At 44.5% G+C, this 124575-nt stretch overlaps 5 protein-coding genes and 1 pseudogene across 5 annotated transcripts; all 6 read right to left on the bottom strand.

Moving 5' to 3' along the window:
* Nucleotides 1–3969: 3969 nt before the first annotated feature.
* Nucleotides 3970–12405, bottom strand: LOC115395709 (solute carrier family 22 member 4-like). The gene is made up of 9 exons (XM_030101342.1): nucleotides 11998–12405; nucleotides 10184–10287; nucleotides 9928–10082; nucleotides 9625–9796; nucleotides 9208–9334; nucleotides 5889–5989; nucleotides 5493–5707; nucleotides 4508–4690; nucleotides 3970–4109 (listed from the first exon to the last, which is right to left on the bottom strand). The coding sequence occupies exons 1-9, from the start codon at nucleotides 12403–12405 to the stop codon at nucleotides 3970–3972; spliced, it is 1605 nt and encodes a 534-aa protein (XP_029957202.1).
* Nucleotides 12406–17966: 5561 nt separating this feature from the next.
* Nucleotides 17967–42091, bottom strand: LOC115395708 (solute carrier family 22 member 4-like). Its single transcript, XM_030101341.1, has 10 exons — nucleotides 41684–42091; nucleotides 41083–41186; nucleotides 40830–40984; nucleotides 40513–40684; nucleotides 40109–40235; nucleotides 39811–39911; nucleotides 39392–39606; nucleotides 38914–39096; nucleotides 35399–35534; nucleotides 17967–18090 (listed from the first exon to the last, which is right to left on the bottom strand). The coding sequence occupies exons 1-10, from the start codon at nucleotides 42089–42091 to the stop codon at nucleotides 17967–17969; spliced, it is 1725 nt and encodes a 574-aa protein (XP_029957201.1).
* A 981-nt stretch (nucleotides 42092–43072) lies between these two features.
* LOC115395707 (solute carrier family 22 member 4-like) lies at nucleotides 43073–53925 on the bottom strand (annotated as a pseudogene).
* A 27261-nt stretch (nucleotides 53926–81186) lies between these two features.
* Nucleotides 81187–89718, bottom strand: LOC115395706 (solute carrier family 22 member 4-like). The gene is made up of 10 exons (XM_030101339.1): nucleotides 89311–89718; nucleotides 88715–88818; nucleotides 88462–88616; nucleotides 88145–88316; nucleotides 87723–87849; nucleotides 87436–87536; nucleotides 87018–87232; nucleotides 86059–86241; nucleotides 81425–81560; nucleotides 81187–81196 (listed from the first exon to the last, which is right to left on the bottom strand). Exons 1-10 carry the CDS (start codon nucleotides 89716–89718, stop codon nucleotides 81187–81189), a joined length of 1611 nt encoding a protein of 536 aa, XP_029957199.1.
* Nucleotides 89719–106866: 17148 nt separating this feature from the next.
* Nucleotides 106867–118520, bottom strand: LOC115395705 (solute carrier family 22 member 4-like). The gene is made up of 10 exons (XM_030101338.1): nucleotides 118113–118520; nucleotides 113042–113145; nucleotides 112797–112951; nucleotides 112494–112665; nucleotides 112073–112199; nucleotides 109583–109683; nucleotides 109172–109386; nucleotides 108177–108359; nucleotides 107564–107699; nucleotides 106867–106894 (listed from the first exon to the last, which is right to left on the bottom strand). Exons 1-10 carry the CDS (start codon nucleotides 118518–118520, stop codon nucleotides 106867–106869), a joined length of 1629 nt encoding a protein of 542 aa, XP_029957198.1.
* Nucleotides 118521–119712: 1192 nt separating this feature from the next.
* slc22a5 (solute carrier family 22 member 5) lies at nucleotides 119713–124383 on the bottom strand. Its single transcript, XM_030100653.1, has 10 exons — nucleotides 123978–124383; nucleotides 123778–123881; nucleotides 122927–123081; nucleotides 122661–122832; nucleotides 122409–122535; nucleotides 121882–121976; nucleotides 121552–121766; nucleotides 120435–120617; nucleotides 120155–120290; nucleotides 119713–119818 (listed from the first exon to the last, which is right to left on the bottom strand). Exons 1-10 carry the CDS (start codon nucleotides 124365–124367, stop codon nucleotides 119713–119715), a joined length of 1683 nt encoding a protein of 560 aa, XP_029956513.1. The 5' UTR covers nucleotides 124368–124383.
* Between the last annotated feature and the right edge of the window lie 192 nt (nucleotides 124384–124575).

The following is a 124575-nucleotide window of genomic DNA, read 5'->3' as shown; positions in this document are numbered from 1 at the left end:
TAATAGTTTATTTTTGGCGCTTAGGGAAAGTCATTTTGTGTGAAATAAAAGATTTTCTGGGGCTAATTCTGAAACCCGGAAGAGAAAACGCTCTGTTTCACTGAAAATCCCGCCTCTCCCCCTGTGGACTTTGACTGACCAATGAGACTGACTTCAACCAATCAGCGCTTCAAAACAAGTACGCTGGTTAGCTTTAGCTCTTTAGCTCTAGCTTCTCTACACGCAAAGACACATGAAAACGTCTTTTCCTGTGATTAACTCACCAAGCGCAGACCCTTCAGACTCTTGCTTGATTGTAGCTTTCAGACGATGGTTAAAGTTTATCTCTGTAATAGGAGATACAAAAAGCGGCAATGCTGATTGCCAAGGGCCTGCGGGGGGAGGGGGGCCTCAGGGGAGCCATCTTCTCCGTGCAACGTCAACATGGGAAAACAGACCGTTTTCACGGGTACGGTAGGGGCTGCCTCTCTGAGCAGCAGAAACAGAGCAAGGGGCCGTCAGGCAAGCGAGGAAATCCCCAGGAACTCTCAACGTCTGTCCATACACCAGCTCAGCTGCCGAAGACTGGAGATCCTCCTTGGGTGCCGTCCTGTGTCCCAACAAGACCCATGGGGGCTTTTCCACCCAGTTGCCGTCAGACAGGGTGGCCCTCATGGAGACCAAGTTTGAGGTTGGTTCTGAGAAATTACGTATGTAGTTTAAATGAGATTGTTTCTTTTTACCGCCGCCAGGAGGTTATGTAATCATGTCGGTTTGTTGGTTGGTTAGTTTGTTTGTTGGTTGGTTGGTTGGTTGGTTTGTTAGCAAGATCCCGGAAAAAGTAATTGACGGATTGCAACGAAACTTTGTGGAAAGGTGGGTCTTGGGCTAACTTAGAATTGATTAAATTTTGGTGAAGATCCGGATCACTGTCTGGATCCAGGAATTTTTTAAAGGATTCTTTATCATTGAGAGATAGGGAGTCTTTCACATGGTTGGGCAGGCCCACCGACAGGGGGCGACAAACGCCTGGTTCACACAAGACGCACCGCTTTTGACGCGGAAGTGAGACGCGCCGCGCACCGACTGTCAGATCGGCGCCCCTGTTAACCTATCTGACGGTTCATACAAGAGGTGCGGGACACCGCCGCGTGCGTAGCGGCTCGCGCCGTGGACCGCGGCCGCTCCGCTCCTCTCTATTTTCTCCGCGAGCCGCGCGCGCTGTGCACCGCCAGTTGTAAAGCGAGACAGAGCAGATCACACCACACAAGAAGTCGGGAACGGAAAATACGAGAGAATCCAGTCAATTTTCACATTAAAATGAAGTAAAATATCATAAATTATGTTGCTTTTCGGTTTTCCTTTCAGATAAACACACACACACACACACACACAGGGAGAGAGGGCGACAGGGCGACAGACAGAGGCACCGCACGCTGCAGCTCTCCGCTCCAATCACACCCCGATCACAATGTTGTGTGATTATATATGGCGTTCTTATGGTTGTTGGTGACTGATTTGAGCTGTGGCGGAAATCTGCGCTCTCTGAGTGCCAAATTCTAGTTCTTCTATTAAAGAACTTTCTTGAAAAAGTGGGAATTGTATTTGTTTGACTGTAGCCTACACGCGTGTAGGGGGAAATGTGAGATAAAAACAAAAATATCTATTCATTGAGACCCTGAGCACATCGTCCTTCCAAATAAAGGTTAACACATACAATTAAAACTATCTCAAAATTACGGTACACTTTTCATACAGTTAAAAGTAACAGTGTTTTATTTGTGTACAAAGTAGCATCGAAGACCCAGAAGCTGGAGGAAACGAAGCACTGCATCACAGATGTCTGTGATGAAGTGCAGAAGTTCAAAGCTAAGATACTGCACCGGAAACAGGACAGCAGCTGATGGACAAACAAAGGCCAACACAAAGATCAAAGCAGCAACAGGAGTTTCTGAAGTTCACTGTCATTGCTTACACTGACACATGGATTGATTTCCCTCCAGAGAATGTGACACTAAAACTGAAACGTAATGGACTGTATGAGGAGCTCCTTCACTCACCTGGAGCAGGTGGTGACTGCCCTGAAGATGACAGAGACCATCAACATCGATCAACTCTATGAGGAGTTTGGTGCTTGCAGGGAGGAAATCCAGAAGGCAAGACAGGACACATAAAAAACCACCAGCGAGAAGTGGATTGCAATTTTTCAAAACACAGGCAAAACCAGACTGATCAGCATGTTCCAAGATTTTTTCTCTAATGGCCAAACTTAAGGCCGGCCCTGGGCATAGGTGAACTGGATGGCTGCCGAGGGTGCAGTGTACAGGAGGGGCGCCAAATTGCCTAACGTTCTTTTGAACATTTGGGAAGAATGCCCCGAGGGCGCTTGTCTCGGGCTTGTCTCGGGCACATAACAAGCCTGGGCCAGTCCTGTGGCCGATAAATGGTTAAATTCCAGAAAGAGATGGAGCACTGAACTGATCAGAAATGAACTTCAAATTGTAAACTCAGGCATGTCATGCAAGGACTTTTCGCTGGCCGTGCAAAATGACAAAAAAAAAAAAAAAAAATGCTTGCATCAGTGAAGAGCAGCAAAAAGTATCCATGGAAAAAGTAAACATGATATGTCATGTCTGGTGCTTCATTTGCATTTATAGTCTGGCTGTTTATTGCCATACAATTCCAAACTGAAATTTGTTTTGCGGTATATTCACATGTGAAGTTGCATGTTTTTGAGGATAAATAACAACCCTCGCCAACACACTAGCCAATTGCACAGTTTAACGACACAAAAAAAACCACTCCTCTCTCTCCGATTCATTCCTCCTCACACCACACACTCGAACCCTCTCACTTCCTGGTCCCAACCTCCTCCTCCTTCTGAGCCACTCACAACTTGCTCCAGTGGTGCAATCAGGTAACTTCAACTTGTAGGAACTCACGTAACAAAACTCAATAGGGAAGATACTGTCTTTTTTGTTGAACTGGCCTCTGCGAGAGATGGGTTTGGATGTGGTGTTGACTATGTGTGAAGTTTATATTCAGCAGTATTTTATATGATCAACATGACCTGGAATAATTTTTGTTTATATAATACCTGTTGTTAGAACACAATAAAAGAGCTGCAATCATGATAAAATAAAGTATTGCGATTTATTTAGTGAGCTTCACATATGCTGATCAGTGGAGTTTGTCACTTTTGGACCCATAGGTTTATCAGTTTTTCTGCTTGATCAGCCTCTGGGATAATTGCCTTATTTGAAATACCTGGGAGAGACCAAACCATCTTCTTTTGATAATAAAATGCGTGCTGGCTTGGTAATTCAAAAGAGCGATCAGCACAAACAGCACATGCATTGTTAGTGTCGATCTACAATAGTGCACACCTGCAATACACATTTTCTGAAACGTTGCACTGTTTGTGTGGTCCTATAGTGTTAGAACCAAATGTAATTTTGTCATGATTGTCACATTTGATTCCATTTTTTGGACTGTGAACACTCCTATCCACTTCTTGGTGTGGAGCAAACATACAACCGGAGTGTTGGTCTGAAATCTGATGAAAAATTGGAATTGGAAAGTCTTAATGCAACACTGACTAAAGAGCAGTCAGTGGAACAAGCACTTGATGGTATAAACTTACTTTATTTTGTTTAATGTGCATAATAAAAACGATTTAAAGAAAAACAATAAATATCTATTTAGTGGGGTTGTAACTCATCAGTTGCTATAAATCATATGTGATTCACACTTCATAGATTTTTCAGCCATTTTTTATTCAAGTTGATCAGAAGCCACAAGAAACTACAACTTGGTCTCTATGTTCTGGAAATCTCTTGCGCAGTCTTCGTTTTCAGCTTCCTTTGTCTTTGTCTTTTTGCATCGCCCCCTGTTGGAACAATGACATTTTTCTTAAACTGCTTTCCATGATCATGGTAAATTTCTTTTTGCACATAGCAATGATTCCAGTAAATGTGCTGAATTTTGAACTTACCGGAATATCTGTTGCATCTGTGATAATGTCTCTGGCAACGCCTTTTTGTGTGTTTCTGGCAACACCCAACATATAACAGCCCCAAAAATGGCTAAAGCTCCCATCAGTATATATGGAAGTGGCTTGAAGTATCGTCCTGCCGAAAAGAACTTGAAGTTAGGGAAAAACAGGTTTTTATATTCATTGAAATCTCATATGCTTGATACATTTTCTACTGGTTTCATCATTGAGAGAGACGTGCATTCACCCACAAATAGCCCACATGAACATTTTTGGGTTGTGGGAAGCGATTAAGTCTAAAGAAACCCTTCATATGCACAGTAAAACTTGCAACCTCCTCATAGAAAGACTGTCCTCTTGTATCGAGGCAAAGAATTAACCCCTACCCCACTGTGTTGCCTTTCAACAAGGTCATTCATCAATAAACGGAGGTGATTCATACTACAAAAAAAAAAAAAAAAAAAAAAAAAAAAAATGGAGAAACCATTGCTTCTGTTGGTCCTGCTACTCAAAACATAAAACAGTCAAATTTACCCAGGTAAATGATGAAAGGGGAGATGATGGTTCCGATACGGGCAGCCATGGAGCAACATCCCATTGCTGTGTTTCTGATGACAGTAGGGAAGAGCTCCGATGAGACGGCATACACCACGCAGAAAGCAGAAGTGATGCCAAACTTTCCCAACATCTCAAGAACTACAGCCACTCCTGGTAAATCTGCATGAAAACAAGACAGCAGAAACAGAAGAACAAAAAAGTCATTTGTAATATTAATTTATTTTTAATGCCAAAAGCTGATGAACAATAGAAATGTTCTTTAAATTACTAAAGCATTAAGGAAACAAAAATTTCTGTCATGGTTTATGTTTTGTTTTGTCTGTGTTTGTGGTGTTTGTCTCCCGTTGCATCCTCTGCAGCTCCCCCTCCTCATGTCTGATTGCTGCCTCACTGCCCTGATGTCACTCACCTGTGCCTGATGAGTCATTGCCATCACCTGGTGCTCGGGGCTTATAAGGGCCTCTCTGGCTGTGTTCAGGTGGTGGGATCATCTTGTCTTCGTGCGTCTTACCTCATGTGCTGTGTCTCCCTGCAGTTAGTGCACTGTGAGAGCTTCAGGCTGAGCTCCTGCATGCCCATCTGGGAGATTAGTTCTCCTACTCTGTCTTACAGCAGGTGGGAGTTTTGGGAGTTTTTGGATGTTGTGTCCGTGACAGACTCCACCCATTGTTGTTTTGTGGACATTATTTGGATTTTGTTTTGGGATTTTAATTGTAGTTATTTGACATTAAAAGATGAGTTTAACCCATGTCTCTGGCTGTGCCTAGCTTCGTGGGTCCTCCTCCATGCACCTTCCTTCCCAAAATGTGACAATTTCTTTATGAATTTATATTTTCAGGGATTTTGTAACTTTTTAAGTATGAGTGCCAACCGATACCTTCTCATCTTGGATATTTTCCATGCTTACTTCTGTTTGTATGCCCCTTTTAAGCCCTTTTCACTGAACAAGATAATAACCTACCTGTTGGAATGAGGTTCACACAGAAGATCATAACGCCTCCAAGTAGAAGTGTGGAAGACTGACAGATGTGCCTGGAGCAGTACTGGAGCAAAGCGAGGGCAATTAAGTAGGCTGGCACTTCTATGACGGCTGATATGAAACAGTTTAGGTATGGATCACCATGCAAATTTGAAGTGTTGAGGACGAGAGCATAGTAACTGATGGTGATGATGAACCTGTCAAGATAATATACAGAAACATGAGTGAAAACATAAAACCAAAGAAACAAGGAATTTTGAAATCAACGAACATGCTCTCTCTTGATTGAACATGACAGGAGAATGCAAACTGTCAACTGCTGTGTTCGTTGATTATATTTTCAGGATTTATATTGCATCAACAAATTGATATACACACCACAAAGATGAACAGACTAATGTAATGGAGAGAACGTTGCAGGATTTCAAAATGTTAAGTATGCTGGATTTCTCCTCTTTCCTGACCATTACATCTTCAACCTGAAAAAACAAAGAAATGTTTGAAGCGATTCAACAATTTAGAATATTGATCCTACTAGACAGAATATTACCTATAGGAGATTCTGATCTTTGGTATAAGAATGCCTTGAAAAATCAAATCAAAGCAATCTTTATTTATAAGCTGTTTTTCATATTACAAAAACATCACAAAATGCATGATAATAATAATGCAATGGTTTTATATAGCACTTTCCTGGACACTCAAAGACACTTTACATTGCATTATTCATTCACTCCACGCTGGGTGGTGGTGAACTACTATTGTAGCCACAGCTGCCCTGGGGTAGACTGACAGAAGCGAGGCTGCCAATCTGTGCCATCGGCCCCTCCAACCACCACCAACCATTCACTCTCACAACTTTCATACTTAGGCAAGGTGGGTGAAGTGTCTTGCCCAAGGACACAACGACAGTTTCACACATGCGTGAGCGGGGATCGAACCGCCAACTTTCCGGTTATAAGACGACCCACTCTACCAACTGTCTACCAACGCCTCACTGTCACATTACAATATTAAAACAAAAATAAATATATAATTAAATAAAAACAGCTACACCTTCAACAAAATTGTACACACACACACACACACACACCCTCACCCACACCCTCACCCTCACCCTCACCCTCACCCTCTCCCTCTCCCTCTCCCTCTTGTCAGATATGTATGGGAGACATGGCATAGCACTGAGCATTACAGGACAGGAACCACCACCAATGGAGCCATCCATACCGGGAAAAGTGATGGGCCAAGAGTTTTGGAGCATCGGCACCCACCTCCGACCCTGCCTGATTAGGGCACCTCCACACCGAGGTGTGGAGCTGCTCCAGCCAGGCAGGACAGGAGGACCCGCGCACAGGATCCCACACAGTTAACTGGATCAAACTCCCAGTATGAAAGACCCCCCTTTTGGGAAACACTGGAGTTAGACAACACATTTTTTTTTTAAATATAGTCAAAAGTTAATGTAAAATAAGTAAATAAATAAATAAAAAAAAAAAAAGTATACACATATATATATATATATATATATATATATAATTATATATTTTTATTTTCACCATCATATATATATATATATATATATATATATATATATGATGGTGAAAATAAGAGAAATATAAGGTTAGTTAAAAGCCTGATGAAAAAAAAAGTGCGTTTTTAAGCTTCCTTTAAAAATATCAACAGTCTCTTCTGCCCTGAGGTTCTCCGGCAGGCTGTTCCACAGGCGGGGGCTGTAGTGGCTAAAGGCCGCCTCACCATGGGTCTTGGTTCTGGCTTTTGGGAGGCACAGCAAGCCACTGCCAGAAAACCTCAGGGCCCGCAAGGGTCTAAAGGGTAAAAACAGATTAGCTCAATAAGAAGGCGCAAGGCCATTAAGACATTTAAAAACTGACATGAGAACCTTAACTCAATCCTGAAATGGACAGGGAGCCAATGCAGCAACTTTACAACTGGTGTAATGTGGGACTTAGTCCTTGTCAGCATGCATGCGGATCAGTTTTGTAATAGTTGGAGATTTGAGATACTGTTTTTGGGGAAGACCAGAGAGCAAGGCATTACAATAATCTAACCGACAGGAGATAAAAGCATGCATTAGCACCTCTGTATTGGCCTGAGAAAAAGGTGAACTCTGGCTATAATCTTAAGATGACAAAAAACAGTCTTACTTATATTTTTAACATGTGGTATAAAATTCAGCTCAGAGTCAAAAATGGCACCCAGGTTTTTAATTGAGCTGGTTTAAAATATTGTAGTTTTGGTAAAGGTTTCTCTCTCTGGTCTTCAGAACTGATAACTAAACCCTCAGTTTTGTCCTGGTTGAGCTGTAGGAAATTCACTGCCATCCATGACTTGATGTCTGAAATACAGTTAAAGAGGGTTTCTATTGGCCCTGAGTCATCAGGATACATGGCTATGTATAGCTGAGGGTCATCAGCATAACTATAGAAACAGATGTATAGCTGCGTATCATCAGCGTAGCTATTTGAAACTGATGCCGTGTCTCTTGATAACGTCCCCAAGAGGAAGCATGTAAAGGTTAAAAAGAATGGGACCTAAAATTGTACCTTGGGGAACCCCACATCTAATTTCATGGATTCCTGAGGAACAAGTATCCATGCTTCCATAAAAACATCACTCTATGAGATAAGAACTGAACCAGTTAAAAACAGTACCAGGGAGGCCCACCAGGTGTCTTCATCTACTTAAGAAAATGTGATAGTCTGCTCTACTGTGTAGAAAGTGGCACTCAGATCTAGTAGAACCAACACTGAGTTTTTTTATGATCCAAGTTCCACCTGATGTAATTTAAAATCTTTTAAAGGGTGGTCTCGGTACTGTGGTTCACTCTAAAACCAGACCGATGTCTTTTTTAAAATATTATTTTTGATTAAAAAGTCATTGACTTGGTTAAAAACCAGTCTTTCTAAAACTTTACTTGAAAACAGTAAGTTGGATACAGGTCTGTAGTTATTAAGAACATTGGGATCTAAATTGCTCTTCTTTAGAAGGGGCTTCACCCCCGCCGTTTAAAGACAGCGGGGAAGACAGCCACCTGAAGAGAGCAATTCATGATATTTAAAGGTGTAATACGGGATTTTTGATTTGCTTTGATTTCCGGGTGGATCATCTAAATTGGTGGGTCTGTTTGTCAATCATTCTGACGAGCTGGTTTCGTAAAGCGGTTCTATGTGCTTGCTCCCAATAAGCTTCTCCCTTTTGCACATGCGCATTCAGAGTGTTTATGTAGCCGGTGAGCTTCTGAGCTAGTACTTACCGATGGCGAGTCTGACATAATGAAACTGTAACTGTTTCAGAAAACAAGCTTTATGTATGAGCGAGGCCAATCGCAGAAACTGTAAACAGAGCTGTGCACATCCGGAGAAGAGGAGGAGGCGCTCGCACGCTTCCGCGTTTCCTGGGAGAAGCAGAAGAGCTGGGCGGATGGTCTGGCACATACTCGTTGTTCAAAAAGTGAGTAACATACGTTTGGCTTCGTCTTTTCGAGAAAATCCTGTATGACACCTTTGAAATCTGTTCCTCAAAGAATCTATAAAATGATTTTAAAGTGGTGTGGGAATGGGCTCTAAAAGACAGGTTGTTGGTTTGTCTTGGGAGAAAAAAGGTAGTATCGTTTAATCTCTAGTTACATCTTATTGTTTCTGTTAAAAAAAAAAGAGTTTGTTCATAACAATACCTCAGCTTTAGTGAAAATATCCAGCGGAGCCTCGACTTTATTCATCTTGGCGGCTTCTTTCAGGATGGCCTCTGCTTCCTTCACTTTCCCCTGAGAAAACAGCCACCGAGGAGACTCTGGAACCAACCTGGTCAGTTGAATACAAGAATACAGTATGTGCTGAAAAACAATTTTTTCACCAACATATGTGCATAGTTTCTAGAAAGAAGATTCAGATATATTCAGGTACATCAGTACTTGAAGAATCTGAGATGATTCAGTGTGCAGAGGGGTGGAGGCCACTTCTTTGATACTCAGTAAATATTGGTTATTAATTCTTCTTACAACAATCCCATTAACACTTACAAGTCACAAAGGACTGACAAGATGAGACACATTGAAACAATGAGTTTAGGTGTATTATATAAATGTTCTCACCACCACAGAGGGATGTAGATCAATCCTGAGGCAGCCATGGGAATCAGTAACAACCGCCACTCTCGGAGGAAATAGCTCACTAAAGGCATCAACATGTACCCCACAGCCGAGCTCATAAAGACTCCAAGAGAGCAGAAAAACACTCTGGCTTTGGTGCTGAGAATCTCTGACCCTGTGGGTGGTAGAAGTGAAACAATAATCCAGTCAATCAAACCTGGCGTACATACGTATGGGCAAAATAATAACCTTATCTAACAATTTATTTTCAATAAACAGTTAAGATCAGAATGGTGATATTCATACCTAGCACAAATGCAATGATATAGTTTGAGAATCCCCCACCACCCACAAAGAAGTAGATGAAGGTGAAGATCTCCCAGCTGGGGGAGAATATCTGTGCTGTGAGAGAGACAGTCTGAAGAATCATCATGATGAAGAGTGCTGGCTTCCTCCCGAACCTGTGTGGCAAATTGAGTTGATTAAATTGCCGTTTTTAAACTGCTACTAAGGATATGGGGATTTTTTTTTCTTTTACGAAAAAAAAAAAAACCACACTAACCTGTCAGACAACTGGCCTGAGATCAGTGCTCCCACCAGCACACCAGCGTAATGAATCGATGTGGACAGAGGAAGTTTGTATGCATTGTCACACACCAAGTCCCACTGCAAACCAAATACAAATAAACTAACAACTCAGAAGAGGATAGCTCTACAGTATAATAAACATTCACAAGCATTAAAGAAATGAAATGGCATGTAACTCAAGTACAAGTGTTTTGTATTGCCTGGAAAGAAAGTCTGTTCATCAATAAATTAGAACTATTAATGATAAAATTGAACCCCACCCACCCACCCACCCAGCAAAGTGGTCACAGACCTGTCAAACACATCCTCAGATCTGAGTTGTCCTGAGTTGTAGCCTCATCAAAACCAACAATGTGTCTGGGGGGAGTGGTGTGGTGCCTGCAGGCTGCGTCAGGAGCCGTGAGTGGGGTGCTGGATGGATGGGCCCCTACATTTAATTCTGTCCCCCACCTCCCCACCCCCCAGCCCTGGGTCTGGGACAACAGACCCGTTTGTCCCACTGTCAGCGGGCCTGGCTCTTAGTCCCATATTGCCCCAGGAGTTCTGCAAAGGTTTGTTCCACTACCGTAAGTAGTGCTGGGCAATGATTAAATTTCTTAATCGCGATTAATTGCATAATTTTTCTGCGATTAATCGCGATTAATCGCATTATGCGCAAAATACCATAATGAATTCGAAAGTACATTAATACAATAGTAATTTTATAATTCAGCAAATCTGATATGTAATAACTTGTAATACCAAGTCTTTGCCAAGATTGCCACCCCCAATCCCCCCAACACACACACACACACACACACACACACACACACACACACACACACACACACACACACACACACACACACACCAACAAGAGCAGATGAAAAACGAAGTTTTTTATGAGCGCACACTTCCTCGAACTTCTGACCCTCAGAGAAGACAGGATAAATTCAGTCACGCTGAATTGTGCCTCATTAAACCAGTTTGTGTGTTGAAGAGAATTTTACTTTATTTTGTGTGTTTTCAGCACCCGAAGAATGCCCACCAGGCTGACGTGTTGTGCCAGCAAAAGACGTGATTTAAGTTTCACTTTCATTTTTGTCATATTTGTGCTCCTTATTTCAGTTTGCACCAGCCTTTTCATAGTGACTTTTCTGATAATTCGGCCGAGTTCATTATGGCAAATATTGAGGAATGTTTCACCGCAGAAAGTGCTGCAGCTGTGTGTGCTTTTTGCTCAGCTGGAGCGCAAAGTGTGTGTAAGTTGGGGGGGCGTTAACGCCTAATGAAAATATTTGTCGGCGTTAAGGAAGCACTGCGTTAACGTGTTAACGTGCCCAGCCCTAAAATAAAGCTAAAATTGAATTGAATCTGAGTCTCATACGCACATTTAGTGACACACAAGCACGCAAACATCCCTTTGAATGAGTGACACTGATTTAGTATTGTTGTACTTGGCTGTAGGCAGATAGTTCTTATATTCACAATGTACAGGCAAGTTACAACAGGGAATTCTGGGCTGCTCTTGTCCAGCGTATATAAGAAATAAAATACAAACACTTTGGAATTTTGAGTTGGCTTGTGTTGTCTGTTCATTTGAATATGTTTCTTTTTTTCAAGCTCATGTCAGTGGTTGGAATAAGCTGTTTTAAGTGCATATACAACAAATAGTTAATTTGTTCAATAGCTGATCTCTACGTATTTTATATTCCAACTAACCTTTAGATCACTAAAAACTTTACAAGGTAATAAAGGTAAATAAATAACATATCTAAACAAAACCTTAAAGACTCATTGACTGCTCACCTCTGTTACAATAGTTGACTGGTAGATTTCTTTGCTGTATTTCCAGCCATTGAGACAACGCTCCCGAGGAATGTCACTCACGTTTACTTCGACATTTGGAATGGAGTTGTTTTGAGAGAAACTTTGCACAATCTCCAGGTTCAGCCTCCAGCAGGAGCTGCGCTGTGCAACACCGTTGACTTTTTCCATTGGAACCGTAATGTTTCTCCACATCTCACTGATGTTGTAGTTTTCGGGAATATAGCATTCATGAGATGGCGTGTCACCAACAAACACTATATAACCACCAATAAATCCATTTGGGAGGATGCTGATGGCCAAGGCAAAAAAGATCCTTCGTTGGAAGGGTCCCCAGGAGCCCAGAAAAGATGTGATGGTGTCAAAGTCCCTGATATTTTCACCTGCCATTATGCCACCAAAAAATTATTGATGATTCAAAGATAAAAACTACTTTAAAGTAGAATCCAAGGCTGCGTTGGTGTTGATAGGCAGGTGACGGACTGCTCTCTACAACTCCATGATTCGCATTTGAAGCCAAAGTCAGCTGTCAAGCTGACCTCACACTTTATGTCCAGCCTTCACCTGATCTGGGAGGTTATGCATTTGCATGAAATGCTGTAAACCACTGTTGAAACATTTACTCAGAAATCATGACATCAATATTGAACGGACATGCTTAAATTACAAATTTCCTGAAAGGTGAAGACTGGAACGTTCATGAATGTGTTTTCATGGAATTGTTGTTAATCATTGTCAAGCAGAGGTGATACTGTCATAAAGCACATAATTTCACCCGTCACAGTATATATTTATCAGTCACATGAAGATAAAAGACACCTGTACTCTCTTACCTCGACAAATATTCACAGACAACTGAAGTCATGTCAGGACGCTGCAGCCAAGGAGGACTTTGATTCACGAGTTGATATACTGTACATGTTCCTCTCGTAATAGATTCTCATGTTCATGTCAGCAGATTTTATAACTTTATCTCATGTTTGAATTGCTCTGTGGCTCTTTAATTATGTTGCAGGAAGTAGTTTCAGTGGCTTAAGACAGTAGTGGTTCCCTGTTTAAAGATCCACAAATTTCTGTCACCTTATCAAGCTTGTGGTATCAAATTTAATCATTAAACTAAACGGGCGCTTCAAGTTATTCAGTGAGCTTTAGATTCTTTGGTGAGCAGAATTTCTCACCTTTGGACCTTTTTTGTTGTGGTATCTGCGAGCCTTACAGTAGTCTTGCAGTCTGGCTGACAGTAGTCTTGCAGACTGTAATTGTTCAATGATGTATCTGTGGAAAATCTGAGCATAAAATAAGCTTTTTGTCAATGTGGACTGCTGACCTGAGACACATACATGCCGCTTACAAAAAATTTGGGATTTTGGGCTTTCAGGTGACATTCCAGGGTGAACCTAAACTGCACAATAACCTTTACAGGTGAGCTACTGTTGTCGTAGAAAACAGTTGTTAAATGTTTTAGTAACTTTGCTCTCACAATGAGCTCAATGACAAAATTCGTAAGTGGTGTTTGATCCTTCAATTAAAATGAGTGTTTAAAGGACCTATATCATGCAAAATCCACTTTTTTAAGGTTTTAAGCCTGCCAAAAAGTTGGATTTCCCTATAAAACCACCCCCAAAATGTTATTTGCCTTCATCAACGCATGTCTGAATAATCTTTATCAGTCTGCTGCTCTCTACAGCAGCCCCTCCCTTCGGGGAGAAAACAGCTCGTTTGAAACTCTTCAAGTACGTCACAAAAGTAGAACTCCTCCCCACCACTCGTCTCCCACCCCACCCCCGCGCAGACAACATGCCCACTCTCCTCTGACCAGCACGCAGCTGATTCGCATTTTCCACTGTGGAGACTTGCTAAAAAAGCTTGATACGGCCCCTTTAAACAGTGGACTTTTTTTGTCCGATCCACACTGATGTCCATTGCATTGTTAACAGAGCCCTTTGGAAACAGATGATGGATGACACTCAACTCCAGGCACTCAGTGATCTTCTCTGATCAAGGTCCATCAAGGAGGAAGACACAATCATTAATCCCCCGCAGGTGAACTGAATCATTCTTCCCCACATTCTTCTTCAGAGGCCGCTCAAACCCCCTCTCTCCTCCCTGCATCTGAGCTCAGCCTCTAGTCATTGTGCCAGTGCATGGCCAACGCACAGCTTGCCATGAGGCACCTGTGGCTTGGTTTGTCATCTAACTCTGAACAGGACCAGTGGGGAGTCCTGGGACTCCCCCTGTACACCTCTTCTCTCTTTGGATCCGATATCCAGGTCATCATCGAGCAACTGGAGGCAGCAGCGTGAGGCTCGCCCCTTCAGCCCCGCCGTTAGCTGCCACCGCAGCGACGACGTTCTGTGGAGCAGCGGTGTCCAGCCCCCTGGAGCTCCCCAGACGAGATGGTCCCACGCTCTCGACATGCGGAGCGCCCCGTCCGATCGTCCAACTTCTGCCATGAAAAATGTAAATAAAGGCCGGCAGGCCCGTTACATCTCTCAAAGAGCAGCAATCCTTCCTCTCCCCCATGTTTGCACGATCGAAAAGTGTCAAACTCGGCTGGGCCCTTCTCCCTCCCTTCTCCCGCTCCGGGATCACCAGCTCTTCCTCCACGCTCTTGCCGCGCAGAGGCTGCAGAAGCGGGGTACAGCAGCGAGCTGGGGCCGCTAGCTTTCCCGTCGTGCACGCCACACAAGCGGAGCTCTGCCGATGTCCTACCGGCACCTCGCAAACACTCCAGGCTGCACCTTCCGCCGGCTTCGGCTCAGGTGAGCATGACGAAGCGTCAGAGTGGCGAAGCCGTGCCGGTCCCGGTCCCCATTGTTGGGCATCCCGGCCCCGGCAGCACCCATAACGCTCCCAGCTGCGTTTGTCCGCCGGCCTCCGTTCATATTAGCACAGCGAGGCGTCAGAGCGGCGGTGCCGTACAGCGGTGGGCTACCGACATGCAGCGTCCCAGCCCCGGCGTCACACATACCGCTCCCAGCGATGTTTCTCTGCTGGCTCCCGTCTGTGTTCGCACAGCGGAGCGACAGAGTGGTGGGCTTATGCCGGCCTGGGTTCCCGCCGTAGGGCGCCCCGATCCCGGCTTCATTCTTTACGCTCCCAGCGTCCCTGTATTGACACGGCGAAGCCTCTGAGCAGCAGAGCTCTGCTGACCCGGGCTCTCGCTATTGAGCGTCCCGGCCCCGGCATCATTCCCGAGGTCAGCGGCCCGGGAAACTCTGGGATCACGCTGGCTCTACTTGGGCTGTCCCCAACAAAGTGCCGGTCCGCGGCCCCGAAGCGGCCACCCGCGCTCATTCATGGGACGCCCCCTCCACAGCCCCTTTCACTGGGGGCCCCCCGTCTCCCAAGGCCAGGAGGGACGGGTGGGTACACCCACTCACGCTCCGTTTTCACATGTGGCGTGCTATGTTGGGACCACTTTCTCCCTGGCTGTCCAGGACGCTCCTCACTCCTCCGCCGAGGTGCGGTAATGGAGCTGAGTGCGGAAGAGGTGCACTTGGGCTTCTATTCCCCCAACTTCTTGGTTCCCAAGAAGAGTGGAGGTATGAGGCCCATTCTGGACCTGTGGGTCCTCAACACTCACAGCCACCAGGAGGTTCCGCATGCTGACGGTCAAACACCTCCTGGAGAGCATTCAACCTGGGGACTGGATGACTTCAGGTGACCTGACGGACGCCTACTTCCACATCCCCATCCTAAGGAGGCACAGAACCTTCCTCCCGTTCGCTGTGGGAGACCAGTACTTTCAATATACCCGGCTCCCCTTCGGCTACTCTCTCGCTCCTCGCACCTTCACCAAGTGTGTCAAAGCAGCGTTGGAGCCCCTCTGTCGTCATGGTCTGAGAATCCTCACCTACATCGACGAGTGGCTCATACTGGCGTCTTCTCATCAGGACGCTGTGCTGCACATGACCCAGGTCCTGCACCACATCAAGCTCCTGGGGTTCAAGGTGAACCGGCACATAAGAGCGCTCACCCCAGCGCAGCAGATGGCTTCTCTGGGGTTGGAGCTGGACTCGCTCTCTATGACGGCCTGCCTCTCCGAGGAGAGATGAACCTCCATTCTCTCGGCCCTGAGGTCTGCGATGACCACACCTCTGGTCAGGTTCCGGTTGATCAGGACCATCCTGGGTCTGATGGCTGCGGCCCACCCGGTGGTACGGTTGGGCCTTCTATGCATGCGCAGGCTGCAACGGTGGTTTGCACGCCTCCGCTGCGTGGGGAAGTGGGACAGATGCAGAAGGATCTTGATCACGCCCCAAGCATGCCAGGATCTCCTTTACTGGATGGATCCTGCTCTCCTCATGCAAGGAGTTCCCTTGGGCTGCGTGTCGCATCACATCGAGGTGTTCACAGATGCGTCTCTCGCAGGTTGGGGAGGCACTCTGGACCACCACGTGGTGGGCGGTGCCTGCGATTCTACCACCATTCACATCAATGTGCTGGATAGGACGGCAGTGCAGCAGGTCCAGGTATATGTATACATATACATATATATATATATATATATATATATATATATATATATATATATATATATATATATATATATATATGGCGAGCGGTGACCTGTTACAGTGGTCATGCTGAAATGTCAACTAAAGCCAGCGCCAATTTTTGGGTATAAAAAAACATTTTTTTTTTTCGGAGCCCCGGAGGTGTTAGGCTGCAGAATATTTTATTAAGGTGAGGGCACAACTTCTATCGAGTGCTTACGCATTAATAAAGCGTTCCCTCCAAAATGAGAGTAAAAGGAAGAGGCTGAAGCCAGCAGTAATGGCAGGACCTGCAGCATGTGGTGGAGAAAGTTCATTGATGAATCAGCTGCATGAAAATTTACTTCTATGGCTCTAAAATGGGTGAAGTGCATAAAATACAAAGACAACATAATCAATAAAGGAGGATATCATTTTCCCAGTGTGTCTTTTAAACTGCAGCTTAAAAAACATTCATGAAGTCTTTTAAGGGCCTGTCCCCGTGGGTTGCAACCCGACTCTGACACAGGTTTGGACCCCCGGTGGCAGATCTTTTCGCTAGTGCAGAGAACACACAGTGCCCACTCTGGTTCTCGCTCAGATTGCCAGACGGACCCCCTCTAGGGGTAGACGCCTTCGCACACAGGAGCTGGCCTCTGGACCTCCTGTACGCGTTCCCTCCAGTCCACCTCTCGACCCTGCTGCTGCGCAGGGTGAGGGTGCACAACCTCCTCGTGATTGTGGTTGCTCCGGACACCCCGAGCACTCGGTGGTTCCCGGACCGGGTTCAGTTGGCAGTTGGGGACCCGTGACCGATTCCCGACGGGCCCCATGCGCTGCTGCAGGCAGGGGGCACCCTCCGATCCCTCCCCTTTCTGGGCGGGAGGCTTCTGTCTTTGAGGCTGAGCGGGTGAGATTAGTGGAACTAGATCTCCCCCCAGCGGGGGTTTCCACCATCCAGAGCAACAGGGCCCCCTCTACTGTCAAGGCCTACAGGTCTCGGTGGCAGCTCTGCACGACGTGGTGTTTGGAGAGGGGCTTGGACCTGGTCTCCTGCACTATCGGTGGAGTTTTGGAGTTCCTCCAGGTCCTGTTGGACAGCGGTCGTGCTGCATCCATCCTGGCAGTGTTTGCATCAGCCATCACAGCAGGTCACGGAGGCTTCAGCCGCTTCTCTGTACACAGTCACCTGCTGGTGAAGCGGTTTCTGTACGGGGTGTGTCGGCTGCGGCCACCCCCCAAGCATGTGGTCTCCCCATGGGACCTCCACATTGTGCTGGAGGGTCTTAAGGGACCCCCCTTTGAGCCTTTGGAGCAGGCGGATGACTGCTTTCTCTCCTTCAAGGCCACCATCTTGCTAGCGCTAGCATCCGTCGAAAGAGTTGGGGATCTCTGCGCCTTGTCGGTCCACCCGTCCTGCATGGTGTTCAGCGAGGATGGGGGACTCATACATGTCCGGCCTTACCTGGCCTTTCATCCCAAGGTGATCACTTCGAACTTCCGGTGGCGAGTGATCCGGATCAGAATGCTGAGCTCCCTGCCTGGCTCGTCTGGGGACGATGAACCATGGCCGCGGTTGCTGTGCCCGGTCAGGGCCCTGCGTTGTTATGTCCAGCGCACAGCTGGCTTTCGCACTACAGACCAGCTGTTTGTGAGGTTTGGAGCCAGGGGGTGTGGAGCCCCGCTGACCTCTCAGCATCTCGCTCACTGGGTAGGGGGCGCTATTTCAGCTGCCTATGAGGCACAGAATCTCTCGCCACCGGCAGTGATTCATCCTCATTCCACACGGCATGTGGCTGCCTCTGTGGCCCTGTGCAGAGGGGTCACGGAGAGTGACATATGCCAGGATGCCTCCTGGGCCTCTGTGTCCACCTTTGTGGGTTCATATCTGTTAGATATGTGCACAGACTCTGTGGCCTGTGTGGACCAGGGGGCAGGCCTAAATTACACCGGTTTTACAGTCGCTGCATTGGCTCCCTGTCCACTTCAGGATCGATTTTAACGTTCTCTTATTAGTTTTTATATGTCTTAACGGCCTTGCACCTTCTTATTTAACTGATTCGTTTTTACCCTATTGACCCTCGCGGGCCCTGAGGTCCTCTGGCAGTGGCTTACTGTGTGTTCCTAAAGCTAGAACAAAGACCCATGGCGAGGCGGCTTTTAGCCACTACGGCCACCGCCTATGGAACAGCCTGCCGGAGAACCTCAGGACCGCAGAGACCGTTGAAATTTTTAAAGGGAGGTTGAAAACACACCTTTTTAATCAGGCATTTAACTGACCTTTTATAGTACTCTTATTTCCATCATTATTTATGTAATTTTATTCTATTTTCCTATGTACCTTTAACTTGTTTTACTTTTTCACTTTTTAATATTATCTTATTATTTTACAGTAATTTCAGATCATATTTTATCATGTTTCAGCTGTTTAATTCCAGTGTTTCCTCAGGGGGGTCCTTCACACAGGGAGTTGGTCTCAGTTCAATGCTGGGGTTACTGTGCTTGGGTCCTGTGCGGGTTCCCTTGGTCTGACAGGGTTGGGGGTTGGGCGCTGGAGCCCCAGTATTAATGACCCTCGACTTCTCCTGGTGTGGGCGGCCCCACTGGTGGTGTCTTCCCATGATGCTCAGTGCCATGCCATGTCTTCTCTGTTCTGTGCAACATAATGGGAGTGTGTGTGTGTGTGTGTGTACGTGGTGCATACTGTTTGATGGCGCGCTTTTAATTCTTTTTGTTTTTATGACTGTTTTTACTGTTCAGCACTTTGCGTTGTTTTTATAAATTTGAAAAGTGCTATACAAATAAAGTTTGATTTGGTTTGATTTGATTTGAGAAGCTGGGTTTAACCCTCTCGGTGCTGGTGACATCCAACTTGCGTCTCAATTGTTCATTACCCAAATTGTCCACCTTTCGAAAGAGTTCGCACAAACGGTCAGCCTCAGCTTTTGCCCGTTGATTTGAAAAGACCGTCATCCTTTGGACGTCTTTTGTGGTGGCAGTCTTCTTAATCCTCCAGAGGATCAGGCCGCAGCACAAGCCAATCAGCAGCAGGCCAAAGGTGCTGGAGAAGTCGAAGAACATAACCCTCACAGCGCTGCCGGCGGTCTCCAGATGGGTGAGTGCCCACTGCAGCAGGTAGATGGCGTACGCTGTTTTGGGAACCGGGACTGTATCGGACTACAGTTCTGTTTTTTTGTATCCTAATTACGTAATGCCATTACATATGATCCGTTACTCTCCAACCCTGTTTACAGTATATTTTTGTAGCAAGCCTTTGCAACTATATATAAGCCAGCCATCTAAAGCAAGTATTTCATCTTTTCTTTAACCCTCCTCCTGTGTTAGCTTTCTGTAACCATCCCCGGTGTTAATGGGTCAGTTTCGACCCGTGTCTTAAATCAGCTTTAAAGGGATACTTCAACATTTTGGCAAATTGGCCCATTTAGCGCAATTCCTTTCATTTCGAACAACAAATAATATTGTAGTGTTACGACATTCAAGCAAATACTGGGAACTGCTTTTTCTTTGAAATCACTACGCCCAGACGCCATATTTAGTGAGTAGTTCCGTCTTAGCAATCTTCGCAAAAACAACTCAATCTCGTAATTTTGCAATAATATTTCACAGCGTCGTGAATGTGTGGATTATAATGTGTCCACCAAAGTGTTTTGGGGTTGTTGGATTGTGTATTTGATGAGTTTGATGAGGGGAAGCAAAAATACCATCTACTTCCATTGTGTCCGTCCCGAAAACCTTCCCCGACTCGCCTCTGAATAAACAATAGCTCGTCCTCACAAAAAAGTAAGTATGCTGTTCGAAATGACTAAGGAATTGCGCTAAATGGGCCAATTTGCCAAAATGTTGAAGTATCCCTTTAAAATACACTAAAACAACAACCTATCATCCAGTTATGTTTGTCATCTGTTTGTTACCTTGTTAGGCTTCCTCATCCCTGAAAATGTTGGGTTTAATAGTTTTGGTGTGGGTCTCTGGGCCATTTTTGCAAAATCAGTATACCTCTCGATTTCAATAAAAAAAAGAAAAATGACCCTCAAGAGAATCATGTAATTAAATAAAAGGTTCATGTGTTACCTGAATATTACTGAGGAGTATAGAACACATCTCTGAAATTAATTTGCTTGATTTATTTTTTCATTCAGAAATTAATCACTATAGTAACATCTATGGTGTTTTGGGTCAGTTCCGACCTGTGCATAGTGTCTTCAAAAAATGCAAAAAAAAAATGTCACCAATTAAACTTCAATATTGAAACACTGAACATGATAGAGACCAAAATATGTCCTGAAACCGGGTGCTTTATATGTTTATTTGCACTCTGAAAATCGGCATTTTTGAATGGGTTCCAATGGGACAAGGGCTCTTTTTGAAACCAGCATCATAGCCCCCTGCTGGAATCTCTCCGGAATTACAGCTTTTTTTGCACTTCCACATTATCTTCATATTTTATGAGCAGAGGTTGTTGCCTGGTCTGGAGGTGCGGGTGAGGGGGGCATGTCGAATTGTTGCATATGGATTTTAAAGGTGTTATAAAACAGACACTGGGTCATCAAAGTGCAGCTGGAGCGGTCAGTCAGTGAGATTAAGGCTTCTTGTTTGAGACACAATTGAAAGAAAAAAATCCACGCAGCACTTTAGTCACTTTTTACACTTGGTGAAGTCGTGCACAGCTGTCAGTCCGTCAGGCTGAACGGGTTAAATAAATGAATTAAATTACCGTATTGGCCCGAATATATGACGACTCCGATTATAACATGACCCCTATTTTTCAAAGATCATTTTGTGAAAAAAAAAAAAATGCTGAAGACAGTAAGGTCACTCATAAAACAACTTTTTATTATACAATTGTTATAAACTCAAAAACTCACAACTGAGATAACATTTCACGAGATATAAAATGAAAAAAATATTACTATAGTATTGAATAAAAAATATATTCTCTTTCTCAAAATAAGAAACAATAAGCAACAAATAAGAACCTCAAGGGGTCAAAACTGCATAAATGATGTAAATAACTTTCCAGTGCCTTCAGCTGAATCAGGCTCTGGTGGTGGACATTCCATCTTTCCGTCTTTCAGAGACGTATTCACTCACCCTTCTATCAGTCTCTCTGAGGCGTCGCTCCTGGGACCACGGAAAGCTTTTCTCATAGCGTTAGCATCTGTAGGCGTTTTTTCTGTGCTCTCCAATAAGAACGAGGCTCTGCTACACCAGATCTCCTGGTGGCTTGGCAGTAGTTTGATGACTCTGCTGCGTTTATCACCATCAGTTTAAAGTTGGTATCATAACTTCGCCTCTGTTGTTTGCTCAGTTGTCCAGTGTTCGAGCCCCTTTGTTCCAGATGATCCGCCATTTTTCATCAGATCATTTGATCTCATTTCATCGCTCCACTTGCTCTCTGGTCAGTGATACTTTGGCTCCATCCAGCGGCGCGGATGCGTATTGACCAATGTAATGGAAATTTCTCATGTATGCATGCTTTTTCTCACTTGTAGTGCTCACAGAGGTATTTTTGTAAACAACCGTAGCTCACACACTCAGATGTGTGGGGAACCGCAAATGCTTTGTCTAGAATTTACTTTTCCTGATAATCTTAGCGTAGCAGCTGCAGGCACTCGTGGGAGTCTTCCTGTGTCCAGCCTATGGCTGGGTGCAGTCAAGGCCCCTGGGAGTGAACGTAGCAGATAGTTATTAGAGGCTTGCACGCCCCTGTGAGGGCAGAACTCACTCTGATACTCTGTTGACTGCGTGACTTCTCCTGCTGTACAGCATAATAAAAGATACCAAAACGAACTCACCGGCGGAAGCCCTTTATTAAATAAAATTGCCATAACAGTTGGCGTCACGAACAGGATCCTATGAGTGGAATCCGGCGGAGGACAGAGACCTGGTGATTGGCCATCCTGCGGACAAATTGCTGCGGCCCCGCCGCCATTGACGGACTCTATGGGGACCGGGTCTGGGCCTACCGTCCGGACCACCGCTAGGATCCACGAACTGGTTTCCCTCCTTTTCGGGGAAACTCCTACAAGCACCCGGTGAGTTCTTTCCATATTGGACTGGTTGGAGGGCGAGTGACTGATGTAGTGCCGGTCACTATAATACACAGCATAAAACTTCAATCCTCCCAGAGTGTTTGGTGTTTGGAGTGGGAGAGAGATTGGAGAGGGTTTTTTTAGCACTTTTGCACCCTCGGGTCTGGGCTGGGACCGTAGAGGCGAAAAGGCTGTTGGAGACGTCCAATTGAAAATGGATAACAGATCTGTTGACCACTAGGAGACCGGAAAGGGGTCATTTGTCCCCTGCCCCGGTGTTGGACGGGAGAGGAGTCATTTGGCCCAGGCTCATCTGTTTGTCAGAGTACATCTGATAGACAGGTTGGAGGGACCTGGTCTCCTAGTGGAGAGTCCTCCAGACACCCCAATATGTAATGACATGTCAGGAAAGTATGGGCCCGAGTGTGTGGGACGTGTGAGAGAATTGAGTGAATGGTTTGGGTTCCCCAAAGGGGGGAAGTTTGAGCATGACACAGTGACTGGTTCTGCTAAAATGTTCACTGGGAAACAGGAAAACCAGGGATAAGAAGAAGATTGAGAAGTCACTTTGGATGAGTGAAGCTGGAAGCAGAGATAGAAAGCAGAGGGACATCCGCTGAGGGAGAGAACAGGGAGAGAAAACATCATGAGGGACATGAAAGGGTTTTACTACAGATACATGTGTCTCCGTGCCATCTGCTCTCTTTCGAGGTTGATTCGTACTGGACGTCGGATGTGTGAGGAAAGTGACTGGACTCCTCCCCTTCAAAGATCCATCCAACCACCATGGCCTCTGCTCTACTCTACTCCCACCCTCTCTGAAGTGTCGAACTCCACCTCTGCATCGGCTTCCTACTGAAGGAGTGGTCTGGTCTGTCAGACACTCCCAACACATCGGCGCTGGAAAGCACCACCTCCTGGATGAACGATGGAAGTAAAAACCGAGCCAACAGCTCAACATCATTCATGGTTCTTCCGAAGCAACTCTCCTCAGGGCTCAAGCTACAAGAATCACCCTGACGGGGACGGAGGACGCCAGGGTGAGGCTGGTGGACAGACTGGACACTGGGTCCGTGACTGCCCACATAAGAACTGTGGACATGGACGATGGTGTGGAGAACCAGGCAGAGGAGCACAAGAAGGGGGGACACTGGGTCACGCTGAATTCTCATCCGACTGACGGAGGAAATTCGGACTGAGAAGATGAGATCACCACTGATGGCATGGGTGACGTACGCAAAACAACACACAACCCGCTAACCGCAATGAAGAAGCGCTTTGCACTGATACACAGCTGCACAGGGTCAGGATAGAGTAGCAGAGCTTGAAAAGAATACAAAAAAACAACACACTGATTAATCGTATTTCATGCACAATTAGTGATGTGGGGTTTTGAGGTTTCCCATGCTCATGCTCAAGATAACATGGAAATCTGTGGGATTTTTATTTTAGTTTATTTTTATAAACTTGATTGATTCTGGGACGGTGAATTGGATGTTGACTCCTGGTGATAGAAGAAAGCTTTCCATGTCCACTGAGATGCGACATGTTCTTATTGTCTAAACTTTGCCCGATGACTCTGATTGACAGACAGTCGATGATCAAACTGGAGATGGTGCTCACATCAACCGCAAATTTAAAACTTCAGACAAACCCCAGTGCATATTATATGCACTGTGCATACAGGACGTGATGCTGACTATGAACAATGTTTTTTTTTTCCAGGACTTTGACAGTGATTTGACTATATCAACATTTTTTTGACAGGACTCAGTGCTCAGTGTATGTCTGTCTACTGTCCAGATGTCTTTGTTTAATGTTTCAGGTTCTCACAAATATTTCCAAAGTTTCCCTTGCCAAATCCCGCGATGGGCAATGGAATGATTTGGGACGGTTCGTGCGACAACGCGTGATTTCAGCCGACTGCTGATCCAACCCTCCAATATTCGCCATCTCTCTCAGCATATCGTAAGACCTCCGCTGAAGTACATGTTCTGCAATTTGTACTATTGACATGATATGCCAATGAGCATGCTCGAATAACCACGTATGCAATTGTGTTTTCAAGAACAAACGGAACAAAAGTTCACTTTGTTAGGATCAGAATGTAAAACCTTATTAATTTAATCTTGAGAGGGTTTTTTTTATTCCAGACCCTCCAAAGCGAACTGTAAAACAAACAGTTCATTCAGTAGCTGCATCTTTATCAGCTGAGGAGCCGAGGACAGTTGAATATAAAACAATTGCAGAGGCCTGAGAGACAGCATCACACACACAGCCTAGTGAGCTGATGATGTGGGGTTGAAGATGCACCGATCAGACAGTTTAGTACAAAATAATATACTAATGTGTTTTTGTTTTGTTTTTTTGTCTGGGAAGCATTTGTTTGTTTTGTTAGAAAATTCCTGCAGGTACCCCCATCGCTCCGATCCACAATCCCGATCCTCCATTGCCAGCCGCGCCGCGCTGACCTGAGGGGAGCAGCTTCACAGCAGCGGGAGGTACAGACACACACACACACAACTAGAGGGACTCAGATTGACACAGATTTAGGGAGAAATTGGTTTTTCCTGAGCCTGTGAGGACATGTGCGGTGATTCTGTTCTTCTCTTTCTGCTGAGACTTTTTTTAATGCAGGAGAGAAGGAGAAACTGTTGTGGCTGTGGAAGCAGTGGACACAATAATGGAGGGAGCTGCTCCAGAGGCTGGAGGCGGGGCGGCTGGCGGTTGAGGAGGCTGTGGAGGCGATGGGGTTTTGATTACGAACGTGGAAACTTCCGACGTGATGACGACATGTTGACTGCTGGCTGATCGCCGAGGTCAGAGCATGAACACACACACACACACACACACACACACACACACACATACACACGGACACTTACAAAACCACACAGACAGAGAAAAAGAGAATTCCCAAAGTTATTTTATCAACTTTCAAATGGTGATGATTGTGTCTCGTCACTCTCAAGGGAGAAATATTAATGGGTCAACAGAACTGATCAATCCTAATAAAGGGAGAAAGAAGAGGCAGCAGGCTGCCTCCCTTATGGGTCACTTCTCCCCCCACAGCGCTGTGGCTCTGACCACAGGCTGTGAGGCTCATTGTCTTAGTGAAATTATTTAAGATGTCATGCTTTAATATTGTGAACTTTATGTTTATCTGTACGTATTATGGAGAAAATATACCAATGCTAAACACACAAGAGAACTTATTTAAAGGTATAATACATGATTTTGATTTCCGGGTGGATCACCGAAATAATTGGTGGGTCCTTTTGTCAATCATTCTGACGAGCTGCTTTCGTAAGGCGGTTCTCCGTGCTTGCGCCCAATCAGCTTCTCCCTTTTGCGCATTCAGAGTGTTTCTGTAGCCGGTGAGCTTCTGAGCTAGTACTTACCGATGGTGAGTCTGACATAATGAGACTGTAACTGTTTCGGGAAAAAAGCTTTATTTATGAGCGAGGCGGATCGCAGAAACTGTAAACAGAGCCGTGCACGCCGGAGAAGCGGAGATCGCGCTCGTACACTTCCGAGTTTCCTGGGAGAAGCAGGAGAGCCGGGCGGATGGTCTGGCGCATGGCGTTGTTCAAAAAGTGAGTAACAGACTTGGGGCTTCGTCTTTTCGAGAAAATCGTGTATTAGACCTTTAAGTGAAGGTTTGTTTGTGATTGGCTACAAGAACCCTCAATCAAATGTCAGTTTCAAGATCCACTGACACAGATGGAACTTCCACCTCCATCTGATTTAGCTGGAATATTTGTGGACTGAACAAAGATTATGTAGCTTAATAGGCTCGGTTAAACCTTGCTGAGTAACACTGAGGCCAAGTGTCACATTAACACGTCCTGGATGATGACAGTGGTTACAGGTATTGGATGTGTTATGGCGTGAATAACTGCTGAAGGTGTTTAGTTGAGACGGACAGTCCATATGATACACCTGATTTCACACCAAATCCGCTCACCAGGAAACAGGTTGTCTCTTTCCTGGGAATGTATTCCTGCTGTCGACAGTTTATTCCAAATGATTTTGATTTTATTGCTCCCATTAGGTCTCTGACTGCATGTTTGCAGGTTTCCTGGACTCCAGATGCACTGGAAGCGTCCCGGGCTCTGCAGTCTTCCTTCACTTTTCTGTCTCGACCTGTCATTTCGTTGTTTCTGATATTGAACAAACTGTGATGTTATGGTTCTGATAGTTCTGGTAAAATGATAATGTTCCTTCTATATTAGCAGCTTGCTTCACGATGCGCTGTTTTGACCGCCAGGCTCAGGTTGTTTGGGATTCACGCCGGGGGAATGGACGGCGTTGAAGGACATGTTGATAACATGCAGCTTGTGTTTGAGGTTGTTTTCATTGAGCTGTCTCTTCAGACTGCTCAGCCCCTCCTTTACACTCTCACCAACTTTCTGGGGAATGAGGACAGTTTTTTTTCTCACTCGGGGCTTCGATTAACAAACTAACCCATTCTGATGTGATATATCCTTGGTGTGCATGGTGGTTCGCTGTGGGGAATGCTGCTAACCGCCACCTGAGTACCCTGTGACCACCTGATGGTGGACTTCGTGGAGCTGCTCTGTTTCAGATCAGACAGACCATCACAGGGCCCTTCCCCTCCTGGCTGAAGGGCCTCTCCACTCTTCTGGCTGAACCCAGGTGACTGGATCCAGGTGAAGGACTTCTGCAGGAAACACTGGAAGGCCAGGCAGTGGCCAGGTCCAGGTCCTGCTGGACTCATGCTGCCTTTAAGGTAGCAAAGCGAGCTACCTGGAGCCAGGCGAGTCACTGTAAGCCTTTCCCAGCACCACCCTGACTCCAACAGCTGATCTCCCAGCCACAGGGCAGAATAATCCCTGAGATCAGCTCCTGTGTGAGGTAGTCCACCCTCCACCAGGCAACGGTGAAGATGTTCCTGCTCCTGAGGGTGCTGCTGCCCAAACCGCAGTGGCCCCCCTGCTTCGTTGCAGACGTATGGTGGACCTCACAGGACTCCAGGACAGCCTGTGGTGGAGAGCTGCCCCTGTGGTAGCTCCAGAGTCACATGATGCCAACTGTACTGTTTGTGCTTTTAAGACTTATGCTGCCTCCGCTAACACTTTACAATTCCTTGTTCCTGTTCCTCTCCAGGATTCTCTCTACACATTTCTGCATGCAGGCAGGAATAGCACTGGCACAGAGCTGCAACATCCTTGGTTCTCACTCTAACCCTTACCCTTAGCCTTAGTCTTACCCTTACCCTTTCCCTCTCCTTTTCAGCAGCATTCTGAGGAGGTGTCTTCCCTTAGCATGGCACCATTCATAACCAGCATGAGAGCCTCACTAGTCTTGTTACTGATGGATTTGACCTCCTCATGGAGGAGCAGAAGGCTGTGTGTCCTGGGCCTGCTGAACAGAGTGGCCCTGGACCTCCTTCTTGAAAAGAAAGGGGGGTTTGCCCTCTCATAGGTGATCAGCACTGCTCCTGGGTTCCTGACATCTCAGAGAACATGACTAACGTAGACACTCAGCTGTCTTCCCTGCTTGCTGAATTGAGCTCTCAGGAAACGGGTGTCCCCTTGTCTGGATGGGACTTCTGGGATGGCTGACTGAGGGCAGCTGGCGAGCTTGGCTTACTAAGGTTGCTGGCATGCTTGCTATTTTCCTGTCGATTCTGGGGGTTTTCTCCTGCTGCATTATTCCCCTGGTCCGTTGTCTGGTTGCTCGCATGTTCACAGCTACTTTGGCTCATTATACTTTGCTTCATTCCACTGAGCTGTTTGCATCCTTGTTCGCTCACCTTTCTGATGATTCTGATGATGATGATGCTGATGATTTGGGGTTGATTGACTGATGTGGGGTGTCTGTTGGCATCTCCCATGTGTTGAAGTTGATTAAACCGTGGTTGATTTAATCAAAAGGGGGGAATGTAATGGAAATTTCTCATGTATGCATGCTTTTTCTCACTTGTAGTGCTCACAGAGGTATTTTTGTAAACAACCGTAGCTCACACACTCAGATGTGTGGGGAACCGCAAATGCTTTGTCTAGAATTTACTTTTCCTGATAATCTTAGCGTAGCAGCTGCAGGCACTCGTGGGAGTCTTCCTGTGTCCAGCCTATGGCTGGGTGCAGTCAAGGCCCCTGGGAGTGAACGTAGCAGATAGTTATTAGAGGCTTGCACGCCCCTGTGAGGGCAGAACTCACTCTGATACTCTGTTGACTGCGTGACTTCTCCTGCTGTACAGCATAATAAAAGATACCAAAACGAACTCACCGGCGGAAGCCCTTTATTAAATAAAATTGCCATAACACCATCTACCGTAAGTCCGCGATTATAACACGACCCCACTTTTGAGGATGCAATTTCTGGAAAAAAACATCGTCTTATATTCGGGCCAATACGGTAAATCATAGTCGTGAATACGTGACCCAGCGTTTTGTCCTCCCCTGGGAAAACGTGACATGCTACGTCACCCCCAAATGCAAGACAAACATTTTCTCTTATGGTGCATTCACACCGGACGCGTCGCAAGCGTCGTGAGCGGCGCTTTTCTATGCAAAGTCTATGGTGGACGAGCGTCGTGGAGCGGCGGGCGGCGGGGCGGCGCATCAGGAGCGTCATGAGCGTCGCTTTTCCAGCGTTTCGAGCGTCGACGCCCACGACGCTCGTCCCCGGCGTCAGGAGCGTCGTGAGCGTCGCTTTTTGAGAGTTGGGAAAACTGAACTTTTGACGCGCTGCCGCTGAGCGTCAACCAATCAGAGACGATCCCTCCGGTGCTACGTCACTACGAGTGATCCGAGCACCGATGCGGGCCAACAAGCCAGTGTTGCTAACTTGACGACTTTCTCGCTAAATCTGGCGACTTTCCAAAGCCTCTTGGCGACGTTTTTTTGTCAAAAGCAACTAGCAACAAATCTAGCAACCTTCTCTGGTGCTCTGGAGACGTGACAGGACGTCTCGTTGCTGTCGTCAATGAGCAGCGGGTGCTGCGTGAGCCCCTCCCCCGTCCCAAAGCGCTCACAAGCGGTCAGTCTCAGCAGCGCTCCCCGCTGCAGTCAGAGCAGAGAGGAGCAGAGCAGCCAATAGCGACTTTTCCGACGACGACGCGGTCTAGCTTTATTTAACAAATAAAGCCAAGCCGCTCTCCTGATGCGATCCGCCATAGCTGGAAACAGAAATCATCCTCCAGCGCGCCAATTAACTGACGTGCATCAAGAGCGTCGCGAGCTTTGTGACCACCCGGTGTCAAGCGTCGTGTTTAAAGCGTCACAAGCGTCAGCTTCAAGGCGTCCCGAGCGTCGACGACGCCCGCGACGCGTCCGGTGTGAATGCCCCATTAGAAATTCACTTATACATATATTATGAGGCAGTAATGTACACTCACTTAGGAAACTAACTTTAATCAGATTACTGGTTTGGAAAGATGAACACGTTAGATTGCTCGTTACTGAAAGAAAGTAATCAGATTAAAATAACATTAGTAGCGCGTTAGTGACAACACTGTGTGGTTGGTACTCCACATTGTCCTCTTCCTGAGAAACTTGCTCCTTTATCACGATACTGATCTGTGTCTTCTCCCTCATTTTCTTCAAAAAATGTAATCGAAATGGTCTTTCATGTAAATCTTTTTTCATCTTTGCATGCTGCAAATTGGGGATGTGCCCTCTGTAAGTCAAATGTGTGAAGTGACCTCCCATGTCTGGGCATGGCATGACCTTCTATGTTTGTTTTGCTTTTTTTGCAGCCATACTGGACAAATGAGCATCCCCTGAAGCTCAGATGATTCATTGTAAATTCTAACAAGTTAAGTTTACTCAAAAGAATTTAGGAAACCGATTACCTTGGGAAATATAAGTAAAAGAGCTTCACTGAATCAAGTAGAGTGATATCATCATATCTGAGTGAGCTTCTTCTTTTAAAGTTGTGAGCACTGAAAGTGTGTCAGTAATGTTAACTTCCAACCAAGTTTTTTTTTAACTAAAATTCCTTGAGTAAAATTAGCTGACTACCAATCAAACTGGCACACATTTAGGGTTTTGAACCCATGACCTCTTGGTTGTTAGGCAAGAGCACTAACCTCTCAGCCATCATGCTGCTACATCCAATGTATGTGGACTTCAAACTCTGTCTGAACAGTACTTAATACCAAATGCACTTCATGTACCTTAGTTCAGCCTACATAAAAATAATAACTCCCAAAAATAGCATAATGAAAACCATTATTTATTATTTATTGTTTTTTTGTGTCCGTATTTGCAAACAGCAACAACAGTCATCAGAGGTCAACTTTGGCTGAAACGTTACAGATTAAAGCATGGTGGCTTTACAAGAACCTCGCCAATACCATGTCTTCATCGGGAGTCCGTACTTTCAAATTACAAAGAAAAGCCGGAATCAACACCAGCCTGTCGTATTGGGGCTGTCTGCACCGCTTCAACAGCTTGCATGTTAATGCCTCATTCTTGATGAGCGCCCTCGAGGGTGCAGGATAATGACTGAAAATAACTGCCCACCTGTCAAAAGAACATTTGGGAAGGCAATTCGGCGTCCCTCCTGTACACTGCGCCCTAGGCGGCAGCCTAGTTCACCTGTGCCCAGGGCCGGCCTTGCTGGACTGCAGCATGCATGTGAAACACATCAGAACAGACAGCAGCAATCAGACAAGACGAGCGAAAAATAAGATTTTACAATCCACAATTGTTTATCAGAAAAGAAAAAAATAGTATGAAGTTTGTCATTTTATTTTGTCAGTTTCACATGTGTCACCATGTTACTCCAACAAACTGAAACATGTGGGCAAACTGCATTTTATATTTTGAGTTAAACCAGACAATCCAGCTTTGCAGTTAGCTCACTTTTAATTGGCAACATACTCTGTGGATTTGCATCTTACAAATATAATTGCAATTTTCAAAATAAAAAACATGCAAAATTTTAAAGAAAGGCAAGCAAATAAATCTGCTTAGTACAAGTTTTGAAATAGGTAGGGTTGGAAGGGTTACTTTAAAATTGTAATCCGGTACAATTACAAGTTGCTTGTCAAAAAATGTAATCAGTAACTTACTCTAATTACTTCAATTAAAAAGTAATGAACCAGATTACTTTTACTTACTTTGAGATTACTTCACCAGTAAACTTAAAAATAAAGACAGACAAATACAATGTGTCATCCTCACGGAGTATTGACAACTCTACACACAGCACGAAATGCTCATAGTGTTTTTAATACATGCTGAACTCTTGTGTGTTCAGCCCCAATTAATACCAACAACATGAGATCCTCTAATCTACTGAGAATCTGACTTTCTTTCTGACTCAGGATCAGCAGTACCAGTTCAAATTGTGTTCCTCCAGTAGTTAAACAGAACAGCAGCAGCACCAGGAGCAGTATTGACAGTGTTAAGAGACATTTTAAATACTCAATCTGCTGTGCAACTGTACTGCTGTAGTGAGAAGTAGTGTTTTGTGTTCAGGTATGCCATGTTCAATTTTTTTTTTTCAAGAGTTCAGAGTTCATTCATTCCTTAGTGGCAGAAGGTAACGCTCAGTCTTCAATAAATCCTCCATACAGCCTGAAGATATTATTACCTCCATCAGATTCTTCTGAGTCAGCCTGGTGAGGCTGCAGTTCTCAACAGGCAGGTTACTGACAGGTTAGCAACCTAATAACACTTTAGCTTCACCGTGAGTTCAGGTGTGTTTCATACCTTTTGATGTTTCTTCAGGCTTGAGGTTGAGTCCCTGGATGTTGAGAGCATTTTCATAGCTGGGAGGCAGAATTTGCATTGTACAGATAAGTTCTGGGCCTCATCTGACTTAAATGCAAAATGATGTCTAAGTTTCCAGCCAAAGAATGAGTTTCTCTCTCTGGTAGCAGCCATGACTCCAGCAGCAGGTGGTAAAATCCATGGAAACGCGGGTTGTTTCATTCATATAGCAGTAGAGCAGAGGGCTGCTCAGTGATAGCGGTCGATGCAGCATCTATCATTTATATATCTACAGCACCTATTGTTTATAAATCTATGTTGGTGTCGCAGTTTGTGTCGTAAAGTGCTGTAAAGTGCCATAAAGTAAACCAACTGCTCTCCCTCCAGAGATCCAACTGAGGAAAAGGGGCAGGTGAGGTGGTGTGCGGACCCGGGTAAGGAAGCGTCCATTCAGACCTCCGCTTCCATCCATCATACTGGCGAATGTGTGTTCGCTTCGGAATAAGATGGACCAACTTCATGCGAAGTGTCAGGGGGAAAGACTTTTTCGGGATGCCTCCATCATCGCCTTAATCATGGCTTGATAAATCCATCTCTGACTCAGAAATCAGCTTGGACAACTTCTTTACTGTCCTGGCAGATAGGACCGTGGATTCGGGAAAGGAGAGGGGTGGGGGACTGTGTGTGTTTATTAACAAGCGTTGGTGCGTTAATGTTAAAATACATAATGTCATCTGTACCCCGGATCTGGAAATGCTAACTATTTCACTGCGTCCCTTCTATCTTCCAAGAGAATTTCCCGTGGTGGTTATTGGGGTTGTGTACAGTCCACCAAATGTTAATATCAGGGCAGCTGCAGAGTTGATAGCAGTTAATGCTAACTCAATGCTAAACAAGTACCCAGGAGCCCCAGTGTTTTACTTGGGCGACTACAACAACTGTCGATTGGACAATGTGCGGCCATCTTTCCATGAGTGTGTTCATGTTCCCACAAGGAGGGGAAATACCTTGGACTTGTGTTACGAGAATATAACAGACGCCTTCACTGGCTGCGCTCATCCACCCCTGGGATCCTCTGATCACAATGTTTAGGCCTTTCTTCCTCTGTACAAACAAGAACTGAAGCGCACTGAGTCGCAACTCCACAGCGCTGCGCAGTGGTCGGAGGGCACAATTGCATGCCTCCAAGGCTGCCTGGCATGCACGGACTGGAGCAAATTTGATGGTGATTTGGATAAACGAGCATCTGTTGTAACAGATTATATCAATTTTTGTGTTAATAACTGTATCCCCATGGTAACCTGAAGGACATTTCCGAATTCTAAACCTTGGATTACATCTCATATTAGAAGAAGACTGATGGAAAAACGGTATTTCAACAGAAGGATTGGGCCTCACTCAGAATGATTGATAGACAGATTAAAAATGACATCATTAAAGCAAAGCTCAGATACAAACCCAGAATAGAGCAGGATTTTGCAAATATGGACACTAAACAAGCTTTTCAGAGAATAAAAAACACTCACAGGACAGAAGGTGAAACAGGACTATTCCACAGTCACAGAACACCAAATCTTTGCCACACTCAACACCTTTTATTCCAGATTTAACATCACTGACTTCTCAGCTGCCTGTAACGAGCTCCTTGACACTCTCCCATTTGATCCATCAGCATCTCTTCCATTTACAGAGGAAGATGTTCGACAGGAATTGAGCCGATGCAAAGTTGGCAAGGCTATGGGGCTGGATGGCATCTCTGCCAAGGTGCTTAAACTGTGTGCCATGGAACTGTGTCCTGTTCTGTTCTCCATCATGCAGGAGTCTTATCACACTGCATGGTGGCCCACACTCTGGAGAACATCTACAATCATCCCTTTGCCAAAGAAACCACGGCCCTCAGAACCCAACCACTATAGACCTGTTGCACTCACACCTATAGTGAGTAAATGTTATGAGAAACTGATTCTACGGACCATCCTTCCAGCTGTCAATACTCAGCTGGACAAACATCAGTTTGCTTATAAGGTCAAGCGTGGTTCGGAGGATGCTGTGGCATGTCTACTCCACTCCCTCCTTCAACATCTGGAAACACCTGGCAACTTTGCAGCAGTTCTTTTTGTGGATTTAAGTTCAGCCTTTAACACCATACAATGCCACCTGATGATACACAAATTACAGCAGTTAAACATCTAATCTCAAATCATCCACTTGATCCATAGTTTTTCGAGCAACAGACCACAGGCTGTGAGGATAGGAACTGCCATATCTGACACCACCATTACCAACACTGGAGCCCCACAGGGCTGTGTACTCAGTCCCTTTCTCTACACGCTCTATACACTAATCGATATAGATAATGATCGATCACCCTCTTCACAACTTCTTCCAGCTCCTCCCCTCCGGGCGCAGATATCGGACTCTTAAATGCAGAGGCCCGTTTTAACAAGAGTTTTGTTCCACCTGCTATTGCTGTACTGAACAAGGTACCTCATTGAATTACTTGCCAATCTATGTTAAATGCTGTTTATTGTTCTTTGTTGTATATTCTCTGTTTTTTTAATTGTCTTATTGTCGTACTTGTGGTGTATGTGATGGTGTCCATAACATCTTGAACTGACATGGAAGGCTATGGAAACAAATTTCCCTTCACGGGATAATAAAGACCTATCTATCGAAAGTGTCACAATGTCTGTTGTAATTCTGGTATATTCCGTCTGATTTTCAAAAGTAATCTGCCTGAGTAATCCTTGTTTTCATCAGATATACCTGTGATGAGATTACAGACTTTTTTAATCTACTGCAACGGATTACAGTTACATTTTTTTTTTTGTATCCTGAATATGTAACGTTACACGTAATCCGTTACTTCCCGACCCTGGAAATAGGCTACATCACTTAAATAGCTATAGTCAAGATGGAACAGTCTACAACATTCTGAATGTACAAAAGCACCAACACAAGCCACAAGAAACTAAAACTTAGAGTCTATGTTCTGGAAATCTGATGCACGATCTCTGTTTTCAACTTCCTTTGTCTTTGTCTTGTTGCCTCGCCCCCTGTTGGAACAATGAAATTTTTCTTGAACTATTTTCCATGATAATGGTAAATTTCTTTTTGCACTTAGCAATGATTCCAATAAATGTACAGATTTTTTTTAACTTACCTGAAAATCGGCTGAATCTGTGACAATGTCTCTGGCAAAGCCTTTTTGTGTGTTTCTGGCAACACCCAACATATAACAGCCCCAAAAATGGCTAAAGCTCCCATTAGAATATATGGAAGTGACGTGTTGTATTGTCCTGCCGAAAAGGAACTTCAGGTTAAGAAAAACAGATTTTTCATTCTTTGGAATGTTAAACTTGCTGCTATAAATTTTAGAGTTCATGTACTGTCGATTAAAAGTGAGTGTTGACACATTTTCAACAGGTAACATCATTGAGAGAGACATACATTCACCCACAAATAGCCTGCATGAACATTTTGGATAACGGGAAGCAGGAAGTGTACCTAAAGAAACCCTTCACATGCACAGTAATTCCAGGCTCACACTGGATGCATTCTGGCTGCGGAATGGACACCACAACTAATCCGTAGTCATTAAAATCAATGCTATGGTCACACCGGCCATGGTTCGACTGCAGTCTGGCTAAGGAGCCGTTGCGGAGCTCCGTCAACTTTCCGCAAGGATCCCATTTTTCCGCTGCTTTCTATCGAGTTAAATGGGTTTCATATTGTTTGGGGGAGAGAGCGACGGATCTTGCAACCTCCTCCAGGAGACCACAGAGGCACCGGAGACAGTGTGAGTGACAAAGCTGCGGTAATTTCGTACCGGAGACATAACGCAGCCTGAACACATCCAGTGTAAGCCCGGCGTAAAACAAAAGTTGAGAATATAATTGGGGTTATATGACTCTTGGATGACCGTCTGAAGGAGGTATTGAAAGCACTGAATGTTCCCTTCGAGCATGCACAGTTTGAGTATGCATACCAACAACGTCACCTATAACCCCTGGGTGAATCGAGGAAGTTAACAAGTTCCTGTGTCAGATTCGGTTTCTCAGTTCTATTTCATATTTCATTCCTGCCACATACACCTTCAGGGTGGTTGGAGATTGGCCTCTATTCAGAAGAGACTGCAAAAATTCCAGGACTGTGGGGACCAGACACAGCACAGGGTCCTCCCTACGGGTGTTGCACCACTGGGCAACCAACTTCCATCTATTGTCATACTGCAGCAAGGTGGATGGCGCTCTGGTACTCAAGATGGTCCATCTGCGCAGCAGAGGAAACCATGTCTGCGCCAGCAAGAAGGGGGCCACAAGTAGCAGTGTGTGGCCCTCCTGAAGGACTCTCAGGAAGGTTGACCAAATCAAAGGGTGAGGCAGAAAGGAGGCCCTCCAACCAGAGGTGTGCCAGTGTGCCCTGACCCAGAGGGCTGGTGGGTTCCCTTCAAGGAAAATTGAAGTGAACAGTGGGTTGACTGCCAAAAAGACTCCAGATTGTGCACATCAACTCTGGGTGAAGGCACCACACTCCTGGTGAGGGACTCTGACAGGAAAGGGAGTCTGCTGGTTGATTCTGGTCCTCAGGTAGACCCAGGCCTACAGGTTGGCCAGATGGGGGGCCACCTACCTGAGCAATTGCTGAAAAACATGCAGCAGCTGGGCAGATCTGGTGCTGCAGTGGTGGTTGATGTGGAAGAGAGCTGAGGTGTTGACTGAAGCTGCGTTCACACCGAACGCGATTTCCGTGATTTTGTGTCAAAATACAATTAAAAACAAATGGAAACGCGTGTTCCAGCTGCGACAAGATGCGACGCGTCAGACGTGGCGCGTTGTCGCGACGCGTCTGACGCGTTTTCGCATAATAGCATAATAGCACAATAGGCTCTCGTGATGAGGTCATTGGTTATCGAACACTGGGGTCGGGGGCACCTCACAACTGACCGCAGAGACTCCTCCAGTGACACGATGAGGGATGCTATGGCCAGTTAAACCTCAGGCTTGCATTACAGGGTGACTTCAGCTGTGCCATGCATGGCCACCAAAGCTTGGCCATCTGCTGAAGCTCTGTGAGGGAGCCATACTGTCGCTCCAGCAAGAATACAGCTCCCTCAGGAAATCCTCTGAGGGAGAAACAGCAAATGCAGAGTTGGGCTACCTGTGCTGGAAGAAGGCTGGGCAGGCTGTAATACCTCGAGTTGCAGCCTTTACAAGGCTGCAAGCAGGACCACCCGGACTGAGTCATTCCCTGTGTCACTCAATAAGCCCCGAGCCGACAACAGGGATGTTGACTCTGACACCACAGAGACCTGATCACCCTCCTCATCACGAAAATGAGAGGCAGAAGCTGCAAGGGACACTATATCATCGTCAGGGACACATACTGGTGTGAACCGGGTGGATGACATCCTCACCTTGTCCACAGGAGTGGCCAGCTGCCATCCACGCAGGAGAGATCTCATTTCTGCCAGTTCTCTATGCAGTTGATCTACTTCTGAGGTAAGCTGCTGCTCAGTCTTTGCCCTCTACCTGGGGGGGTCTGGCCACAGCAGCAGTCCCCCCATGGCACCTTGAGCATCTCAGGTGAGAAGATGGCACCCTGGAGGGGAGGGATCATCCTCAGCAACAGAGGATGCCTGCTCCAGCCCAGAAACTCACAGACATGTAGCTGCAATCCATGCAGGGGTTGTCCAACAGCCCCTCCCTGAGGTGATAACAGCCAAGACACCTTGGGCAGAGGTCATGACCATCATCTGCCTGGAGAGAAGCCCCACAGGTAGTGCAATGGTGAGAGCTGTCCATTAAATTCTAGCTGGGCTGTGTCCTGGAGAAGGAAGCTGCACCGAGGCTTACTCCTTTTCCTGCCCCTTCGCTATGGACACCGTGCGCCGGAAAGCGGATGGGCAGAACTGGCAACAATACGCCAGGACACTGCAGCGGTCCTCACCAGCTCCAAGAGGACACCCACCATGTGGTAAACAGCAACAGTGGGCCCCAATAGAAATAGGAGGAGAAATAGTATAATGTGGCCCTACAAGCAGCGGTAGCTAACATGACCGAGTTGCTAAACGGTCGGGATCATTCTGATAAGCCATGTGAGGGGCGCGTGAGTGGTGTTCCCGACCGCACTGGTGAAGCTAACACCGACAGTGTTGCGAAGAGCTGCGGCCTGCATGTCAACCTGCCTGGGGAAGAGCAACTGCTGTCCACCCGACATTCAACAAGAAAAGAGTAAGAGTTGATGAATAAATCCCTGATCCAGAAGAGATGCAGCCCCGACCCACCTTGAATGAAGGAGACCTTCTTTGGATCACCCTGAGGTCACAGGTGACGTATGCATACTCAAACTGCACAAGCACAAAGGGAACATTCAGTGCTGTCAGCACCACCTTCTGACAGTCAGTAGGGATGAAATAGAACTTTCAACCTCCTCATAATAAGACTATTCTGGTGGGGAGACAAAGCATTAATTTCTGTATCACCGTGCTGCCTTTTAACAAGATCAGTCATCAATACATTTTGGTGATTCTTTTGACAAAAAGCCAAACTAACATAGCCAACTACTTTTTTTTAACCACCTTCTTAACATTGTGTGGGTGCCCATTCTTGATGCCAATTGTGGAGAAACCATTGCTACTGTTGGTCCTGTTACTCAAAACAATACAGTTGAATTTACCCAGGTAAATGATGAAAGGGGAGATGATGGTTCCAATACGGGCAGCCATGGAGCAACATCCCATTGCTGTGTTTCTGATGACAGTAGGGAAGAGCTCCGATGAGACGGCATACACCACGCAGAAAGCAGCAGTGATGCCAAACTTTCCCAACATCTCAAGAGCCACAGCCACTCCTGGTAAACCTGCATGGAAATAAGGCAGAAGAAACAAAAAAACAAAAAATGTAATTTGAAATACCTTTTTTTTTTTTTTTTTTAACTCCAAGAGCTGATGAACAATAGAAATCTTGTCTAAATAACCAAAGCATGCTTAAGCAAACAAAAATTTATTAGCAAATGTATCCAGAGTGCCAACCTTATCATATTGTGTATTTTCCATTTTCTAATCATTTCTGTTTGTATGCACCTTTGGTGCATATTTCATGAAGCAAATTATATTAAAAAAAAAACAAAAAAGCAAAAAAAAAATGCACATTACCGATTGGAATGAGGTTCACACAGAGGATCATAATGCCTCCGAGTAGGAGAGTGGAAGACTGACAGATGTGCCTGGAGCAGTACTGGAGCAAAACTAGGGCAATTAGGTAAGCTGGCACTTCTATGACAGCTGATATGAAGCAATTTAGGTATGGATCACCATGCAAATTTGAAGTGTTCAGGACGAGAGCATAGTAACTGGTGGTGATGATGAACCTGTCAAGATAATACACACAAGAAACATGAGTGAAAACCCAAAAACCAAACCACAAAGAATTTTGGAATCAACTCTGAGTCATCTGGGAAGCCAAACATGTTTTCTCTTGATTGAACATGACTGGAGAATGCAAACTGTCAACTGCTGTGTTTGTTGATAATATTTTCAGGATTTATATTGCATCAACAAATTGATATACAAACCACAGAGATGAACAGACTAATGTAATGGAGAGAAGATTGCAGGATTTCAAAATGTCAAGTATGCTGGCTTTCTCCTCTTTCCTGACCGTTGCATATTCAACCTGAAAAAACAAAGAAATATTTGAAGCAATTTAACAATTTCAAATATTGATCCGACTTGACAGTAAATTACCTATAGGAGACTCTGATATTTGTGATATTTGGGATAAAAATGCTTTGAAAAAGGTGGTACAGTTGCATCCCTAAGTATATCTCATTGTTTCCATTAAAAACAAAAAGAGTTTGTTCATAACAGTACCTCAGCTTTAGTGAAAATATCCAGCGGAGCTTCTACTTTATTCATCTTGGCGGCTTCTTTCAGGATGGCCTCTGCTTCCTCCACTTTCCCCTGAGAAAACAGCCACCGAGGAGACTCTGGAACCAACCTGGTCAGTTGAATACAAGAATACAGTATGTGCTGAAAAACACAATTTTTTCACCAACAGAAAAGGATGATTCAGACATATTTACGTGCATCATTACATAAAGGATCTGATATGATTCAGTGAGCACAGGGGTGGAGGCCACTTCAGGGAGACTCGAAAAATGTTGGTTATTAATTCTTCTTTCAACTTTCCCAACAGAATTTGCAAGTCACAAATAACAGACAGGACAAGACATGTTGAAAGGATGGGTTTTGTTGTTTTCATATAAATTTCTCACCACCACAGAGGGATGTAGATCAAGCCTGTGGCAGCCATGGGAATCAGTAACAACCGCCACTCTCGGAGGAAATAGCCCGCTAAAGGCATCAACATGTACCCCACGGCCGAGCTCATACAGACTCCAAGAGAGCAGAAAAGCACTCTGGTTTTGGGGCTGAGAATCTCTGACCCTGTGGGTGGTAGAAGTGAAACAATAACCCAGTCAATCAAACCTGGCATAAACTTTGGCAAAATAATAATCTCAAGGAGCAACTTCTCTTAACCATTTATTTTCAATAAACACTCCGGTTAAGGTCAGAATGGTGACATTCATACCTAGCACAAATCCAATGATGTAGTTCGAGTGTCCCCCACCACCCACAATGAAGAAGATGAAGGAGAAGATCTCCCAGTTGGGGGAGAATATCTGTGCTGTGAGAGAGACAGCCTGAACAGCCATCATGATGAAGAGTGCTGGCTTCCTCCCGAACCTGTGTGGCAAGTTGAGTTGATTAAATTTCTGTTTTCAAACCGCTACCAGGGATATTGGGAAAATTGTTTACAAAAAAATAGCTTCTTCCTCACAAACCTGTCAGACAACTGGCCTGAGATCAGCGCTCCCACCAGCATACCACCGTAATAAATAGATGAGGACAGTGGAATTTTGTATGCATCGTCACACACCAAGTCCCACTGCAAACAAACAATCAGGCTGCCTCACATGCACATTTAAGAGCACGCAAACATGCACACAACCCTTTGAAAGAGTGACATTGATTTCTTGATGTGATACTTGGCCGCAGGCAGACAGTACCATTTCATATATTCACATAAAATGTGCAGACAAGTTACAACAGGGAATTCTGGGTTGCATTTTTCCAGCAATACAAAGAAATAAAATGAAAAAAACTTTCCAATTGAGTTTTCTTGCATTGCCTGCTTCCATTAGTCTCTCTCGTTCATTATTAGAATACGAGTATGTTTCTTTTTTTATGCTCATGTCAGTGGTTGGAAAAAGCTGTTTTAAGTGCATATATACAACAAATACTTAATATTCTCAACAGCTGATCTCTACTGATATACATATTTCATATTTCAAATAACTTTAGGATCATTAAAAACTTAACAAGGTAATAAAGAATGAAACAACGTATCGAAACAAAAAAATTAAAGATTCAGTGACTGCTCACCTCTGTTACAATAGTTGACTGGTAGATTTCTTTGCTGTATATCCAGCCATCGAGACAACGCTCCCGAGGAATGTCACTCACGTTTACTTCGACATTTGGAATGGAGTTGTTTTGAGAGAAACTTTGCACAATCTCCAGGTTCAGTCTCCAGCAGGAGCTGCGTTGTGCAGCACCGTTGACTGTTTCCATTGGAATCGTAACGTTTCTCCACATCTCACTGATGTTGTTGTTTTCAGGAATATAGCATTCATGAGGTGGCGTGTCGCCAACAAACACTATATAACTACCAATAAATCCATTTGGGATGAGGCTGATGGCCAAGGCAAAAAAGATCCTTCGTTGGAAGGGTCCCCAGGAGCCCAGAAAAGATGTGATGGTGTCATAGTCCCTGATATTTTCACTTGCCATTATTTCACAAAAAAATATTGATGATTCAAAGATAAAAACCACACTAAAGTAGAATCCAAGGCTGCGTTGGTGTTGATAGGCAGGTGACGGACTGCTGTCTGCAACTCCATGATTTGCTTTTGAAGCCAAAGTCAGCTATCAAGCTGAGCTCACACTTTATGTCCAGCCTTCGCCTGACCTGGGAGGTTACGCGTTTACATAAAATGCTGTAAAACATTGTGAAACATTTCCTCATCAATCTTGATATCAGTTAAATGTTGTCGCGGCCATGGGGGCAGCTGGAGGTCGCTGCCCCATTGACTGTGGACCAGGCCGCTCGACTTTATGGGAAGCAGGACTGCTTTGGGCCATTTTGGGGCCATTCTGTGTGTATTTTCGTGTTTATTTGCGTTCTGTTTCATTATGGTTGTGTTCTGTTTATTGATGCCGTACTGTTGCCACCTTTTCTTTTATTATTGTGTTCATTTCATGTCGGACCGTGGACCGGGGGGTTGCTGGGGGAGTGACCCGGCCTGCATGCCAGCATTATTTAGTTTCTGTGTGTTGGTGTGTGAAATGTTCCTGGAGCTTAGTTGTTTTAACAATAAAACCCGGTTGAGCAAAGAGCAGCAGTCTCCTCATCTCCTTCCTTCAAGTCACTGCTCGATGCTATAATATATTGCCACAACTTTTATGCCTAAAGTACAAATTTACTGAATGAAAGGAGGAAACTGGAACTTCCGTGAATGTGTTGTAGTGGAATTGTTCCCATGAAGACAAATATTCACAGACAACTGAAGTTACGTCAGGACGCTGCACCCAGTGAGGACTTTGATTCATGATTTAATATACTGTAACTGCTCCTCAAGTAATAGATTCCCACGTTCCTGTGGACAAATTTGGAAACATTATCTTATGTTTGTATTGTTCTGTGGGTACTTCATTATGTTGGAGTTAGTCATGTCAGTGGCACAAGCAGGGCCGGCTCTTGGCATTGGTGAACTAGGCGGCCGCCTGGGGCGCCACGTCCGGAGGGGTGGCGCCGTGGCCATACAAGGGGCACCCCGACTCTCCGTGCTCTGTGTGAGCACTGCTCTGCGCCGTTCTGAAGGTCCATGTGAGCGCCGCACTGCTTGGCATCGGCATCCCTCGGCACCGCTTGGCAACTCTCGGCACCTCTCGGAACCCCACCCCCGCTCCCACGGAGCGCTCGTTTCGGGCTCGCCTGGGGCGCCTGAAAAACCCGGGCCGGCCATGGGCACAAGATAATATTGTTTTCTTGTTTACAGATCCGGTTGGATCTGTCATCCTATCAAGCTTGTGGTATCAAATTTAATCATTAAACGAAACAGGTTATTGAATAAGCTTTAGCTTTATTTTCATTTTCCCTTCTTAAGATTGTTATTTTTTTGTGTTGAAATTTTTCAAAATGTGAAAAAAAAGTCCCTTATTTGGCTAAGAGAAAGTTGGCAACCCTAGCCAACACACCAGCCAATTGCACAGTTTAACGACACAAAAAAAACCCCACTCCTCTCTCTCCTATTCATTCCTCCTCACACCACACACTCGAACCCTCTCACTTCCTGGTCCCAACCTCCTCCTCCTTCTGAGCCACAAACAAATTGCTCCGGTGGTGCAATCAGGTAACTTCAACTTGTAGGAACTCACATAACATAACTCAATCGCGAAGATACTGTCTTTTTTGTTGAACTGGCCTCTGCGAGAGATGGGTTTGGATGTGGTGTTGACTATGTGTGAAGTTAATGTTCGGTAGTTTATATGATCAGCATGACCTGGGATAATTTTTGTTTATATAATACCTGTTGTTAAAACACAATAAAAGAGCTGCAATCATGATAAAATAAAAGATTGTGATTGACTTAGTGAGCTTCAGATATGCCGATCAGTGGAGTTTGTCACTTTTGGACCCATGCGTTTATCAGTTTTTCTGCTTGATCAGCCTCTGGGATAATTGCCTTATTTGAAATACCTGGGAGAGACCAAACCATCTTCTTTGGATAATAAAATGTGTGCTGGCTTGGTAATTCAAAAGAGCGATCAGCACAAACAGCACATGTATTGTTAGTGTCGCTCTACAATAGTGCACACCTGCAATACCCACATTTTCTGGAATGTTGCACTGTTTGTGTGGTCCTATAGTGTTAGAACCAAATGTAATTTTGTCACGATTGTCAGATTTGATTCCATTTTTTGGACTGTGATCACAGCCATCCACATCCTGGTTTGGAGCAAACATACAACCGGAGTGTTGGTCTGAAATCTGATGAAAAATTGAAATTGGAAAGTCTAAATGCAACACTGACTAAAGAGCTGTCAGTGGAACAAGCACTTGAGGGTATAAACTTAGTTTATTTTGTTTAACGTGCATAATAATAACGATTTAAAGAAAAACAATAAATATCTATTTAGTGGGGTTGTAACTCATCAGTTGCTATAAATCATATGTGAGTCACACTTCATAGATTTTTCAGCATGTAAACGCTGTAATACATAACCACGCCCACTGGCGGCGCTGCAGTGCAGTAATAGTTGGGTAGTGCGCATGCATATAAAAATGCGTTGTATTCACGTTGTATTGCAAACAAACGCAAAGACGGCGACCTCCGCAGCGAAAGTTAAGGAAAGTTTGGTGTGGACGGATGACGAGGTACAATTACTATTCTGCACAGATATTTAAAAGACATTTTGAAGCGCCATTGTTGTTGTGGTTCTGTCAGACTTCCGCGCATGCGTCCTGTTGTAGAAGCGGGGCGATGACGCAATCGTCTCAATAAATATGTGCGGCAAAGGCGTAACAGCGGAGACGTCTCAGGCGCGTCTTCAGATTTTTCCACTCTGGGACCCGGCTTCAAACTTTGTCGTTTTCAGAGCCCTGTGACGCTGGCTCCGTGTGGACGATGGGTGACTTAGTACAAATATTTGTGCGGATTTGTCTGAGCTTGGCTCCGTGTGGACAGGGCCCTGGTCTCTGTGTTCTGGAAATCTCTTGCGCAGTCTCCGTTTTCAGCTTCCTTTGTCTTTGTCTTTTTGCATCGCCCCCTGTTGGAACAATGACATTTTTCTTAAACTGCTTTCCATGACCTTGGTAAATTTCTTTTTTGCACATAGCAATAATTCCAGTAAATGTACTGAATTTTGAACTTACTGGAATATCACCTGCATCTATCTTTAATGTCTCTGGCAAAGCCTTTTTGTGTGTTTCTGGCAACACCCAACATATAACAGCCCCAAAAATGGCTAAAGCTCCCATATGGAAGTGGCTTGAAGTATCGTCCTGCCAAAAAAGAACTTGAAGTTAGGAAAAAAAAGAACAGGTTTTTCATTCATTGAAATCTCATATGATATATTTTCTGCTGGAAACATCACTGAGAGACGTGCATTCACCCACAAATAGCCCACAAGAACATTTTTGGGTTGTGGGAAGCGATTAAAGTCTAAAGAAACCCTTCATATGCACAGTAAAACTTGCAACCTCCTCACGGATAGACTGTCCTCTTGTATCGAGGCAAAGCATTAACCCCTGCCCCACTGTGTTGCCTTTCAACAAGGTCATTCATCAACAGATGGAAGTGATTCATACTACAAAAAAAGTCAAACTATTAATGCCGCCTCCTTTTTTGAACCACCTTCCAAATGTTGTGTGTGGGTGCCCATTCTTGATGTCAATTGTGGAAAAACCATTGCTTCTGTTGGTCCTGCTACTCAAAACATAAAACAGTCGAATTTACCCAGGTAAATGATGAAAGGGGAGATGATGGTTCCGATACAGGCAGCCATGGAGCAACATCCCATTGCTGTGTTTCTGATGACAGTAGGGAAGAGCTCCGATGAGACGGCATACACCACGCAGAAAGCAGAAGTGATGCCAAACTTTCCTAACATCTCAAGAGCCACAGCCACTCCTGGTAAATCTGCATGAAAACAAAACAGCAGAAACAGAAAAACAAAAAAGTCATTTGTAATATTAATTTATTTTTACATGCCAAAAGCTGATGAACAACATAAATGTTCTTTAAATTACTAAAGCATTAAAGGTGTAATGTAGGATGTTCTATTTTCTTTGAGTTCCGGGTGGATCATAAAAATAACTGGTGGGTCTGTTTGTCAATCATTCTGCTGAGCTGCTTTCGTAAAGCCGTTGTACGTGCTCGCTCCCAATAAGGTTCTACTTATTGCCAGTGTTGTCACAGATTACTTGAAAAGGTAATCCAATTACTGATTACTGATTACTCATCAAAAAGGCAATCTACTTACTTTGCTGATTACTTCAATATCAAAGTAACTAAGTTACTTTAAAAGTAACTTAAGTACTTTTTACCGATTTCCTCCCTTTCCTGCCTCAACATAAGAATGACAACTGGTTGTTTAAATAATACTTTATTGAAAGTGCACGAACTTGTAACATGAATATGTTTTTTTTGTTTCTGTTTCATTGGCTTTACAGTGCAGAGATTGGTGTATAACACGTTACACCTGCAGGCTGGTCTGACATAATGAAACTGTAACTGTTTCGGAAAATAAGCTTTATGAGCGAGGCCGATCACAGAAACTGTAAGCACAGCTGGGCACGCCCGGGGAAGATGGGCTTGCGCTCACACACTTCCAACATTTGATAGGCGTTTCCTCAGAGAAGCAGTAGCGCAGGTAGGATGGTCTGGCGCATTCGCGTTTTTCAAAAAGCGAGTAACAGACGTTTGGCTTTGTCTTTTCGAGAAAATCCTACATTACACCTTTAAGGAAACAAACATTTCTGTCATGGTTTATGTTTTGTCCTGTTTGTGTTTGTGGTGTTTCTCACGTTGTCTTTCATTTCATGCTCTGCAGCTCCCCCTCCTCATGTCTGATTGCTGCCTCGCTGCCCTGGTGTCACTCACCTGTGCCTGATGAGTCATTGCCATCACCTGGTGCTCGGGGCTTATAAGGGGCTCTCTGGCTGTGTTCAGGTGGTTGGATCATCTTATCTCCATGCGCTGTCGCCTCATGTGCTGTGTCTCCCTGCAGTTAGTGCACTGTGAGAGCTTCTGGCTGAGTTCCTGCATGCCCATCTGGGAGATTAGTTCCCCTACCCTGTCTTACAGCAGGTGGGAGTTTTTGGATGTTGTGTTTGAGTCTGTGACAGACTTCCCTCATTGTTGTTTTGTGGACATTATGTGGATTTTGTTCTTGGATTTTGATTTTACTTATTGGACAATGAAAGAGGGGAAGAATTTTCCATTTTCTGTTTAATTCTGTTTGTATGCCCCTTTTGAGGCCTTTTCACTGAACAAGTTAATAACCTACCTGTTGGAATGAGGTTCACACAGAAGATCATAACACCTCCGAGTAGGAGTGTGGAAGACTGACAGATGTGCCTGGAGCAAAGCTAGGGCAATTAAGTAGGCTGGCACTTCTATGACAGCTGATATGAAGCAATTTAGGTATGGATCACCATGCAAATTTGAAGTGTTAAGGATGAGAGCATAGTAACTGATGGTGATGATGAACCTGTCAAGATAATACACACAAGTAACATGAAGTGAAAACCCAAAAACCAAACCACAAAGAATTTTGGAATCAACTCTGAGTCATCTGGGAAGCCAAACATGCTCTCTCTTGATTGAACATGACTGGAGAATGCAAACTGTCTACTGCTGTGTTTGTTGATAATATTTTCAGGATTTATATTGCATCAACAAATTGATATACATACCATAGAGATGAACAGACTAATGTAATGGAGAGAACGTTGCAGGATTTCAAAATGTTAAGTATTTCTCCTCTTTCCTGACCATTACATCTTCAACCTGAAAAAAAAATGTTTGAAGCAATTTAAAAATTTTAAATATTGATCCTACAAGACAGTATATTACCTATAGGAGACCCTGATCTTTGGTATAAGAATGCCTTGAAAAATGAAATCACATCAATCTTTAGGTGTTTTTCATATTACAAAAACAACACAAAATTCATTACAATATTAAAACAAAAATCAATATATAATGAAATAAGAACAGCTACACTGTCAACAACATTGTGCGTGTGCGCACACACACACACACACACACACACACACACACACACACACACACAAACACACGTACTTCTATAGTTGTGAGGACACTCATTGACGTAATGCATTTCCTAGCCCCATACCTTAACCTGAACCATCAAAAATAAATGCCTAACCCTAACCTATGCCCTAAACCTAGCCTAAACCTAATTATAACCCCTAAACCAAAAATCAAGTCTTAACACTCAAAAAGGTCAATAAAGGTCTGTCTAAAAGTGATGACCAGCAAAAATGTCCTCACTTTCCAAAATTGTCCTCATTTGTAAGGTTGTAAACCCATGACGGTCCTCACAAAATTAGCTGTACAAGCACACACACACACACACACTTCCACTCTCATCACATGCATTTGGGAGACATGGTATGGCACGAAGCAATCGGGGTGCAACGGTACAGATACCCCACAGTACAGTCCGTACCTCAGTTTTTGCGCCACAGTTTCAGTTCGGTACGGTACACATTTTGTACATAAAGAGAACAACTTTTTCTCCCAAAAATATCCCTTTATTTTGCTCGTCAGTAGAAACTGCATTTCACAGTAAACATTAACAAATAACATTATCACTGATGTACTGTATGCACTTCTCTCATGATAACAGATACTGAACAACATAGTATTTTCAAATAATAAATTGCCTCTTATTGCCTGAGTGCTTGTATACATTATACAGCAGTAAACCAAAGTTTACCCACAACAGAGATTTAAACGAAGCTGGTGCCTTTTCAAAGTTCTGTCTCTCGACTCCGCCGCTTGTGCTGGACATGCCCTCTGTAGGCGCACTCAGTGTTGCCAGATTTGTTCAGTAAAATACGCAATAAAGTCGATGAGTTTTGAGCCACCGATAGAGGCATGCATCAAGTCTCAGCTGGGTTTGGAAGCAGAAAAGCCCAAAACGGCACTTTGGAACAAGCAAAAAAAAAAATAAAAAAATCTGTCAACTTATGACTGCCAACATTGGCAAGCGACTTTTCAAAATAAAAAGCTGATAAGCTGACTCCACTATTACGAGGGCCTATGAACAAGCTCCGTCCGGACCGGGAGGACACTCCTGTCGGTCCTGCCCGTGGACTGGCTTCGGTTCTACTGCTGGGATCCGTGGTTCTTGTGCTGGACCGTCCAACGGACTGTACTCAACATTGTCCTAGGCTTTACTTCTTATTGTCTCATGCTAGCTGTTGCCAAAGCTGTCCGTCCCTGGGAGAGGGATCCCTCCATACTGTGGTTCTCCCCAAGATTTCTTCTTTTCCCACTGGGTTTTTGGAGTTTTTTCTTGCCGGATGTGAGGGTCGAAGGCGGTGGTTGCTTCGTTCTGTCTCGTTACTGTAAATATTGACATATTACCATTATGCTTATTCACTGTTTTTACTTTTACCGACCAATGTAACATCTTGAAGCCCTCTGAGGCAACTGTTGTTGTGATACTGGGCTATACAAAAATAAATTGATTGATTGATTGATTGATAATAAGCGGACCTGGCAACTACCGCTGCACTTTGACCCGGCTACAGTTACATCGTATTTGTTCCTGCGATATTGGACTTCACCAAGAGAGGCAGCAATGTGCCGTGAGGCACCGAGTCTGCCTGAAATTAGTAGAAGAAGAACAACTGCAGCGTGAGCAGAAACACAGCAGCGTTGGACATGAGCTCGCGAAGAGAGAGGGTTTTTCTATCCGTCCGGACAGGCACATACGCATAAACAATGGGCTGAAAAGCAGCTGTGTAAAATGAATCACAAAACCGAAAAACCGCGGTCCATTAGGGAGTATTGTCCCATGCTGAGCGGCCCGAACGGTTCAATACTTTGCTGCGTACCATTGCATCTGTAACCCACCTGGGTTAACTTATTTACAAGGACCAGAAACTAGGTTCAGAGGAGGGTTTAAAAGAGAAGTGAAAATTCGCAATGAATAAATGGAGCCACAAAATGATTGAACTTGAATAACAATGAAGTTTATATGAAATAGAAAATATAGATTCAGTGCATGACTTCAATTCTTCAACAAAAACAAAACCATCTCATCAACAAAAGCAATCACTGTATTGCCATATCAAAATCAGTTCTTCAAAAATGAAATGTTCCCAAAAGGGTGCAAATTTCTTTCCAAATGTTCAGTTCAGTGTTCCTTTAGATCCTGGCTTATCTGTTCAATTCACTTTCAGTCAAAAGTCAAGTCTAAGAGCTCTTTAGTTCAGTCAGACTTGTCAGATGTGGTTGGATGCTCCTACCACACATCCTTTGCTCGATGGGTGATGAAGGATTCCCACCCTGAGGAATTCTTGATCTGCTCCTTGGATTAAGGAGGGTTCTGGTCACTCACTGGGGCTCGCCATCTCCTTTGTCAAGGAGAATCCAATTCTCAAACATCCAAAGGTTTCTGAAGGTTTCAAAAAACCTAGCCTGTACAGAAACAAGGCTATTACTAAATGAAATCAATTTTTTATGGCCATTATGAAATAAAATGAAAATCTGTCACACATTCTTGCAACATAATGGTGATACAATGAATTATTTATCCATCTTCACCTTTAACTGTAGTTTCTTCTCCTAATAGAACAGTTTTTATCCCATTTTTAACCAACAAATCCATTTTAACTTCATGAATTAGTATTTAAAACACTTTTTAACTCTCCAGTGCATAAATCATGGACTGAATAACAACACATACACACTTTCACATTCAATAACAATCATATAAACATCACTAAACACACTATTTCATACAAAGCATATATCCAAAGTGAAAACAAAACTTAAATTCTTCTTATATCGTTTTCCTTATCAGATCATCAGTGTATAATGCATCTGCAATTGATTATAACTCCGACATTCAAGGACATAATGAAAATAAGAGTAAAATTACATACTTTGTAAAGTGCCTCATGTCAATTGTGCGGCTAATAGAGTTAGCTGCTTTAGCTCAGCTCCATGCACTCACCAAGACTCACGCTCGATGAAACAAAACAACTCCTGATGCACAGGTCCAAGAATCATCCATTCACTCAGGTAGAGGTCTTCCTCCAGCCACTCAAGGGATAACAAGCAGTTTAACTTATTTCTTTTTCACAGATGTTAATAGCTTTCAGCACCGCAGGGCACATGTGAGCTCCTGCCGACACTCAGGCAGTTCTAACCAATCATAGGCTTGCATACTGGTAGCTCACAAGAATCAAATGCACCAGATATAAATCAAATAGAACAATATATAAATAAAACAACAAGACAAATAAATCAAATCAACTACTGGGTTACACATCCCGACTGAGCATCATAGGAAACACCACCCTTCCAGACCAGGGAACCCCCACGCCAAGGTGGGGAGCTGCTCCAGCCAGCCAGGATAGAGGGACCCACGAACAGGATCCCACACAGTTAACTGGATGAAACTCCTAGTGTGAAAGACCCCCCCAATAAAACTGTTGCTGTGTCCCTGGGCAAGACACTTCACCCACCTTGCCGAAGTATGAAAGTAGTGTGAGAGTGAATGGTTGGTGGTGGTCGGAGGGGCCGATGGCACAGATTGACAGCCTCACTTCTGTCAGTCTACCCCAGGGTAGCTGTGGCTACAATAGTAGTTCACCACCACCCAGCGTGGAGTGAATGAATAATGCAATGTAAAGTGTCTTTGAGTGTCCAGGAAAGCGCTATATAAAACCAATGCATTATTACATTCCACAGGCGAGGGCTGTAGTGGCTAAAGGTCGTCTTGGCTCTGGCTTTTGGGATGCACAGTAAGCCACTGCCAGAGAACCTCAGGGCCCGCGAGGGTCAAACGGGTAAAAACAGATCAGCTAAATAATAAGGCGCAAGGCCATTAAGACATTTAAAAACTAATAGAACTTTTCCTCAATCCTGAAGTAGACAGGGAGCCAATGCAGCAAATTTGAAACTGGTGTAATTTGCCCCCCCCCCCCCCCCCCCCCCCCCCGTTGGTTCTTGTCAGCATGCGTGGGGCTGAGTTTTGTAATAGCTAGAGATTTGAGATACTCTTTTTGGGAAGACCAGAGAGCAAGGATTACAATAATCTAACCCACAGGAGATAAAAGCATGCATTAGCACCTCTGAACTGGCCTGGGAGAGAAACGGGCAGACTCTGGCTATATTCTTGGGATGACAAAAAACAATCTTACTTACATTTTTAATATGTGGTAAAAAAATTCAGCTCAGAGTCAAAAATGACGCCCAGGTTTTTAATTGTGCTGGTTTAAAATCTTGTAGTTTTGGTAAAGGTTTCTCTCTCTGGCCTTCAGGACCGATAACTAAAACCTCAGTTTTGTCCTGTTGAGCTGTAGGAAATTCACTGCCACCCATGACTTGATGTCTTAGATACAGTTAAAAAGGGTTTCTATTGGCCCTGAGTCATCATGATACACAGCTATGTATAGCTGACGATAGTCAGCATAACTATGGAAACTGATGTACAGCTGAGTATCATCAGCGTAGTTATGGAAACTGATGCCGTATCTCCGATGATGACGTCCCCAAGAGGAAGCACGTAAAGGTTAAAAAGAATGGGACCTAAAATTGAACCTTGGGGAACCCCATATCTAATTTCATGGATTCCTGAGGAACAAGTATCCATACTTCCATAAAAACATCACTCTATGAGATAAGAATTGATCCAGTTAAGAACAGTAACAGGAAGGCCCACCAGCTGTCTTCATCTACTTAATAAAATGTGATGGTACTGTGTCGAAAGCAGCGCTCAGATCTAGTAGAACCAACACTGAGTTTTTTTATGATCCAGGTTCCACCTGATGTAATTTAGCATCTTTTAAAGGGCAGTCTCGGTACTGTGGTTCACTCTAAAACCAGACCAATGTCTTTCTTAAAATATTATTTCTGATTAAAAAGTCATTGAGACTGGGTGGCCCTCCCACCTTTAATTCAGACAGCCCCCCCCCACACACACACACACACACACACACACACACACACACACCCCTTGGCCTGGGAGAACAGAACCGTTTGTCCCCCTCTGTCGGCAGGCCTGGCCCATATTGCCCCAGGAGTTCTATAAAGGTTTCTTGGTTTCTTCCTTTTAAAAAGGAGTTTTTCCTTTCCACTTTTGCTTCTGCTTCCTCATGTGGAACTATTGGGTTTTCTCTGTAAATGTGCCTCGAAATGACTGTGTTGTAATTGGCACTATGTAAATAAAGCTAAAATTGAATTGAATTAGTCTGAGTCTCATACGCACATTTAGTGACACACAAGCATGCAAACAACCCTTTGTGTGAGTGACACTGATTTAGCTGTAGGCAGATAGCACCCATTCTTATACTCACAAATGTACAGGCAAGTTACATCAGGGAATTCTGGGCTGCTCTTGTCCAGCGTATATAAGAAATAAAATACAAACACTTTGGAATTTTGAGTTGGCTTATTTATTTGAATAAGTTTCTTTTTTTATGCTCATGTCAGTGGTTGGAATAAGCTGTTTTAAGTGCATATACAACAAATAGTTAATTTCTTCAACAGCTGATCTCTACGTATTTCATATTCCAGCTAACCTTTAGATCACTAAAAACTTTACAAGGTAATAAAGAATGACATAACATATCAAAACAAAACCTTAAAGACTCATTGACTGCTCACCTCTGTTACAATAGTTGACTGGTAGATTTCTTTGCTGTATTTCCAGCCATCGAGACAACGCTCCCGAGGAATGTCACTCACGTTTACTTCGACATTTGGAATGGAGTTGTTTTGAGAGAAACTTTGCACAATCTGCAGGTTCAGCCTCCAGCAGGAGCTGCGCTGTGCAACACCGTTGACTTTTTCCATTGGAACTGTAATGTTTCTCCACATCTCACTGATGTTGTAGTTTTCAGGAATATAGCATTCATGAGGTGGCGTGTCGTCAACAAACACTATATAACCACCAATAAATCCTTTTGGGAGGATGCTGATGGCCAAGGCAAAAAAGATCCTTCGTTGGAAGGGTCCCCAGGAGCCCAGAAAAGATGTGATGGTGTCAAAGTCCCTGATATTTTCACCTGCCATTATGCCACCAAAATATTATTGATGATTCAAAGATAAAAACTACATTAAAGTAGAATCCAAAGCTGCGTTGGTGTTGATAGGCAGGTGACGGACTGCTCTCTACAACTCCATGATTTTCATTTGAAGCCAAAGTCAGCTGTCAAGCTGACCTCACACTTTATCTCCAGCCTTCTCCTGATCTGGGAGGTTATGCATTTGCATGAAATGCTGTAAACCACTGTTGAAACATTTACTCATGAAATCATGACATCAGTTAAATATATTGAACGGACATGCTTAAATTACAAATTTCCTGAATGTGTTTTCATGGAACTGTTGTTAATCATTGTCAAGCAGAGGTGATACTGTCATAAAGCACATAATTCACCTCTCACAGTGTATATTTATCAGTCACATGAAGATAAAAGACACCTGAACCCTCTTACCTCGACAAATATTCACAGACAACTGAAGTCATGTGAGGATGCTGCAGCCAAGGAGGTCTTTGATTCAAGAGTTGATATACTGTACATGTTCCTCTAGTAATAGATTCTCATGTTCATATGAGCAGATTTTCTAACATTATCTCATGTTTGAATTGCTCTGTGGCTCTTTAATTATGTTGCAGGAAGTAGTTTCAGTGGCTTAAGACAGTAGTGGTTCCCTGTTTAAAGATCCACAAATTTCTGTCACCTTATCAAGCTTGTGGTATCAAATTTAATCATTAAACTAAACAGGTGCTTCAAGTTATTCAGTGAGCTTTAGATTCTTTGGTGAGCAGAATTTCTCACCTTTGGACCTTTTTGTTGTGGTATCTGCGAGCCTTTGCTTTCCAGCTGCTGACAGTAGTCTTGCACACTGTAATGATTTAATTATGTATCTGTGGAAAATCGGAGCATAAAATAAGCTTTTTGTCAATGTGAAATGCTAACATGAGACACATACATGCCTCTCACAAAAAATTTGGGATTTTGTGCTTTCAGGTGACATTCCAGGGTGAACCTAAACTGCACGATAACCTTTACAGGCGAGCTACTGTTGTAGTACAAAACTGTTGTTTAATGTTTTAGTAACTTTGCTCTCACAATGAGCTCAATGACAAAATTCATAAGTGGTGTTTGATCTTTCGGTAACACTTTATTTGAAGCCCCCCTGTATAACACGTTATAAGTACATTTATAAAGTGTTATAATGCCATTATAACACATGTAGCTATAGTTATAAACATTCATAGATGATCACAATGCCAGGACCTAACCTTAACCCTATGCTGTATAGTGGTGTATAGTGCGTTATAAAGCATTTTGATCATGTATGAGTGTTTATAACTACTTATAATGTGTTATACCGGGTGCTTAAAGTAAATTGTTACCAATCCTTCAATTAGAATTTGTTTTTAAACAGTCCTCATCATGCTGTTGAAACTTTGACATCATAATAAAAAGATGACGCCTAAAAACTGATCAACAGGAAGTATTGAGACGGACGTGTCCACTGAGAGTAGAACGTCAGAGTCCCATCAGAAGTTTGAGTAGAGATACAGAGAGACTGGAAGAGTGACAGAAAGAAGAGGTCGTCTTTGTCCGATCCACACTGATGTCCATTGCATTGTGAACAGAGCCCTTTGGAACCAGATGATGGATGACACTCAACTCCAGGCACATTTAAAGGGCACCAAGTGTCATGTCAGACCATTGAAAACCATTCATATCAGCATGGACTGGGTGCTGGATGACCACACCATCAGGCACAGGCGGCATCATCCTGCACGGACCAGGAAATTTTTATACGTGACAAGGACCCAGCAAGCCTCAGTGATCAAGGTCCATCAAGGAGGAAGACACAATCAATCACCCACAGGCGAACTGAATCATCCCTCCCCACATTCCTCTTCAGGGGCTGCTCAAACCCCCTCTCTCCTCCCTGCATCTGAGCTCAACCTCCAGTCATTGTGCCAATGCATGAACAACACAGGCTTAAATTCATCTTCGTGAACCAGTACGATCAAGCTCATCAACAACGTTGCACTATTGGGGAATGGCTACAGGAGATTATGGTACTTCAGATGGAGTGACCTGCACTGCAACTGAAACAATAAACCAGAGGTATAAACCTTACTCAGCTTATTATACTCTGTTCATTAGTAGAATAATGCCGTCACAAAAAGAGATATCAATCGGGTGGACAAACTGATAAGGAAGTGTGCATCTGTGATGGGGAGGAAGGTGGACTCTGGAGCAGTCTTGGAGAGGATGAGGGCTCTAATGCAGGGTATCTTGAGGAACCCCAAACATCCACTGACACAATCGCAGCTCAAAAGAGTGACCGGAGTAGCAGGCTCCTGTCATTGCGCTGCAGAACTGAGCACTTTAAGAGGTTGTTCATCCCCTTGGCAATCAGGCTGTTTAACAGATGTGCCTGAGTCGAACTGAGTACACGATGAACACTATGAGCACTTTATTACTACTTTATTGTACTGTTGTTATTTATTTATTTGCTTGCGAATGATTTATGTGTTTGCTGCGGGACACCTGAATTTCTCCCTTGGGAGATTAATAAAGATCTATCTATCTATCTATCTATCTATCTATCTATCTATCTATCTATCTATCTATCACTTTTAAAAAGAAGCAGTAAGGCTGAATCCCATTTCACCCCTTAGCCCTTCCCCTTGGCCCTACCCCTTAGCCCTCCCCCTATGAAATGGAGTGCTAAGGGGTAGGGGAGAAAGTCAACCCCTCCGAATTGGGACACCCCTCCGACAATCGCGTATGTCATCAGTAGTCGCCGCTGCCGATGACGTAGGCAGATGGGACAATTATTTGCCGAAGAAGAATGTTTTTCTTACATTTTAAAACTTTATTAATTGACAAAATACTGACATTTATGAACTTCTTTCGTTGCGGATGCCGCCATCTTGCCGATCTTGGAAGGCTTTCTGAGAAATCTGTCATCCAGTGGCGGCTGGTGGCGAGGGGCGCTTGTTTTGATCGCCTGGACTGTCAGTGGCGGGCGGGCTTAGTTCACTTCCGCATTGTCGGGGGCGCTCATTTCCCACCCGCGCATTCCAGGCGGGCAGTGTTGAAGAAGCCAGTTTATTGAAAATAATCGTCTATCTGTTGTGTTTGGAATGCGCCTGGAATGCGTGGGTGTGGAAACGATCACTCCCGTCAATGCGGAAGTGAATTAACCCCACCCGCCAGGCATGATCTAGGCTGAAAGAACAAGCGCCCCTCGCCATCGGCCGATACCCCTCCGTTTGGAGTGTGCCTCTCGAGAATCTCCTTTTGGAGGGGTGACTGGCCCTCTTTCATGGCCCTACCCCTCCGTCATAATGACAATTGGGACACTCCTACCCCTCCACGTGAACGTGCAAAACGAGGGGTAGGGCCAAGGGGAAGGGCTAAGGGGTGAAATGGGATTCAGCCTAACAGTGATCAGTTTGCAGTCACTTGCACAGCATTGGTATTCAGGGTTTTTTTTTTTCATTTGCATGCTTCATATGACAATCAGATAAACTTATTTCACTCTTATACAAAAAATGAGAAATACTTTTTTGTTGAGAAAAAAAACATTTCTTGTAAAAAAAAAAAATAAGAGAAAAGAAAAGAAGAAAACCTTGATGAAAATAATTTCACAATGGAATTCTTCAATTCCAAAATACTTCTTTTTTTTTTTAATTTCAAAAGATAATTTTGAACAAAGAAGTTTTACTCTAGCTAAGTATTGTTATCAAAGAACCTAAAGGGTGAGAGATTGCACATCAGATTTGAACTCATGTTAGATGGGTGTGTTGTCTGGTGCTCCATTTTCAAAGCACTTCTTCTTTTTGGGTCAACAGCACAGCCTGGAAATAAAAAGCATCAAGCACCAACACACACAATTGATTGATGCATCCTTTATGTCTGTTTTCACTGTGATGTAAAAATCCATATTTTCATTGTTGAATTATTTGGATTTTCAAATGCATTTCAGTACAAATCCTGAAAAAATACGTTAAAGCTATAGTGCGTAACTTCGGTCGCCCTCTAGCGGAATTCTGCATTCTTACAACAATAATGCTGGTGCTTCCACATGATGTACGTCCAGGTGTCCCCGGTGTCCCCACCACCCCCTCTCCCCACAGCTGCTGCCACGGTGATTCGCGTTTCCACAGCGCGAATCACCGTTGGAAACAGTTTTTATTCTGTGTGAATAAGGACAGCTGGTGAAAAAAAGATGGACTCTTCCGAAGAGGTAATTATTGTTTTCTTCTTTTTTTTTTTTTTTTGCCACAGAAACACAAATAGCTTATTACAAACGGGAGACTGCCGCCGGGTCGTGTCGTTAGTGCCGACGTGCACAATGACCCGGCGGCAGTCGGAGGTCACCAAGCAGGATTTTAAGGACCTTTTTAACCTGTTGGAGAGCTGTGGGAGGTCGGTTTTTATCTCCGGACCTTTGCCGACCTTCTCCAGGGGTGCTGAGCGCTTCTCCAGCCTTAATGCCTGGCTTCAGCACTCCTGCGCAGCCTCCAACTTTTATTTCATTGACAATTTTAACCTTTTCTGGAACCACCCAGCTTTTTATCACCAGGATGGACTTCACCCGAGCATGCTGGGCAGCTCCATTTTAGCAGGTAACATTCAGCACACACATCCCCCGCTGATTGACTACCTGGCAGCCCCCCCATTCACCACACGCCGCTTCCCCCCCCCAATTTTAGGTCCCATACTTTTAAACCAACACTAAGGAACTTTTCAACCTTAATAAAACTTTTTAATATCTTTTGTGATGATACATCGGCTTACAACTAGTTGAATGACTCCTCTGTCATGGGCTGAGGGCGTCTGTACTGCTTTCACTTGGACTAAGCAACTGTGAGGAGGGTGGTAGGAACCCTGCACACTAAAAAACCCAAATGTGAGGACTGTTTTACGGCATGCATCACATCATGGTATAACATTGTTTAGCCACCATTAGATTCATTACCTCGTCGCTCTCCATCCTTCACACAGCCACTGGAAACAAATGTAGGAGAGTTCAGTCCAACAGCATGCCACCGGGAGCAGCATTTTACGACGCCACGCGCTAGTCCTCATGGGAACTGTAGTATTCCTTCAGGCAATACACTACCGCTTTTGTCCACTGGTGCCGCCGGGGGGGTGGTGCAGTTCAGGCAGCCCAGAGTGGACTGGTGTGGCAGGAAAAGAAGGAATTTTTGAGGGCTTGTTATGGGGAGACTGAGTGACAGATCAAAAAAAGCTGGCTGATTATTGAAGGTCAAAGTGTCTCGATGCAGAATGCTGAGTTTGGGCTCATTTGGTCCAAACACCTAGGAATTCAGTTCATTTGAATAATTGGAAGCCAAACGACATTTTCACATAGACAATGAATGGGTTTTAGAGAAGCCTCTAGAGTCAAAACAATGGAAGCTACAGGAAAAAGCTTATTGACTTTTCTGATCAGGAGGCCACAGAGGAATTTTCTGTCAAATATGAAAAAGATTGGTAAAAGTAATTTTTTAAATTGCATTGTAATCTTTGCACACACCCATAGGTGGTGTTGTAGCATCTATCACAGTCATTCATACGTCAATATAATCAGCATCATGTTGTGTATAATTGATCAAAATTTCAAGACAGTCGGACAAAGCATGTGCTTGTCAGAAATTTTTATGTACATGTATTTTTTGGGGGGGTCTTTGCGCCCCTGCTGGCCAACGGTTATAAATACATCAAAATGGTAATATAATTTTTTGCTTGTCTTCAGACATAGAATTTTACTGCAGTTTGGTTACTGTGGAAGAGTGTCAATGTTTTAGGTCTATGGTAGGGGGCGCTATAGAGTTGAGTTGTATTAAACTTTATAATGCATTACATGAAGACCATTGTGGCACATAACTGACTGTAATCTGAGTGCTCTAGGACAATGCCTGAGCTCCTGAGGGGCTGTCGAAATAACAGGAAATGAAGGCGTTTTTCGATGGCGTGCTGTGAGGAGGCCGAGTGACGTATCAAAAAAAGCTGGCTGATTATTGAAAGTCAAATAAATTTTCACAGCAATTTCACTCCTAATTGTATTCTAGAGCAGCCCAGGAAGGAGACACAGCAGATGTCAGCAGCAGGGATTACTTTCCTCCTTCGTTGGAAGATTAGGTAGAGATATTGGCTGGTCACAGAATACATATGTATATTTCATTCAGTTAAATCGGTCTTGTCCCCACACTAAAATTAAATTGTAGTTATTTAACTGTAAAGGATCAACAACAAAGAGACTTTGCTTCTTTTTATAATATAGCTTATTTTATTTTGATTATGTTATTGCTCATGGGTAGGCCCAAGAAAAATATAGAACTGATTATATTATTGGTGATATAATTTATCAAGAGATGATTGCCTTAGTGCAAAAGAAAAAACTAACATGAATGTTTGAAGATTTAGTTTATATGTTGACATATTTGTTCATTATTTACTTTCTGATATTTGATCACTGCATTATTTGTGTTCTTAAAGGCAGCAGGTATATAGTTCATGCAGTTTTTTAAATATCTTGATTAGTTCTGCACGACTGTGCTGTCACATTTGACTAAAACATTAAAAATGTCAATGTTTTTTTAATGTTCATTTTCTGTGTTCATGCCATTAAATTATATTATGTGGTTTATTACCCCGTGACTGAATCACTTCCATTCTGTGGGCTTAATATTAATTTTCGGTAACACTTTCTATGAAGGTCTAGTTTATAATGCATTAGGAGAACATGCATAAGACATTATAATGCATTTATAATTCTTAATACATGTCATAATAGTGTATAATCGTGTATAAGAACTTATACCAAGGTTTATAAAGTATTACAAGTGTTGACACAATGTATTATAATTAAGCGCTTATAATGTTGTATACATGCATATGTAACCGATGTGGATCAGTGTGGTCAGGACTGAATGAAGACAAAGCCCAGCTGAACTTTTCTTCAGCCTTTATTCTGTAGAAGAAATGAAAAGATATAAATTCTTCTGTTGAATCTCTGCACTCTGCTCCCGCAGCAGGTCCGCTAAAACTGTCTAACATATCCAGAACATAGATTTTCAATACAAATTTGTCAAGAACAAAAAGTAAAGAACAATGCCACCTGGTGGCCACAACCAACAGTGTATCAGGGTGGGGTGACTGAACGGAAATAAAACTTCAAACCTGAAATAAAACACATACCTGTAGAAGAAATGAAAAGATATAAATTCTGCTGTTGAATCTCTGCACTCTGCTCCTAAACACATAAACAAGGACAATAAACACCCGAGCTGCACTGCCTGAACACAAAATGCGTGCATTTACTGACAGCTCATGCCAAAAATAACATCACCAAAAACATCAAGAAACCTCTAAAAATGGCTAAACTGACACAATACATCGAGACATCGAAACAACACACGGCGGGAAACAATATACACCACAGATGACAACATAAAACGCTAAATATATAGAGAAAACAAGAAGGCATCACAGCAGCAAATTATCCCATGACTTACCCACAGCAGGTCCGCTAAAACTGTGTGGGATTTCGGGAGAAGCTACGGAAGGCCGGGAGCGCAGCGCACAAAAAAGCAATTCAAATTTACAAAATAATGGCAAACAAAACGAACTCATTGAGATAAAATTCAAAAACACTGAAAATAATAATAATATCACTTTTAACTCCGTTACCCAAACTCAAGTGACAAGTGTTTAAATGAAGAATTTGAAGTCCTGTGTCACATGACGCATTATAAATATCCTTACTCTAGCCAGTAGTAGGGGTGCAACGGTTCAGTTAGCCCACGGTTCGGTTTGTATCTCAGTTTCGGGATTACGGTTTTGGTTCAGTTTTGGTTCATGCTTTGCATTAAAAAAACATGAAGTTTCACTTTCCAAAAGATTCCTTTTATTTTGCTTTTGGGAAAACTAAATTATGACAATGCCTCTTAGTCTTAATTATTATTTGGCTTATACATGTTATCAGGGTGAGGTTAGGTTATCAAAATAAAATACAATTAATGTGGAAACAGCAATACTGTGATGATTAAAAGATAACAATGGCAATAATAGTCATAATAGCAATTATCAAATTTAAATATAATAAAGATATTAATTATACTAATTGTGATAATAACATGTGATAATAATAGATATAACAGTGCAATATCACAATAATGCTGATCAGAATCATACAACCAGGGCCGGCTCCAGCCATAGGTGAACTAGACGGCCGCCTCGGGCGCCACGTCTGGGGGGGGGGTCGCCGTGGCTGTACAAGGGGCGCCCCGACGCTCCGTGTTCCGTGTGCCCCGCTCTGCGCCGCCCCGCTCTGCAGCGCTCCGACGCACCTCAATGCTCGGCACTGCTCGGCATCGCTTCTCACGTGCACACATGTTGCAGCTATGTTGTTTGAGCTGGAAGCACTTATCAGATGCAGAGACAACAACTGTGACTAGACAACCTGCATACTGGCTGATACCAAGCAGCATCAGCAAAGTGGGACCAGAAGTGGGACACAAAATTGACTTCACCACTGCAAATGCAAATGCAAAAAAAAGTCGGACACATTTACCACAATACATTATGTGACAGTGACATGCTTCATTGATGTTAACTGCCATGCATGTAGTTCTTACTGTTGCTTTTATTTATCATTGTGTTGCTGCTGTTGAGTGTGTGAAAAACATTACATTCAGTCACGGGGTAATCCAAGAAAATGTCTCATCTAGGGATGTCCCGATCAGGTTTTTTTGCCGACGAGTCCGAGTTTGAGTCCTATAATTTTGAGTATCTGCCGATTCCAAGTCCCGATCCGATTCTTTTCTAATAGAGTAAAATATGTACATTATCTATATATATATATATATATATATATATATATATATATATATATATATATATATATAAAACAACTAAAAAACTTATGAAAAGTTCTCCTTTTTTATTTTTTTTACCATCAGTTAAAAAAAAACACAGCAATATGTTGCACATATTGCTGTCTCTCTGTAATTACATCTTTTTGTAGCACGGAAAACCTAAATACATCTCATTTAACCCATTAAGGCCGGGAACGCATTACCGCTTCAGTGTGCAGCAGTGGCCAGAAATGTTCAATACAAAGTTACGAGGCAGTGCAGCAACACGATCTGTACCCAGAAACAGGATCAGTTATGCATATGAGTTTGATGCATTTCATTGCCCAAGAAAGAGCTGACTAGTGCAAAGAAGAAGAAAAAAGATCCGGCGTCAATGGTAGAACTGTGCAACAGCGCTTCCAGGTTTAATGATAGAATTGCACAACAATGCCACTACCGTAAATGCGTCCCGCCTTCAATGGGTTAAAAAGGAAATTAAAGAAAAAATAAACATATGTACCCAACCGAGTCCAAATTGGGAGGAAACTTCCGATTCCGAGTGAGTCCGTAATCACGTGATCGGGGCCAATTTCCGATCACGTGATCGGATCGGGACATCCCTAGTCCCACCTGTCATTTCAGTACTTTTTCCCATACTCACTAATTGTCTTCACTAAATTATCCAGATTAATAATGAGGAGCACAGTTAATTATCAAAGCCAACAGCAGTTACTACAAAAGACTCCAAAAGTGTCAATGACAAGCTTCATTATTGTATGTCAGAAACAAAAAACATGTGCTTCTACAAATATTAAAAAAAAAAAGTCTGTGTGGCGTCCTGACTGGTGTTGTGTGTGTCCTCTTCTGTGACCAGCTGACTGCTGTCTTCCTCAGCATCAGCTGCCACGTCCTCACTCTGAAGAGTTGCAAACCGAGGAGGGGACGTCGGAGCCTGGACAAAATCCACAATCACTGCATCCCGTTGGACTCCTGTCTCTGGTGTTTGCTGTTACAGTTTCCCTAGCTGCTCCCGCCTACAGAGCACACTGCATTGGTCGGTGTGACTGATGTGTATCCCAGATGTAGGGATGGAGCCCAGTCTGGGTCAGTCTCCATCATTTCATAGGCTGGTTGATCTGCAAACACATGTTAGATTTTATTGAGAACGCTAGTAAACACTGGATGCTTTCATGACATTGCACACTGGTAAGTTATGGTGCGTTCACACCGGACGTGTTGCAAGCGTCAGGGGCGTCACTGACGCCTCAAAGTTGACACGTGTAAAGTGTGGAATTTGACGCGTGTTCAAATTACACACGGCGCTTGCAACGCGCGGCAGCTCACTGGCGGGAGTGGGAGGAGCTTCTGAGTCCTGTATTCATGTTGACAATGGCGGAATCGGTGCAGAAATCGATCTGCTAAAGCTGATTTCACTTTAGCTCTAAACTCTTCATATGTATAAATTTATCGAGATTTTTTTTTAAATTAGGCGACAAAGTGGTTGTTTAGAGCCCGAGTGTGTCGTTTGTTTATCTGAATACCAACTGTTTCTGATTTTGTTCGAACGAATTCGACGAAATGTGAGCCAGCCACAGTAAGCGGCTCCAGCACGGAGGTGTCAGAGAAGCAGGGAGAGAAGCAGAGCACACACGAACCCTGGACCCGCCACGGGGGCCCCCCGCCCGCCATGGCGCCCAGCGCCGTGGTGGGCTGTTCCCCCGACCCAGCAGCCCAGCCTCCAGGCCCAGTTGGGCTTTGGCGGCGGGCGACGCGGATCACACCTTCGGCCGCCCCCGCCTCTCCGACTGGCTCCCCGGCGACCCGCAGCAGGACCGAGACGCGCGGTCTCACCCAGCGGTCCTACGGAGTGGGCCCGCTCCGGGCGTCGCACCGAGTCGGCCCCCCGGTGCGGCGCGTCACCCCAGCGGCGGGCCCGCTGGCGAGCCTCCGCCTCTCCCGGGCCCAGTTTGATGAGCTTCTGGCCCGCATCAATGCTCAGAGTGCTCGTCTGTGATTGGATGATGAAGTTCAATTTTCCCAACTTCAGGCGTTGACGCCTGCAACGCGCGACGCGCGTCACCAACGCTCGAAACGCTCGGAAAGCGACGCTCGAAAAGCACCTGACGCGCGTTAGGTCCATTGAAGCTCGTCCACCATAGACTTTGAATTTAAAAGCGACGCCCGTGACGCTTGCAACGCGTCCGGTGTGAACGCACCATTAATCACACATGCTACCAGGTCAAATTGTGAGTTACAAGGACTGTAAATATAGACAGGTGCAGATGGATTTGTTGTTGTGCTGATTGTTTCTCAGGCTGTAACATCATCTGACATGTTGCTGCTGCTGCTGAAGCTGCTGACTCTGTTCTCCTCCAGGATGTGTTGTAAATTTAGTTGCATCAGTTATAGCAAACAAATCAATGACTGTATGTTTAAAAGTTTAAAAGTTTAAATTTAAGATGAAGAAATAAAATAAACAGATTTAGCATGAAGTGATTCTCCACTGCCCTCCGCTGACTGTATTTCACAAGTGAAGTTGACTCGCAGCTGGGTGAAGTTAGTTCTCAGCTGCGCTAACGTAACTTCATTCTGTAAGAAGCCGCATTTTCAGTAACATTGCTTAAAAACAAATGAACTCGCTTACTTGCCTTTATGAAAATGTCGAGAGCAAACAACCATGTTGGCAGATATGGAATCGAAAGTGAGGCTCTTTCGTCTCACTGCTGCAACCCACACCATCTGCCGTCTCTATGTTATCCTCACTCTGCTCATTCGTAATTTTTTTTCCACAAGGGAAACTTGAAAAAAAAACGTAGATTGCCGTCTGTCCTTCTCCCATTCCATCTATGTGACCGATTGTGGCAGCCTTTCACACAACACGATCTTCCCATTTCTGAAAAATAATGCCACACTCAAAGACATGAATCACAGACTGTTGGACCCCGCTGGACACCCATTTCTCACAGGTTCTCTGAAATCTGCCCATATGTTTCTCCATTCATAAACATATCACGAATGATGGAGAAGAATGGCTCAAGTGAGACCATTATACACAAGATATCGCTCTAATAAGGTGCTGAGGTTTCCACTTTGGCGCCTCGTAAACACAGCTAGCCTAGCACCAGGCTACTTCTGGTTTCGCGAGCAAAGCACATTGGGAAGTGGGTACTAATAGTATCTAAAATAGAGTTTTATTTATTATTTTGTTTTGGTTTTCCTGTTTATTATTTGTTCTGCTTTGGGTTGGACAACAGAAATCAAACACCAATCCCTCAATTTTTGGTCATACAAAAAAACAGGAAAACGAAATATCAAGTCGTTATGTTGTTTTTTGTTTTAATGGAATATTGGAGTGATCGGATGATACACGGACCTTGAATGAAGCCGGTGCTTCTTCAAACTCTGGTCTCTTCGCCCCTCCGCTCGCCATAACTTTTCTTTTGTTTTTCTCCTTCCGTGACTCAGAGTGTGTGACACGTGAGCCCAGCTTCGCTCCTCAGTGACACAGTAACTGCTTGAGTGATTGCATATTAACTAGCGGGGCGGGGTTTTGTACAGAGTTGGGTGAGGAGGGGAGGAGGGGTTGTCTGCAGAGCCGGAGAGTAGGTGCTGGACTAGATGAATGGATCCCACAGCTGTTAGAAATTAATTAATTGTAAGACCGAAAAAGCGCGCTTCATAAAGGCAAATTGAGCCGTGCAGGGCATACCGTGCGGTTCGGTTCTATTTCATCCTGTCAGACCGCCAGAGGTGGTGCATAAAGCACTGAATGATCATCTTTGCGCCCTCACAGGTCAAGAATGTATACAAACAAAGTCATCTGTGGCCTCCCAGTGACCTCCGTGCACCTATATAAGTCACGTGACACCGGAAGTCAGTCCCTTTTTCTTTTCTCTCATCGCAGTGGTTCGAGATCAGGACTGGTGAGCGTATGCTCGTATATCAGTTTTTTTCTACCGCTTGTTGCTGGGAGCCTCGTGACTGCGGTCGGAGTTGCAACATTGTTGCCCTTCAGAGGTTGTTCAAGCGGCTCGGCCGGCCGGCATGTTTCCGCGCGGGTGCGGGCACCGACGGCTGGTTTAATTTTCATCTGGTTCCTTCTTCCCCGGAGTGGTGAGTATTGTGTTTTCCAGCAGCTGTGTTTGGCTTGCGTGGGTTAATTGGTGGCTCCAGTACAGCGTGTGTTCGCGACGCCGGTGTGTGGCGACTTGCCTTTTCTTTTTCACTTTCTCCACGAGCGGCTGTTTTCGTTTCTGCTCTGTGTTGTGGATTTCCCCAGGGCCGGTGCGTCTCTGCTCGGCGGTCTGCGGGGGGACGGGGGGCATGTGTGGCGGTGCCGCGCGGGTCCCGAGTCACGAGTGGCGTCTTCTGCCCAACCTGATTCGGCGTGCTGCCTGTCGGCTCTGGTCGGGGTCTGGGACCCCGGCGGGGGCTACCCGGAAGAGATGCAAAAAGGGTGAGTCCGACCCGACACTGGTTAACAGGGTGGAGGTTCTGTCTGTGGAGCTGGCGCAGATGAAAGCTCTCCTCAATATTCAGCCGCAGTCGGGCGGTGGTGATGCGGGTGTTGAGTCGGCGCGGGACACCGTGTCCTTGTGTGAGGAGGACGCGGTGTCTTCGGAGGCGTTTGATTCTCTGTTTCGAACGGACGCTGAGGAGCTGGAGTCTAGGGCCTCGGAGTCTGGGTCTCTCACCTCTGTTGGTCTCCAGGAGTGTGACGAGGCCCTTGGCCCCTCGGTGGTCCGTGCTGCTCTTGCCCACCTGCATCTGGACGTTCCGCAGGTCCCGGAAGCGTCGGATAGCGCTTTCTTCAGGCACCAGAGGGCGCGGCCGGCTTGTGCTGTCCCTCCATCCTCAGAATATGTCAAGCAGCTGCATGCCTGTTGGACTGATACCAAGGCGCTGTCGCGGTTGACGTCTGACAGCAGGGCTCTGGCATCCATGCAGGGTGCACCTCAATATGGCCTGGGCCACATGCCCCATGTGGAGCCGGCCATTGCTTCTTTGATTGAGTCTCTTGAGGAGGCCCTTCGGTCTGACCCTCGCTGCCCTAACTCACAGTGTCGGCTGACTGACGAGCTCCTGTGTAGGGCCTATGACATGGGTGCACGTATGGGACGGATGGGTAATTCCCTGTCCCATTTCATGTTGGGTCTCTCGGCCACGCTGGAGTCCTCGGCGGTCGGGGACCAGACACTGGGTCTGCTGGATGCGTCGCTGCAGATGTTCGCATTGATGTCATGTGAGCTGGGTCGCCTTCTCTCCCCGCTTACGCTTACATGCTGACAGGTTTGGATGGCCCAGTCCCCGCTTTCGGAGGTGTGTCGGAAGACACTTAAGAGCGTTCCAGTTGTTCCTGGTGAACTCTTTGGTGCGGCTGCCACGGAGCCGCTTGAACACACTGCCCAGGCCACTCAGACAAGGCACCGACTTGTGGGCCTCCATAGGCACCCTGCGCCGGCCCGTGGCGCCTCGATGGCACGTTGGGAATCTGCTAGGCGGTCGGGGGTGTCGCCTGCTGTGGGAGCGCCCCCCCGATAGTGTGCTGCATTTGCCCAGGAGCCGTGGAGGTCTGAGAGGGTGCAGTCCTCGTGGTCTCCTCGGCCTGCGCCATCCGGCCAGCATCCCCCTGGACCCTAACAGGGTTGGGGGTCGCGTAGGTGAGGCCGTGCGGCCGATGGTGGGATTGTTTACCCGGGGGCAGCTGGACTACTGGACCCGCAGCACTCCGGACGCCTGGGTGCTGGCCACACTGTCCTGGGGTTACCGCCTCCAATTCCACCGTCGGCCACCTGTACCCAGTCGAGTTGTGTGGATGGTCATCCATGACCCCGCGAGAGCACGGGTGCTGGATGCCGAAATCGCGACCTTACTGGACAAGGGCGCTATTGTGCCCGTCGACCCCCGGCGGGATCTGGGGGGCTTTTACTCTCGTTATTTTCTGGTGCCAAAGAAGACTGGCGATCTGCGCCCGGTTTTCGATTTGAGGGGTCTCGATGTTTTTCTGAAACAGCTTCCTTTTCACATGCTGCGCACACAAGTGATGCTGCAGGCGATTCTCCAGGGCGATTAGTTCACATCCATCGACCTGACGGACGCATACGTTCATGTGCCAATTGCGGCACAGCATTCAGTTCCTGCGGTTTGCGTTCAGGGGTTGCCACTACCAGTTTGCCGTCCTTCCATTTGGCCTCTCCCTGTCACCCAGGGTGTTTTCCCGTTGTGTCACTGCTGCGCTGGCTCTGCTGGCTCTGCTGGCTCCGCTGACTCCGCTGCAGGCGACTGGGCAGAAGATCCTCCCGTACATCGACGATTGGCTGGTGTGCCCCCTCTTGGGCTCAGGCTGTACGAGACACCCAGGCTGTCTTAGATCATGCCGCATGGCTGGGCCTGTGGGTGAACCTGGCCAAGAGCAATCTCATGCCCGTGCAATGCACGGTGTTTCTAGGGGTGGAGTTGGATTCGGTAACCATGCTCGCTCGGCCCTCTGCCCCGAGAGTAAACAGTATCATGGACATGCTGGGCGTTTTCCGAGCCGGCAGACTCCTGCCTTTCATCCAGTACCTGCGTCTTCTGGGGAAGCTCACTGCTGCCTCCACGGTTGTTCCGTTGGGTCTGCTTTCCCTGTGGCCGATGCAAATGTGGCTCAACGGGTTTTGCCTGGATCCCTCCAGGTTTGTGCACAGGTACAGACGGCTCCGCCTGTCGACCCCCTGCCTCGAATCCCTGTCCCAATGGAGGGACAGGGCGTGGATTGTGGCAGGTGTTCCACTGGGCTCCCTTCCGTCTCGGAGGGAGGTGGTCCACACCGACGCGTCTCTCACAGGGTGGGGCGTGACGTGGCAGGGGCGTTTGGCTCAGGGGACGTGGGCCCCGACGTTGCGCCTGGACCATATCAACGCGCTGGAGCTATTGGCAGTGCAGTTTGCGTTGGACCACTTCTTACCGCTACTGCGGCACAGACATGTGTTAGTGCATTCCGACAGCACCACTGTGGTTCTCCACATCAACCACATGGGTGGGACGCGTTCTCGGAGGTTGGTGTCACTGACGCGGCAGCTTCTGTCCTGGGCTGCCCCACAGTTTCTAGACTTAAGGGCTGCACACATTCCGGGCGCACAGAACTTGGTGGCAGATCTTCTGTCTCGCCAGCGGCCCCGGCCGGGGAGTGGCAGCTCCACCCACAGTTGGTCGACCGCATTTGGGCATTGTTCAGCAGGGCTGCGGTAGATTTGTTTGCGGCCAGGGACAACGCCCATTGTCCCCTGTGGTTTTCCCTTGAGGATGGCGATGGTCCACTGGGGCAGGATGCGCTGGCACACGACTGGCCCCGGTCTCCCCTGTAGGCCTTCCCTCCCATTCCCCTGATCTTTCCAACTCTGATGAGGGTCCTTCACGGGGGTCACCGTCTCCCCCTGGTGGCTCCGTTATGGCCAGGGAGGGTTTGGTTCCTGTTGTTGCACAGGCTCTGTTGCAACTCTCCCGTTCCTCTGCCCTCCAGGTGGGATCTCCTGTCACAACTGGGGGGGGGGGCGGTTGGTGCATATCAGTCCGGCGCGCCTGCAGCTGTGGGTGTGGCCACTGCAGGGCCCGGAGTCTCCTTGTCCGAGTTTGAGGGGCAGTGGGACGCACTGTTTCCAGTGCTCGTGCCCCTGCTACACAGCTCTTGTACTCGAATCGGTGGAAACTGTTTGAGGCCTGGTGCCGGGAATGGGGACTTGAGGCCCTTCGTTGCCCGGTCGCCTCTGTCTTGGACTTCCTACAGGGCTTGTTGGATCGGGGTCGCTCACCATCCACCCTGAATTTTTTGAGTATAATATTTTAAAAATGTAATTGATACGAATATTTATTTTGTCTTTGATGTCCTTTTCTTCTTTTGGCCCAGATTGTGAAGGTTCTATCTGCCTGGTGGAGCCCCTTCATGCTACAACCAACCTTGAAACCATCAGTAGGAAATACTCAAAATATTTTTGCCAAATGTTAGTTTGAAAAAATATAGGCAAATATACTGAAAGATGTCATTTATCTAGGATGAGGAGGATGAAACCGTGTCTGCTGCCTTCACAGAGGATCCAGAAAGTCATATCGAGGTATGTTACTGATTGTTCTCTTCCCATTAAAATTCTGAATACTCCTGTGGAACATAGAGCTTGACATTTAGCCGACACTGAAATATTCAAATTGTCATCCTTTTCAACAGATCATGGCTGGTCAGCAGCAGGATGGTCCCTCAACTTCCACATTACAGATCAAAACTGTGAGATGGATGTTCAGTAAACACCAGAGGTTCATTTCATTCAATTCATGTGCAGCTGTATGATTTAATGTCCTCTATGTATTCCCAGTTACCAGTCAAAGAAATGTACAAAATCCACTTACTTAACAAGACAGAGAAATCCCATAAAGAACAGCAGTATCTGGACCTCCAGATGAAGAAGACGAAATTGGAAATTGAGATACTGGAGCACAAGTTGCAGGTGGGTTCATGGTCACAGGTGAATTATGTTCACTATTGGAACATGAACTAAACCCTTTATTTTTTTTTTTTGTAGGAAATAAAGAAGACAAAATAAAATGTGTGTCATGTCTTTTATTTGCTGTGGTGGTAATGATGGTGGTGATCTAAACTCCTAAGTGCTCTGCATCTCTAGTGTTATACAAAAAACTTCCATTTGCGAAGAACTGCAGCACAGTACACAATATCTGCAGGGATGTGAGTGCGTGACTACGTTTGGTTATGTTGCAAATGTATGGACAGATAAGATTGTGAAATGTATCGTATGGATTGAGACGTGAAGCGGTACCGTTCAAAAAGATAACTGTCCGGAAACGCCAAAACATCTATGCGCGGTCTGTAAATAATCTCCCAACGAATATTCAAATCACGCTGCAGTAATGCCGCTCCTTCATCTGCAGGATCGCTGAAAAAAAGACATGACATTTTGACAGCTACACAAAAACTCGCCCGTGTGGCTGAAAGGGGGCGGAGCCAGAGAGAAACTTCAGGGTTGACTGAGAAAAACCTGCTTCCGACCAGGTTAGACGGAGGTCACAGAGTGTGTTACTGCGGTAACTGACCGACAATTTAAGTTACCTCTCTGAGTGGAACAGGCTGGAGTTACTCCTCTGTCTCTGGTTTGAGTTCTCCTGCTCTCCTGCTTGGTGAAAGAGACCCCTGGAAAATTTGTCCCCCTCACTTCTGAGATGATGGTTATGTCCCTGACAGGACCAAAACAAACACTTTTTATGGAAGTGATGGGTTTTTTTTGTAGTTTTTGCACTCATGCAACAAAAAAAAAAAAAAAAAAAAAAATCAATTAATAAATCAATAATAATAATAATAATAATAATGAATTTTATTTATCATGCACTTTACATTTGTAAAACAAATCTCAAAGTGCTACAGTGGAATTTAAAAACAACAGTGACGATTAAAAGTAACAGATACAGGCTAAAAAAAAAAAAAAAAAAAAAACCTCATACTTTGGCACATCATAAAATACAACAGTAAAATCATTCATAAGCTTTCACAAACAAAAACGTTTTCAGGCGAGATTTAAATGAGTCCACCGACTGTGGTGCCCTCAGGTGGGCAGGTAGGGCATTCCACAGTCGGGGTGCTGCAGCCTGAAAAGCCCTGTCCCCCATAGAACACAGTTTGGTTTTGGGGACCTTCAGCAAATTGATGTCAGCGGAGTGGAGGCGTCTGGTCGGGTCATGTGGGGAGAGAAGTTCTTTTAGGTACCCTGGTGCACTACCATAGACACACTGACGGGTCAGGAGGCAGATTTTGTATTCCAGCCTGAACCTAACCGGGAGCCAGTGAAGGTTATGGAGAATGGGAGTGATATGGTGTCTTTTTGGCACCCTCATCAGGATCCTGGCAGCACAGTTCTGAATCGACTGAAGCCGTTGTAGGCTTCTTCCAGAGATCCCAATGAGGAGTGCATTGCAGTAGTCCAGCCTGGAGGAGACAAAAGCATGGACCAGCTTCTCAGCAGCGGGGAGGGAGAGGGAGGGGCGTAGTTTGGAGATGTTCCGAAGGTGAAAAAATGAAGTCTTACAGATGTGTTGGATATGGAGGTCAAAGGAGAGGGTGGGGTCAAAGCGGACACCCAGGTTGGTAACGGCAGTTGTTGGGTTGATTTTGTGGCCGGCAAATGATAGGACTGTGAAAGGGGAGGACTTAAGTTGATGTGGAGTTCCAATTAATAGAAATTCAGTTTTGGAGCTGTTGAGCTGGAGAAAATTGTCATTCATCCATGCTTTAGTCTCCTCCAGGCAGGCGGTGAGTGATTAGATAGCAAGGGAGGAGGTCCGGTCCAGCCTGACATAGAGCTGAGTATCATCAGCATAGCAATGGTAGGAGACTCCATGCTTGCTGATGATGTGGCCCAAAGGGAGCATGTAGATGGAGAACAGGCTAGGCCCCAGCACTGACCCCTGGGGAACCCCACAGGTGACAGCGTGGGACCTCGACCTGGCTTCCCCAAGGGATCCGTGCAATCCGTGCAACCCACTGTCACTTAAGCAAGCAAATAATTATCGTAAATGTGGGAGCCAAGTGATGTAAATTCATGTTTAAGTTAATAAGTAAGCACAATTCACATTTTTGTTTGAGAGTTAAGTTCATTGAATAAATAATTTAAGAAAATATTGTTAAAATGCTGTTTAAGATTGATTTGGTTTAATTCATGTTTATTTGAAAGATAATTACATCTAAAGACAGTGTTTTGTAATTGTATTTGGTTGTAGTAAAATAGGTTACTGTCGCTTTAAGAAGGATGAAAAAACGCATGCAGAGAGCTGGCATAGAAGAGAATTGAGGAAGTTGGAACTGAAGTAATTAAGGACTGAGTCACATGGTTTTCTTACCGTAGAATTGTTTATTGTTTAGGAAGACTTAGATTGGAATACTCCTGTAAGAAGAAATAACGAACTGTGGATTAAAGACTTTGTTTTTTCATTTTTACACCGGAGTGCTGTGGAAGTTTTTTCCTACTCATATAGACATTCACGAGTAAGCCAAGGCTATTGGATTCTGAACCCAACAGTAAACATAAACTGTTTAGATTTTGTGGCCATCTAAAGATTTTGTGGCCATCTAAAGATTTTAAGTTGTGAATTTCCCAATGGCTAATATTTTTTCAGAAATGGTACATAAGTGTGTATGCAGATAAAAAAATACATTGTTGAATTTTGCCTGCTGCTGCTGTGAAGTATTTTCTTCCCTCTTCAAAAAAACCCTTCAGTGTGTACTTCTCCAATTCTCAGTGGTTGCACACTACATTTACAAGACTTTTTCTGCAGATCTAAAAGACTCAAAATATTTGTGCATATAATTTTTTCAAGAACATTTAAATAAGGTTTAGCTCCTTGAACCCTATAATAAAATATGGAATACAAAAAAATCTCAAATTAATACATCTCATAAAAAAAGCTAATTCAAGTGCAAATGTATCTAAACAGAAGTTACAAATCATTGACTGCTCACCTCTGTTACAATAGTTGACTGGTAGATTTCTTTGCTGTATTTCCAGCCATCGAGACAGCGCTCCTGAGGAATGTCACTCACATTTACATCAACATTTGGAATGGAGTTGTTTTGAGAGAAATTTGCACAATCTCCAGGTTCAGCCTCCAGCAGGAGCTGCGCTGTGCAACACCGTTGACTGTTTCCATTGGAATCGTAACGTTTCTCCACATCTCACTGATGTTGTAGTTTTCAGGAATATAGCATTCATGAGGTGGCGTGTCGTCAACAAACACTATATAACCACCAATAAATCCATTTGGGAGGATGCTGATGGCCAAGGCAAAAAAGATCCTTCGTTGAAAAGATGTGATGTTGTCATAGTCCCTATTTTCACTTGCCATTATGACACCAAAAATTCTTGATTCAAAAAAATTGCAATGAATAAATAAGAATCATAGAGAAAATAAGTGGTTTCCACCAAGTGCCAACCCCCACTCATAAAACATGAAGATAATGAAGATAAAGAAGTGCAAAAAAGCTGTAATTCCAGAGAGATTCCAGCAGGGGGCGATGATGCTGGTTTCAAAAAGAGCCTAGGTCTCATTGGAACCCATTCAAAAATACCGATTTTCAGAGTGCAAATAAACACATAAAGCGTCCGGTTTCAGAACATATTTTGGTCTCTATCTCTAGTTTCTATAACCGTGCTCCAGACTCTGATTTTCACATAAATCATCTGTTGATTTTATATTTTGAGTTAAAGTTTTGCATAAATCGCCCTATCACAGCACCTCCTCTGTCCATGTGATGCGGTCACGTGACGGGCTGGACCAATCACATTTACATCCGGTTTCAAATATTCAATGTGGAGACGTCCTGCTGGACTCGCTGAAGTCTTCAGAACAGTGGTTGGGAACTCTATTGGTGACGTCACAAAAGGTCTATCCATTTATATACAATCTATGGTTTCCACAAAAGCTTCTTCAAGAAAACATTGAAAAGAAAGTTAATGATGAATAAGCAACAGCAAAACAGTCATAGTAAGGATTTTTTTTTTTCTAACTGTATGCAGTCACATGGACTAAAAAGACACAGTGGTCCTGAAAGTTCTGCTGAGATGAGCAGTTTCAGTCCTGTCAAGACTTGCAAATTTAGCTCAGTAATCATTCATTTGTACTGTCTTATCATTGAACTGGTCTCTACAAAGCATAGATTTGGATGTGGTGTTGACAATGTGTGAAGTCTATATCCAGTAGTACTTCACAAGGGCAAGGTGACCTGAAATTATTTTTGTTTCATAATACCTGTTGTGAGGACAGAATGAAAGAGCTGTAATCATTATAAAATATAGTTTTATGAGTTACTTAATGCACTTCAGATATGCTGATCAGCAGAGTTTGTCACTTTTGGACCCATGCAGTTATCAGTCTTTCTGCTTTATCAGCCTGTGGGTTAATTGTCTTATCTGATATAACTGGGAAACACCTGACAATGTTATTATGAGGGGAAAATGTGTGCTAGGTAATTCAATAGAGTCACCAGGACAAACAGCAGCGCCATCATCTACTCAACTATTGTCTGAAATGTTGCTCTGTTTGTGTGGTACGGTGCTGGTGTTACGACCAAATGTTCGGACAAATGCACGCCTGCGGAAGTCTCCATGTCTGATCTCTGAGCTCTGACTGGACACAAGAGCTCTGTTCTGGTCCCAGAACTGCTGGATGGAGGGTCATGTCAAGCGAGTCCTATAGGTTGGTTAGAGCGCAAACCAGAGATCACCACGTGGCCCCTGACCGCAATGCCTGCAACTTCTGCATGCTTAGGTCGATTTTGCTGCCACATACACCTTCAGGGTGGATGGAGATTGGCCTCTATTCAGAAGAGACTGCAAAAATTCCAAGACTGTGGAGACCAGACACAGCACAGGGTCCATCCTACGGGTGTTGCACCACTGTGCAAACAGCTTCCATCTATTGTCATTCATACTACAGCCAGGTGGCTGCCGCTGTGGTACTCAAGGTGGTCCATCTGCGCTGCGCAGCACCGGAAACCATGTCTGCGCCACCCAGAAGGGGGCCACAAGTAGCAGTGTGTGGCCCTCCTGAAGGACAGGATTGTCAGCCATTTTTTATTGAAGTAGATTTCGGTAAAAGAAGAAGAGGATTCAGGATGCCAGGCTCTTAATGGAACAGATGCTCATCTTTATTCCAAATGAAAACAATGTAAAATCCAAATGTCCAAAATAAAGTCCAAAAGATCACAGGAGACAGTTACTGTGGTGCTGGACAGCAGGAGACAGGAAAGCAGACTAATGTAGAACTACCAAAATGGAAACACAGATGAGTCAACAGCCACAACAGACAGAAGACACTCAGTAACCACCCTGCTGTACTCTAACTTCCATGCTGGAGTTAGAGTGCAGGGCTGGTCCCGGCTTGTTATCTGCCCTAGATGAGCCTGAGATGAGCGCCCAAGAGGGCGCAGGATAATGACTGAAAATAACTGCCCACCTGTCAAAAGAACATTTGGGAAGGCAATTCGGCATGCCTCCTTTACACTGCGCCCTCGGCGGCAACCCAGTTCACCTAAGCCCAGGGCCGGCCTTACTGGACTGCAGCATGCAGGTGAAACACATCAGAGCAGACAGCAGCAATCAGACTAGACAAGCGAAATAAGATTTTACAATCCACAATTGTTGATCAGTAAAGAAAAAAAAAAGTAAAAAAAAATAGTATGAAGTTTGTCATTTTATTTTGTCAGTTTCACATGTGTCACCATGTTACTCCAACAAACTGAAACATGGGGGTAAACTACATTTTATATTTTGAGTTAAACCAGACAATCCAGCCTTGCAGTTAGCTCACTTTTACATATTTTCTTAACAAATCAGAATCGAAAAAATATCAAGTTTCAGCTACTCATTGGCAACATAGTCTGTGGAATTTGCATCTTACAAATAAAATTGCAATTTTCAAAATAAAAGGCATGCAAAATTTTAAAGAAAGGCAAGCAAATAAATCTGCATAGTAAAGGTTATGAAATAGGCAAGGTTGGGAGGGTTACTTTAAAATTGTAATCCGGTGCAATTACAAGTTGCTTGTCAAAAAATTGAATCAGTAACTTACTCTAATTACTTCAATTAAAAAGTAATGAACCAGATTACTTTTAGTTACTTTGAGATTACTTCACCAGCAAACTTAAAAATAAAGACCGACAAATACAATGTGTCATCCTCACGGAGTATTGACAACTCGACACACAGCACGAAATGCTCATAGTGTTTTTAATACATGCTGAACTCTTGTGTGTTCAGCCCCAATTAATACCAACAACATGACATCCTCTAATCTACTGAGAATCTGATTTTCTTTCTGACTCAGGATCAGCAGTACCGTGTCAAACTGTGTTCCTCCAGTAGTTCTACAGAACAGCAGCAGCACCAGGAGGAGTACTGACAGTGTTAAGAGACATTTTAAATACTCAGTCTGCTGTGCAACTGTACTGCTGTAGTGAGGAGCAGTGTTTTGTGTTCAGGTATGCCATGCTCAATATTTTTTTCAAGAGTTCAGAGTTCATTCATTCCTCAGTGGCAGATGGTAATGCTCAGTCTTCAATTAATCCTCCATACAGGCTGAAAATATTATTACCTCCATCAGCTTCTTCTGAGTTCAGCCTGGTGAGGCAGGTTACTGACAGGTTATCAGGCTAAAAACACTTTAGCTTCATCGTGAGTTCAGGTGTGGTTCATACCTATCGGTGTTTCTTCAGGTTTGAGGTTGAGTCCCTGGATGTTGAGAGCGTTTTCATGCTGGGAGGCAGAATTTGCATTGTACAGAGAAGTTCTGGGCCTCATCTGACTTAAATGCAAAATTATGTCTAAGTTTCCAGCCAAAGAATGAGTTTCTCTCTCTGGTAGCAGCCATGACTCCAGCAGCAGGTGGTAAAATCCATGGAAACACGGGTTGTTTCATTCATATAACAGTACAGTGGGAGGCTGCTCCAAGATAGCGGTCGATGTGGCGTCTATCATTTATATATTGTTGAGGATGGAGTTTTCTTCCCTCCGGTGCCGGGCTGGGCTCCCCTCCGATTGCTCCTCGTACCCTACAGATTCTTTCTTGGATCCCAAATAGAGTGCAGAAATAAAGAGTCCCAATGCAGATTTCCAACGCTGATTACAATTTATTTGTGTGAACCCTCTAGACAGAATTCTGGTCCTCTGTGTCCCTAGTCTGTCCACGAGCACCCCTCACTGACAGAGTCAGAGCAAAAGGCGATGTCTAATCTAATGTGTGTGTATTTTTGAAGTCTTCTGCTCACAGGCGGGGTGATATTTTCATTCTTCTGGATCACACATCCCTGGAGCTGGTTTGGGTTGGTTGGGCCTCTGCTTCTCTCGCACTGATGTGGATCAGGTGTTCCTCCTGTTGTCCCAGCACAGCCGCTCCGTGCCTGATAAGGAGTTGTCTTTCTGCACAGAGATACTCAAAGATTCCTTGCATGAACATTAGCGTATGTCTGATTAGGCGAGCAAGATTATAAGTCACAAGCTGCATTTCTCTATAATATTAAATAGGTCAGAAGACAGTAGAATAGTAATAGAAGTTGTAAATTTCCACAATATCTACAGCGCCTATTGTTTATAAATCTATGTTGGTGTCGCAGTTTGTGTCGTAAAGTGCTGTAAAATGCCATAAAGTGTTACAATGTCTGTATACGGCACGTATGTCTGTTGTAATTCTGGCATATTCTGTCTGCTTTTCAAAAGTAATCCGCCTGAGTAATCCTTGTTTTCATCAGATATACCTGTAATAAGATTACAGATTTTTTTAATCTACTGTAACGGATTACAGTTACTTTTTTTTTGTATCCTGAATATGTAGCGTTGTTATACGTAATCCGTTACTCCCCGACCCTGGAAATAGGCTACATCACTTAAATAGCTATAGTCAAAGTCACTGACTGTCATGATATTGACATGTCACTTGTTAAAAAAATTGTAGATAATATCGCAATACCACGAGCCCACATTTGCAATATATCATTTCAGTCTGGCTGTTTTCCAAGTAAAATGAAAATAGCAAAAGTGATACCACTATTCAAAAGTGGAAACAAACACAGTTTTACTAATTATCATCCGGTTCTTGTTGTCTCAGTTTTCAAAAATAACAGAAAAAATATGTACTTTTCGATTTGAAATTTTGTAAACAAACATCACCTAATAAGTGAAAACCAATACGGCTTTCGAGCTAAAAGAACCACTTCAATGGCTATAGCTCAAGCAGTTGAGGAAATTCCAAATGCATTGGACCAAAATAAATGCACTGTTGGCATTTTTATTGATTTAAGAAAAGCATTTCACACAATCAGTCACTCAATCTTAATAAGAAAACTTGAATGTTATGGTATCAGAGGAGTCGCTGGAAACTGGGTTAAAGATTACCTGACCGAAAGAGTTCAATATGTTCAAATGGGAGAATACACATCTGAAAAACTTGTCATTATCAGTGGCATTCCCCAGGGGTCAGTGTCGGGTCCTATTTTATTTAACCTCTGTATAAATGATATATTTCATGTCTCACAAACATTACAACTCTTTGCAGATGATACAAACATTTTTTATAGTAGTTCAGATCACAAAGAGCTGGTGGATACAGTAAATGTGGAAATGAACAAAATAAAGAAATGGATGGATTCAAACAAATTGTTATTAAATTTAAACAAAACAAAATGAATGACTTTTGGTAATCGCATAAGCAAACAAGAATTAGAAATTACAATTGACGGAGTACAAATTGAAAATGCATCTGAAAACAAATTTCTTGGCGTAATTATGGATAGCAAATTAACATGGAAAGCCCACATCAGTCACAGAAAATCGAATATAGCTAAGAACCTCTCGATTCCAAATAAAGCCAAACAATTTCTTGATCACACTGCACTCCGCTTGTTATATTACTCTTTGGTTCTCCCTTATTTCTCATATTGTGTTGAAGTATGGGGCAATAATTGCCAATCTGCAGTTAATCCACTGTTTTTATTGCAAAAAAGGGCAGTGCGGATCATTTACAAAGTTGGCTTTTTAGAACATACACATGATCTTTTCCTTCAGTCTAAATTATTAAAATTTCATGACCTTGTAAAATATTACACAGCAATTCTACTTTTCAAAGCATTCAATAATCAACTACCAAAAAATATGCAAAAATCATTTGTTCAAAAAGAAAAGTTATAATCTCAGAGGTTATGGAAATTTTATTTTGCCAACTGTCCGAACTACACGTAAAAGTTTTTGTGTGACTGTTTGTGGGATAAAACTGTGGAATGCTCTGGACTGACAGCAAAAGCTCTGCCAAAACATTCACAAATTCAAGTTCCTACTTAAAGACATGGTCTGGTCAAAATACAGAGAAACTTGTTCTAATTATGGATTGTCAAATTATGTTTCCCTGAATCTGTGACATGCTTGGCGCATGATGTTTCTTACCATCGCTGGTATGCGTTATCCTTCATTGTTACCGTGCTACCATTGTTGGTATTTTTGTCCTCACTATTGCTGGTATGTATCTGTTGTAATAGTCAAATGTTTCTGTGAGGAACACCATATGTGTACCTTTTGTCTAAAACCTTTGTGTTCTTTTTCTGAACGAGAATGAATTTTGCATTTGTCTTGTTTTTCTCTATTGTACAGATAAGGAAGTTAATTTCTTATATTTAGTTAAAGTGTAGCAGTCTACAACATTCTAAATGTACAAGAGCACAAACAGGAGCCACAAGAAACTAAAACTTGGTCTCTATGTTCTGGAAATCTGATGCACGGTCTCCGTTTTCAACTTCCTTTGTCTTTGTCTTGTTGCCTCGCCCCCTGTTGGAACAATGAAATTTTTCTTGAACTATTTTCCATGATCATGGTACATTTCTTTTTGCACATAGCAATGATTCCAATAAATGTACAGATTTTTTTAACTTACCTGAAAATCAGCTGTGTCTGTGATAATGTCTCTGGCAAAGCCTTTTTGTGTGTTTCTGGCAACACCCAACATATAACAGCCCCAAAAATGGTTAAAGTTCCCATTAGAATATATGGAAGTGACGTGTTGTATTGTCCTGCCAAAAAAGAACTTCAGGTTAAGAAAAACTGAATTTTCATTCATTGGAATGTTAAACTTGCTGCTATAAATTTTAGAGTTCATGTACTGTTGATTAAAGCCAGGGTTGGCGATTTTGGAAAACTAGCGTTAGCATGTAGCATCTCCCCAAGGCTCCACCTGGCTAGCTCCGCCCGGCTCCCACCCCATTGGAGGAGCTCCCATTGGGAGCGGAGACGCGGAGACGTTCATGGCGCGTGCGGCACTTCCGCGTCCAGTGCGTCCCTGGTGTAACCTGTCCTCAGTGCTTCGTTTCTTCATTTTGTTTTTCTTTATTTGTACTACGCCAAGGTATGGCGCACTCAACGGTAAGTAAACTCCCGAACATTCATCTCTGCCATTCTGCAACGACACTCTGTCCTTCTACGCGCGCACTGAACCAGGGTCAGTGCACACATACATGTACGCGCAGGGGGCAGGTCGAACGGCGAAGGGATTTGATTGGTTAAGGGCGACAGTAACTCAGTTGGTAGAGCGGGTTGTCTTATAACCGGAAGGTTGGTGGTTCGATCCCCGCTCCCGCAGGCGTAAAACTGGCGTTGTGTCCTTGGGCAAGAATGGTTGGTGGTGGTTGGAGGGGCTGATTGTGCAGATTGGCAGCCTCGCTTCCGTCAGTCTGCCCCAGGGCAGCTGTGGTGATAGTTGTAGCTTACCATCACTGAGTATGGTATGAAAGGGTTGATGTGATATTGCAGTGTGAAGCGCTTTGGGCTCTGTCAAGCAGGGTAAAAAGCGCTATAGTAGTCAATTTACCATTTAAAAAAAGGTGTCCCCTCAAGACTATTGGTTGCTGTTTTTCCCGTTTTACTCCTGCTGTAGATAGCGGATATTTTCCAAACTACTTTAAAAACACGCTATGAATTGCTTCCCATCAGGTCATAAAGATCATTTTTACCAGTATTTAAAAAAAATGTATCTCATTCAAATCGCCAACCCTAGCTTTAAAAGTGAGTGTTGATACATTTTCAAAAGGTAACATCATTGAGAGAGACATACTGTACATTCACCCACAAATAGCCTGCATGAACATTTTGGATAATGGGAAGCAGGAAGTGCACCTAAAGAAACCCTTCACATGCACAGTAATGCCAGGCTCACACTGGATGCATTCCAGCCGCAGAATGGACACCGCAGCTAATCCGTATTCATTAAAATCAATGCTATGGTCACACCGGCCATGGTTCGACTGCAGCCTGGCCAAGGAGCCATTGCGGAGCTCCGTTAACTTTCCACAAGGATCCAATATTTCCGCTGCTTTCTATTGAGTTAAACGGGTTTCATATTGTTTGGGGGAGAGAGCGACGAATCTTGCAACCTCCTCCAGGAGACCACAGAGGCACTGGAGACAGTGTGAGTGACAATGCTGCGGTAATTTTGTACCGGAGACATAACGCAGCCTGAACACATCCAGTGTGAGCCCGTAAAACAAAAGTTGAGTATGTAATTGGGGTTCTATAACTCCTGGATGACCACCTGAAGGAGGTATTGAAATCACTGAATGTTCCCTTCGAGCATGCACAGTTTGAGCATGCATACCAACAATGTCACCTATAACCGCTGGGTGAATCGAGGAAGTTAACAAGTTCCAGTGTCAGATTCGACTCCTGAAGAATCTTCTCACGTGAACATGAGGATTCTGAGTAAAACAACGCTCTGGTGGTAATCTGGGATTCATAGAACCATAGTTACATTCATAAGTTTTGTTCTATTTCATATTTCATTCCGACTGACCGGATCTCGAAAAAGTGCCGAGTGTCATCCCGGAGGAAACGGCGCATATCTCATCAAGGGGTACTCCCCTTAGGGTGGCCCATGATGTGGACACCGCCCTGATAGAGTGGCAGTATACGCTCGGTTGCAGGGGTCGCCCTGCTTTTCGGTAAGAACACAGAATGGCATCCAGGACCCAGTGGGATAAACCCTGCTTGGAGAGAGCAGAGCCCTTATCAGGGCCTTCATTGTAGACAAAATTTGTTCGGACATATGCACTCCTGCAGAAGTCTCCATGTTGCATCTCAGAGCTCTGACTGGACACAAGAGCTGTGCTCTGGCCCTAGAACTGCTCGATGGAGGGTCATGTTGAACGAGTTCCATCGGTTGGTTAGAGCGCAAACTGGAGAGCACCAGGATGTGGCCCCTGACCGCAATGCCTGCAACTTCTGCAAGCTTCGGACGATTTTGCTGCCACATACACCTTCAGGGTGGATGGAGATTGGCCTCTATTCAGAAGAGACTGCAAAAATTCCAGGACTGTGGGGACCAGACACAGCACAGGGTCCTCCCTACGGGTGTTGCACCACTGGGCAAACAGCTTCCATCTATTGTCATACTGCAGCCAGGTGGATGGCGCTCTGGTACTCAAGATGGTCCATCTGCGCAGCAGAGGAAACCATGTCTGCGCCAGCAAGAAGGGGGCCACAAGTAGCAGTGTGTGGCCCTCCTGAAGGACTCTCAGGAAGGTTGACCAAATCAAAGAGTGAGGCAGAAAGGAGGCCCTCCAACCAGAGGTGTGCCAGTGTGCCCTGACCCAGAGGGCTTGTGGGTTCCCTTCAAGGAAAACTGAAGTGAACAGTGGGTTGACTGCCAAAAAGACCCCAGATTGTGCACACCAACTCTGGGTGAAGGCACCACACTCCTGGTGAGGGACTCCGACAGGAAAGGGAGTCTGCTGGTTGATTCTGGCCCTCAGGTAGACCCAGGCCTACAGGTTGGCCAGATGGGGGGCCACCTACCTGAGCAATTCTGAAAAACATGCAGCAGCTGGGCAGACCTGGTGCTGCAGTGGTGGTTGATGTGGAAGAGAGCTGAGGTGTTGACTGAAGCTGTGTTCACACCGAACGCGATTTCCGTGATTTTGCGTCAAAATACAATTAAAAACAAATGGAAACGCGTGTTCCAGCCGCGACGAGATGCGACGCATCAGACGTGGCGCGTTGTCGCGACGCGTCAGACGAGTTTTCGCATAATAGCATAATAGGCTCTCGTGATGAGGTCATTGGTTATCGAACACTGGGGTCGGGGGCACCTCACAACTGACCGCAGAGACTCCTCCAGTGACACGATGAGGGATACTATGGCCAGTTAAACCTCAGGCTTGCATTACAGGATGACTTCAGCTGTGCCATGCATGGCCACCAAAGCTTGGCCATCTGCTGAAGCTCTGTGAGGGAGCCATACTGTCACTCCAGCATGAATACAGCTCCCTCAGGAAATCCTCTGAGGGAGAAACAGCAAATGCAGAATTGGGCTGCCTGTGCTGGAAGAAGGCTGGGCAGGCTGTAGGACCTCTCGTTGCAGCCTTTCCAAGGCTGCAAGCAGGACCACCCGGATTGAGTCATTCCCTGTGTCACTCAATAAGCCCCGAGCCGACAACAGGGATGTTGACTCTCACACCACAGAGACCTGATCACCCTCCTCATCATGAAAATGAGAGGCAGAAGCTGCAAGGGACACTATATCATCGTCAGGGACACATACTGGTGTGAACCGGGTGGATGACATCCTCACCTTGTCCACAGGAGTGGCTGGCTGCCATCCACGCAGGAGAGATCTCATTTCTGCCAGCTCTCTATACAGTTGATCTACTTCTGGGGTAAGCTGCTGCTCAGTCTTTGCCCTCCACCTGGGGGGTCTGGCCACAGCAGAAGTCCCCAATGGCACCTTGAGCATCTCAGGTGAGAAGATGGCACCCTGGAGAGGAGGGATCATCCTCAGCAACAGAGGATGCCTGCTCCAGCACAGAAACTCACAGACATGTAGCTGCAATCCATGCAGGGGTTGTCCAACAGCCCCTCCCCTGAGGTGATCACAGCGAAGACACCTTGGGCAGAGGTCATGACCATCATCTGCCTGGAGAGAAGTCCCACAGGCAGTGCAATGATGAGAGCTGTCCATTAAATTCTAGCTGAGCTGTGTCCTGGAGAAGGAAGTTGCACTGAGGCTTCCTCCTTTTCCTGCCCCTTTGCCAGGGACACCGTGCTCCGGAAAGCGGATGGGCAGAACCGGCAACAATAAGCCAGGACACTGCTGTGGTCTTCATCAGCTCCAAGAGGACACCCACCATGTGGTAAACAGCAACAGTGGGCCCCAATGGTAATAGTAGGAGAAATAGTATAGTGTGGCCCGAGCTAACATGACCGAGTTGCTAAACGGTCGGGATCATTCTGATAAGCCATGTGATGGGCGCATGAGTGGTGTTTCCCACCGCACCGGTGAAGCTGACACCAAGAGTGTTGCTAAGAGCTGTGGCCAGCAAGTCAACCTGCCGGGGAAGAGCAACTGCTGTCCACCCAACATTCAGCAACAAAACAGTAAGAGATTCAACAACTTTACCATCCGCTGGAAGTCACGAATGAATAAATCCCTGATCCAGTGGGTGCCCATTCTTGATGCCAATTGTTGAGATACCATTGCTACTGTTGATCCTGTTGCTCAAAACATAAAACAGTTGAATATACCCATGTAAATGATGAAAGGGGAGATGATGTTTCCAATACGGGCAGCCAGGGAGCAACATCCCACTGCTGTGTTTCTGATGACAGTTGGGAAGAGCTCCGATGAGAGGGCATACACCACACAGAAAGCAGCAGTGATGCCAAACTTTCCCAACATCTCAAGAGCCACAGCCACTCCTGGTAAACCTGCATGGAAATAAGGCATAAGAAACAAAAAAACAAAAAAAGTAATTTGAAATACTAATTGTTTTAACTCCAAGAGCTGATGAATAATAGAAATCTTGTCTAAATGACCAAAGCATGCTTTTGAAACATTTTAAAAGACTTGTTTTCTTTTCAATCCGTTAAAATAACGTTTTGATACATACAGATCTGCATAAGCATAGTGTGCCGCGGAAGGATATACTGGCGCACAGCAGCTGAGTCTATGGCTTTTACCGCTGATCTGCTCCGATATATCGTTCCGCGGAGCACTGCGCATGCGCAGGTCTGTGTTGATCAAAACGTTATTTTAACGGATTGAAAACAAAACACGTCTTTTAAAATGTTTTATAACCATTTGGATTTACTTCACGTGCTAATATGCCGTCTCCTTGACCACTGGAAGGAGTATTTTGTCCACTTTCGTCAGTCCGGCTCTGTTTACCTCCAGTAGTTGAGCTAAGCTAACTACGATGCTAACAGCTGGGATCCAGCCGCTGGATGCAGCGACACAATAAAGGTATGTATGCTCTTGTTTCACGATAAAAATGATAGGGATAGGGCGTGGGTCCAATATCTTCGGAGTATTCCTTGAAGCAAACAAAAATTTATTAGCGAATGTACTCAGAGTGCCCACCAACACCCTATCATATTGTGTATTTTCCATTTTCTAATCATTTCTGTTTGTATGCACCTTTGGCGCATATTTCATGAAGCAAATTATTTAAAAAAAAAAATTTTAAAAAAAATTTGCACATTACCGATTGGAATGAAGTTCACACAGAAGATCATAACGCCTCCGAGTAGGAGAGTGGAAGACTGACAAATGTGCCTGGAGCAGTACTGGAGCAAAACTAGGGCACTTAGGTAAGCTGGCACCTCTATGACAGCTGATATGAAGCAGTTTAGGTAAGGATCACCATACAAATTTGAAGTGTTCAGGACGAGAACATAGTAACTGATGGTGATGATGAACCTGTCAAGATAATATACACAAGAAACATGAGTGAAAACACAAAACCAAACCACAAAGAATTTTGGAATCAACTCTGAGTCATCTGGGAAGCCAAACATGTTCTCTCTTGATTGAACATGACTGGAGAATGGAAACTGTCAACTGCTGTGTTTGTTGATAATATTTTCAGGATTTATATTGCATCAACAAATTGATATACAAACCACAGAGATGAACAGACTAATGTAATGGAGAGAAGATTGCAGGATTTCAAAATGTCAAGTATGCTGGCTTTCTCCTCTTTCCTGACCATTGCATATTCAACCTGAAAAAACAAAGAAATATTTGAAGCAATTTAACAATTTCAAATACTGATCCTACTTGACAATAAATTACCTATAGGAGATTCTGATATTTGGGATAAAAATGCTTTGAAAAAGGTGGTATAGTTGCATCCCTAAGTATATCTCATTGTTTCCGTTAAAAATAAAAACTTTGTTCATAACAGTACCTCAGCTTTAGTGAAAATATCCAGCGGAGCCTCTACTTTATTCATCTTGGCGGCTTCTTTCAGGATGGCCTCTGCTTCCTCCACTTTCCCCTGAGAAAACAGCCATCGAGGAGACTCTGGGATCAACCTGGTCAGTTGAATACAAGAGTACAGTATGTGTTGAAAAACACAATCTTTTCACCAACATATGTATACATTTTCCAGAAAAACACGATTCAGACATATGTACATCCATCATAACATAAAGGATCTGACATGATTCAGTGAGCACAGGGGTGGAGGCCACTTCAGGGAGACTCGAAAAATGTTGGTTATTAATTCTTCTTTCAACTTTCCCAATAGCATTTGCAAGTCACAAATAACTGACAGGACGAGACATGTTGAAAGGATGGGTTTAGGTCTATTGATATGAATGTTCTCACCACCACAGAGGGATGTAGATCAAGCCTGTGGCAGCCATGGGAATCAGTAACAACCGCCACTCTCGGAGGAAATAGCCCGCTAAAGGCATCAACATGTACCCCACGGCCGAGCTCATACAGACTCCAAGAGAGCAGAACAGCACTCTGGTTTTGGGGCTGAGAATCTCTGACCCTGTGGGTGGCAGAAGTGAAACAATAACCCAGTCAATCAAACCTGGCGTAAACTTTGGCAAAATAATAATCTCAAGGAGCAACTTCTCTTAACCATTTATTTTCAATAAACACTCCGGTTAACGTCAGAATGGTGACATTCATACCTAGCACAAATCCAATGATGTAGTTCGAGTATCCCCCACCACCCACAAAGAAGAAGATGAAGGTGAAGATCTCCCAGTTGGGGGAGAATATTTGTGCCGTGAGAGAGACAACCTGAACAGCCATCATGATGAAGAGTGCTGGCTTCCTCCCGAACCTGTGTGTCAAATTGAGTTAATTAAATTTCTGTTTTCAAACCGCAACCAGGGATATTGGGAAAATTGTTTTGGAAAAAATAGCTTCTTCCTCACAAACCTGTCAGACAACTGGCCTGAGATCAGCGCTCCCACCAGCACACCACCGTAATAAATAGATGAGGACAGTGGAATTTTGTATGCATCGTCACAAACCAAGTCCCACTGCAAACAAATAATCGATCTGTCTCACATGGACATTTAATGGCACGCAAACACGCAAACAACCCTTTGAAAGAGTGGCACTGATTTATTGATGTGATACTTGGCCGTAGGCAGATCGTACCATTTCATATATTCACATAAAATGTGCAGACAAGTTACAACAGGGAATTCTGGGCTGCATTTTTCCAGCAATACAAAGAAATAAAATGAAAAACAACTTTGAAATTTGGAGTTTTGTTGCATTGCCTGTTTCCTTTAGATTCTCTCTTTCAGTATTGGAATATGTTTCTTTTTTTATGCTCATGTCAGTGGTTGGAATAAGCTGTTTTAAGTGCATATACAACAAATACGGTAATATTCTCAACAACTGATCTCTACTGACATACATATTTTATATTTCAAATAGCTTTAGGATCATTAAAAACTTAACAAGGCAATAAAGAATGAAACAACGCATCAAAACAAAAAATTAAAGATTCAGTGACTGCTCACCTCTGTTACAATAGTTGACTGGTAGATTTCTTTGCTGTATTTCCAGCCATCGAGACAACGCTCCCGAGGAATGTCACTCACGTTTACTTCGACATTTGGAATGGAGTTGTTTTGAGAGAAACTTTGCACAATCTCCAGGTTCAGCCTCCAGCAGGAGCTGCGCTGTGCAACACCGTTGACTGTTTCCATTGGAATCGTAACGTTTCTCCACATCTCACTGATGTTGTAGTTTTCAGGAATATGGCATTCATGAGATGGAGTGTCTCCGACAAATACTATATAACTTCCAATAAATCCATTTGGGAGGAGGCTGATGGCCAAGACAAAAAAGATCCTTCGTTGGAAGGGTCCCCAGGAGCCCAGAAAAGATGTGATGGTGTCAAAGTCCCTGATATTTTCACCTGTCATTGTTTCACAAAAAATTATTGATGATTCAAAGATAAAAACCACACTAAAGTAGAATTGGTGTTGATAGGCAGGTGACGGACTGCTGTCTACAACTCCATGATTTGCATTTGAAGCCAAAGTCAGCTATCAAGCTGAGCTCACACTTTATGTCCAGCCTTCACCTGACCTGGGAGGTTACGCGTTTACATAAAATGCTGTAAAACATTATGAAACATTTCCTCATCAATCTTGATATCAGTTAAATATTGTCATGACCGTGGGGGCAGCTGGAGGTCACTGTCCCATTGACTATGGACCAGGCCACTCGGCTTTATGGGAAGCAGGACTGCTTTGGGCCATTTTGGGGCCGTTCTGTGTGTGTTTTCGTGTTTATTTGCGTTCTGTTTCATTATGGTTGTGTTCTGTTTATTGATGTCGTGCTGTTCCCACCTTTTCTTTTGATATTGTGTTTATTTCATGTCGGACCGTAGACCGGGGGGTTGCTGGGGGAGTGACCCGGCTTGCATGCCGGCATTATTTTGTCTCCGTGTGTGGGTATGGAAAATGTTACTGGTGCTTCGTTGTTTTAACAATAAAGCCCGGTTGAGCAAAGAGTATCAGTCTCCTCTTCTCCTGCCTTCAAATCGCTGCTTGACACTACAATATATTGCCACAACTTTTATGCCTAAGCGATAAATTTACTGAATGAAAGGAGGAAACTGGAACTTCCATGAATGTGTTTTAGTGGAATTGTTCCCATGACGACAAATATTCACAGACAACTGAAGTTATGTCAGGACGCTGCACCCAGTGTTGACTTTGATTCATGATTTGAAGGGGCTGTATCATGCAAGATTCACTTTTTGTATGTTTTAACCTTGTTATATAGTTATGAACTCAACAAAAACACCACCAAAGTGTTTTTTTCCTTCGTGCCTGCGTGTTTGAGCTTTCCTCGTGTTTCTGCTGCTCAGAGAGGCAGCCCCTCCCGCACCTGTGAAAACGCTCTGTTTCCCATGTTCACGTCACACGGAGAAGATGGCTCCCCTGAGCCCCCCTCCCGCAGGCCCTCGGCAGTCGGCGTTGCCGCTTTTTTCTAACTCTGATTACGGAGATAAACTTTCACCATCGTCTGAAAGCAACAATCAAGCAAGAGCAAGAGTCTGAAGGGTCTGCGCTTGGTGAGTTTCTAACAGGAAAAGACGCGTTTTCGCGTGTCGAGAAGCTAGAGTTAAAGAGCTAAAGCTAGCCAGCGTATTTGTTTTGAAGTGCTGATTGGTTGAAGTACGCTGTCAGTCAAAGTCCACAGGGGGAGAGGCGGGATTTACTTTTCCTTAGCGCCAAAAATAAACTATTACCACGTTAATGCCATTTCTAGGGTTTGGACTAGCTAAAAAAGCATGATGCAGCCCCTTTAATATACTTTAACTGTTCTTCAAGTAATAGATTCCCACGTTCCTGTGGACAAATTTGGGAACATTATCTTATGTTTGTATTGTTCTGTGGGTACTTTATTGTGTTGGAGTTAGTAGTGTCAGTGGCACAGGCAGAGCCGGCTCTCGGCATAGGTGAACTTGGCGGCCGCCTCGTGCGCAACATCCAGAGGGGGGGGGCGCCCCGACGCTCCGTGCTCCGTGTGAGCACCGCTCTGCGCCGATCTGACGGTCCGTGTGAGCACCGCACTGCTTGTCATCGGCACCGCTCGGCAACTCTCGGCACCTCTCGGGACCCCCCCCCCACCACTCCCGCAGGCCGCTTGTGTCGGGCTCGGCTCGGGCGCCTGAGAAGCCCGGGCTGGCCCTGGGCACGAGACAGTATTGTTTTCTTGTTTACAGATCCGGTTGGATCTGTCATCCTATCAAGCTTGTGGTATCAAATTTAATCATTAAACGAAACAGGTTATTGAATAAGCTTTAGAATCTTCAGTAAGCATAATTTCTCACCTTTAGACCATCTTGTTTCGTTATCTGTGAGCCTCAGCTTTCCAGCTCCTGACAGTCTTGTACACTGTAATTATTCAATAATAACTATAGAAGCAGACCCAGTTATACCGGTCAAAAGTTTTAGAACACCCCAATTTTTCCAGTGTTTTTACTGAAAATTATGCCGTTTAATGTCTCATTGCACTCAGACGTCAAAGCATAGTGCAAATAAGCAATTGGAGTCAAAAAAGAAATTATGGAATCAATTTATAGACCAAAATGTATTCTAAACTGTTGACTCATCAAAGTAGCCACCTTTGGCAGATATAACAGCTGAACACACACGTGGCATTCTTTCTACAATAGAAATCAAATATTCTTCAGAAAGTTCTTCCCATGTCTGTTGCAGAAGTTCCCATAAATGTGTGGCACTTGTGGGTTCCTTTGCTTTCACTCTTCTGTTCGTTTCATCCCAAACCAGCTCAATAAGGTTTAAGTCTGGAGACTGTGCTGGCCATTCCATGTTTTCAAGTTTACCAGCTTCTTCTTTTTTCACAAGATAGTTCTGGCATAGCTTGGACTTATGTTTTGGGTCATTATCTTGCTGTAAGATGAACCCATACCAGAGGGTATTGCATGGCACTGCAGGATGCTGTGGTAGCCATTTTGGTTCAGGGTGCCTCTCACTCTGAACAAGTCACCAACCCTGGATCCAGCAAAACAACCCCAGACCATCACACCTCCTCCTCCATGTTTGACAGTCGAAGCTACACACTGTGGAAGCATCCTTTCACCTACTCTCCACCGTACAAAGATCCTGCGTGATGAACCGAAGATTTTAAATTTTGATTCATCAGTCCATAATACCTTTTCCCAGTCTTCAGTAGTCCAGTGTCAGTGTTTCTTGGCCCAGGCACGCCTCTTTGTCTTATTTTGACGTCTTAGCAATGGTTTTCTTGCTGCAACTCGTCCAGTCAAACCCGCAGCTCGAAGTCTTCTCTTCACAGTTGAAACAGAGACTTGCTTACTACGACAACTATTAAGCTGTGCTTGAAGCTGTTGTTCTGTGAGCCACCTATCACACAAATTGTTGACTTTCAGAAACTTGTCCTCTGATTCAGTTGTGGCTTTGGGTCTTCCAGATCTCTGTATGTCAAGGTTTACCCCTGTTTCTGGCTTCCTTTCAATGGTGAAGGAAACTGTGCTCACTGACCAGTATTGCTCTGAAATGTACTCTGTTTTTCAGTTTTGGGTAACCTTACTTTTTATTTTACCCTCTGGTAGTTCACCACTTACCGTTGTATCATTTCAAGCTACTGATTGGACTTGAGTGACTTGAATTGCAATAAATAACTGAAAAAATTGGGGTGTTCTAAAACTTTTGACCGGTAGTGTGTGTGTGTGTGTGTGTATATATATATATATATATGTATATATATATATATATATATATATATATATATATATATATATATATATATATATATATATATATATATATATATAGAGCAAGAACTCTGGGACGCTGCATGGCTGCTATGCAGATGCGCCGACATCTGGCCAGCCAGTGGACTTCTACGGAAGCCCTAGTCAGGGCTTTGTTTTCTCCAGGCAGCACCTGTTCCACTGGGTTGTGGACACTGTTCGTCATTCCAGGCCGCAAGTCGGCCTCTGCCCGAGGGTGTGCGTTGCCGCTCCACCAGGGCACCAGGTGTCCACGTCTTGGGTCGCCCTGAAGGGGGTGCCCCTGGACGAGCTATGTGCTGTCGCCATCTGGACGACGCCTGGCACCTTTTCCAGGTTCTCCAGGCTGGCCGTTGTGCCTCCGCATGCAGGTGGTACTGGGCCCTGCAGAGGCTTCTCAGTGAGGTTGATCTCTGTGATTCCTCGTGACTGAGTTGGCATTCGTCATTCCAGTGCTTTAAGTACCGCCTCTGGCGGTCAGTAGGGATGAAATAGAAAGAGAGTTACAAATGTAACTACGGTTCTATGAATCCCGGATTCATAGACCCGTAGTTACATTCGTTTTCAGGACACAGACCCCGGGGGGAGGGGAGGGACCGGTGAATCACTGTGACAAGTCTTTGTTTCCCCCAATGGGGATTCTGAAAAACATTTGAGGTAAAAAAGTTGCATAGTTCTGCTTTAAAATGCCAAGTTTTTACCGAGATTGCCCCCCAACACACACACACACACACACACACACACACACACACACACACACACACACACACACACACACACACACACACACACACCAGCAGAGCAGATGAAAAATAGAAGTTTCTTATGAGCGCTCACTTCCTCAAACTTCATTCTATCTCCAAGACAGCCTAAATTCAGTCATGCCGAATTTTGCCTCATACTTACCTTTATTAAAACAGATTGTGTGTTGAAGGGAAATGTACTTTATTTTGCTTGTTTTCAGTGCCTGAAAAAGGCCCAGCTGGCTGAAACGCTGCACCGACAAAACACGCAATTTAAGTTTCACTTTCATTTTCTTCATATTTGCGCTCATTATTTCAATTTGTGCCTCATACCAGAAATTTCCTCGTGATTTTTCTGATAAGTCGGTCAAGTTCAATATGGCAAATAATGAGGAACGGACCATGTTGCACCGCTAAAAGCGTGTGTGTGTGTGTTTTTGACGCTCAGCTGGAGCACGGTGTGACTCTCGGGCTCTGGACACAGGACAGATTAGATATTAGATTAACGGCAACATTTTTTTTCTCGCACGATAAGACTCTCACGATAACGCAGCAAGTTATCGCAGTTAACGGCCCAGCTTGATATTCAGGATTGACCGATGTGGCTTTTTTAGGGCCGATGTCGATGTTGATTATTGGTATTTACGGAAACCGATATGTCGAACCGATATTCATTTGCAGTAAAAATTAACATTTTGGTGTCAAAATTTAGCTGTGGTTGGGACATTGTTACACAGCCCAGAGTAGTGACTTCAGGTGAAGAGAGATGTGATGTGCTCTGTGGAAAACACTTCTTCTACATTCATTATACTAAGGCCTTTTGTTTTTGTTCAGTTTGTAATTTTGTGATTACTTTATTATTACTATTGTTATTGTTATTACTATCTGATACGTGCAATTTAAGGGCGGATTGTCCCATAGGCGGCGCCAAGGAGGGGCTTGGGGGTGCTTCAGCTACCCCTGGGATTTTCAAAGCACCCCCATAGCACCCCCAAAAAAATTTCAATGATTTGAATTTTTTATGTAATTTTATTTGCAGCTGTGCAATACACATTCAAAGTAATTCTAAATCAGAAAATATAAAAACAATCAATTAAAAAAAAATCTGAAATATGCACTAGATTATGCACATAACCTTTGACCCAACTCCTCCGTTTTTGGCTAGTGAGGCATGTTTTGTTAGCTTGGTAGCTTGCGAGGTGCACGGTGCGGAGATGGATCGCTTTGTTTTTCAAATACGTCCACGGATATACAAAAAAAAGCTTCTGACAGTGGGGAAACAAGTCAGGCTTGCTCTGTTGATGAACATCTAGAAATGCCAGGACCAGAACAGGACCAAAGAGATGAGGAAGGCCCGCTTTTTCATCAGTGAGCTGTGAGCGCACTTTCTCATGTTTGCGTCATTTAAAGAACTATTTGAAAAACACCAGCGGAGATTCTCGAACCAGCAACCTGGCACCGCTGGCAGTAAACTCAGACAATACCCGAGTCTTGGACCATGAAAACATCATAGATGCCTTTGCTCTAAACCACCACAACAGGCGGATTTTTTTTGTGATGAAGATATCAACAGGTAAGAATGCGTTTTGGTGGCGGCAGTATTGATTAAATGTTTTACGAGGATACTGCATTTATTTTGAGTTCTTGTTCATATATGGGCTATGTATTCTGGATGTGATATAAGAAGGTCTGTTGATTTCTAAGCTGCATGTTATTTAGAATTTGGTGGATTTTGTAACCAAAGCTGTAGTGTGCATGCGTAAAATGCAGCGCTTTGATGGCGTTGCTGCATGCTGTTGCTTATTTCTTCAGCGTTGTATTAAGGTAAGATTAGATGAATTTAGCACTTTTATGTAGAACCTTTAAATCGTGCTGAATGGGCTGTATACAGCTGAATACAAACGTGTGCGTTTACTCACATTTGTAGATTATTTTTGTGCATCATGGCTGTTGATATGGCATTTAATGGCATTTCATCGTGAATTTTAAAGCACCATCAGCGGTTGGGTCAGCACGTCATACCACCTGCAAAAAAAATTGCCTGGCAGCGCCCCTGGACTGGCCCTTCATGACCGGCAAGTAAGTTATGTTTGGTACTTGTTTGGTACTTAATGCTTTGGTGAAAATGTCAATTTGGTTAAAGTGAGATAATTCAGCTCAGTGTTAGCTAGCCTGTTAGGACAGTGCTAGCTAGCCTCTGGAGTTCAAAATAGCCACCATTTACTTACCAGACATTTCATGCAGATGTGAACCTGGCTGTACTGTTGCTAATTATGATGGGATGGGGTCTTTCACCTTTGTAGCCACGTTGTTATCTGGTTGAAATTAACCTGTTATTATCAATTAATTGACTCTAATACTTAAAGGGACTTAAGGCAACTTTTCAAAATTTACCTCAGTGCTGCCGCGATAGGGGCTGCGGGTAACTGCAGCCACCAGCCAAGGCGGCACGGGAGCGCGCACAAACATTTTACAGAATGTCCGGCTTCACAGCGCTGCACCAGGGATGCTCATGCTGTTTACTACATTGCGGATTACTGCAGGACCACAGCGCATATTATGTGATTTTTGTAAGCATCCATTTTCACTCCCAAATGCAGCTGAAGTTCCCTCCATGAATCAAACGCATATCCAATATTTATTCGGGTGCCTGCCCGGCTTCGGTCATGTTTTTATTTCTTATTTTTTTTGACTCACGAGATAACGCTGATAATAGGGCTGCGTTAAACGATTACTTTTGTAATCAATTAATCTAGGAAATAGTTCTTCGATGCATTGATTAATCTAACGATTCATTTTTAAATCCGTCGCGGAGCTCCTCTCCGCCTCCGTGTTTATGCGGCGAGTCCCTGCACGCTCCGCGGCCGGCACGGAGCGCGTCTCCGCCCGGGAGCAGAGATCCGGAGCTCTCCCGTCAGCCTCCGTGGGGCAGCTCAACTCGGCCCGTGGAAGCCGCCGCCTGCTTCATGTGCCTCCATGGAGCAAGCCGCGGCGCGGCAGCTCCGGATCTCCGCTCCCGGGCGGAGACGCGCTCTGTGCCGGCCGCGGAGCGCGCGGGGACCCGCCACATAACCACGGAGGCGCGTGAAGCAGGCCGCGGCTGCTGGAGCTCTCCCGTCGCCGCCATGGAGCAGCTCCGGGCCGTTTACCAAATCGGCCCCAACTCAGCAGGGAGCGCTGCTGAGACTGGCCGTCTGTGAGTGCTTTGGGACGGGGGAGAGGCTCACGCAGCACCTGCTGCTTGCTGAGAACAGCGGAGACGTCCTGTCACGTCTCCAGAGCACCAGAAAAAGCCGCTAAATTTGTTGCTAGTTACTTTTGACAAAAAAAAGTCGAAAAGAGGCTTTGGAAAGTCGCCAGATTTAGCGAGAAAGTCACCAAGTTAGCAACACTGCCCGCCCCTGATCCCAGCAGTGTTTGAGTCCGTGTCCATGGCGGCCATGTTCTTCCTGTTCGGCAGCGCGCATACGGCGTCAATTTACGTCACATCCCCACGACTGCGCGGGAAATTCGGACCCCGAACAGCAACAAATTATTTGGCACACAGCCTGTATAAGGCAACAGACAGATATGCGGATTGGCCTGTTATTTTAGGTTTTTAATGCTTCGCGACCCATTAGCATTGAATAAAGTGGAAATGCATGTGTAGTTTTTCACAAATCTTGCCATAAGTCCCTTTAAAGACCATAAATTAATGAACTTTTTACTTGTCTTTACAAGTTCACTATCAGAATAATTCAGTAATTCACTATCAAAATTTCAGGGTTTTTTTCTTTTCTATGTAAAATTCTTACTGATGATGATGCGTGATGATGATGATTGGTAAACTAGCATAATTAAAGATAATCTCTTATCTAGATTGAAGATAACCCAGATGTGGACAGAGGAGAGGATCCCAGACTTGTTACGGTAAGGCTGATGACAATAATGCTTGTTTTAACAACCATAACCCACATGCACTAATATCAAATGATGTTGATAGTAAACCACGAAAACTGCACTAACAATTCACATTGCCAATCATTTTTGTAGTCTGATGTCCCTGCTGCTGACACAGAAGGCCAAAGACAAGACACCCTGCATCAGAGCCCTCATCCTCCTCTCAAAGACTGCTCCAAGAGTCCACCTTCCTCCCCATCACAGATGCACACTTCCTTATCAGTTTGTCCAGCCGATTGCTATCTCTTGTGGTCATACTGCCACCCCAACAGACAACCCCAAAGAAAACAGCACTTGCTTCAACAGACTGGTAGACAATGTACAGCATGTCAGCACACACATCAAAAGATTTAAGTCTCCTCAGGAAAAACAGCCTGCTCTGTCCTTCCTTATATAGGGCCCGAGCCTGCTCAGACCAGCACAGTTTGTGATCAAAGTGCACACCCAAGTATTTGTAGGTGTGAACAACCTAAATACTCTCTCCGTTGATGATGACAGGTTGATGAGAGGACTTCCTGTCAAAGTCAATGATCATCTCCTTCATCTTAGAGGTGTTCATAATAAGACCATTGTCCCTGCTCCAGGTGGTAAATCCCGCGATGAGTTCCCTGTACTCTTTTTCATCCCTACCCTTCACACATGCGACAATTGCAGTGTCATCCAAATACTTCTGCACATGGCACGCAGCAGATCTATGAGCAAGGTCAGCAGTGTACAGTGTAAAGAGAAAGGGAGATAGTACAGTCAACTGCAGTGCACCAGTGTTGCTCATGAGGGTCCCAGATATACACCCCCCCCGAACCAAACATATTGTAACCTCAGAGTCAGGTAGTTGTGGATCCAGCGAACAAAGAGAGGATCCACTCCCATCCTCTCAAGCTTCCCCTTCAGTAGCTGAGGCTGGATGGTATCAAAGGCGCTTGTAAAGTCGAAAAACATCAACCTCACATAGCCTCGAGCTCCCTCCAGCTCCCTCCACCCGATGGACCATAAACAAAAACGGATCGTCCACTTCCATGCCTTCCTGATAGGTGAACTGAAGGGGGTCCAGCGGACCCCCTTCAATTCGTCAGAAGATTACTCTTACAACAACATATCACCAGTAGGGTAAAACTAACCTGTTTCACGACGGTCTAAACCCAGCTCACATTTCCTATTAGTGGGTGAACCATTCAAAGCTTGGTGAATTCTCTCCACTTGAGGTTTGAGCAGCCGGAGCAGCAGCCTGCTCAAAAGTCTTCATTACCACAGATGTTAAGGCCACTGGTCTGTAGACCTTCATCCCTGCAGGCCTTGCCACCTTGGGCAATGGGACAAGGCATGAGGTCTTTATCAGTACATTTACGAGGGGGTACCCAAAAGAATCCGGAATTTGATTGTAACTTTTTATTTCTGACATTTCAAAATAAAACATCACCGTCGCCTTCAAAATAAAACATCACCGTCGCCTTCAAAATAATCTCCATCCCCATTAATGCAGCGCTCCAGCCGTGTCTCCCACTTGACGAACATGTCGTCAGACCCATGCGTAATTGTGCCATTCAGGCCCGGCTGCGATTTGTCTGTCACCTCCTCAACATCTGCAAACCGCTGTCGCATCAGCTCTTTCTTCAACTTGGGGAACAAGAAAAAGTAACTCGAGGCTACATCTGGCGAATTAGGCGGATGGGAGAGGAGATTCATCCCATTCTTCACCAGAAACTGCGTGACGCGCAGCGCCGTGTCCGCTGGCGCACTGTCGTGGTGGATCAACCGGGCTCCACCCCGCCACTGCGAGGGGCGCTTCCTCCTCACATCCTCACGGAGCCGTCTGAGGACTTCGATGTAGTAGTCCTGATTTAAAGTTTGACCTGGAGGGACAAACTCGCTGTGGAGGATACCCTGGACAGTAAAAAAGCAGCTCAGCATTGTTTTCACGGCTGAGCGGACCTGACGCGCGGACATCTGGCCCTTCTCAACCACCCGAACCACTTATGGACCTGAGTCTTCCCCAGAGCATCATCCTTGTAGGCTTGCTGCAACAAGGTGAGTGTTTCTGCTGCTGTTTTTCCCAGTAAAAAGCAGAATTTAATATTTGCGTGCTGCTCTGGCAATGTCACCATTTTAGAAAAATCGCAGAGCGCAGCTGCACTCTGTTACTATAAATAGCGCGTGACAGACATCAGTGTCACTCTGGGAGCTCGGACTTTTCACAGATATGCATGAGGCTTACCTGTAACACATCTGATGGCCAGAAGTCGAAACTCATTATTATTATTTTCTGACCAAATTCCGGTTTCTTTTGGGTACCCCCTTGTACAGAGAAAACCCCACTGTTACACATCAGCAAGCATAAGCTACTGTGGAAAGGAAAAATTCCCTTTAAAAAAAAAAACAAACAAAAAACTTTAGAACCACGCTCAGAGGTAGCAACTTTCTGCTATTCCGGGTGAGGTGAGGGGATAGAAAGCGAGAAAAGAATTGAACAGACAGATTGATTTTCTGAATCAGCTCAACATTGCAGCTCTCTGCAGGTGGATCAATGCAGAAGGCTTCAAATCATAAGCTTCGGGGGTCCTGGGCGATAGAAAGAGAGACAGCGGGAGAGACTACAGGAGGGAGAGACTTCATAGACTAGAAGAGAGAGAATGGTAAATGACATGTAGTAGTGAAGCACGAGGAGTGAGAAAGGAGAGAAGAGAAGCTCAGTGTAGGTCCTCCAATGGTATTAACCCATTGCAGCTCCACAAAGAAAACAGAACAGGGAGGCCTGAACCAGCCCTAACTGTAAGCTTGACTAAATAGAAAGGTCTTAGGCCGAGCCTTGAAAGTAGAGACTGTGTCGGCCTCCCCAACTAAAACTGTTAGGTACGAGATGTGTTTGGGTGGTCAGGTCGACTCGAGGTCCTGCGTCACAATATACAATTAGCTGGAAGTTGGGAAGGATGACGTACAAGTTTGTGGTTGGTTCGGAGAAATTACGGATGTAGTTTAAGTGAGAGTGGTCTGTTTTTTTTTCTTCTTCTTTTAAAGAACTTTATTTTGATTTTCCCTTCTTAAGATTGTGGGGTTTTTTTGTGTTGAAATTTTTCAAAATGTGAAAAAAAGTCCCTTATTTGACTAAGAAAAAATTAACAACCCCAGCCAACACACTAGCCAATTGCACAGTTTAACGACACAAAAAAAACACACTCCTCTCTCTCCTATTACTTCCTCTTCACACACTTGAACCATCTCACTTCGAGGGGGGGGGGGGGGGGGGGGGGGGGGGGCAGCGCGGTACTCACATGCAGCGTCGGAGCATGGAGTGTTGGGTCGGAGTGCCCCTTGTACGGCCACGTTGCCCTCCGCTCTACACTGTGCCCGAGGCGTCCGCCTAGTTCCCCTATTCCCATTCAAACCGCGGCGCACAGACGACGCCATGACTGCATTTGCACTTCATGCCACGAGGTGCGCTGTTTGCATTTTCAACCTTATTTTACACAGACACCACAGAGGAAGAAGGTCTGCAGGCTGCAGGCTCTCTCTGCATGCAGTTTGAAAAAGAGTGTGAGCCGGTAAGACGTGGTAAAATGTTCATTGATGCGATGCACCGTTTTTTCAATAAAAGAGAAGAACTGAACGACCGTTTCCGCACATTTTCTTTACGTCGTATCAATTAAACTGTATCACAAGTAGTTTGTGTACTCAAAAGACCAAGATTCCTTGCAGATAGAACATGCGCAGAACAGTATTTCATGTCCTTTTCGACCAGGTTTTTAATAATGAATATGAGCACATTCAGGGTTTTGCACGTGTTTATATGGCTGTGCGCCATGTAATGTATCATTCCGTCAATATTCCAGTTAATAAAGAGTTTTTGCCTTTATATAAACGTACTTAATCTCGCGGCATTCGATCTCGCGAGATCTCGCGGCATTGCGATCTCGCGAGATCTCGTCCCATCCCTAGAAGATACTACAATACATTTTTACTGTCTTTTTTGTTGAACTGACCTCTACAAGAGTTAGATTTGGATGTGGTGTTGGCTATGTGTGAAGTTTATGTTTAGTAGTACTGTACAAGATCAACATGGCCTGGAATAATTTTTGTAGTAGTGAATGTGCGGATTATAACGTGTCCACCAAAGTGTTTTGGTGTTGTTGGATTGTGTATTTGATGAGTTTGACGAGGGGAACCAAAAATACCATTCACTTCCATTGTGTCCGTACCGAAAACCTTCCCCGACTCACCTCTGAATAAACAATAGCTCGCCCTCACAAAAAAAGTAAGTATGCTGTTCGAAATGACTAAGGAATTATGCTAAATGGGCCAATTTGCCAAAATGTTGAAGTATCCCTTTAAGAGATGCCACCGAGACCTGTAAGCTCTGACAGTAGAGGGGGCACTGGCGCTCTGGATGGTGGAAACCACAGCTGGGGGGAGATCTCGTCCCATTAGTCTCACCTCTCAGCTTCCAGGCCAAGAGTCTCCTGCCGAGGACAGGGCGAGACTGGAGGGCGCCCCCTGCCTGCAGTAAATCATTGGGCCCGTCGGGGATCGGCCACGGGTCTGCGACAGCCAACTGGACCAGGTCCGGGAACCACCTGGCGCTCGGCGTGTCCGGGGCCAGCCTGGCCTGGAAGTGGAGCAGCACCCGCTGAACCGCCGTCATTTCCAGCACGTTGATGTGAATGGGCGTGGAGTCCCAGGCACCGCCCACCGCAAGGTGGCATAGGATGCCTCCCCATCCTGCAAGCGATGCATCCGTGAACACCTCAACATGATGCGACACGCACAAGACAATCTCGCTGCAGATCTCCACTCTCAGGACCCTCCTTGCAGACAGCTCACCTCCACTCTCAGGACCGGAAGTTGATACAAAGCATTAAAAAAATGAAAAAGAAAACACCGGAAGAACGTATTTCTCATTGTGTGTAGACTGGAAGGTGAGTAAATATCAAGCGACACTCTTTCGTTATCCAAAAAAAAAAAAAAAAGCCTTTATTCAGTAGAACGTGACGTTGCACACTATACATTGCTCCATGAAATTATAGTTAAAAGAATAGAGATTCCACTTGACCGTAATTTGTAGCTTTATGGTGGTTAGGCTAACGGTGGCTAGCGCTAACTACGTTAATTTTATTAGCCTCTGAAAGCACAAAAGCACTGTGTGTATTATATATATTTGTCTATGTGATTATCTTGATATCAGAAGGCTTTCACTGCCTTTTGCAAATAGCATTTGGATAGAAATTATTCTGTCCGGAGGATCATTCTGTCCCGTGCCACGCTCGTGAGAGCGCAAAGAAAAATAAAAAGCTTGGAAGTTTGTTTTGTGTCTGTTTTCTCCTGGAACAGGGATTATAGGCAATCTAGATAATGTAACTAGACATTCAGTAATCCAGTGAATTGAATACACAAGTTAATCAGTCTTTACATCCTCCATTGGCAAATTGATGTGGTCCAACAACACAAGGTAAGAACAGCACCATCAATTTGGAGGAATTATTAAATGAATTATGATGAAGGTATAAGAATTGTAAACACTAGGGGTGGGACGAGACACAAATTTCACGGGACGAGATGTCTCGCGAGATTGAGTCCACGAGATCGAGACGACACGAGACCGGGGCGGGGGGGGGGGGGGGGGGCAGCGCGGTACTCACATGCAGCGTCGGAACATGGCGTGTCGGGTCGGAGTGCCCTTTGTACGGCCACGTTGCCCTCCGCTCTACACTGCGCCCGAGGCGGCCGCCTAGTTCCCCTATTCCCATTCAAACCGCGGCGCACAGACGACGCCATGACTGCATTTGCACTTCATGCCACTAGGTGCGCTGTTTGCATGTTCAACCTTATTTTACACAGACACCACAGAGGAAGAAGGGCGCCGCAGCCGCTGCAGGCTCTCTCTGCATGTTGTTAGAAACAGAGTGTGAGCCGGCAAGACGAGGTAAAATGTGCATTGATGCGATGCACCGTTTTTTCAATAAAAGAGAAGAACTGAACGATCGTTTCCGCACATTTTCTTTACGTCGTATCAATTAAACTGTATCACAAGTAGTTTTTGGACTCAAAAGACCAAGATTCCTTGCAGATAGAACATGCGCAGAACAGTATTTCATGTCCTTTTCGACCGGATTTTTAAATATGAATATGAGCATATTCAGGGGTTTGCACGTGTTTACATGGCTGTGCGCCTTGTAATGTATCATTCCGTCAATATTCCAGTTAATAAAGAGTTTTTGCCTTGATATAAACGTACTTAATCTCGCGGCATTCGATCTCGCGGGATCTCGCGGCATTGCGATCTCGCGAGATCTCGTGACACGAGATCTCGTCCCATCCCTAGTAAACATTATACAATATATATGTATAAACATATGCCGATATGAAATTATTTGAATTAAAACAATGTTAAAAGCTGCACCACAGCAGGAAGCTCTACATTTACAATAATGCTATTGAACCATAGAGCACTCAAATAGGTTTGAGTGTAGAGGAGTGTTTGTCATTTACACAGATGTACTGTTTCAAAAAGTATGTAATGCGGTCTAACAGCTGTCCATTTAGTCAATTACATCAAAATACTATCTGCAATAAAATAATGCAGCAATGAGCAATACTGTTTAAAGGTGATCATGACAATAATCATGATAATAGTAATGTCGTTTTATATTTCTATCAACTTCCGGTCCTGAGAGTGGAGGTGAGCTGTCTGCAGGGAAGGGTCCTGAGAGTGGAGTTCCGGGTCCTGAGAGTGGAGGTCTGCAGCTGGACCCCTCTCGACACGCAGCCCATGGGAACTCCTTGCAGTCCAGCTCCAACCCCAGATAAGCCATTTGCTGAGCTGGGATGAACGCGCTCTTGTCCCGGTTCACCACGAACCCCAAGAGTTTGATGTGGTGCAGGACCTGGGCTGTATGCTCCACAGCCTCCTGATAAGAGGGCGCTAGTATCAGCCAGTCGTCGATGTAGGTGAGGATCCTAAGACAACGACGACGGAGGGGCTCCAGCCCGTCTTCGACACACTTGGTGAAGGTGCGCAGAGCGAGAGAGTAGCCGAAGGGGAGCCGGTTGTATTGAAAATACCAATCTCCCACAGCGAATCTGAGGAAGCTCCTGTGCCTCTTCAGAATGGGGATGTGAAAGTAGGCATCTGTGAGGTCAATCGAGGTCATCCAGACCCCGGGACGGACGCTCTCCAGGAGGTGTTTGACCGTCAGCATACGGAACCTCCTGGTGGCCACATGAGCGTTCAGGACCCGCATATCCAGAATGGGTCTCATCCCACTGCTCTTCTTGGGAACCAAGAAGTAGGGGGAGTAAAAGCCCGAATGTGCCTCCTCCGCACTCAACTCTGTTACCGCGTAGGAGCAAGGTCCCCTCTGCTTCGAGAGCGGCCACCCCCGCAGGGCACGCGAGCCACGTACGAAGTATCCCATTGAAAGGAGGCGGGCGACACGTGAACTGCAGGGCGTAACCGCATCTCAGCATCCTGGACAGCCAGGGTGAGAGTGGTCCCAGCACCATGTCTGGAAGTGGAGCGTCAGTGGCTGTACCATGACAATGGGCGAGAGAGGCGGCCCACCCGTCCTCCCGGCCTCGGGAGGCAGGGGGCCCTGGCGAAAGGGCTGCGGACAGGGCATCCCGAGAAGCCACGTGAGCGGCCGCTTTAGGGCTGCTCACGCACCAGCGCTTTGCTGTAGCCGAAGCCGGCGAAGGTGGCGTAGTCCCGAGACATTTCGGCCCGTTAGCCTCACCAATCATGGGGTCCGAGCACTCGACGGCAGGGACGTGAGCCGGCATAATCCCAGTGCTCTGAAGCTGCGCTGCACTCAGACAGGGAGATGCAGGTGAGGAACGCAGCCTGGGGCGCTTACGGTATGTCACCAGAGACGCCCCTCTTGTGCGTCACGCACGGCATAAGGGCAAATGGGCCCGATTCGCCGCTGTGATCCGCTCCCATGGTCGCAATCCGCTGTGGGGAGAAAACCGGGGGGCGGCACTGAGAGCGACGCGCCCCTCTCTTGAGGGAGCGGGTGCTGCTTCAGGTTGTGGTGGGAGGCTTCCGATGGAGCAAGCGCAGCGGTTGAGACACCGCAGACACGCTCCGTACATCTCTGCGAGGCGGGCGCGGCCTGGGGCTGCTGCTTGTCAGGAGGACCGGGCGCTGGCGCAAGCGTGCCGCTCACCTCGATACTCTGCTTTATGAGGCAGCATAGTGAGAGAGAGAGCTCTGCCGGGCTTGACATGCTTCAATCATGCAAGCGCCGTGAGACAGGAAGGATTGTTGCTCTTTGGTGATGTAATGGGCCTGACAGCCTTTAGTTGTCTCATATTTCACAACAGTAGTACTCACGGTAGCCCTTCGCCGCCCGCTTGGCGGTAAGTGGGGCACACCAGTCACATTGCACATTGGTCTGGAACGGTGGCACAGCGCGACACAGCACCGCAGTCCGGGACCGAGCCCACGACTGGGTTGCTAGTCCGAGTGCGAAGTCGCGCTGCGCCGGCTCCAAAGGCTGCACAAGAGCGCTAGGCTGGTGCGTTCGGCAGCAGAGGTGAAGAGCCCCACGAGGTGTTCCACAGGCTCATGGGGGGCACTCATGCAGTTGATTTTTGAGAATGTGGAGAGGGAATCATTGTGCCGAGCAGACTTCTCCGAGCCTGAAGAGCTGCGGCAGCTGAGGAGATTCCCACCCGACTTGGCCCAGTCAGTGAAGGAGGCAGGAACGGCTGTGAAGTCCACGCCGGTGTCCCCCGGGGCGGAGGTCGGTGAAACGGCGCCGATGAATGCCACTCGCCACTCAGATTCTTCGAGCGATGAGACGATACAGAAAGGGCAGGATGCCCGCCAGTGGTGATGCTGCCAGCCCAGGCAGGTGAAGCAGCGCTCGTGGCGGTCTTGCTCCAGGAGCGCAGTGCCACAGCCGCAGCAGGTGAGAGGCCCGACGCCGGATGGCGACTCCTCATGAGCCGGCTTGTCCATCTTGAATCCTCTGATCTTCTAAGTCTTGAAGTGGCTTCGAAAGTCTCAAGGGCTGAGAAAGAAAAAGGAAGTGTTGTGTGCGTGCGCTGATTATATCCCCTTGGTAAGGGGCGTGGCGGGGATTGGCGCGTCAGTTTCGGACTTCTCTCAGTCATTGGCTGGCGAAGCCCGTAGGTGGGCTAAGCACCACACGAAGTAGAATTCATAAGAGCAAGCAGCACAAACAGCACATGCATTGTTAGTGCACACCAGAAATACCACACTGAAACGTTGCACTGTTTGTGTGGTCCCAGTGTTAGAACCAAATGTATTTTGTTACGATTGTCTCATTTGATTCCATTTTTTGGAGTGTGAACACTCCCATCTACATCCTGGTGTGGAGCAAACAAGCAAGCGGAGTGTCGGTCTGAAATCTGATTAAAGATTGGAATTGGAAAGTCTAAATGCAACACTGACGAAAAGCTGTCAGTGGAACAAGCACTTGATGTTATAAACTTAGTTTATTTTGTTTAATGTGCATGATAATGATTTAAAGAAAAACAATAAATATCTATTTAGTGGGGTTGTAACTCATCAGTTGCTGTAAATCATGTGTCATTCAACACTTCACAAATTTTTCAGTCATTTTTTATTCAAGTTGATCAGAAGCCACAAGAAATTACAACTTGGTCTCTGTGTTCTGGAAATCTGTTGTGCAGTGTCCGTTTTCAGCTTCTTTTGTCTTTGTTTTTTTGCATCGCCCCCTGTTGGAACAATGACATTTTTCTTGAACTGCTTTCCATGATCATGGTAAATTTCTTTTTGAACACAGCAATGATTCCAGTAAATGTGCAAAATTTTGAACTTACCGGAATATCTGCTGCATCTGTGGTAATGTCTCTGGCAAAGCCTTTTTGTGTGTTTCTGGCAACACCCAACATATAACAGCCCCAAAAATGGCTAAAGCTCCCATCAGTATATATGGAAGTGGCTTGAAGTATCGTCCTGCCGAAAAAAAAATTTTAATTTTGGAAAAAACAGATTTTTCATTCATTAAAATCTTGAATTCGATACTACAAAATTTTAGATTTAATGTACTGTTGATTAAAAATGATGGTTGATACATTTTCTGCTGATAACATCATTGAGAGAGACATGCATGCCCCTGGGTGTGGGAAGCAGTTAAAGTCTAAAGAAACCCTTCACATGCACAATAAAACTTGCAACCTCCTCACAGATAGATTGTCCTCTTGTATCGAGGCAAAGCATTAACCCCTGCACCTCTGTGTTGCCTTTCAACAAGGTCATTCATCAATAAATGGAGGTGATTCATACTACAAAAAAAGCCAAACTATCAATGCCACCTCCTCTTTTGAACCACCTTCCTCATGTTGTGTGTGAGTGCCCATTCTTGATGCCAATTGTGGAGAGGAGAAATCATTGCTTCTCCCGCTACTCAAAACATAAAACAGTCGAATTTACCCAGGTAAATGATGAAAGGGGAGATGATGGTTCCGATACGGGCAGCCATGGAGCAACATCCCATTGCTGTGTTTCTGATGACAGTAGGGAAGAGCTCTGATGAGACGGCATACACCACGCAGAAAGCAGAAGTGATGCCAAACTTTCCCAACATCTCAAGAACTACAGCCACTCCTGGTAAATCTGCATGAAAACAAGACAGCAGAAACAGAAGAACAAAAAAGTCATTTGAAATATCAATTAATTTTTAATGCCGAAAGCTGATGAACAATAGAGATGTTTTTTAAATTACTAAAGCATTAAGGAAACAAAAATTTCTGTTATGGTTCATGTTTTGTCCTGTCTGTGTTTGTGGTGTTTCTAACGTTGTCTTTCATTTCATGCTCTGCAGCTTCCCCTCCTCATGTCTGATTGCTGCCTCGCTGCCCTGATGTCACTCACCTGTGCCTGATTAGTCATTGCCATCACCTGGTGCTCGGGGCTTATAAGGGGCTCTCTGTCTGTGTTCAGGTGGTCAGATCATCTTATCTTGATATGCCATGTGTCTCCCGGCAGCTGGTGCAGTATGATAGCTTCATGCTGAGCTCCTGCATGCCGATTGGGAGATTAATTCCTGTTTCCTCTGCTCTCTCCAACAGCAGATGGGAGTTTTTGGGTGTTGCGTTTGAGTGTCTGGCAGACTCCACCCATAGATGTTTTGTGGACATTATTTGGATTTTGTTTTTGCATTTTAATTTTACTTAATGGACAATAAAAGATGAGTTTAACCCATGTCTCTGGCTGTGCCTAACTTCATGGGTCCTCCTCCATGCACCTTCCTTCCCAAAATGTGACAATTTCTTTGTCAATGTATATTTTCAGGGATTTTGTAACTTTTTAAATATGAGTGCCAACCGACACTCTCTCATATTGTAAATTTTCCACTATCTGCTTAATTCTGTTTGTATGCCCCTTTTGAGCCCTTTTTTTTTCTTTTGAACAAGTTAATAACCTACCTGTTGGAATGAGGTTCACACAGAAGATCATCACACCTCCAAGTAGGAGTGTGGAAGACTGACAGATGTGCCTGGAGCAGTACTGGAGCAAAGCCAGGGCAATTAAGTAGGCTGGCACTTCTATGACAGCTGATATGAAACAGTTTAGGTATGGATCACCATGCAAATTCGAAGTGTTGAGGATGAGAGCATAGTAACTGATGGTGATGATGAACCTGTCAAGATAATACACACAAGAAGCATGAGTGAAAACACAAAAACCAAACCACAAAGAATTTTGGAATCAACTGCCAAACATGTTCTCTCTTGATTGAACATGACAGGAGAATGCAAACTTGCAAACTGTCAACTGCTGTTTATGTTGATTATATTTTCAGAATTTATATTGAATCAATAAATTGATATACATACCACAAAGATGAACAGACTAATGTAATGGAGAGAACATTGCAGGATTTCAAAATGCTAAGTATGCTGGATTTTTCCTCTTTCCTGACCATTACATCTTCAACCTGAAAAAAAAAAGAAATGTTTGAAGTGATTCAACAATTTAGAATATTGATCCTGCTAGGCAGTATATTACCTATAGGAGATCCTGATCTTTGGTACAAAAATGCTTTGAAAAATCAAATCGAATCAATCTTTATTTATAAGCTGCTTTTCATATTACAATAACAACACAAAGTGCATTGCAATATTAAAACAAAAATCAATAAATAATGAAATAAAAACAGCTACATCTTGACCAAAATTGCGCACGTGCACGCGCTCACATGCATGGACATACACACACCCACACACAGACAATTCCACTCTCGTCACATATGTTTGGGGGACATGGCATAGCACTGAGCATCACAGGAAACACCACCAATGGAGCCATCCACCAATGGAGCCATGTGAAGGACCCCCCTTTCGGGAAACATTCGAGTTAAACAACTAAAATCTTTGAAATATAGTAAAAAGTTAATGTAAAATAAGTATATAAACTAAAATATATACATAAATGATGGTGAAAATAAGAGAAATATAAAAGGTCAGTCAAAAGCCTGATTAAAAAGGTGTGTTTTAAGCTTCCTTTGAAAATGTCAACAGGCTCTGCAGCCTTGAGGTTCTCTGGCAGGCTGTTCCACAGGCGGGGGCTGGAGTGGCGAAAGGACGCCTCACTGTGGGCCTTGGTTCTAGCTTTGGGAATGCACAGTAGGCCGCTGCCAGAGGACCTCAGGGCCCGCGAGGGTTGAAAGGGTAAAAACAGATTAGCTAAATAATAAGGCATAAGGCCATTAAGACATTTAAAAACTGCTGAGTGAACCTTAAATCAATCTTAAAGTAGACAGGGAGCCAATGCAGCGACTTTAAAGGAGGGGTATTATGCAAAATCCACTTTTTTGAGCTTTGTATAATGCTATAGTGTCATTTCCCTGTTAAAAAGATGCATGGAGTTGTTTCCTGAACCATTCACGCATATTTGAGCAATCCCTGAATCTCGCCCTAGCAGCCATGTTGAGAGCTGAAACACTCGGTGCTACACTGCTCCGCCTGTAATGCACAGTTCCGCCCCAGCTCTGACCTAGTCTGCGCAACTCCTCCTGCACAGCTCGCGCAAATACACCGCAAATTGCCGAGATGGACACTCTGGGGGGGGGGGGGGGCGTGTCACTAAGTTGAGGAGATTCTTAAAGAGACAGGGACTCATTTCCAGTCGTTTGAGCAGCCTGATGCAAAGGCAAATTTGATTTAAGTTTTTTGTGACACATGCAGCTTTCACCATCCAATTCTGGGCAAAGCTATTGCTTGAGTGTGCTGTAGATTGATACTAAAGGGCTAAAAAACACGTAATACCCCTCCTTTAAAACTGGTGTAATGTGGGCTCGCCCCTTGGTCCTTGTCAGCACTTGTCAGTTTTGTAATAACTGGAGATTTGAGATACTTTTTTTGGGAAGACCAGAGAGCAAGGCATTACAAGAATCTAACCTACAGGAGATAAAAGCATGCATTGGCACCTTTGCACTGGCCTGGGAGAGAAACAGGCAGGCTCTGACTATATTTTTAAGATGACATAAAACAATCTTACTTGTATTTTTAATATGTGGTATAAAATTCAGCTCAGAGTCAAAAATGGCGACCAGGTTTTTAATTGAGCTGGTTTAAACTCTTGTAGTTTTGGTAAAAAAACTCTGGCCTTCGGCACCGATAACTAAAACCTCATTCTTTTCCTGGTTGAGCTGTAGGAAAATCACTTCCATCCATGACTTGATGTCTGAAATACAGTTAAAGAGGGTTTCTATTGGCCCTGAGTTATCAGGATACATGGCTATGTATAGCTGAGGATCATCAGCATAACTGTGAAAACAGATGTATAGCTGCGCATCATCAGCGTAGCTATTTGAAACTGATGCCGTGTCTCTTGATAACGTCCCCAAGAGGAAGCATGCAGAGGTTAAAAAGAATGGGACCTAAAATTGAACCTTGGGGAACCCCACATCTAATTTCATGGATTCCTGAGGAACAAGTATCCATGCTTCCATAAAACATCACTCTACGAAATAAGAACTGAACCAGTTAAGAACAGTACCAGGGAGGCCCACTACTGGACTACTATGGACTACTCCACTGTGTCGAAAGCAGCGCTCAGATCTAGTAGAACCAACACTGAGTTTTTTATGATCCAAATTCCACCTGATGTCATTTGAAATCTTTTAAAGGGCTGTCTCGGTACTGTGGTTCACTCTAAAACCAGACCAATGTCTTTCTAAAATATTATTTTTGATTAAAAAGTCATTGACTTGGTTAAAAATCAGTCTTTCTAAAACTTTACTTAAAAACAGTAAGTTGGATACAGGTCTGTAGTTATTAGTCTAAGTTACATCTTATTGTTTCTGAGTTTGTTCATAACAGTACCTCAGCTTTAGTGAAAATATCCAGCGGAGCCTCTACTTTATTCATCTTAGCGGCTTCTTTCAGGATGGCCTCTGCTTCCTTCACTTTCCCCTGAGAAAACAGCCATCGAGGAGATTCTGGAACCAACCTGGTCAGTTGAATACAAGAATACAGTATGTGCTGAAAAATACAATTTCTTCACCAACTTAAATGTACATAGTTTTTAGAAAGAAGATTCAGATATATTCAGATACATCAGTACTTGAAGAATCTGAGATGATTCAGTGTGCAGAGGGGTGGAGGCCACTTCTTTGATACTCAATAAATATTGGTTATTAATTCTTCTTACAACAATCCCAAAAACATTTGCAAGTCACTATGGACTGTCAAGATAAGATACGTTGAAACGATGAGTTTAGGTGTATCATATAAATATTCTCACCACCACAGAGGGATGTAGATCAATCCTGATGCAGCCATGGGAATCAGTAACAACCGCCACTCTCGAAGGAAATAGCTCGCTAAAGGCATTATCATGTACCCCACGGCCGAGCTCATAAAGACTCCAAGAGAGCAGAAAAACACTCTGGCTTTGGTGCTGAGAATCTCTGACCCTGTGGGTGGTAGAAGTGAAACAATAATCCAGTCAATCAAACCTGGCGTACATTCGTATGGGCAAAATAATAACCGTATCTAACAATTTATTTTCAATGAACAGTTAAGGTCAAAATGGTGATATCCATACCTAGCACAAATGCAATGATATAGTTTGAGAATCCCCCACCACCCACAAAGAAGTAGATGAAGGCGAAGATCTCCCAGCTGGGGGAGAATATCTGTGCTGTGAGAGAGACAGTCTGAAGAATCATCATGATGAAGAGTGCTGGCTTCCTCCCGAACCTGTGTGGAAAGTTGAGTTGATTAAATTGCCGTTTTTAAACTGCTACTAAGGATATGGGGAATATTTTTAAGAAAAAAAAACATGCAAACCTGTCTGACAACTGGCCTGAGATCAGCGCTCCCACCAGCACACCAACGTAATGAATAGATGTGGACAGAGGAAGTTTGTATGCATCGTCACACACCAAGTCCCACTGCAAACCAAATACAATCAAAATAACAACTCAGAAGAGGATATTTTTACAGTATAACAAACATTTGCAAGCATCAAAGAAATCAGCACAAAAGCTACACATTGTTGGCTCCATCGATCTTGAGAGATCATGGGGGGGGTTTGTGCCGTGGATTTACAGTCAGGGAGCTGCAGCGCCGGGCGTGGCTGTAGAGGCCAATACGGGATCCGCAGATCCTGCCGCAGCCACTGCAGATGAACTCTTTGCGGTGTGGTTGAGATGTCAATGGTTTCCGCTGTCTGCGGTGTCTCTTCTCTCCCCAGCGGGTGTCTCTTCTCTCCTCTGCTTTTCTGATGACATCCTTGCTGGTGGTCTGCCAATCAGAGCGTTCGGACGTGGCTGACTCCAGGTCAGAAGGGTTGAAGCCTCCAGCTTTAAGGTCACGCTTGCAGACATCCTTGAACCTGAGAGCTGGTCGTCCCTTTGACCTGTTTCCAGTAGCCAGTTCCCCGTACAGTAGGTCTTTTGGGATGCGGCCGTTGTTCATTCGGGTGACGTGGCCAAGCCATCGCAAGCGTCTCTGGGTCAGGATGGCAAACATACTGGGAACTTCTGCTCTGGCCAGGACGTCAATATTGGAGACACGGTCTTGCCAGCTGATGCCCAGTAGTCTGCGAAGGCAGCGCTGGTGGAAAGCATTCAGCCGACGTTCCTGACAGGAGTAGAGGGTCCATGTTTCGCTGCCGTATAAGAGAGTGCTCAGTACGCAGGCCTGGTAGACTCTTATCTTGGTGTTGGTGGTTAGCATGGAGTTGTCCCAGACACGCTTCGCCAGGCGGGCCATCACTGTCGATGCCTTGCCAATGCGCGTGTCCAGTTCAGCATCATGGGAAAGGTTACTGGAGATGATCGAACCGAGGTAGGTGAACTTGTCCACTACCTCAAGGGTGTGGTCGCCGATGTTAATGCTGGGAGCACTACTGACATCCTGACCCATGACCTTGGTCTTTTTGAGGCTGATGGTGAGGCCAAACTCAGAGCAGGCATCAGCAAAGCAATTTATGAGACGCTGGAGCGCTTCCTCAGTGTGGGCGGCAAGACCAGCATCATCAGCAAAGAGCAGCTCCCTGATGAGAACGCTCCGTACCTTAGTCTTTGCTTTGAGGCGTGCCAGGTTAAAGAGGCCTCCGTCGCTCCTGGTGTGGAGAAAGACACCGTCTTCAGAGTCCTTGAATGCGTAGCGCAGGAGCATGGAGAAAAAGATGCCAAAAAGGGTTGGAGCAAGGACACAGCCCTGCTTCACACCATTCTTGATTGGAAAAGGGTCTGAGGATGATCCCCCAAACTGGACAACGCCGTTCATGTCCTGATGGAACGACTTGATCATGCGCAAGAGCTTGGGGGGGCATCCGGTTCGCTGGAGGAGAGCAAACAGTCCATCCCTGCTGACCAAGTCAAAAGCCTTGGTCAGGTCGATAAAGGCCAGATATAGGGGTTGTCTCTGCTCCCGGCACTTCTCTTGCAACTGTCTCACAGAGAACACCATATCTGTAGTTGACCTGGCTGCTCTGAATCCACACTGCGCCTCTGGATATACGCGTTCGGCCAGTAGTTGTAATCTGTTGAGGACAACGCGGGCAAAGACTTTGCCAACTGTGCTTAGGAGTGAGATGCCATGGTAGTTGTTACAATCGCTCCTCTCCCCCTTGTTTTTATAGAGGGTGATAATTTTGGCATCACGCATGTCCTGGGGTACAGCCCCTTCCTCCCAGCACTGCAGCAGGAGCTCATGAAGGTGTTTCAGGAGCGAGCTCTCCTTAGCGGTTTTGATGATTTCAGGGGGGATGTTGTCACTGCCCGGAGCCTTGCCGTTTGAGATGGAATCTATTGCCTTGCTGAGTTCCTTGGTGGTGGGTGGAGCGTCAAGCTCAGCCAGGATGGACAGTGAAGGGGTGTTCTCAAAAGCTACACATGAAATGACATCTAACTCAACTACAAGTGTTTTGTATTGCCTGGAAAGAAAGTCTGTTCACCAATAAATTAGAACTATTAGTGATAAAATTGAACCCCCGCTCCCCCAAAGTGGTCACAGACCTATCAAACACATCCTCAAATCTGAGTTGTCCTCAATTGTAGCCTCATCAAAACCAACAATGTGTCTATTGGATCCAATCCCAACTAGACTATTTAAAGACATGTCCCCCCTGATTAGCTCATCAATATTAGATTAAATCAACCTGTCTTTAGTAACAGGTTATGTACCACAGGCCTTCAACGTTGCTGTTATTAAACCTCTCCTCAAAAAGCCCACCCTTGATCCAGATGTCATAACAAGTTACAGGCCAATATCCAACCTTCCTTTTATTTCTAAAATCCAAGAGAAAACTGTTGAGAGTCAGCTTTGTGGCCATTTATATAATAATGACCTATTTGAGTCTTTTCAGTCAGGTTTTAAAGGGGACATATTATGCTTTTTCACTTTGTGAAGAGTTTCTTATAGGAGTATGTGTTGCCTCATTATGACGTTCAAATTTGAAAAGTATCTGTTTCTTAAAGACATAAAAACCAGAATAAGTTTTGAGTTTCTCCTCCTAAATTCAGATAAAGTAAAAGTTATTACATTTGGCCCACAACACTTGCGAGAAAAAATATCTACCGTATTTTACGCACTATAAGGCGCACGTAAAAGCCTGTAATTTTCTCAAAATCCAACAGAGCGCCTTATAATTCGATGCGCCTTTTTTGCGGGAATTACGGTAATCACCCTGATCACATGAGCAAACAACCCCTGCTTGCTAAGCTGCTAAGCTAGCTCGTTTAAACAGAACGGAGCACAGCATGGGGCTGCACAGCCAGCCGACGTAGGAAGCGGCTGAACACCGGGCGGCAGCATGCACGCTGCGACTCCGAGAACGGCCGGCCCCCACACGGCAGCCCACCCGCCGGGACGCCGGGAGCGGCTGGCCGGCTGCAGCTGAGCTGTCGGTGGGGTACTTCACTCAGGAGACCGCAGCTGGCTGAACCCTGGTGACCAAGCGAGTTAGACCAGTCGTGGCCGCTCTGAGCTGCACATCCATGAAGAGGAGCAATCCTCAGTCAAACTCGCTCTGATATGTCGCTTTACTCACACATTTCAACCGAGAATGTAACCACCTAGATTGCCAATATGTATTTCTCTCATACTATTCTATACATCCTATGCGCCTTAAAATGTGGTGCGCCCCATTTTTTTTAATAAAAGCCATTCATTGACTGTGCGCCTATTAATCCAGTGAGCCTTATAGTGCGGTAAACAAATAGTGGCCCTGCATGGTGTTACTTTAACCCCCAGTCACAGTATGAGAAACGTAGGAGTCACCTTTAACCAGGACTTATCATTCAACTCCCGCATTAAACAGGTCTACAGCACCTTCTTCTTTAAAGGTGCATTAAGGAGTTTGCACGTTTCATGCGAAACAGCCGCCCCTGCAGGCCTTGGACGTAACTGCAGCTTAGTGTAATGCTCGTGTGTGTGGCTTGCGTCCATGTATGTGCACAGAAGAGGGGAACTCCTTCCTCGCTCTTTTAGTAGCGCTCGAGTGAAATTTAAATTTTTTTTGCCTGCATGGGTTCTGTGCTGGAGTTGTGGCAGTGCTAGAAGCCGGTCTTTTCCACTACTGCTCAGTTGTTGCTCGCTAAGCATCTGGCGGAGTAATGGCGAACAAAACAAAAGCTAAACGAGTCAGGCCATCCTCTCAAATTCTCCCTCTGCCGGACCGGCATTGCAAACTTTCAAGTGACAATTTAGCGCTGTTAGAGGTACTTGCAATGAATATGTCTGAGCACATTCTACACATCATTGAATATCTGTAACATATTTATGGTGGAAAATAAGTATTTTTAAAGTTGGAAAACTCCTTAATGCACCTTTAATATTTCTAAAATGAGGAACATGTTGTATTTGTTACCTCCAGAGTAGACTATTGTAATTCCCAGTTGTCAGAGTGTTAGAACTACAGCCAAAAAATCTTCAGCTGATTCAAAATGCTGCAGCAAGAGTTGACAAGAACTGGCAGGAGAGATCATATCATCCCAATACTGGTTTCCCTTCACTGGCTTCCTGTTAAATTAAGTGTAGAATTTAAAATCCTTCTTTGAACCTGTAAAGCTCTTAACATCCAGGCCTCATCATATCTTTTAAAGAGCTGTTAGCAGGCCACCTGACAGCTTTGCCTACGCCCATGGCGCAGCAGAGCGGCGCGGTGCCTGCAGGCTGAGTCAGGAGCCGTGAGTTGGGTGCTGGATGGGCCCCCCCCACCTTTAATTCTGGGCCCCCCTCCAACCCTGGGCCCGGGACAACAGACCCGTTTGTCCCCCCCTGTCGGCGGGCCTGGCTGTTAGTCCCATATTGCCCCAGGAGTTCTGCAAAGCTTTGTTCCTTTTGAAAAGGAGTTTTTCCTTTCCACTTTTGCTTCTGCTTCCTCATGTGGAACTGTTGGGTTTTCTCTGTAAATGTGTCTTGAAATGACTGTGTTGTAATTGGCACTATATAAATAAAGCTAAAATTGAATTGAATTAGTCTGAGTCTCATACGCACATTTAGTGACACACAAGCACGCAAACAACCCTTTGAATGAGTGACACTGATTTAGTATTGTTGTACTTGGCTGTAGGCAGATAGTTCTTATATTCGCAATGTACAGGCACGTTACAACAGGGAATTCTGGGCTGCTCTTGTCCAGCGTATATAAGAAATAAAATACAAACACTTTGGAATTTTGAGTTGGCCTGTGTTGTCTGTTCATTTGAATATGTTTCTTTTTTGTAAGCTCATTTCAGTTGTAAGCTGTTTTAAGTGCATATACAACAAATAGTTAATTTGTTCATCAGCTGATCTCTACGTATTTTATATTCCAACTAACCTTTAGATCACTAAAAACTTTACAAGGTAATAAAGGTAAATAAATAACATATCAAAACAAAACCTTAAAGACTCATTGACTGCTCACCTCTGTTACAATAGTTGACTGGTAGATTTCTTTGCTGTATTTCCAGCCATCGAGACAACGCTCCCGAGGAATGTCACTCACGTTTACTTCAACATTTGGAATGGAGTTGTTTTGAGAGAAACTTTGCACAATCTCCAGGTTCAGCCTCCAGCAGGAGCTGCGCTGTGCAACACCGTTGACTTTTTCCATTGGAACCGTAACGTTTCTCCACATCTCACTGATGTTGTAGTTTTCAGGAATATAGCATTCATGAGGTGGCGTGTCGCCAACAAACACTATATAACCACCAATAAATCCATTTGGGAGGATGCTGATGGCCAAGGCAAAAAAGATCCTTCGTTGGAAGGGTCCCCAGGAGCCCAGAAAAGATGTGATGGTGTCAAAGTCCCTGATATTTTCACCTGCCATTATGCCACCAAAAAATTATTGATGATTCAAAGATAAAAACTACTTTAAAGTAGAATCCAAGGCTGCGTTGGTGTTGATAGGCAGGTGACGGACTGCTCTCTACAACTCCATGATTTGCTTTTGAAACCAAAGTCAGCTGTTAAGCTGAGCTCACACTTTATCTCCAGCCTTCACCTGATCTGGGAGGTTATGCATTTGCACGAAATGCTGTAAACCACTGTTGAAACATTTACTCAGAAATCATGACATCAGTTAAATGTATTGAACGGACATGCTTAACTTACAGATTTCCTGAAAGGTGAAAACTGGAACATTCTTGAATGTGTTTTCATGGAATTGTTGTTAATCATTGTCAAGCAGAGGGGATACTGTCATAAAGCACATCATTTCACCCGTCACAGTATATATTTATCAGTCACATAAAGATAAAAGACACCTGTACTCTCTTACGTCGACAAATATTCATAGACAACTGAAGTCATGTCAGGACGCTGCAGCCAAGGAGGACTTTGATTCACGAGCTGATATACTGTACATGTGGTGAACTGAATCATCCCTCTCCACATTCCTCTTCAGGGGCTGCTCAAACCCCGTCTCTCCTCCCTGCATCTGAGCTCAGCCTCCAGTCATTGTGCCAATGCATGAGCAACACAGGCTGAAATTCATCTCCGTGAACCAGTACGATCGAGCTCATCAACGCCGTTGCACCAATAGGGAATGCCTACTGGAGATTATGGTACTTCAGATGGAGTGACCTGCACTGCAACTGCAACTGTAACTGAAACGATGATGCATAAACCAGAAGTATAACTTGTTATACTCTGTTCACTAGTAGAATAATGCCATCACTTTTAAAAAGAAGCAGTAACAGTGATCAGTTTGCAGTCACTTGCACAGCATTGGTATTCAGGGTTTTTTTTTTTTTTTTCATTTGCATGCATCATATGACAATCAGATAAACTAATTTCACTCTCATACGAAAAGTTAAAAAATACCTTTTTTGTCAAGGAAATGAAACATTTCTTGTAAAAAAAAAAAAAAAAACGAGAAGAAAAGAAAGAAAACCTTGACGATAAAAATAATTTCAGAATGAAATTCTTCAATTCCAAAATACATTTATTTGTTTTTAGATTTCAAAAGATAATTTTGAACACAGAACTTTTACTCTAGCTAAGTACTGTTATCAAAGAACCTAAAGGGTGAGCGTTTGAGCATCAGATTTGAGCTCATGTTGAATGGGTGTGGTACCCGGTGCTCCATTTTCAAAGCATTTCTTCTTTTTGGATCGACAGCACAGCCTGGAAATAAAAAGCATGCACATGAGCAACCAACACACACAATTGATTGATGCATCCTTTATGTCTATTTTCACTGTGATGTAAAAATCCACATTTTCATTGTTGGATTATTTGGATTTTCGAATGCATTTCAGTACAAATACTCAAAAAAATACATTAAGAGTGTCTGAAGGAGAAACTGCGGCCAAATGACTTTCGTATATATCTCAGAGTGAGAGGCTCTTCGTGACAGCAGTTGTTTTGAATGGTTAAAAGATTTCATCCAGAGCACACAGTAAAAAAACTGTCATGTGTAATATTTAACTGCAGATTTGTGTTCAAGTGAAGAAGACACACCCCCGACATTCTTGCATCTGCTCCACTGTCTCTGGAAGATCTTTATGAAGAGTCTCTGGTAGGAAGAAGTTCACCACAGAGGAGGCAATAGTGAGGCTTCCCATTAAAATATAAGGTAGAACCTTATTATATGTACCTGGAAAAAAACAAAGTAGGACAATTGCAAAGTTTGGTCAGTTATGTGATATATGTCAATATGATATTTACTCAAATAGTTATTTTGATCCTTTGCACGTCTTTGCGCTCAAATCAGTACAGCTGATGATTATCTCAAAGTTACCTAAATAGATGACATATGGAGCTGTGATGCTGCCGATGCGAGCAGCGGAGGAACACATCCCCATGCCGACGTTCCTGAGCACAGTGGGGTAGAGCTCAGCGGTGTAGATGTACACGATGCTGAAGGCCATGGTGAAGCCGAACTTCCCCGTCATTTCTAGAGCCAGAGCGATGTACTGAAGAGCTGAGGGGCAAGGAGAACGACAAGTTTGCACACCTATAATTAGTTATACGTTAAAATCCTGCATTAAACCTACAATTAATTCAGGAAATAGAAAGAAATTAACATTTAGTTGTAACTATTTGTGATTTGATTTTGTGCGTACTTCATTTTATACTTCTATACTCTGGTTTAGGAACAGCAACCTCTGACAGCAGATCACTGATCGCAAACATGAAAGACACACAGTATCGTCCTTTATGGTGATGGTAAAGCTATAGTCCTGTGAGAGGTCAAATCTCCCATAGCGGATCAGCAGCGGATAAGATAAAGGCAATTACCTTTATTACTCTCAGAAAGGACAAATTGCAGATATGAGTGCGGAAACGTTAGCTTCTATATTGCAGCGCGATTCTGCACATTTGCCACATTTCTTATCTCTCCCTGTTAAAAGAATGATCCTTCAATAAAGAAACAAACATGTCCTTGCTCATTTCTGCTGTATATCAGAAAGATCTAACCTCACGTCACTGCCGCTTTAACATCACCATAAAAGACAGTTTGTCTGACATTTACGATCAACTTTCCATGTTCAGAATTCTGTCAGAGTGTTTATGTGTGGAAACTGAGGGTAATAAAGTTGGACTTTCATGAGGACACTTCGCACATTACCCTGTATAATTTTTTCATTTAGCTGATAATGACTTTTATATGTTTTAATGCTGTGCAGTCACTTTCTAATCTGACACCACCCAGTGATTGCAACTTGCATTATACAACACAGAAACTATAAAGAAGATCATAGTCAGACCTGGCTGCCTCTTTTCCTTCAACATAATTTCATTTTTTTTATTCCATCTAAGTATTTGAGTTTAAATTCTTCATGCTGTTATCACATAGAAAAGTCACATGTAGCTCAGTTTGATCTAATTTTGAAGTCAGAAGAAAGACACTTTACTGTCTGGTATGAACTGGATGAGGAGAAGAACTCCTCCTCCGATGATGAGGAAGGATGAGAGAAGAGCTCTTCGTGGACATTTCCCTAGTAGCCAGGTGGAAACCACATATGCAGGGACTTCAGTTGTGGCAGATAAAAAGCAGTTCATGAAGGGGTTGCCACTCAGGTTGGAAGTATTCAGGGATAAACCGAAGTACCCAATGTTTATCGCCATCCTGAACAGATGAAAATAAAGAGAAAATTCAAGGAACATCATGGTTTTTTTTATGTGAAAGTCAGACCATTTCACTTTCTGTGTTCAGAAAAAGAGAGAGGGAAAGAGAACTTTACCACAAAAGGAGGCACATCAGCGTGATGCATCTGAGGTTCCTGGATTTCAGGACGTCCAGCATGGTGTAACGCTTAGTGGATGGCATTGCCTCTAGCTGAAAAAAAATTATTTACATGGATAACTCTGACAAATTTACAGACATTTTCCACATTTGTGGATAGAATATAATGTCAATATCCATTTTTAGAGGAATTATTAATACAGATATGAATGTATCTTGGTGATGATGGCACTAATGCTCTTATTTTGTCCTTTTTTTTTTTCTTTTTTTTTGACTAAACTACCTTTCAAAGTTCAAGTTTTCATTCCCAAGTATTCTCTGCAGGTATTGCACAAGTGTGAAACAGCTCAACAAGTGGGATGTATGCGAAAGGTCAGTGGGATTTGGAAGTTGAAGAAAGTTGATATTAGCTGGAGCTCATGGCAGCTTAGTGAGTACAGTGAGAAAGTTGAAGTTGACCGTGGTCAAGTTCTTAGAAGCTCAGTGGGAAAAGGGATGCTCAGGAAGTTGATGGACGATTCTTACATCCGATTCTTTGAAGATTATAGACGGTGCTTCAACTTTATTCTTCCTCGCGGCTTCTCTTATGATGACCTCCGCCTCTTCCACTCTGCCCTGAGTTATTAGCCAGCGAGGAGATTCTGGGATGAACCTGAACAAATAATGCAGGTTCCCAATAGAAAATGTGTTTTTCTTTGCAGATAAAGAATCAAAAGGTCGCAGAAATGATGCACGCAACAGATTTGGTTCAAGCAGCAGATATATTGGGATGCATACCACCACAGCGGGATGTATACAACAGAGGTTGTTGACAGAACAGCAAGCAGAGTCCTCCAGTCCCTGATGCCATATGCAATCCAGGGTAGCGTCATGTACCCAATGCAGTAGAAGAGGAACGCTCCGAGAGTAGTGAAGAGCACTCGCATAGTTTTACTCAACACCTCCGTTCCTGTAACAAACGAAACCATCCATTTTAAATGAAACAGAAAGCAAGCTGAGAAAAAAATAAATAAGTAAAAAAGAAACCCTCTTTCAGTGCCTACCGAGTACAAACGCAGAAATGTAGATGGATATCTGAGATGCTCCAACGAACAGGAACATGATACAGAACATTCGCCATGAATGAGAGAAGGACTGAAGCAGGACGGCGAGACATTGGGCGCCAAGGGAGATAAAAACAACTTTCTTCCTCCCAAACCTGAATGGAAACAACTGTAGGTCATTCATGTCTACACAGAAATATTGCAAAAAAAAAAAAAAAACTTTTTAACACTTTATTTGAAGGCCCCCTGTATAACACATTATAGGTATATTTATAAAGCATTATAATGCCATTATAACACGTGTAGCTATAGTTATAAATATTTATAAATGATCACAATGCCAGGACCTAACCCTAACGCTAACCCTAATCCTATGCTGTATAGTGAGTTATAAAGCATTGTGATCATTTATGAGTGTTTATAACTACTTATAATGTGTTATGCTTCAAGTACAGTGTTACCAAAAACTTTGTAAAAATTGAGTTGCTGTGATTTGCTAAAACTCAGAGTGAAGTGCTAAAATTAAATGAAAAAGATTTCTGAAGTAAAGGCCTGGGAGGCCTGCAGCACATGTCTTCAGGAGTTGTCAGATGTGTGTGGCGGGTTGCATCAGTAGATGGGGCTGTTGTCATTAATAAAGCAAAGCAGATGTCTGCACTGACAAATCTTAAAGTGCACATAAAACATGAAAAACTTATGTTGGCCTGCTTTTCTTAATATGTTTAGTTTATGGCATAAAATGTTTTATATCAATGCACATTCAATGTCTAAAAGAAAAGAAGTTAAAAAGAAAAGAAGTTAAATGAAGAGCATTTTTGAATTATTTTGGATAATAATCAGGAATAATATACCTGTCAGAAAGTTGTCCTGAGATGAGAGAGCCTACAAGATATCCCACAAACAGAGTTGAGGAAGCAAAGGGAACTTTCCACTGATTGTCACAAACAAGGTCCCACTGTTAGAGATGTAAATGAGATGTGCATTTGAAGACAACTGAAATCTCTCATGAAACAGAACCTGATGGAACAAACAAACATGCTTCCTCTCTTACCTCAGTGACTATGGTGGATTGATAGATCTCTTTGCTGTAGCTCCATCCATCCAAACATCCCTCCTGCTCCAGTTCAGTGATGTTAATGTCTCTTCCAGGTAAATATCCTGCAGCAGAGAGATTTCTAACCGCGTCTAACTTGTATCTGCTGCACTGGCTCTGAACCTCTTCACCGTTCACTAGCCTGATGGGAATTATGGTGTTTTTCCACTCCTCGGTCAAGTTTACATCCGGAATGAGACAGTGGTGCTTCGGAGCTGCTCCTGCAAAGACAATGTAAAGTCCATTAAATCCAGTTGACACGAACACTGTGTTCAAGAGAAAGAATGTGGCCCAGAAGTAAGGACCAGTTTGTCCCAGGAATGCAGTGTCTTCATCGTAGTCTCCCATCCTATCTGGAATAAAAAAAAAAGCCTCCCTGCTCTCGAGGGAGTTAAAAAGTGTTCTGTAAAATTCCTCAGGGTATGAGACGTAGTATTCTTCCTTCAGTCCTCAGCTCAATACCCAAGTGGTGGGGTTGCACTCCCTGTGGAGGAGAATGAGCTGCTGGGCCCTCCGTGGGACAGGTTCAATCGGAAAAAGTTCACTTTTTAGTCCA

Source organism: Salarias fasciatus, chromosome 10 (genome assembly GCF_902148845.1).
Source record: "Salarias fasciatus chromosome 10, fSalaFa1.1, whole genome shotgun sequence".
NCBI lineage: Eukaryota > Metazoa > Chordata > Actinopteri > Blenniiformes > Blenniidae > Salarias > Salarias fasciatus.
Note: the sequence above shows the minus strand (reverse complement) of the source record. Positions and strands in the feature narration are given on the sequence as shown.

Excerpts from the sequence above, each read along its gene's own strand:
- LOC115395709 (XM_030101342.1), bottom strand. The coding sequence starts at position 12,405 with ATGGCAGGTGAAAATATCAGGGACTTTGACACCATCACATCTTTTCTG. Across the intron at positions 9,797-9,927 it reads TATCATTGCATTTGTGCTAG|GGTCAGAGATTCTCAGCACC; the intron begins GTATGAATATCA and ends TACCACCCACAG. Across the intron at positions 9,335-9,624 it reads ATCTACATCCCTCTGTGGTG|GTTGGTTCCAGAGTCTCCTC; the intron begins GTGAGAACATTT and ends TCAACTGACCAG.
- LOC115395708 (XM_030101341.1), bottom strand. The coding sequence starts at position 42,091 with ATGGCAAGTGAAAATATCAGGGACTATGACACCATCACATCTTTTCTG. Across the intron at positions 41,187-41,683 it reads AGTCAACTATTGTAACAGAG|TGGGACTTGGTGTGTGACGA; the intron begins GTGAGCAGTCAC and ends GTTTGTTTGCAG. Across the intron at positions 40,985-41,082 it reads TCAGGCCAGTTGTCTGACAG|GTTCGGGAGGAAGCCAGCAC; the intron begins GTTTGTGAGGAA and ends CTTGCCACACAG.
- LOC115395706 (XM_030101339.1), bottom strand. The coding sequence starts at position 89,718 with ATGACAGGTGAAAATATCAGGGACTTTGACACCATCACATCTTTTCTG. Across the intron at positions 88,819-89,310 it reads AGTCAACTATTGTAACAGAG|TGGGACTTGGTTTGTGACGA; the intron begins GTGAGCAGTCAC and ends ATTTGTTTGCAG. Across the intron at positions 87,537-87,722 it reads ATATTTTCACTAAAGCTGAG|GTTGAATATGCAATGGTCAG; the intron begins GTACTGTTATGA and ends TTGTTTTTTCAG.
- LOC115395705 (XM_030101338.1), bottom strand. The coding sequence starts at position 118,520 with ATGGCAGGTGAAAATATCAGGGACTTTGACACCATCACATCTTTTCTG. Across the intron at positions 112,952-113,041 it reads TCAGGCCAGTTGTCAGACAG|GTTCGGGAGGAAGCCAGCAC; the intron begins GTTTGCATGTTT and ends CTTTCCACACAG. Across the intron at positions 107,700-108,176 it reads CCCTTTCATCATTTACCTGG|GACGATACTTCAAGCCACTT; the intron begins GTAAATTCGACT and ends TTTTTTCGGCAG.
- slc22a5 (XM_030100653.1), bottom strand. The coding sequence starts at position 124,367 with ATGGGAGACTACGATGAAGACACTGCATTCCTGGGACAAACTGGTCCT. Across the intron at positions 123,882-123,977 it reads AATCCACCATAGTCACTGAG|TGGGACCTTGTTTGTGACAA; the intron begins GTAAGAGAGGAA and ends CATCTCTAACAG. Across the intron at positions 121,977-122,408 it reads TAATCTTCAAAGAATCGGAT|CTAGAGGCAATGCCATCCAC; the intron begins GTAAGAATCGTC and ends ATTTTTTTTCAG.